The sequence below is a fragment of the Drosophila innubila genome, assembly GCF_004354385.1.
Source record: "Drosophila innubila isolate TH190305 chromosome 3R unlocalized genomic scaffold, UK_Dinn_1.0 2_E_3R, whole genome shotgun sequence".
In the NCBI taxonomy this organism is placed as follows: Eukaryota; Metazoa; Arthropoda; class Insecta; order Diptera; family Drosophilidae; genus Drosophila; species Drosophila innubila.
Genome location: NW_022995380.1, coordinates 27,726,648 through 27,844,947, shown reverse-complemented (window position 1 = coordinate 27,844,947; position 118,300 = coordinate 27,726,648). Strand labels below are relative to the sequence as shown.

The 118,300-nt window shown below is 38.6% G+C and overlaps 24 protein-coding genes and 1 long non-coding RNA gene across 27 annotated transcripts; 3 read left to right on the top strand and 22 right to left on the bottom strand.

Moving 5' to 3' along the window:
- Positions 1-5,350: 5,350 nt before the first annotated feature.
- Positions 5,351-8,338, bottom strand: LOC117791483 (vesicle-fusing ATPase 2). Its single transcript, XM_034631259.1, has 2 exons — positions 8,120-8,338; positions 5,351-7,989 (listed from the first exon to the last, which is right to left on the bottom strand). Exons 1-2 carry the CDS (start codon positions 8,227-8,229, stop codon positions 5,847-5,849), a joined length of 2,253 nt encoding a protein of 750 aa, XP_034487150.1. The 5' UTR covers positions 8,230-8,338; the 3' UTR covers positions 5,351-5,846.
- Positions 8,339-8,871: 533 nt separating this feature from the next.
- Positions 8,872-10,419, bottom strand: LOC117792228 (tRNA:m(4)X modification enzyme TRM13 homolog). Its single transcript, XM_034632282.1, has one exon. It carries the CDS (start codon positions 10,215-10,217, stop codon positions 8,883-8,885), a length of 1,335 nt encoding a protein of 444 aa, XP_034488173.1. The 5' UTR covers positions 10,218-10,419; the 3' UTR covers positions 8,872-8,882.
- Positions 10,420-10,934: 515 nt separating this feature from the next.
- On the top strand, positions 10,935-11,592 carry LOC117791144 (probable small nuclear ribonucleoprotein Sm D2). Its single transcript, XM_034630813.1, has 2 exons — positions 10,935-11,041; positions 11,149-11,592. Coding segments are annotated over exons 1-2 (360 nt in total). The 5' UTR covers positions 10,935-11,039; the 3' UTR covers positions 11,507-11,592.
- Positions 11,555-12,395, bottom strand: LOC117791142 (protein D2). Its single transcript, XM_034630811.1, has 2 exons — positions 12,157-12,395; positions 11,555-12,098 (listed from the first exon to the last, which is right to left on the bottom strand). Exons 1-2 carry the CDS (start codon positions 12,280-12,282, stop codon positions 11,619-11,621), a joined length of 606 nt encoding a protein of 201 aa, XP_034486702.1. The 5' UTR covers positions 12,283-12,395; the 3' UTR covers positions 11,555-11,618.
- An 84-nt stretch (positions 12,396-12,479) lies between these two features.
- LOC117791143 (protein D2) lies at positions 12,480-13,228 on the bottom strand. The gene is made up of 2 exons (XM_034630812.1): positions 13,107-13,228; positions 12,480-13,047 (listed from the first exon to the last, which is right to left on the bottom strand). The coding sequence occupies exons 1-2, from the start codon at positions 13,185-13,187 to the stop codon at positions 12,565-12,567; spliced, it is 564 nt and encodes a 187-aa protein (XP_034486703.1). The 5' UTR covers positions 13,188-13,228; the 3' UTR covers positions 12,480-12,564.
- Positions 13,229-13,701: 473 nt separating this feature from the next.
- On the bottom strand, positions 13,702-14,582 carry LOC117791034 (protein D2). The gene is made up of 2 exons (XM_034630662.1): positions 14,420-14,582; positions 13,702-14,361 (listed from the first exon to the last, which is right to left on the bottom strand). Exons 1-2 carry the CDS (start codon positions 14,567-14,569, stop codon positions 13,873-13,875), a joined length of 639 nt encoding a protein of 212 aa, XP_034486553.1. The 5' UTR covers positions 14,570-14,582; the 3' UTR covers positions 13,702-13,872.
- A 1,373-nt stretch (positions 14,583-15,955) lies between these two features.
- On the bottom strand, positions 15,956-17,274 carry LOC117791336. The gene is made up of 2 exons (XM_034631059.1): positions 16,850-17,274; positions 15,956-16,781 (listed from the first exon to the last, which is right to left on the bottom strand). The coding sequence occupies exons 1-2, from the start codon at positions 17,250-17,252 to the stop codon at positions 16,345-16,347; spliced, it is 840 nt and encodes a 279-aa protein (XP_034486950.1). The 5' UTR covers positions 17,253-17,274; the 3' UTR covers positions 15,956-16,344.
- Positions 17,275-20,850: 3,576 nt separating this feature from the next.
- LOC117791488 lies at positions 20,851-22,165 on the bottom strand. Its single transcript, XM_034631264.1, has 4 exons — positions 21,953-22,165; positions 21,621-21,888; positions 21,374-21,555; positions 20,851-21,001 (listed from the first exon to the last, which is right to left on the bottom strand). Exons 1-4 carry the CDS (start codon positions 22,163-22,165, stop codon positions 20,861-20,863), a joined length of 804 nt encoding a protein of 267 aa, XP_034487155.1. The 3' UTR covers positions 20,851-20,860.
- Positions 22,166-24,222: 2,057 nt separating this feature from the next.
- Positions 24,223-25,467, bottom strand: LOC117791482. The gene is made up of 2 exons (XM_034631258.1): positions 25,018-25,467; positions 24,223-24,950 (listed from the first exon to the last, which is right to left on the bottom strand). The coding sequence occupies exons 1-2, from the start codon at positions 25,460-25,462 to the stop codon at positions 24,490-24,492; spliced, it is 906 nt and encodes a 301-aa protein (XP_034487149.1). The 5' UTR covers positions 25,463-25,467; the 3' UTR covers positions 24,223-24,489.
- A 2,827-nt stretch (positions 25,468-28,294) lies between these two features.
- Positions 28,295-39,686, bottom strand: LOC117792298. Of its 2 annotated transcripts, XM_034632369.1 has the most exons (9): positions 38,811-39,686; positions 37,357-37,587; positions 36,963-37,216; positions 34,484-34,668; positions 34,016-34,351; positions 33,561-33,717; positions 31,862-31,972; positions 31,604-31,782; positions 28,295-28,858 (listed from the first exon to the last, which is right to left on the bottom strand). In XM_034632369.1, the coding sequence occupies exons 1-9, from the start codon at positions 39,481-39,483 to the stop codon at positions 28,717-28,719; spliced, it is 2,268 nt and encodes a 755-aa protein (XP_034488260.1). In that variant the 5' UTR covers positions 39,484-39,686; the 3' UTR covers positions 28,295-28,716. The 2 variants fall into 2 exon arrangements, with proteins under 2 accessions (XP_034488260.1, XP_034488261.1); XM_034632370.1 differs by lacking the exon at positions 34,016-34,351.
- Positions 39,687-39,908: 222 nt separating this feature from the next.
- LOC117792299 lies at positions 39,909-44,083 on the bottom strand. 2 transcript variants are annotated; one of them, XR_004618157.1, is made up of 2 exons: positions 44,038-44,083; positions 39,909-40,573 (listed from the first exon to the last, which is right to left on the bottom strand). It is a non-coding gene; the product is annotated as an uncharacterized LOC117792299 (long non-coding RNA). The 2 variants fall into 2 exon arrangements; XR_004618156.1 differs by lacking the exon at positions 44,038-44,083 and adding an exon at positions 43,648-43,682.
- Positions 44,084-44,885: 802 nt separating this feature from the next.
- Positions 44,886-49,128, bottom strand: LOC117789513 (sporozoite surface protein 2-like). Its single transcript, XM_034628545.1, has 4 exons — positions 49,110-49,128; positions 48,814-49,040; positions 45,023-45,973; positions 44,886-44,948 (listed from the first exon to the last, which is right to left on the bottom strand). Exons 1-4 carry the CDS (start codon positions 49,126-49,128, stop codon positions 44,886-44,888), a joined length of 1,260 nt encoding a protein of 419 aa, XP_034484436.1.
- A 1,307-nt stretch (positions 49,129-50,435) lies between these two features.
- On the bottom strand, positions 50,436-51,335 carry LOC117789512. The gene is made up of 2 exons (XM_034628544.1): positions 51,017-51,335; positions 50,436-50,953 (listed from the first exon to the last, which is right to left on the bottom strand). The coding sequence occupies exons 1-2, from the start codon at positions 51,333-51,335 to the stop codon at positions 50,436-50,438; spliced, it is 837 nt and encodes a 278-aa protein (XP_034484435.1).
- Positions 51,336-52,917: 1,582 nt separating this feature from the next.
- LOC117791388 lies at positions 52,918-54,520 on the bottom strand. Its single transcript, XM_034631122.1, has 3 exons — positions 54,143-54,520; positions 53,611-53,763; positions 52,918-53,551 (listed from the first exon to the last, which is right to left on the bottom strand). Exons 1-3 carry the CDS (start codon positions 54,459-54,461, stop codon positions 53,379-53,381), a joined length of 645 nt encoding a protein of 214 aa, XP_034487013.1. The 5' UTR covers positions 54,462-54,520; the 3' UTR covers positions 52,918-53,378.
- A 1,244-nt stretch (positions 54,521-55,764) lies between these two features.
- LOC117791241 lies at positions 55,765-57,558 on the bottom strand. The gene is made up of 3 exons (XM_034630941.1): positions 57,256-57,558; positions 56,409-56,614; positions 55,765-56,340 (listed from the first exon to the last, which is right to left on the bottom strand). The coding sequence occupies exons 1-3, from the start codon at positions 57,495-57,497 to the stop codon at positions 55,973-55,975; spliced, it is 816 nt and encodes a 271-aa protein (XP_034486832.1). The 5' UTR covers positions 57,498-57,558; the 3' UTR covers positions 55,765-55,972.
- Positions 57,559-62,898: 5,340 nt separating this feature from the next.
- Positions 62,899-64,444, bottom strand: LOC117791726. The gene is made up of 2 exons (XM_034631595.1): positions 64,176-64,444; positions 62,899-63,385 (listed from the first exon to the last, which is right to left on the bottom strand). Exons 1-2 carry the CDS (start codon positions 64,429-64,431, stop codon positions 62,988-62,990), a joined length of 654 nt encoding a protein of 217 aa, XP_034487486.1. The 5' UTR covers positions 64,432-64,444; the 3' UTR covers positions 62,899-62,987.
- Positions 64,445-66,143: 1,699 nt separating this feature from the next.
- LOC117789511 lies at positions 66,144-67,298 on the bottom strand (the record flags this gene model as incomplete). The annotated part of the gene is made up of 2 exons (XM_034628543.1): positions 66,144-66,502; positions 66,712-67,298. Coding segments are annotated over 2 exons (897 nt in total), but the record flags the coding sequence as incomplete, so codon positions are not given.
- A 3,235-nt stretch (positions 67,299-70,533) lies between these two features.
- Positions 70,534-71,309, top strand: LOC117790910 (glycine-rich protein DOT1). The gene is made up of 2 exons (XM_034630522.1): positions 70,534-70,554; positions 70,640-71,309. Exons 1-2 carry the CDS (start codon positions 70,549-70,551, stop codon positions 71,222-71,224), a joined length of 591 nt encoding a protein of 196 aa, XP_034486413.1. The 5' UTR covers positions 70,534-70,548; the 3' UTR covers positions 71,225-71,309.
- A 3,069-nt stretch (positions 71,310-74,378) lies between these two features.
- On the bottom strand, positions 74,379-77,439 carry LOC117789510 (the record flags this gene model as incomplete). The annotated part of the gene is made up of 2 exons (XM_034628542.1): positions 76,965-77,439; positions 74,379-74,752 (listed from the first exon to the last, which is right to left on the bottom strand). Coding segments are annotated over exons 1-2 (849 nt in total), but the record flags the coding sequence as incomplete, so codon positions are not given.
- An 8,789-nt stretch (positions 77,440-86,228) lies between these two features.
- Positions 86,229-87,197, top strand: LOC117789509. Its single transcript, XM_034628541.1, has one exon. It carries the CDS (start codon positions 86,229-86,231, stop codon positions 87,195-87,197), a length of 969 nt encoding a protein of 322 aa, XP_034484432.1.
- A 173-nt stretch (positions 87,198-87,370) lies between these two features.
- Positions 87,371-89,344, bottom strand: LOC117789508. Its single transcript, XM_034628540.1, has 3 exons — positions 88,927-89,344; positions 88,484-88,635; positions 87,371-87,661 (listed from the first exon to the last, which is right to left on the bottom strand). Exons 1-3 carry the CDS (start codon positions 89,342-89,344, stop codon positions 87,371-87,373), a joined length of 861 nt encoding a protein of 286 aa, XP_034484431.1.
- Positions 89,345-89,747: 403 nt separating this feature from the next.
- LOC117791840 lies at positions 89,748-91,970 on the bottom strand. The gene is made up of 2 exons (XM_034631740.1): positions 91,490-91,970; positions 89,748-90,334 (listed from the first exon to the last, which is right to left on the bottom strand). Exons 1-2 carry the CDS (start codon positions 91,968-91,970, stop codon positions 89,760-89,762), a joined length of 1,056 nt encoding a protein of 351 aa, XP_034487631.1. The 3' UTR covers positions 89,748-89,759.
- A 2,257-nt stretch (positions 91,971-94,227) lies between these two features.
- LOC117790450 lies at positions 94,228-96,469 on the bottom strand. Its single transcript, XM_034629904.1, has 3 exons — positions 96,120-96,469; positions 95,787-96,042; positions 94,228-95,165 (listed from the first exon to the last, which is right to left on the bottom strand). The coding sequence occupies exons 1-3, from the start codon at positions 96,252-96,254 to the stop codon at positions 94,861-94,863; spliced, it is 696 nt and encodes a 231-aa protein (XP_034485795.1). The 5' UTR covers positions 96,255-96,469; the 3' UTR covers positions 94,228-94,860.
- Positions 96,470-100,163: 3,694 nt separating this feature from the next.
- On the bottom strand, positions 100,164-101,300 carry LOC117791759. The gene is made up of 2 exons (XM_034631634.1): positions 100,821-101,300; positions 100,164-100,758 (listed from the first exon to the last, which is right to left on the bottom strand). Exons 1-2 carry the CDS (start codon positions 101,298-101,300, stop codon positions 100,393-100,395), a joined length of 846 nt encoding a protein of 281 aa, XP_034487525.1. The 3' UTR covers positions 100,164-100,392.
- Positions 101,301-104,888: 3,588 nt separating this feature from the next.
- On the bottom strand, positions 104,889-107,652 carry LOC117792438. The gene has a single exon (XM_034632593.1). The coding sequence runs from the start codon at positions 107,462-107,464 to the stop codon at positions 106,601-106,603; it is 864 nt and encodes a 287-aa protein (XP_034488484.1). The 5' UTR covers positions 107,465-107,652; the 3' UTR covers positions 104,889-106,600.
- Between the last annotated feature and the right edge of the window lie 10,648 nt (positions 107,653-118,300).

Sequence of the window (118,300 nt, the reverse complement as noted above, 5' to 3'; positions counted from 1 at the left end):
ATAAACCAAATAATACAGCAGTATTGCAATCATTTTTAATACGTATGTAGGTACTTTTCCCATATCAACCTGATGACTAATTCGCATGCAAGTTCCAAGAAAATTGCAGACATACCACGAATAGTTTTGGGCGCAGGCAGCGCTATCAACTTCTTGGCTCGCATGCCAAATTGCAACTTAATTATAAATTGCAAAAAAAAAAACATAAAGAAACTGTACACTTCAGGAAGTCGAACCTATAATACCCTTTCAAATAATTTCAGTGACTTTATTTCAACTTATCAGACTGAAATGACTATAAGTTGTCTACAATCAAATTTCTCCACTTCAATTTTTCCAACAAAAATACGTTAATTTCTTACGTGATAAGAATTGAAATTCTGAAAAGATTTGCACTTTTGATAACTTTATCGCTCTTTTCTCTCGACATCTTTATGATTGACAATAACTTATTTAAACTGAACTAAATATATTAGTGTTCTATAACATTTTCTTAAAGTTGAGCATTTTAGTAATGCGCTACAAAATGTGTGACAAAAACAAAGTATCTTTTTCTGAAAGAGTATAAAAAACAGAGACCAGTCAAACAAAAAAACCCAAAAGTTTCAGCCGCAGTGTAAAATTGTAGCTTCAGAGCCGTGAAGCGCCATATGAAACAAAAACTGCTAATTTAACTGCTAGTTTCACATGCATGTTACATACATACATATACATATATATACATACACCGATGCAAACCTCAATGAAAATGCCATGAAAATGCATTCAGTACTGGAAAATCCATGAAATGTGCGAGTACATGTATTAAAGCAAGAAAATCTTCCGCGTTTGTGTAATGCAGGAAGATTTTGCATGATGTTTGCTTTTGTATGTATGTATGTACTTAATGCATTTGTACAAACAGTTAGTCAAAAAAGTGTTTAGACCAGGGAATCAAACCGAAACAAATATAGGTTACGGTTTCGGTTCCGGTACTTCCCGTAATAACTATTTCGGTAAAAGGTTATATTTCAGTTTTTTTCTTTTAATTCCGGTATAGAAAAATATTTTTTTTAAAGAATTTTATAAAATTTGAATGCAGAATGAATTTTGAGGCCAAATCAAGACCAAAATGATATTTTACTAAGAAATCGGTTCAGTTTTGATCCAGTTATGACAGTTTGAAGTTGGTCAGTCTGCGGATATAGCCACTTTACAAGTCCAAATTTTTGTTCAATTTCACATGATTTTTTACAAATAAATAAAAGATCTCAGAATCTATTTTAAAGTGTTGTTTTATACTAATGACTATATAAGGAGTTGATTAAAAGTGAAAACTTGAGATTTAAAATTTTGAATTTTCGAAATTTCAAAGGGGGGACCCTTAGCATCGAAATCAATTTCTGGTAGAATCTAGAGGAAAATAATTTTTTTAAGAATTTAATCAAATTTAAATGCAGAAATTAAAATGCCAAATCATGTTCAAAATGACATTCCGCTTGAAAATCGGTTCAGTTTTGATCAACTTATGATAGTTGGAAGTTGGTCAGTCTGCGGATTTAGCCACTTTACAAGTCCAAATTTTTGTTCAATTTCACATGATTTTTTACAAAAAAATAAAAGGTCTCAGAATCAAGTTTAAAGTGTTGTTTTATACCAAATACGATATAAGGAGTTGATTAAAAGTGAAAACTTGAGATTTAAAATTTTGAATTTTCGAAATTTCAAAGGGGGGACCCTTAGCATCGAAATCAATTTCTGGTAGAATCTAGAGGAAAATAATTTTTTTAAGAATTTAATCAAATTTAAATGCAGAAATTAAAATGCCAAATCATGTTCAAAATGACATTCCGCTTGAAAATCGGTTCAGTTTTGATCAACTTATGATAGTTGGAAGTTGGTCAGTCTGCGGATTTAGCCACTTTACAAGTCCAAATTTTTGTTCAATTTCACATGATTTTTTACAAAAAAATGAAAGGTCTCAGAATCAAGTTTAAAGTGTTGTTTTATACTAATTACTATATAAGGAGTTGATTAAAAGTAAAAACATGAGATTTAAAATCTCATTTCTAGTAGAATCTAGAGGAAAATATTTTTTTTTAAGAATTTAATCAAATTTAAATGCAGAATAAATTAAAATGCCTAATCATGTACAAAATGACATTCCGCTTGAAAATCGGTTCAGTTTTGATCAAATTATGACTGTTTGAAGTTTACAAATTCTTTGACCTAGCAACTTTACCAAAACCGTACCGGTGCAAGCAATTCGGTATTCGGTTCTTGACAGAGAATATTCATTCGGTTACGGTTTCAGTTCCGGTACTAAAAATGAAACGGTTAGTTTCGGCTAACGGTTCCGGTACCGGTTCCGTTGTTATTTTCTGGTTTAGACAAAATAAAAAAGGGGTATAGGCTACAATAATAAAGAAGAAATAAAATAAAAATCCATATAAAATATATATACATACTTAATTTTCCCAGGCAAATTGTGCAATTTTTTAGTTATGTCAAAACACTTTCTTGGCTTACTGTATGTGCATTAGAGTATGTAAACTGTTGCTACATTTGCATCATTAAAATTTAAAGTAAAACTTTTCTTAAAATGATTTCTCAATAATTCACAGAACTGTCTGGATTTGTACGCAATTTCTCCAGCTCGTGAAAAGCTCAAAGCGAAGCAAAGGAAGCAAACGCGACAAATCCGGTAAGAGAGAGAGAGAGAGAGAGAGCAAGAGATCGCCCAAAGTGTGAAGATCTTTCCAATTGGAAGAAAGCAGTGAGAGCAGCAGCACAAACCTGAACCCAGTTGCCCCTGTTACTCTCGAAAGTCCAAGCTACCTCCCTCCACCTTCTACAGAGCGCCAGCAACGTTCGACGTCAGCGACAGCGACAGCGTGCGAAAGTGAAATCGAACCTTTGCTGCCGGCGTTTGTGTTTTTGACAACAACAACAACAACAACGACAGCAGCAGCAGCAGCAACAACAACAAGCGCAGCCGGTTTCAAAGCATTGCAAAGGGGCGCGACTGTGAGTGGGGCGGCTTTGGCTTTGGCTGACAAGTGCGACCACGGCCGGCAGCAACACCCACCCGCCCCCCCTACTCCTCACACACTCCCCTGCCATTCACAACAAAAATACACACGAGCCAACTTTTGTAAAAGTTTCGCATTTTATTTTTAAAGAGGCGACACTGAATGAAAATTTCATTTTGGTATCGGTTCGGTTCGGTTCGGTTCGTTTCGCGCTTTTGCCATCCGGTCACTGAACTTTGTCCGACTGGACTTTCGTCATGAAAATTTGCATAAAATTTGCCTGATGACGCTTTTGGCTGCTTTCAGTGGGTATCAGTTTTTTTTGGGTGTGAGATGACGCGACAAAATCCAAATCTCACGTCAGTTAATAAGGGCACCTGTTAGTAATTAAAATGACAGTCTCCTAAGTAATTTGATTACGTCTAATTTTACCATTCTACGGGTATCAAATCAATTTTTGCATCTCGCTAAATATGCAGTTTTAATTAGTTAATAACCACACCTGCAGCTGACAATATCGCGTCGTAGCTGCCTGCCACTCCAAATCGAGGATTCCTTAGATAAAGTGGCGCTCGCCGACCCGATCGATATCCATAACCATAAGACCATATATGCCCATATGTAAATACAGACATACTATACTGCACAAATGGGTGTCGGGCGCAATTAGTGCCATATATCAATTACAGTACATAAATATCAAGTCAGCATGTATGTATTATATGTACATACACTGTTAAAAAAATTTTCTAAAATTTTCTAAATTTTTTTTGTCTAAAAAATGCGGCGAGAACATACATTAAATTAAGAGATTACATCTTGGTTTTAAGAACATTTCAAATAAGACCAAGTTCTTATTTAATAATAAATGTTTTTAAAATTAAAATAAAAAAAATATACAATTAAAAATTATTTTTTATATTTATAATATATATATTTTTTTTTTTTAATTTTAATTAATATATATTTTATTCTCTCTCAGTAATTTTATAAATGTAGACTTTATTTATTACGAGTGGGATTCGAACCGCCGCCTACTTGCTCTTTTTGATACGAAATAAAACATATTTATACTTTCCTAACAATTTAATATATTTATTCCTTTATTAAAATTGTAAAATTTTTTAGATTAATTATCTTATGTTTAGTAATTTGGTCTTAAAATAATCTTTTCTAAGACCAAAATATCTAATATGAATGCTCTTGATTTTAGAAGTTGTTCGTTTTTTGCAGTGTATGTATATTACGTGGTCTAGTGAGACGCGCGCGAGCTGTTAAAGCCGTTAAAAATGTTTACATTATAAATCATTTATTCAAATTACAAATTATTAAGCTTGCTCTGGTTGCTGATTGCCAATTGGACTGGTGTATTGGTCAGTTATACCAGTACCAGTACTCGTACTCGTACTCGTATGTCCAGTGTGTGGTCAAACTGGCGGGTCTGCTTGTCGCGTCGTCGCGGCGTCTCAATCAGCTGATCGACGTCTTGAATTGGGTCTGGTCAAGGGAATACCATCATGTCGGATGGCTGATGCCAGTGATTTGTTGCTGATCTCCATTGGCGCCAGATCGGTAAGAGCTTGCTGATGCTGGGCATCGCCTTAGATTAATTACAGCAGTTCAAAGAAATTCTTTTAATTCGATTCATATTTATGTATCTATTTATTGCGTACATTCTTATACAAAAATGCATAATAATTCAATATAATTGATTAGTTTGGTTGTGTAACATTTAACATACATATATATGCACACGTCTTTGCGTCATTTCGCTTGTAAACTTCTATAAACATTTAAATGCATTTATCTATTTTATTGTTAATTAATTTTAAATGCAAATTTGCTGGCCATTTAATATTTCTCTTGAAAGAAAATATTCTGAAACTCTGAGTTGTGTTTGTTAATTTAAATTTAAAAATTCCAATAAATCGTTTTTTTACTTCCGGTCCAAGTTGAAAATTTTGGCCCATAAAAGTATGCAATATTTTTTTACTCTTGACTCTCTGATTCTTAAATTTATTAGTTTTTATTCCGATTAATTTTATTTAGCAACTGAGACTCTGAAAAGTGCATTTCGCTCATGCCACGCCCAATTTTAACGCCTCTTTGCGAGTATACGAGTTTAATAATAATAGTCTACTTTTGTGCGGAGCGACTTATTTAGTTTCAGAAACAGCCGCAGACTTTACTGAGCGGCGCTGTAGGAAGTACAAAATGATGGTGTCAAAAAGACTACAACAGTTGATTTGACTGTAAAAAATCCGAGAAATTTCGTCTATTCTGTCTGTATATATTATTTTATAGATAGACACTAAACATTCATATAAAACGTCAATAAAGTTTAGTATTAGACGATTATAATATGTAGATCGTTGCACTAGCCGAAAATTTACCCTTTGCAAACAGGACTTATAAGCGAGGTATATTCATTCGAACTTATTACTGGTTACATCAATTTTATGTGCTTACAAAAATTAAAGATGAAATACTCATAAAAGGACATCGGATAACTTAATGCAACTATAAGGTTAAAGGCTGTAACTATTTGTCTATCTAATAGTTACGAATATGCCAAGAGTTTGAAAGGCCTAATTGCTGGGATTCGTGTGGAATGTTAATAAACTTGGTTCACATAATTGTTATTATTGGTCGGTTCTGTACTTTTATCTAGCCCTTGTTATACTCCTTGTATATTAGTATTATTTATAAGTATGTATATATTAATATATATATCGCTATTTGAGCTATTTCAATGGTGCATTTAGTTTTGGACACGCTTCAGAAAGCATCGTTCAGCTCGACAACTGACATCCTCAGTTCAAAGGCAGGCGGTAGCTACTGCGTTCTCGCCACCAAATCCAGACCGCCATCCTCTTCCATTTTCGAGAGGAACTTAATTACACGATAATGGGGATCCGATTGCCGGGCCATGTCGATAAGAGCCAGCAGCTTTTTGATGCCAATGCACACTCGCTTGCCGGCCATTTTTCTGGCAACATTTTGCAGCTCCTCGGGACTGAATAGATCCGAGTCCTCCAGCACGGTTAAGACATGTTCAGGGCTGGATAGATTGGACACATGCAGGACGGAGGTGAATGCCGATAGCATTTCCATTTCCTCCAGAACCTCGCGCCGACTTGAGGTGCATAAGATGAGAAGTTTTCGACCCTTAGGCGGCTGCTTTTTGAGTAGTACCAACAATGCCTGCAGCGTTAAGTTGGAGTAGCGCGGTCCAATTGGTCCATAGTCGAGCAGACGCTCCACGTTGTCCACCACAATGCAACTGAGCGTGGAGCGATAGGCATCGTCGAATATCTTTCGTATTTGCAGGCACTTGGCGGACTCGGTGAATCCGACCATGTCTTCGGGCGAACAGACCTTCACAAAGGGAAAGTCGCTCATTTTGGCCAGATTGGCGGCCAGCGCCGATTTGCCAGAGTTGGGAGCACCCTCAATGAGCACGGATACCAGTCCGGAGCCCTCGGAGGCTTTAGCTTGCTGCACATACAGCATGCCATCCTCCAGCAAGCTAGTCACCGGCTGTCCCCAGTTGATGACGCCTCTAGCCAGCATATTCTCGAGCATCTCCTGAGCTGTACCGAATGCGGGCTTTATGTCGTTCTCCAAGGCATGCAAGAAATCGGCACGAGTGACCTTAAGCTTCTCCATGGCCTCGGGATCCACATGAACCTTGGCGTCCGCCTTGATCAGCCGGTTCATGGCCGTGGACTGTGCAGCACGGACAAGACCCTCCAGCTCCGCACCGCTGAAGTTCTTGGTACGTGATGCGATATCCATGTTGTCCACATCGCCGGCTATCTTGTTGAATTCCCGCATTCGCTTCGTATGTATATTGAGAATCTGAACACGTCCCTGTTCATTGGGCAAGCTAATCTCCATTTGCACCTCGAGGCGACCAGGTCGCAGCAGCGCCTCATCAATCATGTCTCGACGATTGGTCATGCCAATGACCAGTATGTTATTCAGTTGCTCCACACCGTCAATCTTCGCCAGCAGCTGATTGACAACCGTATCGTGGACGCCACTGTTGCCCGCAACGGAGCCGCGAGCCTTGCAGATGGCATCAATCTCGTCAAAGATGATAATGTGTAGGCCACTGTTGGGTCCCAATCGCTTCTCCTCCTCCTCCGCATCCGCGAACAAACGGCGAATATTCGCCTCCGACTCGCCCACATATTTGTCCAGAATCTGTGGACCATTTACAATCTTGGGCTCGCGTGCATTCAGCATGGTGCCAATTTGTCGAGCCATCAGGGTTTTGCCCGTGCCCGGAGGTCCATAGAGCAGTATGCCCTTCACGTGCTTAATGCCCAGCTGCTCGACCAGCTCCGGCGGGAAGACACGCGAGGCAAAGGCACGCCGGAAAATGGCATTGAACTCATTGTCCAGGCCACCAATGCCCATTTTGCCAAAGTCCCAGTCCGGATTGATGATCGACTGTCGCACAATTTTGCCCTTGGATCGGCCCTGAAGATTCAGCACGGAGTTCTCGGCCTTTTCGAACTGCACCACAGTGTTGCCCAGAATGCGACCAAAGCGCACATTCCGAGTCTTTGGCTCCTTGCCATCACCCACAGTCCTGGGATCGACTGCTTCCAGGGTCTTGACCGCCAGCCCAAGAAACTTCTTGTCCTTGAACTGAAAGACCAGCGTCTGACCCACCGTCAGTGCCATTCCCGAGAACTGCATGATGAACTCCTTGGCCATTTCATCGGAATCGTAGGGTTCCTGCGTGATGGTCTTCTTTTGCAGAAAGTCCGTCTCAAAGGAGACCAGTGTGATGATGTCCGCGCTGGCATCGAAGCGGTATGGACGCACATCGATCTCCTGGTTAATGGACAGTGTTGCCCATTTGCGCTGCACCAGCGAGAATCCCACATGTCCACGTGGCATCTCCGCAATCTTCTCCAGCGCAAATATATAATGCTGTCCAGGTCCAGGTGAAATGTCGGCATATCTGTTGTGAGTCAACAAAATATACAAGAATTATTAACAGCACTGCCAGGAGACGCCCACGTAGCTTTGGCGTCATCCAACCACAATTTAAACTCAAATCAAACAAAGAATAAAAAAAAAGAGAAACTGACTTCACTTCCTCTGTAAAATCGCCGTTACTGACAATCGCCTTGTTGGTCAGCGATAGTTCGTCTGTTGGGCATTTTATGGCCTTCATTTTGTACGCCATTTCACTTGCCATTGTCGCAGCACAAATTTACAAAGATTATTTTCAAGTGCAATTCAATATTTAACAGGCGAAACAGTTTTCTAAATACTGACTCACCAACAGCTGTTCACTGTGTTGTGCAGCCCTGGGAGAAGAAAAAAACAATATTCAGTGTATACACTGGAAGCACCTTTGCGTTGGAAGCATAAACAGCTGATGGTTACAAAAGAGAAACAGAGAGGGAGACAAAACAAACAGATACACCGTTGCCAACTTAGCCATTTTATAGCTAGTACGGGCTATATTCAAAGTTTGCTTGCTATAAAAATGTGAAAATTGCTATTAGCTGGAGTTCTGCTTATTTTTAATGTATTTTTAGCTATGTTTTGCTATAATTTTTTCTACAACTGTGCAAAAGTGCCCATAAAAATAATTTCAAATGCCACCCAACAAAATTGTTCGATCTGGCAAGTCGTACCATTTCAGATAAGATTTAAAAAAAAAGTTAGTTGGTAAAAATGTAGTTTTTACTTTTCTTAATTTTCAAGCTAGTAATTTAAAAATTGTTTGAATAAATGAAATTCTAGCTTCAAAATTACTCGCAATACACAATGGGTAAGTATGTGTGTACTTATTAATGTATTTGATTTAAAAGCAAGTAAAAAACCTTATTTTAAATAAGTTGGTCAACTGTCAGTTTTATTGCACTTAAGATTGGCGCGTCGTGCCAATAGAATCACATTTTCCAAGGTGACATCGCGTGGCACATAGAACTTTAGCGAGGCATCATAACCATTGGCTTTCAGGTGCTCCAGACGTCCATAGTCCAGGACACGCTTACATTGATATCCAATTAACTCTCGTTCCTCACGGTTTAATCTTTGAGTTGGCTCCGGATGCGGTTGTTCCTTCTGTGGATCCGCCTCTGCCTCCGCCATTGCCTTGCGACGTTCTCGACTGAGTCCGCTGCCGCACACAGCCCAGCTGACCATTTTGGTCATGATGACAAACTGACGTGGCGTCAAGCCCGCTCCTTGTAGCCAGGACTTGCCGACGTAGGAACGCCAGGAGCAGCGATGATGGCAGCATAACGCTATCAAAATATATTCCGTGGAGCATGCCGGGTCGTCCAGTATGCAGCGCAGTGTAAGATCCGTAGCCGCTCCACATAGATGCTTCGATAGTGCTACATTTCGTTGGGTTCGCTGCAGTTCTGGCAGCTCCGACATCTTGAGATCCGCAATGTCTGCACGAATGCGTTGCACCAGCTCCTTGTTGGCCAACTTGTTGTCCTTCTTGTGACGCAGCGAAAGACGATCTACCAGCACCACCTGTGACTGGAGCAGCTGTTGGGAGTCAAGCGCTGTGGCCAGGTAAAAGGCTAGTTGACCCTTTCCGGCGCCAAACTCAATGTAGCTGGTGTTCTCGCTCAGTTGACCATCGTGCTCCAGAATTCCCAGCAAGGCGGAAGTTTGTACCAAATGCTTGCGAGTTTCCAGGCCGTACTCCTCGTGGCTAAGCGGCTCCTCGAGAGATGCGTGCTGCAGGTGAATCTCCTCAATTTGACAAGCTATGTGTGTGTCATAAAGCTGCTTCACTTTCTCTATGACGCTGAAGAACTCTGCATCCTCCAGCTCATGCAGCTTTAGTTTATCGCAGTTATCAATCTCCTGCTGACTGTTCAATTCCAGCTCCTCCCCAGCATTTATGTCTTTGACTATGTAGGACACTGTGCTCGTCTGTTCTCTGGCATTGCAGATGGTCAAATGCTTGGCCAATTTGCGCTTGAAGACTGTATGCTTGGGATCCAGTGGACATGGAATGCGCTCCGCTTCCGAGTTCTCCAGGGATTCTTCCGTTGGCGGCTCGTGTGCTCCACAAAACAAACTGCCTTTATTTACGGTCATTTTGCAGAAGCGTTTTTTGCGGTGCACCCAGTGAGCGCAGCTTACAGCTGCCTGCGGATCGGACTCGATATCTCTTGTCATCTTGGTTTTCTTAGCCGGGCTTGCATCATCCATTCCCAGTGCAAGTGGGAATACACGGCAGACGCACGTGTGTTGAAATCAAAACAAATCGTTATAGTGGATAATACACTCACAGTGGCTAACTTGGTACTGCGCCTGCCACTAAATTGCGAGCTTGGTGGATTGATTAACTTAAGTTGCCAAGTGTAGTTGTACTCATATTTATAAATAAATAAATTAAATCGTCTTTTTTCGCAGCCAAAATGTATGTGCACCGCGCTAGAACGAATCGTTCCGATTAAGTTCTATTGAACTAATCAGTAAAGTGAACGAGCGAGCCAAATCCCTGACTGTAGTTCATTTAGTTCAGTGAATAAATCCCAAGACAGTTCGTTCAGTGAACGAAAAGTGCCGTTGTTTTTCGACGCAGCATCCTTCAACCGAGGGCTGCCCATCCAGTAAAAATTGCCGAGCTTGTTTGATATTTTTAACTGTTTTTTACTGAGGGCTGACAAACTTCAAACCTTCTTTAAAATGTTTACCTTAAGTTTGTCTAGTTTCGAATTTTAGATTTTCATCCAATTTACTAATTTTTTATTGAGTTGTTTGTGTTTTCAAATTTAAAATTTTTATCAGTGATGGTATAATATCGGCAACATAAGTTGACCATCGATAACTAATCAGTTATCAGTTATTTGAATAAAAGGGCTGCCAGATGCTTACACTATTTATTTTGTGGAATACGGCAACATCATTTTAAGAAACATACGAAAGAAAAAAAAAAGCCGCGAGGGCGCAAACGTTTTGTTAATAAATAAATAACAATCACATAGAAACGTTTTCAATAAATAATATTATTGTCACAAGCTAAGCAATATGTAAGTGAACTGCAGAAAGTGCATGTAATTTAAACATATAAGCTGCTTTCAGTACAGCCGCCGTTGTTGTTGCAAACATTTTGCTCATGCCGCTTTTTTTTTTGCAGGGCTCTCGTGAAACCGAAATCTGAGCTGACGCCGGAGGAACTAGCGCGCCAGGAAGAGGAGGAGTTCAACACTGGACCGCTTTCGGTGCTCACACAATCAGTGAAGAACAATACACAGGTGCTTATTAACTGCCGCAACAACAAGAAACTGCTGGGTCGCGTGAAAGCCTTCGATCGCCATTGCAACATGGTGTTGGAAAACGTGAAGGAGATGTGGACGGAACTGCCGCGCACTGGCAAGGGCAAAAAGAAGGTGAAACCCGTCAACAAGGATCGCTTCATATCCAAAATGTTTCTGCGCGGCGACTCCGTGATTCTGGTGCTGCGCAATCCGCTGGCAACAGCAGCGGGCAAGTAGACTAGAGAGTACAACAAAACCACAACTTATAATTAACATTCAACAAACAAGAAACAATAAAACCAAAAGAAATCTTTTATAATTCATGAAATACTACAAATATCAATACCAATCAGTTCTCTGACAGCTGTTGGTGCAATGTCGGCACATAGTCGTCGTACTGAGCCTGATAGAAGGTGCCAGCCACCGGATTGCCCAGCTGATGATGCTCTGCAAACTTGGCTGCATGGAATTTGGGTCTATTCCGACGCGATTTGTTGCTAACGCGAGCGCCATCAAACTGTAGCTTGCCCGGCTGCTTGTATAGCAGGAACACATAGCGATGCAGCCCCGTATCCTTGGGTGGACCGGACCCAACGTACTCTGCCAGCGCCTCACCGCTGCTCACATCGTTGCCGGCGATGTTAACAACTACCCAGTGCTTGAACTCTCGGAACTTGGGATCTGCACGACTGGGTGCATCGGGATCGGTCATGATGAGCGTGTAATAATCACTCGGCTCCGCGTTCCATTCCACAAGGGGTTGCTCCTTCACCTGTGTCGGCGTAAACTCCACACCATTTTTGGCCACTAGTCCATTGTTATATGTGACCTTTGAACGGAAAGTTTTTGTTTAGTTTTGTTTTAATTACTCGTTTCTTTCGCCACACCTTGAGTAACTGGTTTGGTGCTTCAGGTATCACATCTGGCACTACGCCATGCGTCTTGAATGCATCCTCCACAGACTCGGACTGCACAGCCAATATCATGGCAATTAATATCCAAGGGAATAACATTGTCGACTAATGTAATTGACTAACTGAAGTGAAAAGCAAACTTGATGTAATTCAGCAAACTTTAAGATTATGCCAACAACAATGAGACCTTCTCTCTGTCGAGGTCTGTTCACAACTGAAACCGGTTTACCATGACGCTACGCTTTTAAATCGGCAGCTGTCGAACTGTTGATGTGTTGGGAAAACAATCTGGGAAATGCATGTTATTAATTTCCATTATAATTGTCTAATTAGGCACAATCAACTGAAGAACAAAGAGAGTTTAATTGTAATGATAATGTTTCATTTTTTGCCAGACAGTTGCTTGTACAATTTGGGCACATAGTCGTCATACTGCGCCTGAAAGAAGTTGCCGACCAGGCAGTTTCCCAGCTTGTACTTTGCTGCGAATTTGGCAGTGCTGAATTTGCCACGCCTTTCACCGCTCGTCTTGGGTATATGAAGCTCATTGCAGGACAGCTTTTGCGGCTGCTTGAATACTAGGAAGACATAGCGATGGAGGCCAGTTCCCTGTGGCGGACCAGATCCCACATATGCTGTAAGCACATCACCTTTGTCCAGCTGATTGCCGGGCACGTTAACCACCAGCCAGTGATGCCACTCCCGGAACTTTGGCTCTTTGCGACTAGGAGCATCCGGATCAGTTAACAAGACCGTGTACAGTGCATCTGGCTCTGTTGTCCAGTCCAGTTGTGGCACACCTTTGACCTGTGTGGGTGTCAACTCATTGCCACAGTTCACCTCCAGGCCACCCGAGTAGGTCACCTATATAGCCAATGAACCTGAAGCAGCCAGCTGCTTGTGTAATGTACAATCGTGCCTACCTTGAGCAGCTTCTGTGGTGCCACATCCAGTATATCCGGTACAATCTTGTGCTTCACGAACAGCTCAGACGGATCAGCCATGATTTCGAATGGAATTGTGTGTACTCCTAAGAGTTTTAAGTTTAAAACAAGGCTAAAGTGATTTAACCAAAGCAGAATCAATGTTTAAAAACAGGGGCTGTAGTCATTATAAGTCTTATTATAAAACTCAAGAAATAATCATTATTCTATGAGTTTTATTATTTAACTTCGATTAAAAAAATAAAACTGATGAAATAATTATTATTTTACGAGTCTTATTTTTTTGCTCAAAAATAATGATTATTCCCGAGTTTAATTTTTTTGATCAAAAGTAAGATATGATATGTTTTATTTTTTTGCTCAAAAATAATGATTATTCCTGAGTTTAACTTTTTTGACCAAAAATTATGATTATTTCATGAGTAAAATAATAAAAATCATAAATCTTAAGATCATGGTGAAATTGGATAGATTTTTAGTATATTTTACGTTTATTTACAGTTACTAGAAGTGAATCATTTTTCATTTGAAAAAACAAAACAAAACAAAATAATCATTATTTAGTGAGCTTGGCATTTAAATTAAGACTAATGGCTTGAAATTGTTTACAGTGTAGGCTGCTGGATTGCCAATAAGCCGGAATCGTAGCGTAGCTATATCTTAATTTATGCATTTCTTTGGCAATCCGATTAGCCAAAACCGGCTCATTCACTTTCAAGATGACCTAAAATACCAATTATTTTATTCAGTCAACCTGGCCCTGAAATAAGCTCTTGTGCAGAGCTGAGACATTTTTGCTCCAGATGCTGGTAAAGAAATTGCCAGCCAATGGAATTCCTAGCTTATATCGCTCCACAAACTCCTTGGTGTTGAACTTGATTCTGCCCTGATCATTTTGCTGGGGCAGCTTCTCGAATTCAAATTGTGTAAAATCGGGTTGCTTGAAGAGCAGCAGGACATAGCGATGCAGTCCTGTATCCTGGAGCGGCATGGCGCCCACGTAGGCGGCACGAACATCGCCCAGTTGCAGCTGATTGCCAGGTATATTGACCACCAGCCAATGCAGATACTCCTTAAACTTGGGAAACTTTTTACTGGGCACATCCGGATCGACCATTAGCAGAGTGTAGTAGGTATCCTTGTTGGCAATCCACTTAACCGAGGGCACATCACGCACCTGCATCGGTTGCAGCTCAACTCCGCGATCTGCGCGTATGTGTCCCATGTAGATGACCTAATTGGCCATAAGAGAGATTCAGTTACATTGTTCCAGCTGATCTCAGCTTACTTACATTGAGAAACTCTTGGGGGCCAGTTTCAATTACATCCGGTATTATATCCAAGTGTCTCAGAAACTTGCTCACTTCAGTATCGTAATCCGCTGAGACGCACTGGCTCATCCAGAGACCCAGGCAGAGTAAACTCAAGCACTTGGTCCACATTTCGATATAAGCATCCAACTGGCGAGCTATTGGCTCTGTCAGCGCCTTAAGTAGCTCACCGCAGACCACACCGAAAACCGGATGACTGGGTCTAGGTCTGGGGGCAAGTTTGCCCAGCTAAAACAGCTGGTTAAAAAGTTACTTGTGATTAGAAGACTGCTGTTACCCTTTCATTGCATCATCGAGTCACCATACCCTGTTTTTATTTTTTCAATTACGAGTAATATTCAGCATTAAGTACTTTCCGTGTGCCAAATCAATTTGTACTACGGAAGTTGCGTGACTTGGGACGAACTATAAACAGTTAGTTACTCCGTTTAGCTGAAAACTGTGTAGGAAATTGTCGCTTATTTTCTAAACATGCAAGTCAAGTGTTCGCACTGCCCACGTGTTCTTAAACACTCAATTTGATTGACATGCCATAATTCGATTAAAAATTTGAATGATAAAAGTTTTATAATCAAAGTCTTTAAATTTTATAATTTAAGAAAACTGCAAGAAAAGAAGAAATATAGACTTTCTAATTGTTCAAGTATCTTAAGAAACAGCATACTCGCATATGTGTTAAACTATTAGAAAGTCATCAAAATTTAGATACTTCTAATTAAAAAAAAAAAATATTTCAACATTCCTTATTGATATCAATAAAAGGGTATTGGTGTATCTGTATGGTATATATTTTATACGTGGGCGTGGCACACCCCCCAAAGTATATATATTCTTTATCAGGACCAACAGCCGAGTTGATTTAGCGCTGTCCGTCTATCCGTCCGTCCGTCTGTCCGTCTGTTTGAACGCGTCGATCTCAAAAACCATAAGAGCTAGAGACTTCAAACTTGGAGGTAGGTTCCTTTATACCGTACGCAAATCGAGTTTGTTTTTATTTTTTGGATCGGACCTCTATATCATATAGCTGCCATAGGAACGATAGATCGAAAATGAAGATTTAGTATGAAAAACTTGTTGGTCTTATGAGATATCTCGACCAATCTGACACAATATACAACTGGTCTGGTATAAAACATCCTTCCGAAATTTGGTTCAAATCGGACAACTATATCATAGTACCATAGAGACACTTAATCGAAAATCAAGTTTTAGTATGAAAAAGTTTTTTGTTTTTTGAGATATCTTAACCAAACTGATAGAATATGCATTAAGTTTGGTTTTAAACATCCTGGCTTAATTTGGTTCAGATCGGTTTCCTATATCATATAGCCGTCATAGGAACAATCGGACGAAAATCAACTTTTAGTACAGAGTACCTGGGCACAGGGTATCCTACTGTCGAGCGTGCCCATTTGTTATATGTAGCTCTGATTGTGATTATATCAAGTATAACAGCACTATTATTAAGTCAGCTGCACGGGTAATAAAAGACTGTGATTAATTTCAATTTAATTTAAATTTTTGCAATTTTTTAATAAATTAAATAAATAAATTCAATTAGATAGCTTGTTTTTGGTCGATTTCTGTAAGAGATAGACGTTAGCGGGAAAAATGCGGATAGAGAGGAGGCAAAGCAGTAAAGGATAGTCGATAGTGAAAGCTCGGGAAAACTCTAGAAAAGTGTGTGGAGTACAAGAGATTGATGGAATGGCTAAAAATCGCGCGCTTAAACTTAAGAACTAAATATATGGCCTAGGCATGTTCCGGTTCCATTTGGTCTGCTAACTGCGAGTGCCACGCCCCCCGTTTCGCTAGAAAAGTGGGTGGGTCACTCAGTTCCTTGGTATGTACATTAACAACGGCAATACGAGTGCTTGGCGTCCAATCTAAGAAGAGGAGCTGTAGCTGGACGAGGTGCCCGAAGAGGGGGACGACGACGAGGAGTATGACGAAGAGCTGCTGGGATGGTATGAGCTATAGGCCAAGTTCTGGGAGTCCCAGCGGGCGTATGGGCCACCGCTCATTGGCTCCCAGCTGCTGGGATCGTAGGAGGAGGCCGTGGTGCTGGGCACACCGTATTCAGCGGCTGGCATGGGAGCTGGCATGGGCACCATGTTCATCTTCATGCCGCCCAATTTCTGGATGAGATTGTAGATGAGGAAGCCGAGCACCAGCTTAATGGCAATCTTGGACAAGATCAATGCCTTGGTGGCCTTCAGACTGACCAGGGCCAGCAGAATTGGCATGACAACCTTCAGCTTGAACTTCATCAGCAGCAGAAGAGGCAGAAAGAGTTTGTCCTTGTTCTTCTTCTCAGCACGGCCTACAGATAAGTTAACAAATGATTGGTTAGATGGCAAACTTGGAGATGCAAGTGAGATGGAAACACACCTTCGTCTTTGGGCAGCTCCAAGTCGAAACCGCGATCAGCACGATAAGTCATCACGGAGCTGGCAAAGAATGTCTCAGGCAGCTGGACGCGCACCTCGTTGGTGCGAAGAATGCGGGCAAGACGATCGACGATGACCTTGTCGATGACCTCATCATCGAAGGCACGACCACTGACCTCCTCCTCCACATTGGCGACCGTGTCCAGATAGGTCAACACCTTCTCCTTCAAACAATGCATGGCATTGGCATGGAAACACTTATCCACAATTGTCGAGATTAGCTCATCGGAGCTGTGAATGCGAGGTGTCACCGCATTATCAATGGCAGCTCCCTGAACAGACGACGCCAGCAACAGCAAACAACCGAACGCGATAAAGGACGTAAAACGGAATGCCATTTTCATGTATTTATTACTGATTTTTATTGATAGTTGATCTATCCACTTGATTTATACACTACCAGAGCGCGTAGTGTTCACTGTGATGCCGATGCGACGACAATGTTGAACAATTGTGCGAGTACCGACGATTTTATACTGCCGCTCCTCGGACACCAAAAGACTGAGACTGAGACTGTGACTGTGACTGTTACCAATGCATTCCAAGTTTTGGAGCGCACAATTTTTTTTGGACAGCTACGAATTGAGTGACGAAAGCCACAAGCCGAACCTTAGCCAACACTTCGGAGTCTCAAAAGTTTTTCACCAAAACTCTTGCGTCGGCTTTTGATATCTGGGTTGCCTGGGGAGCTTGTCGCAAGCTTTCTCGCTTTCCATATCGGAGACACCCCCACCTCGATTGTCCGATGGTACGATGGTCCGAGTTGCATTATCGACACTTCGACGTCCGATGAAAATAACTTTTGTTTCCAATTAGTATGCAGCCCCTCAACTCTTATGCGAACACAAGAAAGCCAGACCCAAGTCTGCCCTCAGTAGACCCAGGTCCAGGGCACGTACATATTTCAGCGTATTGTGTCAAATTTCGATACAAGAAATCAGTACGGAACTCGTCTACGTTTTGGTATTGGCCATTGGTTTTGGATTAGGCCATTTGTTTTGTATACTCGCATGCGGAACTGTTAGTTCACTTAATATTATTTGCCTTGTTTCTTGAGATTACGAAACTAATTTTTGCTTTATTTGTGACCTATTTTTTTCCGACACGATTTCGTTAAAGAAACTAATGATATTCCACACCAAGAGTCGCTGAAATTCAATGTGGGTTAGTCAAAGATATAAATCAAAAATTTGAATAATTGTATTTAAAATTGCTAATAATAATTATATATGTCACTAAATCAAAATATTGACAAGTACGCTTAAGCTTATCATAATTTTCTTTCATTTCCATTTATTATAAATCCTAAATTTATTCTGCATTCAAATTTGAATAGTTAAAAAAATATTTTCCCTCTAGATCTGGGCTTCGATTTTAATGGTAAGGGTCCCCCCTTCGAAATTTTGAAAATTCAAAATTTTAAATCTCAAGGTTTTACAAGAAATATTTTGACTTGTAAAGTTGCTAGGTCAGCGGCTTGAGCAACTTCAAACTGTCATAGCTTTGACAAAACTAAACCGTTTTTGAAGCGGAATGTCATTTTGATCATGATTTGGCCTCTCAATTGATTCTGCATTTAAATTTTATTCATCTAGAAAATTTGATATTTTTTCGACCCTAAGCCATGTATCATCCAATTTTCCATACATACCCCTTGACATTTTTTCAAAAACTTTGATCTTTCATAACTTTGCTAAAAATTAACCAATTTTCAAGCGGAATGTCATTTTGATCATGATTTGGCCTCTCAATTGATTCTGCATTTAAATTTTATTCATCTAGAAAATTTGATATTTTTTCGACCCTAAGCCATGTATCATCCAATTTTCCATAAATCCCCTTGACATTTTTTCAAAAACTTTGATCTTTCATAACTTTGCTAAAAATTAACCAATTTTCAAGCGGAATGTCATTTTGATCATGATTTGGCCTCTCAATTGATTCTGCATTTAAATTTTATTCATCTAGAAAATTTGATATTTTTTCGACCCTAAGCCATGTATCATCCAATTTTCCATAAATCCCCTTGACATTTTTTCAAAAACTTTGATCTTTCATAACTTTGCTAAAAATTAACCAATTTTCAAGCGGAATGTCATTTTGATCATGATTTGGCCTCTCAATTGATTCTGCATTTAAATTTTATTCATCTAGAAAATTTGATATTTTTTCGACCCTAAGCCATGTATCATCCAATTTTCCATACATACCCCTTGACATTTTTTCAAAAACTTTGATCTCTCATAACTTTGCTAAAAATTAACCGATTTTCAAGCGGAATGTCATTTTGATCATGGTTTGGGTTCTATATTAATTCTGTATTCAAATTTTTTCATTTCGTCTGTTTTTCGTCTATCGAAGCCATGGTTCTATGTTGATGATATTTACAAAATCCTTTTGACTTATAATTTTTTCCTTTAGGACAGCTAATGTCCTTTTTAATTCATATATCCCAATTTATATTGTCGAAACGGATATAGCAATTTTCATACAAATCGCAGCCAAAACTCAAATTGTTGACACTTCAGTAGGTTACTTAACTGATACTGATATTGTGAATAATGCAACAGGTGTCGTCGCTGTTGGCGTCACACGATCTGTTATCACCCAATAAAAGAAATTTTCAGCGTCTTCATGTTTATTTCACAAGCGCCACACTTTACTCAAATCGTGCCAAAATAAAAATGTCGAAAACAAAGACTAAAACAACATCAAAAACAAAGAAAAAAGGAAAACCAAAAATATACAAAAAAAATCGGTTGCATATGTTTGTAGATATAATAAATTTTCATATGCTCGTGTTTCGCTGGGCATCGTCCTCCTGAATACCAATTTGTTATGAAAGCGACGCAATTATTCAAGTTGATTATGCTGTCCCCCATTAAAATCTCTGCTCTAGGACGCTTCTATTTGTATCAAAGGGAGTCTTTTTATTGGCCATTGGAATGTGTTTACATCAAATATGCATGTAAGAATTTACTTACTGTGGCCACAATTTGATTGCCTTTTAAATGAAATTCAGATGCGGTCAAATGCGTCTCAGAATTTGAGGCATTCGAGCGCATTTAAGCTGCTGTCTGGAAGTGGAAATAAAGGAACTGATGGTCCAGGGATTTAGTTTTTAAACTGTGCTTTGGGGCTTGGCATTGTTTAAGGTTCAGTGCATGTCGTTGGCAAGATAAAATTATCGTTTCGCAGTTCACGCCCCCGATAAGAATACTTAAAGACTTTCACTCTCGACTCGTGGCTATCGTCAACTTTCGCGCAAGTGAAAACCAGAAGCTTAAAAAATTTAAATTGTACACTGTTCATCATTTTAATCGACTATCCAAACTTGAGGGCCAAATCGTATCGTATCGCATTTGACTGGAATATTTAATTAGATTGTGAGCTTAAGAATTTGAGGCGCTTTAATTTGGCTAATTAGGACACCCAAGTGATGGCTTATAAATATTTTAGGCCCACTAAAAAATGTTCTTCCCTCATCCGTAAGTCGATCTATTGGCTTCCAATTGCCGTGCTGAGCTGAAGTATATTTTATTTTAAGGCCAAGTTAATTAAACCGCACCTGGAAAGTCTACAGGTAAACAGTGAGGGTAATGAATTCTGGGGAATTACATCAAAATGTTGATTAATATTTCATTAATAAAATATTCATTTCATTAATATTTAAAAAGCATTTTTCAGTTTTTTTTTGCATGTCATTTTATTTGATTTTGTTTTGATGCTTTTTTTTTTTCAATAAATAATAAATAATAAGTTATTATAAATAGGGTCTAAAGAATGCAGGACAGCCTCTTGGTTCTTCTTGGTGTCCACCATTCGCCATTTGGGATGTTCCAAGTCACAAAAATCTTTTAACAATTAACAAATCATTTTGTGCTTTGCTCGCGATGTTGTTGTGTTTTGTTTGTTTTTGTTTTTGTGTTTGCTTTTGGTTTAGGTTTAGGACTTAGGCATAGGCCTTGTATGCCAGGCTCTGGGCCAGTTGTTGGGGCTGCTCCACAACGGGAGCGGGTACAGCGCCGAAGGTGCGACCATCCCAGGGGCCGTGGGCGGTGATGTGTGCGGTGTGATGATGATCATGGGCAATCTAGGTTCAAGTCAAGGTATACAAAATATGAAAGAGCATTAAAATCGGAACGATTAGGTGGAATATAAATAAATTTATGTCACATTTGGAAGCGGTGGTGGTTTTAGGGGTGAGTGTGTTGGTTTTAGGGGTTTGTTTTTTTTTTTTTTTGTTGGGCGAGGGTTTTTACTCGACTTACCCAGCGCACCTGGGACCTCTCTGGGAATGTATACATACGTGCATGTGTAAGCATTTTAAAAGGAATTGTTACTATTTTACCCGTCGCCCTCTCAACTCTCAACTCACAACAACTCACTAACGCCCTCTAATTACCACATCCCGCGAATGCCTAAAAGATAACAGAGATGCGTTTTAATAATTGATGGCGCTTACCTTTTTGCACAATTGGAAAATGGCCAAACCAACCGAGACAATGAAGGAGAAGAAGCCCAAAGCGAGTGCGTTAAATGCCTTAATCTTCAGTATGCCAATGGCCATGGGAATGACGGTGATGGACTTCAGCAGAATCAGCACCAGAATGGGCATGGCCAGCTTGCGAAGACGGTTCTTCTTGCCTAATTGCATTGCGAATATATATTGTTGAGTTAGATGCTCGATTGAATGGATAGCAATAACCCACCCTTCTTGAAGATGTTGCCCTTCTTACCCCTGGCTTCGGTTTCGGCAACATCATCGTTGTTCAGCTGCAGGTTCAAGCTCATCTCGTCATTGGCCAAATTGCGTGCCGAGACGGTGATCTTGGCATCGGCCATGGGCAAGTTAACGCTAACATCGTGTCCCTTAATATAGTTCTCGATGGCGTCCAGGAAGCCATCAGCGCTATTGGCGCGTGCCTCGCTAACAGGAGCCAGCTGTTGGCCATTTGAGTGCACCTCCATATTGGAGAGCTGCATGCATTAAGAGAGATTCGTTAGGATCATAAATGTGACCATTTGAATGTATAGCTCTTACCGTGTAACTATCTTTGCTCATCACATTGTCCACAAAGCGCATGGCACGCTCTTTGATGCACGCCATTGAATCTTGTCCACTGACGCACTTGCTCTGCTCCTCGGCAATCAGTCGCTGCAGCTGCTGCTGTTGCTGCTGTGGTGTTGCGGCAGCATGTGCCATTGCCAGGGCTGCAATGCCAACAACAACAACAAGAAGGAGCAGTTTGGCCATTTTGTATTGTGTATTTAGTTTTTGTACTGACGCTGAACAAAACACAACTCGCCTCAATGCTGGCACAATTGAGTTTAATAATCGTTTTTCTATTGTTCACGACTTTTTATACTTGCCAATGTTTTAACGCTGATGTCGTCGCGAGTGTCGTCGGCTTACACTGGCTGCGTCTGCTCGGCTGCCTTGTCGTACGCGACGGTACGCAACTCGGCCCAAAAGCCAAAAAAAAAAACGAAAGAAAAAAGTAAAAAGTTAAGAAAAAATGGCGGAAGAAGACATAAATGAAGCAGACACCGAAAGAGGCAGCCCAACATTGCATTGTTGTTGGCACACGGCGCTTAGCGTGCCTAGAAACCACGTGTCGTATACTTAATGCGGTTTTATTTCAAACGCGTGCCTGCTTTGTCTGGGCATCTGAGTTGTTGTTGCTGCTTATAGAGACCTCAAATGCATTTCCCTGCTAGAATATCAAAGGCCAAGTTTATACTTATTTAAATGTACTTATTTAAATGCCTCACAACGACATCAAACGCTATTGTTTTCTTTCGGAAATCTAATTAAATTCGCTTTTGTTACAAGCAATTATATTGAAATGGTAAAGAGAGAGAGTCAATAAGGCAGACAGATATGCTTATATTCAGGTTATGCTTGCATTCCTTGTTATCTGTTTACTAATGAGTTTATTGCGATTCTTTAGGCTACCCAAAATATAGGCAACACTTTAATAAACAGCTCACAGTCATAAACCGTTCAATGATGGCTGAAAACTAGCCATTAAATGAACGCAACACATAATTTTATACAACAGCCACACGCCAAATTGTGCAAGCAATTATTTAAAGAAAAACTGAAAATCATAATTAATAATAATAATAAAATATAAATTGGAATTGCTCAGCTGCCAAATTAAGCAACAATTTGCGACGTCATGCCAATGCAAATGTTAAAGAAAGTGTTTTTCCTTGCGCTCGGAAAGCGAAAGTGAAACGGAAGGTTCCCTTAGCCCCGCCTCCCTCCCACTTACTTACTTACGCCAAAATCATGAGCTGAATATCGAAATATTTGCCATGCAACTTGTGAATTATGAATCTCGTATATTGATTAGCCTTTTGGCTTGCCTCGAAAATAAAATTGATATCAGAGTGTGAGTACTTAACTCTTTTTTTTTTTTTTTTTTTTGATTTTTAGCGCTTCTCTTTGCTTGTATAAAGCCAAAGTTTCTCCGTTCATTGGCGCTTCATTTGCAATTCCGGCCGCATTTGTCGGAGTTTGAAGTCCGACATTTGCCATAGCATTGCCAATGAAATTGGAAAACTTTTTTTTTTTTTTATTTATTTTAAAATTTCAAATTGTTGCGTAGAAACGCCAATGATATCAGGCAAGTGCATGCCGTTAAATATCAATGAAGTTTTTGCCATCGTTGACACCATGTTGATGTTGTCAGTGTTGTTGTTGCTGTTGTTGTTGTTGTTGCAGTTATTGGCGCCAGCGCCATTTTGCATTGTTGCACGTGGCAGTTGTCACCGCGGCAACTTTCGCAATTGCCCCAATGGGTGGCTAAAAGTTGCCATGGACATTGATATTGAAAAGCAGAGAGAGAGAGAGAGGAATAAATGATTTCAGTGAATTGTTTTAAAACCACAAAGTTGTCGGATATTGAGAATTTCTTTTATACGCTTTAATAGCTTTTTTGCGATTAATTTAAAAATCATTTAGTTCAATAAAATGTTCTGAAATTGTTTCGGCTTTATTGATTTTCTATATGTACACCAATTACTAAGTATATAAGTATACTTTACTTTTTCCACAAAAGCCATTAAAAAATTTGGGTTCTTGTTTTCATCTCGTGGTAATTTGCAGCTGAAATACTCAGACTCTTATGGTCAACTTAACGGACTGTTGGCTTAAATGTGGCAACAAAGATTAAGAGGTTTAAGAGGGTTAAGAGGGCAAGGCTAATCAGTGCATTAGAAAAGTTAACAGAGTACCCTAATTAAGAGCCTGTTACATTTACAAAGGACTTCTCCAGTTTTCAAGACCCAAAACTTTGCTCTCAATACCTTCAATTAGCCAAATGACTTTAGCATACTTTTATTGCATAAATATTTACAGAAACGACACGGAATTCCAGCTGGGTTCCATGTCTTCAATACATATTGCATTTTGTTTTTGTTTTTCCTTTTTCTGTTATTCTCTTTTGTACAATTCTCATAAATAAATAAATAATAAACAATAAATACGTATAAACGTTCCAACTACTTAATAAATAGAACAAATAAATAAAGTCGCAGCATGTTCAATTTGGGAATTGGATTTGGATGGAATTAACGCCTCTTTTGACCCGCATAGGCCATGTCCTGGGCATCCTCTGGCTCTTGGGAGGAGCGTGCCCAAGCATGTGGATCCCAGGCGGGCGCTGGATGCTCCAAGTGCTCGATATGCTCCACTGGCAGATCGACATGATGATCGATATGATGCTCCAGATGGTGATCAATATGATGTGGCACAATGTGCTCAATGTGATGGGGCACCACATGCTCGATGTGATGTGGCACCACATGATCGACATGGTGGGGATAGTGCACCACTTCGTAGTTAACAATCTTGGGCTTGGCAATCTTGAAGATAACCAGAGCACCGGACAGCACCAGCGACAGCAGACCCAGTGTCATTGCCTTCCAGGTTTTGAGGGCAATCAGGCCAAGAGCCAGTGGCATCAGCACTGTGGTCTTCAGCTTCAAGCCCAGCAGGAAGGGCAACACGGCCTTGCGGATCATGCCTCTACCTGAATGCACAGACAACAGGTTACACTTGACCATTTAACTATGTATGTTAAGTCACTTTTTACTCACCCTCGTTGGCAGTTGAAAGTGGCACAATGCCGCCCTGGGTCAGTGGATTCTCCAACAGAAAGTCGGGCACCAACGAGCGTGCCTCGGAGCTGCGGAAGTATTCAGGCGCCTGAATCCTCAGAGCATGGCTGCCCAGATAACTGTCGATGTTGTCGAACATTTGTTGCTCGGCATTCTGGGAACGTGAGGAGGCACTGCCGGTGGACTGCGAGGTGCGCACAATGGACAGACGATCAGTTAGTTTCACTTCCGGCTGCTGCAGTGCCATGTTGTACCAATGCAGTGCCTTGGGACGCACACAAGAGATGCTAAGATCCTTGAGGCAGCCATGATACATGTCCAAGGCCAGCTGTGTCGCAGATTGCGGCATCTGGGATTGACTGGGGGCGCCATGAGCGGCGGCCAGCGCCGTCAAAGCGACCATTAGCCAGAAGTAGCACTGCATCCTTGCACTTTCAATGTGTGTGTGTGGGTAATCTAGGCAATCTAAGTAGTCAAATCCAAGCTCGGTGCGCACGCGTTGGCGACTCAATGGGTTATGCAAATGTCGCCCGGGCAGCGCATTGTTTTTATACGTCAATACTTTGTTAATTGAATTGCGTATGCGGCGTACGCGTGTCTCATTGCCCATTTCGCTTTGGCTGCCTGATTTAGCGACCATTGCGCTTTGTTGTCAAAGTCATGGAAAGCGCAAGTTGCGCAGTTTCACCTTTATGCAGCAAATGGGCTTTGCTCTCTGCTCTGGGTTCTACGGATTCCTTATATGTATAAGTAAGTAGGTGTCCGTAGTCTTTATGGGCACGACTCCATCTTTGTGTCTGTTTGTGCTTTAATCATGCGCTTCTAAGTATTAAACTCAACATATATACTCGATGTCAAGCCGCACATAATTGAAAGTTATTTTATGGCTTCTACGCCTCGATGGTGTCTCGTAAAACCAACGGACTGGGCTTCCAATCACTGTGCGTGCCTGGCAACTCAATTAGAATACGATACGAGCGGACAAGTGGACTAACGGTTCGGAAGGCGTATCTTTAGTTCGCACACGATGCATTACTAAATGGTCAGTTGTAAAGCCAACCAAATGCACTTGCAGACACGACACATAAAATCATTTTAATCGGTATTCAACACAATAAAGAATAAGCCTTTTTTGTTATGAATACAATGTTCTCGGCTTAAAGGGTTGCTACAAGTGATGTAAATCCAAACTTTAGATCGAGTTTTATATCGAAAATCGTTAAAAATAAGTATTGAGTTGTCGATATATCGGAAAATAATAGATCGAGTTGCAAATATCGAGTTTTAAAAAAAAAAAAATATTTTTTTATTGGAAAACGCAATTGTAATCACAAAATACACGCGTACTTTTATTAGAAATCTTATTTTTTTTGCATCGTTTTCATGTTTTATTCAAATTTTGGCTATTTTATTATATGGTCGCTCAACAAAAATTGAACGACCAAACTCAATTTTACAAATTAACCTCGATGAACAATCCCCCGTGAGTTGTCGATCTTTCATGGAAATCGATTTAATCAACTCGATAGATCGTCAACAAAATCATCGAGTTGAAGTACTCAATTATCGCTTCCGCAAACATCGAGTTGTCGATATTTCGATATATTTTTACATCACTAATTGCTACATTTTTGGATCCTTTACAAGCAAGACTGCAAACCACCAAAGTTTTGGTAAAGGTTCGATTCGGAGGCTCGAGCCACAGAGCAAATTCAAGTTCGAACCCAAACCTAGGGTTCGAACCTTTGTTCAATTTAATAAGATAAATAAATTCACATAAATTTAAACTTTTCAATGAGTACTTAATAAGTTAAGTAAAGTTTTGTATCATTCAAACAGAATTTAAAGACTTTTCCATTGCCTGCCAAATTGTACATGAAGTAAGCTTTAATTGTGAGTAGATTAAACTTTAATACCATTAAATAAGGAAAACAAAATTCCAGTGAAATCAAAAGTAGTGGCAGTATTCAGAGAAAGTCTTTAGCAATCAGCTGGATTGCTTTTTGCATTTATTTCTAAAATTATCATCATGTAATTCACGTTGCGTAATCAATTTATTCAACGCCCACACAATGCATATTTACATATAAAATTACTGCTCAGCAATCGTTGGCAAGAAGCGTGCCAAATATCTATTGTCAAATGCTCTATATCGACGCTTAGAAGTCACATGGCATCCACTTACCAACTAATTGAATATCTATGAAAATCTATCTTTATTTCGTACCAAATTTCTGCTCGATTGCAATATTCGATACAAGTACCGTCTCAAGCGTTTGGTCTCCAACTGCTTACAGGGTATGGGAATGTCGTGTGTACGTTTAGTACGATTTCGTAAATTCCTCAATAAATTTGATATATGTATGATTCGTATAACGGAAATATAATCGTTGGGCCAGAGGGTAGACCAAGCCCTGTGCTCTGAGAAATGTGACAAATGCTTGGGACTGAGGGGCGGGGTTGTCTATAAGCTGGAATGAATCCAAATACTTTTACTGCTGTGGCATTTAATGAGCCGCCAGTTTGGCAATTGGTGTTTTGATGTCAATGCAGTGTCACCAAAAATATTTTGTTGTGCTTTTCTTTCCGTCTTTCTTTGCTGATTGTTTCTTTTTTGTTTTCAGAATTATTTACGTTTGCACCCTCTGCTATATGGGCAAAAGTGAAAGCCCTGCCTTTTGCGTGTTAATTGCGCTCAGAATTTATTTTCTTCTCTCATTCCATTTGAGTTACTTTTAAGACATCAAAGCATGCACACAGAAATGTCAATAGGTTTGCTAATAAATATATTTATGCAAATGAATTCCTGTTCATTCTGACATCAGCTTATTTCTACGACAATTGGCCACACGCTGCTCTTACTGCCCTTGAAGTTTTGATTTATGCAAAGGCAGTTATTCTTATTACGTATACGCTGCGTATGAGTGATTTCACAGCATGGTAAATTCCATAAAAAGGCAAATATAAATATACTTTTGTATACACAGATTCGATATAAACTCATATATTTTGTTGGAAAATTTTAATGGGTTTTCGGAATAAAAATACAGTTACAGTATTCAACAATTTATTTAATTTATTTCTTCGTTTATTTACTCTGCATACACTTGTAGATTGTGTGGCTGCCTTGTTTCATTCTTTAATTAATACAATGTGTAACTTTATTGAACTTTTTTATTTGCAGGCTACAAAATTTAATCAACAATGTTTTTATGAACTAATTTATAGTATATTTTATTTAATTTTATACCCACGACTGACAGTCTGCCAATTAATAAAAATCCTGATTTCATTATTTTGTTGTGCATTTTTTAACGCATTTCTCGATATAATCCGAGATGCATTTTGATAACAAGCTTGCCGCATTAATGTAAAATTGTAATGTTAATATCGGTGTAAATTATCATTATAAATATTGAAAGAGTTGCAACAAAATCAGAATTAATATTAATTGGGCTATTATGTGGTCATCCGTTTACATTACATTCGATGCTTACAGTTAAAGAAAACATTTTAATAGTAAAATTTTTTTAAAAGTAAAATAAATAAATAAATAAAAATTAACAATTAATTTATGTATAAAAATATTCGCATATTCACAGTTCGATTTAACAAGGAAATGTTGACTCAAAAAATTGCTCGTACTCAAAGCAGCTGCTGCTCTCAAATGAATCGTTATCATTTTGTTGGCATATTGCACTGTGGATAGAGGCTTTGGCAATCCTTTTGCTCCTGACCATCGCGGGCTGCCTGTATAAGCCGGTAAAAGCGACGCACTGCCTCATTGGCATTTGTGACGGGTTCCAGTTCGCTGGTGTCTCTGCAATAGACCAAAAAATACAAAATTGTGCTTAATTAATTAATTTGAAGAACAGCTGATTCCAAACTCTGACAGGAACTCAGCTAATTAACTTTGCCATTAAAACTAAACTTTCGTATATCCTTGATAAAACAACTTTTGCCTTGGCGGTGAGAGTTCCTTGTGTGTGTGTGTGTGTGTGTGTGTGTGTGTGTGGCAGACTACTCCCACCTCTCGTTAAATATTCTTGCCACTCATTGGGCTTTAACTGTCTGCAAAAGCCTTTGGGCATTTTCATTTTGGGTTTTGGCTTTTGGAGTTTGACGTCTCAACAGCTGCTTAAAACCAATTTGTAGGAGGGCTATTAAACAAAAGCGCCAGCTACTTCAGACATGGCTGTAAAGGAGCTAATGGCTTTCTATGTGAATGTACTAAAATTTCCACTTCTCTCTCTATCTATTCTCCCAGTGCATTTGAGCACGCAACGTTGTTTGTAACACAATTTCCACTTTATTTCATCAAATGTATTGTGGCAAGTATGAAAAAAATTTGCAAAATAAATTCACTTTGGCAGTGAACGTCTCATGTATCATTTTATTATCATGCATTGCTCTCACAATATTGATTTCTTAACTAATTTAATAATATTGTTATGTCGGATATTCAAATAAATACATTTCCATTTTTCATAACACGAACAATGTCACTTAATACAATAACATAAGAGATTGTATGAATAAAACTTATGAATTCTTGGTATCTTAAGTCAAGAGTCAAGAGACTTAAGAGACTCAAGAGATATGGAAATGTGTTTGATATATGTGCAAAGGCCAGTAACCTTTAGAACTGTAAGGTTGTTAAATACTTCAAAAATCGTCTTGGCTCCTTGTACGTAGTTATTATTTTCAATTAATTGTATGCCAAGTGTCATTAGACTAATTTAATAATTTAGAGAATTTGAAATTAATAAATACTCCAGAGAGTCTAATCTATTATTTCTGTATTCAAATGATAAGCAATTTCAGTGTCTGCTTTAAGAGTTATCACCAATTATTAATCAAAAGCATATTAATTAATATTCCGCTTAAGGTCAAAATTGTGATCATTGTTTTCTTTGTCTATTGTTGGTTGCTTAGCTCCGAATAAACTTTGAGGTCTAGTCTTCTGCTGCTTGAGTCCTTCTGGGAATACTAAAGCTCACTTGACGCATTTAATTAATGATGTGTCATTAACATAAACTGTGATAAATCACACAATACGCATACGCCACCTAAGCCAAGCGACACTGAAAGTATGCCACAATGTCGCCGCTGTCAGTCACAATTTCATATACCTTGTGGTATGTCAACAAACCTATGAAATTTATGGTAACGACGTCTCGCAATTTTACAACAAGGGAGAACTTTATACAAAACAATGCAAACTATGAGAAATTGTACAAAACCATGACAAAGGCAAAGGAAAAGTAATAGTCTGTCCTAGACAAGTGCGGTCAACTCTACACAGAACCCAATTAAACCTACATTCTGGTGTTGAAAAAGCAATCATCTCTTGATATGGAAATGACTATTTTAGCATTGGAAATAAGCTAGATTCGATTATAGACTAATTGAGATGCATTGAGATAATTTTAATTTAATGAACAATGATAGCTTATTCGACAAATGCTTGTGGTAGATAGTTATAGAGTTTACAATTTGTAAATGCATTTGTCGTGTTGCAATACGCATGAGTGCACTGCAGCTGTTGACTGACCGTCAGTCAATTGTGAAAATGATTTGTGTGGGTGGCACCAGTTGACGCGCTCTTTGACGCCGCTGGCTTTTCTTTTCACTCGACTGCCCATGTGCAGTGTGCAACATGCTACAGGCAACATGCAACAGGCAGCATGCAGTTCAATTGACAGAAAGAAAATGAAAGAAGATACCTGTGACAAATGACTCACATGCATACTAGCATGAGTGCGTAAATAAACTCGTATCTACTCATACTGTTACTTTCTTCATTCTCGCTTCACGCTGTTTTGCTCATTTATTGAAAAGTCTTGTCGGCTGCGCTTTTCAGTTTCTGTTTTCACTTGGTGAAAATGCTCGAGTTTACTGAAAGATTCAAGAATTTGACATGGCGTGACATTCCTGACGCTTTTGACTGCCTGACATTACAATCTGGAGTTCTGTGTTTGTAACTATTAGAGCATTAAATAGTTCAAAGAGCCGAATGCATTTATAACACTCTACGCTTAATTACAAGCGGCATCGTTGGGCAACTAAACCAAGTCACAGCCCAAAGCCAGCTGGCAAGCAAGTTGTATTGCAATATGATACTATACATTAGGGTGATTCGATTTTATCGAAAAAAAAATGGTAGCGCAAAATAAAAATTTTAGATAAAATCCGTAATCTACGGACAATTCTACGATGTTTTCACCAAGAACCAAGTTGAAAAATTCTGTGTTTTTTAGCTAAAAATTATGTTTTAAGGACAACTAGTCCTTTGATTCTATAATAATTGTAAATAGTTTTGAAAGTCCTGCTCCTGACAAGAGTTTTGACACCAATCTTGTCAGTATCCGACTAATAATGCTAAAGATATGCTAAAACAATTTTGAAAAAATAAATTTTTCAACTTAAAACGCGGGAACTAGGAATTGATTTTAGAACTACGGGTTCGTGGTGAGAACATCTTAGAATTGAACGTAGATTACGAATTTGGTCTAAAATTTTTTTTTTTTTTTTCGAAAAAATCGATGCACCCTACTATACATACCGACTGAGCTCAGCGGATATAAAGTTGCTGTGCGGACTGTATGTAGCCGGATCCTTGTACATGTTGCATACGATGCGCTCCTTGCACAGATCATTCTTGACGCCCAGCTGCTCTATGATTTTATCGATCTTCAGCAATATCGGACTGTAGAATGGATCGTAGTTAAGTGGATACAGCGGCTATAAAGTGAAATGAAAAAAGAAAGGGAATATATTAGCAATGTGAGCAGTTTTTGTTGCATTTTATCGACTTTCGAACCTGTCCATCCTGCACAAACGGCTGATGCTCCAGAATCTGTTGTTGTTGTTGGATCAAGCGCTGTTCAGCCTGAATTCGAATGGCCTCCTTCAGCTGTGCTGCCAATAACGGCTGTATAAATGAGAAAACAATTAAAAGGTTTAGTTAAACTTAAAAATCAACTAATATAGTCATATCTGGGAACGGGTTTGAACATGATTCCTAAGTTAATTAATTGGTTAAAGGGCTAAAACAGTTTAAGAAAAAATAACTTGGGTTCATAATAGAATGAGAAATGCAAGTTCTTATTACAACAGTGTATAATTTCAAAACTCAATGGACAACCCTCGAAGTTGGCTGGCAGATGTGTAAGAGCCGTTGACATACTTTCTCAACGCACTGTTGCCTTCTTCATCATCAGTGTCAACCGTGACCCTGCCTGAACAGCATTTCCAAATATGAACTCATTTAATTAAGCCCAACAGCAAGTGATTTTGCAATTTAGCTGCCTCTACGTTGGCCATGGCAAAGTGCATTTTAATTATGGCTTAGTTAACATGCTAGGGTTTTGTTATGCCAGTGTTTGTTGTTGATTTTCTTCTCACATGAGTACTCTCGGCACTTGGACACTTGAAAGTGAAAACAGCTAGTGACCCAGTGCAGTGCCAAAAGGAAAATATGTGCCCAACACTTTAACAGCGCACGACAATGCAATTTGCAATTTGCAATTTGCCAGAGACACTGTTCAAGAGACACTAAACACTCAAACAAATAAACAGTTATAACTAAGGGAAAATAAAACTATTTAAGCTTAAAGAAAACTGTCAATACATCCACCCATAAGCTAGTCTAGACGTCTATTAACGACACAATGAGTTAAAGTGAAAATGCAGCTGCTTGATTGATGATGTTATTTCACAGGTGCTACTGAAAATGTTTACTAGGTGGTAACACCATCATCTGTCAATAAATATTTAAAGGCTTATGGCTTGGCAATCAGGATAGACAAGCATCTTTTAGCTAGTCCAAGTACATTGTTGTGTTCATCAAATTTAGCTTTATGGCAACTTATTGACACACATGCTCTTACGTGTTCTGTAGATTTTTATACCCTGAGTCGATTGAGCCATGTCCGTCTGTCTGTCTGTCTGTCTGTCCGTCTGTCTGTCCGTCCGCCTGTTAAAACGCGTCGATCTTAGAAGCTATAAGAGCTAGAGACTTCAAATTTGGTATGTAGGTTCCTAGATACCATAGGCAGATCAGGTTTGTTTTTATTTTTGGACCGGACTACTATATCATATAACTGCCATAGGAACGATGCATCGAAAATAAAGTTTTAGTATGAAAAAGTTTTTTGTTTGTTGAGATATCTTAACCAAACTAATAGAAAAAGCATCTGGGCTGTTATTATACATCCTGAACTAATTTCATTAAAATCGGTCCACTATATCATAAAGCAGCAATAGAGACGCTCAATCGAAAATTAAGTCCTAGTATGAAAGAGTTTCTTGTTTTTTGAGATATCTTAACCAAACTGATAGAATATGCATTTAAGTTGGTCGTGTACATTCTGACCAAATTTGGTTGAATTGGGTTTATATATCATATAGCTGCCATAGGAACAATTGGTCGAAAATCAAGCTCAGTACAGAGTACCTGGGCACAGGGTATCCTACTGTCGAGCGTGCTCGACTGTAACCGCCCACTTGTTCATACTCACCGACAGCTGAGGCTCCTGTTGCTGTTGCTGGTGTTGGTTGTTGCGGGCCGGCTCGTATTGGGCGGCAATTTGGGCAGCTGTTGGTCCGGATCCGACATTCTGTCGAATGGGTCCTGCTGCGTAAACAGGACTATGCTGTGTGAAGGATGGCCTTGAGCTGAGAATGGATTTAGACACGGCAATGTTAGTTAAATGCAAATTGAATTTGTTAAACGACCGAATAAATTTCTAATTGTCCATGTACCAAAAATATGTGCTGTTGTTGTTGTGCTTGCATTTAAATTCAAATTTGAAACATTGTTAGTTCGTTAGTTAAGTTCTTAGGCAATTATAGAGTTTATATACTCAGTTTAGTGTGTGAAGCATAGTTATATGTGTGTGTTAGTTAGCTTGTGTGTGAGCTTGTTGTGCATCTGATGCTGAGCGTAAACTTCGGATCTGGACTGTTGTGATACCTTTGTTCGTCCAGACTTTGTAATTTATTTAAGCTGTGACTAGAGGCATGCGGTTTTTGAAAACCAAAATGATGTTGTTGATTTTGAAGTGGATGCTGATGTTGATGTTGTTGTTGGTGTTGATGTTGCTGGTTTTGAAGTGTGGGCGGCCTTTGTTGTTGGGTAGCTGGCCAAGTTTGCGGCTGCTGCTGTTGTTGCTTTTGCGGTTGTTGATTTGCGTAACTCTGTGTTGTGCCCAAGCCCCAGGTATGCAACTCATTTGCATCATTTGTGTGCGGCTTAAAGTAAGGCGCATTTTCCTCAACGTGTGCAGCGCGATTAATATCGCCTATGTATCTATTTGTGATGAAGATAGTCGTGTTTGCATGTGATGTACAAGTACAGATGTGTTAAAGACAGACATTGAATGACAAATACACGTACACATAGTGCTTTAAATGCTGTGTGTTCGTGTGTGACACAACTTACTCAGAGCCTAATCCAGGACCGCTATTCTCCCAAGCGGGCTCGAAGTGCTCATGTCCTGGCCCAGGACCGTAAGTCTCATGCACGGGTGCGCCATGCAAAAAAGCCGAAGGATGTCCCTTGGGTGGATGTGTGTATATGATATCCGGCACCGCATGATGCTCACCACTGTGCCATGGCGGCACGACCTTTAAACACACAAATATAGACAGAGGAACATTGTGTTAAATTTAGATCTTAAGTTTCGCTTACATAAGTAATGTGACATTCATTTCTTTTCGATGTACTTTTTGAGACTTTTTTCTTTGGTGATTTGAGTGCCCTTTGTGCTTATAGCTATTTATAGCCAGCATTCGATGAGTGTTTGAGCTGAATATCGATGTAGTTCAATGACTCTTAAATAGTCGTAAATAATAAATACGCGTTCTTTTGCTATGCTATTATATTTGTATGTGTGTGTCCAAAAAAAACCAACGACAGACAGTTCGCAGTTAAGTGGCTTTTAGCGGAACATAGAACTGAACTGAAACTTTAACTAATATTGACTAGACATAGAGTACAATTGGGTTTGTGAGAAATCGAAATTTCTTGCAAAGTTAATAAAGTTTTGAAAATCTCATTTTACAAATTTTTTATACCCTTTGAATTTTTTTTTGAATGTATACAAGTTTTGAAATAACTCCGTTTTGACTAAAGGGTATTTTTCATGCGAGCACTTTTAACTTGAGTACACTGAAAAAAAATACCAACTTCTAAAATCAAGAACAATCATCTTAAATATTTTGTTCTTAAAAAAAGATTATTTTTGAATTACTTAAGCAGAATAAAATTTAAATAAATCAAAATTAAAAAAAAAGAATTATAAATATAAAAAATAATTGTATTTTGATTTTAATTTTAAGAACATTTATTCTTTAAATAAGAACTTGGTCTAATTTAAGATGTTCTTTAAATCAAGATGTGTCCTGTAAATTTAAAAATGGATGTTCTCGACGCATTTTTTAGACCAAAAATCTTAGTTCTGAGACCAAAATATTGATTTTAGAACATTTTTTTTTATCAGCGTACTGTTCATTTTATAGCTGCTCCCCTTTTGGGGTGCATGTCGCTATATACGCACTTTACTGCTTAACGTGTCTGCCAAAGGACTCAACTTTTACCAACTCTCAAAAGTAAAAAAAAAAAAAAAAATGGTGACAATTTTGGCACTTCACTAACAGATGACATGCGTTTCAGATTTCGACAGGCAAAGTGAGTGAAATGATGAGATACGCGTATGTTGTATACATGAGACATTCTTTTATTTATGGTTGACAGTTGGCTTATTGCAGAACTTGACTCAAATACACACGTTGTGCTTAAAGCCAAATGCTGCTAATACCTGTACAAAATGAGTCTTAAATTCTACCACCAAGTCTTTGACTTTATGAAGCTCATTTAATTTCTCTTCCCTATTTATGCTGCATATTCCATTTGCATTCGCATTCCGTTAGAGGTTTTTTTTTTTATTGTTTTTATCATTTTACAGACTTGTAGAAACTGGTTTAGTCCGCACCCAATTTAAGCTGTTTCTATTGAGGTTGTTTGACTGATCAATATTTAGCCGTTTGGCTTCCAGCTGTTGACTAAGTTGGCTTTAATTTTATCCAGTCGAAAACATACGAATACAGTCTTGTTTATCTGCAGAGCTTAGACAAAATACGCGCCAAGAGCTGCAATTATCTTGGGCTGTTGTCATTGGCATTGCGACGAACCAACATGCTCCTACTTATGATTATATATTATATTCACAAGTGAATATTTCATAAATATCAGCAAGGATGTATTGTGAGTTCGAGTGGCGTCTGTTTGTGAGTGGGAGTCTAATCTCTAATCCTTGTGAGCGACAGCTATAAATGAGGGGATTCAATTTGATGGAATGTTAAGTTGTTATCCCAACGTAATTCGCTAAATGTGTAGTCGAATATCTTTAAGTTTAAGACAGCGTCTGCACATTTTCAGAGCGTTTTTTTTGTGGCGAAATTCAATTAGCAAAATTTCAGTTTCTATGCATTACACATACGCCATGGTGTTTTTTTCTTTTAATTACCTTTTATGAAATGAAAGGCCCAGTGACAATACATCTAGTCAAATTATGGGCGTGTGTGGCATAAATAAGAAAAAGAAGCACACTGACAAATACAGAAAGAAAGACAGGCAGACTGACAGGCAGACAGACGGACAGACGGACAGACAGACAGACGGACGGACAGACAGACAGGCAGAGAAAGAAATTCAGCCTCTTTGGGCTGTAATGAAATTCTTCACGCTGCTCGTTGACATTTAAACGAAAACAAAAAATCAAATCCGTGCGCAGCAAAATAATAAGAAAAGAGATGATAAAAGTGACAAAGAAATAAAAAAACAAAGAGAGAGACATATACGTATTAAGAGTGAAAGAGTGATTGAAATAGAAAACTATTTCATTAAACTGCATACATACCGTGTGATGATGGTTGATCAAATGATGATGATGATGGTACTTGGTGCCGTGATAGGACTGTTGATAATAGGAGCACAGCTTGAACAGATGTGACAATGCGGGGAACAGGAAGAGCAGGAACTTCAGCAGCAATTTTTTGGCAGCACCGACTCCAATAATTATTGGTAACAACCAGAATAACTTGATCTTGATGATCTTAATAATCAGCACCAATGCAATGAAAGACAGCAGCAATTTATTGCGTAGAAATTTGTCTAACGAAACGAAAGTTGATTGTCAATTATTTAAATGCAATTTTCACTGTAACCAGAAACTGAAAGCTATTCCCATTTGAATTGGCCAGTTGGGATTATTATTTTTTTTTTTTGATGTTGAGTGTGTTTTGTTGACTCACCGATTTTCTTCTTGATAATGCCAGCAAAGCGAGGATGCTCCAGCTGTCTGGGTATCAGTTCCAGTTTGGCAATGACCCCATTACCTTCAATAGCGCGGGGGGAAATGCGAAATGTGGCACCATTGAACATAATCTCCGGTAATTTAACTTCCACATCGTGTGTCATTGCAAATTTGATCGTTTTGCCGTACAACGCATTGGACACTTCCTCGATGGGGGTTTCCGGACTGGCTGCACGGATGCATAAAGAGAAAGATTTATAGGTAAGTGAAATGACTGGCGAAATGTGAGAAGAAACTGACAGTTCTGTGCTAATGAAAGTTGTCGGAAGATTTAGAAACCAACTCTCAGAAAACGATGCACAAAACTTGCATAACACTTGGCTCTTTCAATTGCTAAAGTTTATTTTTGTAGTTGGTGTTGCATGAGTTAAAAGAAATCAGCTGCCGTGATTCATACGAATGAGAGTCCAAGATTTTATTTTATTTTTTTTTTTTGTGAGTTAAAAATACGTACAAATCAAATCAAAACTCAGCAAGTGAAAGTTAACAGCGTGAACGTGCCAAGAAAAATGTAAACAAAACGAATGCAAAGAATCGAATGCCAACCGAGATGTGAAAACTGATCACAAAAGCTCGCAAGCTCACAAAAAACTTCAAATACCACATATAGTATCAAATGAAAGCGAAATGAGCCAAGGGCTGCCCGGTTTCTTACATAAGCTGGACGAGTATTTGTTAGAGTTGTGATATAATTTCTTTAATTTGTACTGCATTCAGAGTTAGAAGCAGTGCTGCTAGAATCTCTGAAGCAAAAATAGCTAGATTTGGAAAAAAGTAGCTAAAAATTGCTAATAATTATGTGAAAATTGTCACAAAAAAATGCTAAATCATTAAAATGTTCGTTTTTAACAAATATATGTATGAATTAAAGAAAAAAAATTCGAAATTGAAAATACTTAAATTAAAAAGGAACATGATTTCATATTTTAAGCATTTATATTAAAATTTAACTAAAGAATGCTGTCTAACTCGTCAGCTTTACTTAGATCAGCATACTTATCATTGCCAATAATATGTGTCAAGTAAAAAAGTGCTTCTATATTTTTGGCATTTTAACCCAATCACAAAACACAGCAAAAAAGTGCGCAAACACTTTCAAGTTGTTCATATAATCAAACTATTAAGTTAAATACAAGTTTCGATATTTTTGAGAACTATTATTAATCGTAATTTGTGCTATCAATTTCAAAAAGGTATAAAAAAATCCAAAAATACTAAAGAAAAATGAAAAATGCTAGTTTTGTAATAAAATTGCTAAAATTGTTAAAAAAAAACTAAAAATTGCTAGATTTGTGGCAGTTTTGAAAAAAAAAGTGGCGAATTTTTTTAAAAGTTGCTAGATTTAGCAATTAATTAGCTAAGCTGACAGCACTGGTGATAAGTTTAACTTACCGGATCGTGCCACGTTTGGCGTCTCTTCGATTTCATTATCCGGTTCGTACTCCACTTGATTCTTGTAGAACTTCAGACGCTGTGTCACATTAACATCCTGCATATTCAGAGCACCGTCCAAGTACGTGTAAACATTCTTCTGAAAGCAGGACATGTCGGGTCTCAGGTAGCAATCGCGTATGATTCCATCCCAGAGCTCATTGCCGCTGGAGAAACTACGTGCAAAACGCAAAAAAAGCGAGTCGCTTCCGTTGTTCCGTATGCTGTTCCGTTTCTGTGTGTGTGGAGCTCGAGTTGCATTCACAATCGGCTGCCAATCCTCCCCAGAGTGCTCAGCAGGTGTGCTTCTTGTTGTTGTTGCCTCTGTTCCTGTCGCTGTCGCTGATACTGTGGTTGTTTCAGGCGTTAAAGGTGTCGTGGCTGCAGAGAGACCATGTTGATTTTGCACAACAGCTGCAGCAGCTTCATCCGCTTTGACATTGTTGGCCAACTGTATTAGGCCGAGGAGCATGGCCAACAGCAACAGATGCAGCCAGTTCTTCGACATATTTGCCAATGTGGTGCAGCTGTGTTTGCGATTTCTATTAGTCTGCATTGAGGATGTGCACTGGCTCTCACTTGCCAACCAATTATAGAGTGTCCAGTTTTTAATGTCTATCAAAAGGTTTTGCATTTACAATTCCAATTCGAATTTCAATTGCACTTGCACTTGCAATTTCATCTGTTCTGCGGCTGGCAAATTTACACTTTTAGCCAGTAATTGGTCAATTAACGTTGCCAGTTGACTGTTAAGTTGCGCTTGATTGGCTGGCAAATTAACTGGGCTACGTGCTCAGGGCAGCTGTGCTACCGTTGGCCCAAACAATAACCAACTTTTGTCTCTTTTTTAGTGGGCCAAATTGTCTGGCGCTTCAATCAAATCAATTTATAAATGTTCCGCACAAAACCAGATTAACACGCAAACACAATTCGCACAATTTCATTGATTGATTTACTTTGGCACTCTCTATGTTATTGTAAATTGTAATGCTGAATTTCACAAATTCTTTTGGCGCTGCGTGGCACGCAACAATCTTGCTTTCTTTTCGTCTTTTAGCCTTTTTGTTTGTTTGCAATTTCGCTGCTGCATTTAGCACATTTTCTATTTGCCTTACCAAAGTCAAACACTAGCCCAGACTTAAACAAGCCGTTCAACCTGCAATTACTTCATCTATGCGCAAGACACACCTACTGTCTAACGGTTGCCGCGTATTTTGTATATTGTATCTTGTATCTCTTAGATATTGTATCTACGCTTTAATATTTTAACAGCGTGCGCATGCGAACGCGTCTAACCGACAACTGACTGAACCGCTCACCGTGCTAGCCAAGATCATGGCCAAGCTAGGCCAAGCCGCCGGTTAAAAACGCTCTCACTGTGAGCTTTCGTTAAGTTGTTAGCGGCAACAGTTCAGTTGCTGTCGTTCAGTTTTTTTTGCCTTGCATCGTCTTCGTCGTATAGTCGGAATTATAGTTGGTTAAGTTCAGCGAGATTCTTCCGCTGCGCTAACTGTAGTCGGTCTCTTTCAGTTGTCTCTTTCGGCCAGCTTCGTTGTGCTTTTGCTGGTGTTGGCTGAAAGTTGTTTAGCCGCTGTGCCTCTGTTTGTTTACATTTTCCAGTTAATTGTGATTGTTTCAAATGCAGTGTGTCTGCCTGTTGAACGTGGTTGATGTTCGCTCTTCTTTGTGGCGGTCACTTTAAGATACGTCTTAAACGAGTTTTACTGTAATGCCAAAATTTAAATGAGTTATTTTTTTAAATAACAAACCAGCAAAATTTAACTAGGTTAGCAGTACTTTTAAATAAAGGGGACACCTTACGTCTAAAAAGGGATTTCAACATAGCACCTTGAATCAAAGTAATTCAAAATCTATAATATAAAATGAATAAAATAAATTGAATATAATATAGTTTCAAGGTGAGAACTTTAATTCTTATATTAGACTTGTTTTGTGTATAATAAATTGTTTGACCTACTGTACCCTACACTGTCAATTTGCTCTAATTAGGCATACTTAATGCCTTTTATTTGATTTGGTCTAATTGCACATATGCTTTTGGACAAATTGTGTAATGCGCAAAGTTATTTATTACGTCTAGTGTAACAAAATCAATTACATTAAATAACGCACACACCTGCAGAAAGGGAATACACACACACACACATAGACACAAGCACACATGGCATTTGAGTTATGATTATTATTTTTAATGAGCGTTCTACGGGGCGTATGAGTAACGTTATCAACGTCATGTGTTTTAAGTAACGAGCGACATTATTATGTCTTTTCATATTAAAAATACATTCTTTAAAACTACCGCTTTGCGTTAGCTTATGTAATCGGACATGAAATTGCCATAAAACACTGAAACAAATGTCTTCAAAATAATGGTCAAAGAAACAAGTTTCGGGCGAGCAGAACACAATTACAAATTACAAGCATTTGGTTACGTATGATGGTATGATTATTAAGTAAGTAGAGTATTTTTCTTTTGTTTTGGCTTGGCTTGAGTTCAGTCAGAGTCAGCGACTAACGGTTGAGGTGGATCACCAGAGCGGTCAGAGGTCAGCGGCTGAGATGACATCACAAAACTAGAACCTTGCGTGAGTTTACGCTTTTGATGATTAGCTGACTTGCATGCTTATATAAAGTGTAATATTTTGTTAAGATTTTTGTGGCTTTCACTTAAAAAGCTGATCACTCTGCCATAATGATTTAATTAAATCTTCCATAATGGCACTTGAAATGGCCAACTGCTGTCAAGACAGATTTAATTTGGTAACAAGCTTTCGCTTTGAGCTGCCACTGGCAGCATTTCAGTGAGATTTTTATTGCATTTTTATGTGACAATTTTTTGAGCAGTCTACGTAATATCTACTCAGTATAGACGCAGACAGAATCAGATTGCTTTTTTACTTGTTGTTATGTAAAACCTTAAATTGTATCAACTTGTAAATCGAGCCAGCTTTAATAAATAAGTTTGTTAACTTTCAGTTTCAGCATTAATCGCATGTTTAGTGAATGAATCTATTAGATTACTAATTTCACTTTATGCGTGTATCTACTCTACGGGTGTGTATCTATATCTCTTTGTGGCAATTTGTAAGCCGATCGCGTCTAGCGTGCAAATATTTTTATAAATTATGTCTTAGTTTTTTTTATTTTTATTTATTTTTTTTTTTTGTTGGCTTTTGGTTTATTTGCTATCTGTTTGTGCTTTAAGTTAGCGTTAAGAGAAATCTAGCAGCCAGCAAAAGCAAATTCACTTTCGTTGCGGTTAACCAACCCGACTTACTAATGGCTTATTAAACCCAAATAGATTGGCTTAATTTTTACGAGCACATTTATGTGCAGGCGAGTGCAACGCATTAAATCATATTACGAGTATTTCCAATGTTTTGTTTGATAAGTGAAGCTTAACTGAAAAAACGTGTTGATAAAGCGACCATAAAAACCAAATCGTCACATTTTACACATTTTTACTGCGTGATTTGCATTCCCATTTATTGAATGACTACCCTTGAAAGAGAGAGAGAGAGAGTCGTGTAATTTAAGCATGACATTTGTAAAATAAACTGATGTTTTAGATTCCATTAAGTATTTAATTCAGTTGAATTTTTTACTAAAGGTAATTGGAATTTCTTTTAGAGTTAAATTTAAAATTGAATAGTTATACGTTTCGCAAAAATATGAATTGAAGTGAATCAAATAAGCTATTTATTTTATTGATTCCTTATCTTCTGTAGAGTAATTTATTAACAGAAAATTCTATTTTTTTTGTATTCTTTTATCATCAAGTCGAGGCTGGTATAAAATTAACTTGTTCAAAAAAAGTCAAACTAGTTCTAACGTTCTTTATACAATTTTATAAAAGTTAATTAAAAATCTAGTACTTTATTAGTTAGTTGTAGCTGAACACATTTATTGCTTATACCAACTAAATTTAACTGAGTTTAACATTGAGATAGCTTAATAAATCATTTTATTCGAATATCTGAGAAAGTAATTAATCTTTAGCTTGTTCCTAATTAATTATGTAGAAAAGTTCTTTCAATCTGTTTGTTGGCTGCAAGGGCTATAAAATCTGTGCAATTTATGCAAATAAGTAACAAAAAGTTTGCAATTAGAGTATGGTGTTAAGTGTAACTTACTTTAGACACGCCAAGTAAAGAGTATTTGCATTTGTCGCTGCAATGGCTAACATGGTTTTTAGAACATACTCATATGCAAACACTGTGGTAAACAACAAAGTATTGCCGGCACGCCAACTCGACCAACAGTCCAACTTAGTGGTTGAATGAGGTAAGATCAGGAAGGCAGTCAGGCAGCTGTTCCTGGCTATTAGAGCGTATGGAGATAGTCATCTGGCATGCGCTAATAACTCATGCGGGAGTCAAGGGAGACAAGGCAGAAACTGAGATTCTGAATCGGTTACTCAGAACATTATGAAGACAAATCACAATGTGGCATGCCACATGCTACAAGGGGCACACACAAATTTCACTTTTATATGCACATGCTTGTAATTTCTAAAGGAGAAATGCAATCACAGAGACAGACTCAAAGACTGGAGAACAGGTTTTAATCTCTTTTTTTTTTGTTTATTTAGTTTTTTTTTTTTTGTTGGTTGTTAAGCGGAAAGGCCGCAGCCAACGGAGGCAATGTTGCAGCCTTGGCCCGTAGTCGACTCGTCCAGCAGCTGTTCATTTGTTGGTCATGCAGCAAGTTGGCTGACTGCATTTAAAACTGGGTCAAATATTTGCATTTTCGATGATTTGATATGGCTTTTACTTACGCTTGTTAGCGAAATTGCGTTATAGGTACTTTGATAGTCTTATCCACACACACGCATTTGCAAAAGGTATTCACGCACATTTATAAATAACAATTAACGCATAATTTTGACTCGTAATTATCAATATTTCAGTTGCAGTTGTTGTTACTTTAACAGTCACTTTCGCTTGTTTCTGCGGCAGACAAAAACACTTTTCACGAAATTCAAATTAAGAATTAATCTTGTCAAGTTACGACCGACGTTGGCATCTTTCACTTTTACAGTTGCGGCTTTGCTTTGGCGTGGGGTTTGGCTTATGAGTTTTGTGCTTCTTATTTATCTTGTTGCCTGTTGCTTTTACAGTTGCTGTTGTTGTTGTTGTTGTGGTTGTTGTTGCTGTTACACACTCACAGCGCGGCGACTGGGTAACGTTTGTCGGCAAGTGTTCAGCACCAACTGAGACGAGAAGTCGCAAACAACCAGGTTCCAACCGCAAGATATTGCCAACTTTGGGTGCCTGAGATTTTCATTCGCCACATTCACATTCAGTGCAACAAAGAGAGCATTTTATAACCGCCCAAAAGTATGCAAATTTATATTTCACTCCCAACAAAATATACTGCAAAACAATCCAAAATGAAATTAAACTATCGTGGTATCTTTAAAATTGTTTATATTAATATTTTACGTGTATTTTTCTAAAAAAATAACATACTGGATATTTGTATACTCTTATATTTTCCAAATTTCCTAGATTTAAGACAAATTGTAAGGCTTAGGGCCGTTTTTTCAATGTCTCCTTTAATTTTATAAAATAGATAAATTCAAATTTGATATTGATTTCTATAAATTTTACGTCAAAATATCTGTTGTATAGTTATCAAACCCCTTAAAAAGACATTAAAAAACCGGCCCTTAATGTTATCAGTAAGAAAACATACGAAATACTTATTTTACTTTTATTAAGCTGTGCATGGTACAAAGCCCTTACTTTAATTTAAATTGATTTGTGTTTTTTTTAACATTGATTTGAGTGTTGATTAATGCTGAACAAGAGTTTAAACGAGTACACCAAAATTTATTTTTATTCATTAGTATATGTCTATTAAATATTAATTTTCTAAAGTGAAGAATATTTTCTCAGTGTTGGTTCTGTTGGTAGAGTTGGTACCGTTGGTACAGTTGGTACCGTTGGTACCGTTGGTCTGGTTGGTACAGTTGGTCTGGTTGGTACAGTTGGTCTGGTTGGTACAGTTGGTCTAGTTGGTAGAGTTGGTACAGTAGGCACTGTTGGTATAGTTGGTATGGTTGGAACCGTGGGCCTAGTTGGTATTGTTGGTATTGTTGGTCTAGTTGGAATAGTTGGTACAGTAGGCACTGTTGGTATAGTTGGTACCGTTGGTACTGTTGGCTCTGTTGGTACCGTTGGTACTGTCGGTACCGTTGGTACTGTTGGTACCGTTGGTACTGTTGGCTCTGTTGGTTCTGTAGGTACCGTTGGTAGTGTTGGTGGAGTTGGCTCTGTTGGCTCTGTTGGTACCGTTGGTACTGTCGGTACCGTTGGTACTGTTGGCTCTGTTGGTACCGTTGGTACTGTTGGCTCTGTTGGTTCTGTAGGCACCGTTGGTAGTGTTGGTGGAGTTGGTCCGTTGGTATAGTTGGCACCGTTGGTACTGTCGGTACCGTTGGTACTGTTGGCTCTGTTGGTACCGTTGGTACTGTTGGCTCTGTTGGTTCTGTAGGTACCGTTGGTAGTGTTGGTGGAGTTGGCTCTGTTGGTATAGTTGGTACCGTTGGTACTGTCGGTACCGTTGGTACTGTTGGCTCTGTTGGTTCTGTTGGTACCGTTGGTACTGTCGGTACCGTTGGTACTGTTGGCTCTGTTGGTACCGTTGGTAATGTTGGCTCTGTTGGTTCTGTAGGTACCGTTGGTAGTGTTGGTGGAGTTGGCTCTGTTGGCTCTGTTGGTACCGTTGGTACTGTCGGTACCGTTGGTACTGTTGGCTCTGTTGGTACCGTTGGTACTGTTGGCTCTGTTGGTTCTGTAGGTACCGTTGGTAGTGTTGGTGGAGTTGGCTCCGTTGGTATAGTTGGTACCGTTGGTACTGTCGGTACCGTTGGTACTGTTGGCTCTGTTGGTACCGTTGGTACTGTTGGCTCTGTTGGTTCTGTAGGTACCGTTGGTAGTGTTGGTGGAGTTGGCTCTGTTGGTATAGTTGGTACCGTTGGTACTGTCGGTACCGTTGGTACGGTTGGTTCTGTTGGCTCTGTTGGTACTGTTGGTGGAGTTTGCTCTGTTGGTGCTGTTGGTACCGTCGGTATCGTTGGCATAGTTGGTACCGTGGGCCTAGTTGGTATTGTTGGTCTAGTTGGAATAGTTGGTACAGTGGGCACTGTTGGTATACTTGGTACCGTTGGTATGGTTGGAATCGTGGGTCTAGTTGGTATTGTTGGTATTGTTGGTCTAGTTGGAATAGTTGGTACAGTAGGCACTGTTGGTATAGTTGGTATGGTTGGAACCGTGGGTCTAGTTGGTATTGTTGGTATTGTTGGTCTAGTTGGAATAGTTGGTATAGTAGGCACTGTTGGTATAGTTGGTACCGTTGGTATGGTTGGAATCGTGGGTCTAGTTGGTATTGTTGGTCTAGTTGGAATAGTTGGTACAGTAGGCACTGTTGGTATAGTTGGTACCGTTGGTATGGTAGGAACCGTGGGCCTAGTTGGTATTGTTGGTATTGTTGGAATAGTTGGTATAGTAGGCACTGTTGGTATAGTTGGTACCGTTGGTATGGTTGGAATCGTGGGTCTAGTTGGTATTGTTGGTCTAGTTGGAATAGTTGGTACAGTAGGCACTGTTGGTATAGTTGGTACCGTTGGTATGGTTGGAATCGTGGGTCTAGTTGGTATTGTTGGTCTAGTTGGAATAGTTGGTACAGTAGGCACCGTGGGCCTAGTTGGTATTGTTGGTCTAGTTGGAATAGTTGGTACAGTAGGCACTGTTGGTATAGTTGGTACCGTTGGTATAGTTGGAATCGTTGGCACTGTTGGTACCGTGGGTCTAGTTGGCCTAGTTGGTCTAGTTGGCCTAGTTGGTCTAGTTGGCCTTGTTGGTCTAGTTGGTATAGTTGGAATCGTTGGCACTGTTGGTACCGTTGGTACTGTCGGTTTTGTTGGTGGCGTTGTTGTTGTGGATCTAAACTTTTGTGACCATTTTCTTTTAAAAAAATGTTTCAGTGGTTGATTTTGTGTATGCTCGATCCGTCGAAGCATCTCCTCTGAAAGGTCTGTTTCAGTTGTTTGGGATAAGTCCGTGTATTCATTTTGAAATGCGCTGACAGCAATATTCAAATGTGAGTCTTTCACATTCGGTTCATTAGATTCATCTGATAGTGTGGACTTAACTTGGCTTGAAGATTCATTGGCACTACATATACATGGGATGCCCAGTAATAATGGTACAATTGCTATTAAAGAAATTATTAGAATATTAGACCAACTCTTTCACACTAAGTCAACTTACCACTGTAGAATAGCTTCATGATGGCTTCGGATAAACTGAGTTCTTTTTGGATCGTATCAGCGATTTTTATACTATGGTCTTTTATTAAAAAGACAAATAGAGCAGTATTTTTAAATCTTAAATTTGCTAATTTTTAATTAACTAAGCAAAAATGCCAAGTTATTTTTGCCAACTTTCTAATAATGTCTGTGAAATTAGTACATAAAACAGAAGAAATATAAACCGTGCACAACAAGTTTTATTTTATTTTTGTTGCTTGATAAATATAAATTTAATATTTGTACCGTGTACCTAAAAAATACACAAAATATTATGTATATGATTTTGTCTCGTGTTTATATTTTCAAGTGTAGAATATTTTCATCGCGTTGGTTCCGTTGGTTGTGTTGGTGGCTTTCTTGTTGTGGTTCTAACTTTATGTGGACGTTTTCTTTTAAAAAAGGTTTTCAGCTGTTGATTTGTTGTATGCTCGTTAAGTCGAAGATTCTCTACTGATGTGATTGTTTCGATAGGTTGAGGAGAATATTCATATTGTATTATGCTACCAGCATTATTTGAATGTGACTGTTTTGTGATCGCTTTATTTGCATCAAATAATGCTGTTTTAACTTGACTGGACAATTCATCGGCCCTACTAATACATGTGATGCAAAGTAGTAAAGTTAAAACTGCTAAAAAGAAAACTATTAGAATATTGAACCAACTCTACCAAAAATAAACAACTTACCACTGTAAAGTAGCTTCATGCTGGCTTTGAAGAGACTAAGATTTGCCTGGATCGTATCAGTGGTATTTATACTATGGTCTTCCGTAAAAAAATACAAACAGATCCGTATTTTTTTTTATTTTAAATTTGCTAATTTTTTATTAAATAAATTAAACCAAAACCAAATGTTACTCTTGTCAACTTTCTAATTATGTAAATGAAATTGAAACAGATAACAGGTAAAATATTAACCGTATATCAGTATAACTTTTGAACAGTTCAGGGATGGACAAGTTTTTTTTCAATGCAGAAGCAATTTCCGAAGTTTACTATTTTTTTTAATTCTAGGTAGCATTTATAAAAGATAAATCATGTCCGCAATATATGTAAGAGTTTTTCTTTTATTTTTGTAATAATAAATAATATAATAAATAATATTTTATTGTTGTACAAGTAATGGAATAGTATTTCTAAGTGACTATAGTCCAACTGGCTTCTTCGTTGTTGTTTTAGTAGTTGTTTTTGTTGTTTTTCTATTTAATTTGTTAGTTGCCCAATTCCTGATGAGGAAACGCTTAGTGGGTCTTACAGTTGTTGTAGAATTCTTGTCAGTCCATTTGTCTGCAAATCGGTTGTTCCAGAAATTAGCGTTTCTCAGCAATTCCTCGGCATTAATTTCTTCTCCAGACTCTGCGGAATTCGATTCTAAGCTGCTGTCGGGACTTTTCTTTTCAGATGCATGGATTTGGGAAGGGAAAAAGTATGGTGAATACATAGGCATTGGATAGTAAATTGGTTGTGGGTAAGAGCATGGTGCAGGATAGGGAATTTGAACGGGAACTGGGAAATATGGCCATGAATCAGGCACTGTGATAGGATTATGGTGATGTTGAGGCCTGTGTTCGACGAAGGCTGGACGTTTATTGGAATGGGGACGTTTTGGTCTCTTCGTTGGACGAACTTCTGGTTCAATTTCATTTGTAGCTTCTGATTCCTGTGTCAGTGTAAGCTCTAAATCCTCTTCTGTGATGTTGGCAGGAACATTGATATCCAGATCATCTGAATCCTTTGCTGCTGTTGTTTCAGTTGTTACTGGTTCCGTTGAATGAATTCGGTCTTCCAAGTCTGCAGGGATAATGGTGTGCTCCGCTGCACAAATCCAGGATGTGCAAAGCACAAAGAATATTACTGTAAATAAAAAAAAAAAAAATAATAAGTAAGTACGCCTAAAAATACTGTAAATTCTTTTTTTCTTACCACTGCATGGCAATTTCATTGCGACTCTAGAACAACTGATTTGCTCTTCCATCTGATTGTCTTTATATGTGAAAATCATGCGTATCATAAATTGGGTTAGAAGAGAAATTAAACATTTATTAGCTAATCTGCTAATTGAAAATTGGCTCGTGCGATTTTAGTGACCTCTTTAAACTTGCTAATGGATTGATTATAAATATGTGCGTATGACAGTAAATAAATGACATAGTCGACCATCTGGGTGTTACAAAGTATTGACGAATATTTAGATTTATTTGGCAGTGCATGTAATATTTCATTCATTTTTAAATGACGGGAATTGTATTTTGATAGTTATTGTCATACTGCTTGTTCGAGGGAAGTTTCGAACATTAATAAATAACTAATGTTTACGTCAATGTCTATCTATCTGTATTATTTTTATAAATCAATATGTATATATTATATATAAAAATAGATAGTTTGTGCATACATGGCTATAAGAATTGTGGTTGAAATAAAAATACGAGCTTTGAATTTTACACTATGTTAATTAATACTAATTAATTGAATTATTAATCAAGTATATTTTACAATGATACACCTAATAGGCTAAAAGAGATTCCTTTATGCAAGAATGTAGTTTGATTATCAGTAGTGCTGATTATGCATACTATTTTAAGTCCTCTTAATGATACAAACCTGTATTATAGTGATGAGGATCAGGATGCAGTTTGATTTTTCCACCAGTGACTCTTAGTTGTTGAGATTACAAATTTTTGTTGTCTTTTTGTTATAATTAGATTCGTAGATTCTTTTTTAAATGTGGTATTATTAATATTTAGTTTTTAAACTCTTTGACATTCTTAATCCCAAACAACATTTGTGATTTCTTGGACAGATGTTCTTGGAAGTAACAATTTCCACAGTACAGCTCCTGTGGCATAAGCCCATTTCGTGGCAAACTGAGATAGATGGAATCAACGTTATTTGTCTAATACTCGTAAGCCAGATTCTACTTACTTTTGGGTGGTGTTTTGCCGGCGGAACGTAAGACAATAAGCATAGAGATCAAGCACAGATAAATTAGAGCCTTGAGCATTTTAATTTTGATAAAAGCAAAATACTTCTAAGTACTGAAAGTACTCTTATTTATAGTATTTGCTGGTACAATGGCATATCATTGCAATTATTCTAGTGTAATTTAGTTATATCCACGGTCTACTGATTAGATTCGCTTTCCTACCCAGTAAAAGTCATTTGGTTTTTCAAAATTCTGTTTCAATGTAGACAATATTAATAAATAGGTTTATAAATAAGATAAATATGTAATTAATTCGAAAGCATCTACAACGCTTGCAGCTGGCTGGCTTGTTGCAAGTTCAATGACCTTGCATAGCCTCCATAACCATAGCCACTGCCACTTCCGCCTGCTCCGGCTGGTGCAAAGTGTGCACTGTGTCCATGGCCATCCTCATGGCTGACGGAATGGGAATGGCTGGATGTGTAGATGGGCTTGGCCACAATCTCATAAGTGGTCGACTTGCCACCACCGGCCAGACCCTTTAGGCCGAGAACTCCAGAAAGTGTTAGCGCCATCAGCGCCGTCATCAGCGCTTTTCCAGCCATCAATGCAATGGCTCCAAGTCCCAGGGCCATAAGCATGCCCTTCATCATAACACCAGCGGCCACAAGCGCCTCCATTCCACCCTTTTTACCAAACTTATTCTTACGACCTTCAGTCAAATTGGTATCATCCATTAAGCGAAAGCGCAGGAAACGTGTCTTTAGAAGATTCTGCATCTTGGCAAGAATATATCCATTGAGACGCGTATTGGGATCGCTGGGATAACTGCGTGCTACCTCTGTAAGAATTGTACATTTCATTAATGATTTTCACTCTTCTCTATTTTTTTTTTTGATCCTACCAGCCATAAGTTCTGATGTCTTCAGCTCTGTTGCATTCTCATCCTTAACCACGCTGACTCCGGGTAGCACATTGAGCTCCTGTTGTTCCGCTAAGCGTTCCATAATTTTGACGAATTCAATTTTCAGACACATCCAACTAAACGATGATGCTTCGCACTCGTTCATACTCAATGTTGGCGCCTTCTGGGGAGGATGTAAGGTTTCCATTTGAATTGGCGCCGGCTCTGTGGGTTGTACACTGGCTGCCTGGGCATATTTGCATAGAAAACAGAACCAGAGCAGGTAAAACAGATATTCCAAGGTTTTCAGCAGCAGCATGATGTAAAGCGTTGATTCAGGTTTCTAACTAAGTACGTCTAATGATCTGGGGAACACTTGTCCGACTGCATCAACATATTTTATGGCTTTGTCTTTTATACCCATTTGCCTTTCACTACGCACAGCACCCAAAGTCATTGCCGCGTTTAGGTTTTGCTGCTGTCTTGACTTTTTCTAATTACCCCACGATTTGTGGTCGAAATTCTTCCCAGCTTCGGTCAGCTGGGCCCAACCAGCCATTGGACGGTACTTTCGCTTTCCTCTGTGGCACGGCGTTCACTGTAGCGCAACGTGCGGCTAATTTTGTCACCAAGGGATCCCCATTTAATGAATTCCCAAAGCTGAAAAGAAAATTCACAGACTGACTGCATAATTACTAGGCAGATAAATGTCGCGTGCCTTGGACATACATATTCGCAGATAAATTCATCGTCAAATGTCGACCGAGACTTGTTTAGCTAATTTGGACAAACTAACTATTCGTTGTTAATGATTATTTCATCTTAATTTCTTTATTTTGCTTGCTTTGTGCGCTTGACTTTCTTTGAGAGCCATGCGTCATAAACTTGCTTGTTATTTACTCTATACGTTTTAATAACAGGCATGACCGACTTCATATATTGAACAAGTGAGCGATTACAGTCGAGCACGCTCGACATTAGGGTACCCTGTGCCCAGGTCGAGCACGCTTGACATTAGGGTACCCTGTGCACAGGTACTTCGTATTAAAAGTCAATTTTCCACTGAACGACTCTATGGCAGCTATGTAATATATTATACAGATTTGAATTAAATTAGGTCAGGATGTATAGCACCACTTTAAATGCATATTCTATCAGTTGGGTTAAAATATCTCAAAAAACATTAAAATTTTTCATACTAAAACTTGATTTTCGACTGAGCGTCTCTATGGTAGCTATATGATATAGTGAGCCGATTTGAACCAAATTTGATCAGGATGTATAAGACAAGCCCAAATGTATATTGATTCAGATTGGTCGAGAAATCTCGAAAAACCAAGAAGTTTTCCATACTAAAACTTCATTTTCGACGTATCGTTCCTATGGCAGCTATATGATATAGTGGTCCGATTCAAAAATTAGACAAACTTGATCTGCCTATGGTATCCAGGAACCTACATACTAAGTTTGGAGGCTCTAGCTTTTATGGTCTCTGAGATCGACGCGTTAAAACAGACGGACAGACGGACGGACAGACGGACAGACAAACGGACAAGACTAAATCGACTCGGCTGTTGATCTTACGCAAGAATATATATACCTTATAGGGTCTCCCACGCCCCCTTCTGCCTGTTACATACATTCTGCCAAATACAATATACCCTTTTTTGCAATCGGCTCAGGGTATAAAAATATCAAGAAAAAGAAAGTATGTGCGTGAATTAAGAATGAATCAAACATAATGATGCAATTGGCAGTGCTACAGATTTGTGAATAGAGTATCTCATTTGCCTTTTACTACGAATAGTTAATTGAAAGAAATTTTGCATTTCATGAATCATTTTTATTCAATTGCTATAAATTATCAAAATAAATACTTAGTAATTAAACTTTTTAGCAGACATAAGTATTTTATGTTGTTTGTCGTTATTTGTTTTTGTTTGCATTTCTTTCTTTGCTTGTGATGAACCTGAGCTACATGTCTGCATAGAGAGCATGATTAATTGTGCAATAAATATGGCGCAAGCATGATAAGTGTAATTGTTCCGTGTGCATTGTCCTGAGCTCGCCGTGTCGTGGATGATTTTCGGATATCGTCTTCATTTTTCCTTTTTTTTTTTTGGTTTTTTGGTATGTCGCAGCTAACTAACTAAGTACAACTAAATAATTATTGACTACAACACTACAACGAATTTAGCCATTATTCGTAAGCATGGAGAAGTTTAAGTCTTTTGAGGAAATTTGAAAGGTAAGGAAAGTGCAGCAGAGTGAAGGGGGGGATAGGAAGGTATAAGAAAATATAGATGATGGGTGGGATAGAAATAAGGAGAGAGTGAAATAACTTCATGTTTGTTGTTGCAGCTTAGAAGGGCTGAGCCAGACCATAGTGGTTGTAGGCCAAATCGGCGGCACTAGCCTGACCGTTGCGGTTCCAGTCGGAGTGTACAATCTCGGCGTTCAATGGGCTGCCGGTGATGTAGGCAGTGGTGATGTGGTCCTTCTTCTTGGCCAACAGATCCTTGAAGAAGGTGGCACCTGTGCCAAAACAATTGTTAAATTGAGATGACCTTGTACATGTCTGCAGATAGACTTACCAGCCAGAATGAGGGCAAGGAAGGAGATGGCAAGAGCCTTCAGGGAGATGAACTTGATGATGGTGAACATAACCTTGACGACCACAGCCTTCTTCAGTTTCAAAGCCAACAGCAGTGGCAGCAACATCTTCTTCATGCGCTTGCTGCGAGATTCTGTCAAAAAAAAAAGGCGAATTCGAGACCAAATGAATATAAAGCACAGCCCAAAAATATGCTATACAATGCTGAAGATGTGTCAGTTTCAGCCACAGCCGCAAAGTATGCAATGCGAGAGTCGAAACGACAAAGATTGGTGACATATTGTACACCCGGCGTATGCGTAATTTCCGGCAGCTGTCTCGACCAAACACTCTGCACTTTTCGCTTCAAGTAAAAGTGCTAACAACATTGCTGTCAGTTGCATACAACTACTTGAAGTTTTTTGGCAACAAAGTTGTCGCACAATTTACTACTCAAGTGAAAGTTGGCACTTTTTATGGACGAAACGTGGCCGTCAATTGCCGTTGCCGTTAGTCGATTGTCGTTTACTCACCATCCATGGCACGTCCGCTATAAGCATTCTCAGCATTCTCATCTTGCTCATCGCCTGAGAACGAAAGATTCAGCTCATGTGTTTCCAGATAGCGTTCGGCACGATCCTCAAACGATTCAATTGACTTGGCCGAACCAAAGCTGCGACCTGTTTCCGTGCGATCGATGCGTAGTCCGCCAAACAGTGCCACCGAATCTTCATTATCCAGTTTATTGATCATATTCACTAAATCCTTTTCGCTGCTATCCTGCGAGGGCAGCGCCAATGCGCCGCACACAAAGCTGGCCACGAGCACAACACAAACGAATTTCGCGCACATTTTGATAGACACTTTTTGTTAACGAAGGGAAAGTTCTGGGATTTCGTTTTTTTTTTGTTTGTGATAGTCCTTTGTTCAGCGCACACACTGCTGTTGGCTTTGTGAATGGAAATTGCTTTGTGATTAATTGTATGCAATGGGCCACAGTTTTATACCTTTTCGAATTGGACGCGTGCCTTGTGGCTACGCATCGGTCGTTTGTCCAATTTGGTGGCTAGAAATCGCGCTGGCCAAAAAGAAGAAGAAAAAAAAATCGAAAGAAAAAAACGCAGCACTGCAACAACAGCAACAAAAGCAAACAATTTATGCAAATCTTATGCGTATGCTACTCCAACAATTTCTTGACCATATTTCCACGCACGTCGCACCGTCCCACGTTCCACGTCCAAACGAAAGGGAAGTCTCCAAGCGTCGAGCTTGAATATTATTTTTTGTATATTTTATATAAGCAAATGCCCCAATTTCCTTTGGCCACAAGTTGTCCGGCTCACCGTTAGGCGATCGTAATTGGCATGCAACAGTCACGCCTCTGCCAGCGTCGCTGCTGGCGTCTCTGCCTGGCGACGTGACTTCATTTGCTTATGAGCATTGAATGTGCCAGATTCTTGGTCTGTTTAGTGACTGTTTTGTCTCTCTTATTAGCCATACCATTGAATTTCATTAAAGCGATTATTATATACATTTGTGTGTATATGCTAAACGTACTTGGACATATTTGGTATGCCACCGCTGTGGTGACTTAATGCGCGTTTTGGCCCAGTTAGAGACGCTTTCAACGCTTTCGATTTCATTCTCTTTTAGTCAAGTGTCGTTGTAGCTTTGTTTTCTATTTCAATTGCTTCTAAATCTTTTACAAATCTGCGCAAAAGAAAGCTGAATTGTAGCACATGCGCACATATATCTTTTCGATCGCGTCTAGTGACATTTTTATGAGCATAAGTAGAAAGTTTCTGACTGCAAACAATTAACATGCCAAGGCAAACAGCCGAAAAGAGGCCCATTCAGCTTATAAAACCTCAATATTAAGGCGTGGCATTTGTTAAACTACGAGTACATACAAAACATGCTCGTATCAATAAAGTCTTTGACAAATTTGAACGTTCCGCTAAGAAGGAAACTCTGTACATAACCTGCCAAATGTTTTAATTATAGCTTCACGTGTTGAGTTCAAGTTAGGCAGCTCCACATATTTTGTTGACCAACCAGTTAAGAAGTTGTTATGGGAAAGTCATGCCACAGTTTAGTTAATTATTGTTGACCTGGTCAAAAATGATTATCAAAATAAAGGGAAGACTTTGTAAACTTATGAAATTAATCGCATTTATTTTGATGACAAACATTCAACTTGACTATTTTGCTGATGTTTTGGATAGTGTGAAAGTGGTGTAGTACAATAAATTAATTAAACAAACGCGTCAGCTTCACGTCTCGAATAAATTACTAAAAACTAGATTTCAAATTAAAGGCACATTCTTAGCACATGCTTGACCAAAGGATCAAAGGCTCTGTGTTTACTGCTGCTGCTCCTGCTCCTGCTGCTGTCCGGCATAGGCCAACTGCTGGGCATCGTTATTGCCAATGCTGCGAGCATAGGGATAGGCAGATGAGGCTCCGGAGCTCCAGCCAGCGGTGGCAGGTGCAGACCAGGCATTCGAGCTATAAGCTCCGCCGTATGCGTTGCCGCCGAATTTGTTACCGAAGCCGCTGAGCAGACGAGAGCCGCCAACCAGAACGGCCAGGAAGAAGGCAATCTTGGCCACGATCACAGCCTTGAAGGTCAACAGAGCCAGGAAGCCGAGCACCAGAGGAATCACAGCAAACAGTTTAGCACCAATGGCCAAAGCGAGAGGTCCCATCACCTTCTTGATCTTGCCGCGACCTACAATTGTTAAGCAGAATATAGAGTTAATTAAGCGTCTGTCTAGACTTTATTTGTGATTTACAAACCTTCATCCAAGGCACGGGCAACCTGCTGGGTTGTCTCAGCAGGCAGTTTGAATTCCAAGTTGTGGGTGCTGAGGAAGTCAGACACACTGGATATGGCCAAATCAACCAGACGACCATTACGCTCCTCGGAGCCTTGTGGCAGCTCAGCGTAGATATCCTGCTCGCTAAGGGACTTGCCACTACGCTGCACAGGACTTGCGGGATCTCTGCAACGAACATGAAGAAATGGAAACGGGACTTAGAACAATTTGATCTTGAGCACTTTAAGCCAGTTTTCTTCTTGAATGCCAGACGAATGCATTTCAGGAACAGTAAATAATGATTATTTTGTTTTTTTTTTTTCAATAATAATCAATGATAATGATTATTTCTCTAGTTTCATTTTTTTGGATCAATAATAAAAATACAAGGTGTTATTTTGACATTTTTAAAAGGAATATATGGACAACATTTATATACAATCCTAGTCAGTGAACCATTTTTAAATTTAAAAAAAAATGCTAAAAAAATTTTAATTATATTTCCAAAAATATAATTAATTCATTTAAATTTTTTTTTTTATGTTAAGTCAAAATAACATCTTGAGTTTTAATTTTGATTCAAAAAATCAAACTCAAGAAATAATCATTATGCTATGAATTTTATTTTTTTTTAATCAAAAATAATGATTATTTCTGAGATTTTTGTTTTTTCATCAAAAGTAATCATAAGTAAAATAATAAAACTCATAGAATAGTAATTATTTCTTGAGTTTTATAATAAAACTTATAATGATTACAGTCCCTGCTGCATTTTGCATAAGATATTCACTTTCAATAGGCACTTTCACAACCAAAAACACACACACCTCTGGAAGGTTACGCCATTGACCAGCTCAATGTTGTTGCTCCTGGCAGCGCGATTCAATGCGGTAATGCCCTTGACGGCCAAACAGGTGGCCATGTCGTCACTGTCGAGACAGGCGCCCAGATAGCGGGCGGCACGGCCGAAGGTGTTATCACTTTCGATTCTATTATCTTGCACGCTGGGAGCGGCCCAGGCGCAGCTGGCCACCAAGAGGCTGACACAGGCAATTGCGAACACTTTCATTTTCGGTTGAGCGAATTGATTTGAACTTGTTGTCAATTTAAAGTACGCGACGCGTTTAAATCCTTGCTGCTGAGCTTTGAGAGAGCTGAGATGAATTTGATGTATAAGTCTGCAGACGTCAAGTCTTTTATATTGGGCGACTTTGTGGCAGCTGCGCAGCTGCCGTTGCCGCCGACGTCGCAGTCGCAGCGCGCATTACAAAACAATTTAAAAGTAAATTAAATAAAAGCCGCCAAAGACGCAGCAGCAGACGTCGCCGTTGACTGCGGAAGCTACCAAAAAAGGTAAAAAAAAGACGAAAAAAGGAACTGCATATAAATCTAGGGAACTACAACAATAACAATGGCCCAAACGGGCCAAGCAACAACATTAAAAATAAAGTCAACTTGTTTGTTAAGTGAATATGTTCATTTCTTTCATCTTTCTTCCGCGCTGACTGCTTTTTCGGCAGAGCTCTGCCAACGTCGCAGTCGTCAGCTCTGCCAACGTCGACGCCAACGTCAACGTTGTTGTCATCCGTCAACTGAAACTTCGACGTCAGAGTGTTTGGAGAGAAACTTGTACTTGGACTTGGCCAGTAGAGCGAGCTTGTGGCTCGCGTAATGCAAACAATTGGCATCATTGGCTGGCCTGGCCCATGGGCTCTGGTAATTACAGAATCGATCGCATCGATATACGCCCTCCCAAGCAGCTGACTTGTTTACCCACGGTCTGAGCCACTTTCATTCGAGTATCGCAATAGCAGAGCAGCAATTTGCTAATTTATTAATCCGGTTGCTGCATATTTCAAGCCTTCCATTATTGGTGCGTAAATGGGTCAACTTGTGTTTGCCCTTTTTGCTTTGGGTATGGTGAAATATTATTTAGCACCTCTGAGATCATTATCGCTCTTAACTGTGGCCAGTTGTGTTGTGTAATTTGCCTCAGAGAGTGTAGAGAGTGCTAATTATATTCAATTGGAATCTCTTTCATCTGATTGACCCGTTTATCCGAGTAGCTATTTTATAGGCCTAAAATATCAGAGGAATTACAAAAAAATTCCGAAAATATTATAATTGGTTTGTAATAAGTTTAAAAAACTCTAGTAGTGGTAGTAGGTTTTATTCTGGGGGTATTTTCATCTTCATAAGTAATAACTAGAGATACAATTAATTTTTTTCTTTTTTAACTATGAATAATAATTTTATTTTCTAAAAATTCTTTTCAATTATATTTCTTCTATATGTGAGTGAAGCTTGATGAATTAAAAAACTCAATGGTTTTTAATATTTCTTTGCGTTGAACTCAAACACGTCTTTAACTGATTCGTCATCAATGATTTCCCAGTCACGTTTCTTCAGCCCAATTAATATGACATTTTTACATTTCTCTACATTGTAGAGTCTACAACATAAAACTTAAAGTTTTATACAAATGCCGACAGTATCATCGAAATAACACAATTTGTTTTTGTTGTTCTTTTCTATTTTTGTTTTTTATTATTCGAGTTTATTAAAGACAATCCATTCAAAAGTACCAAAATACAAAATATAAGAAAAAAGTCTCACTTCACTCACTTTCATTTATATTACAACGATATGTGACACTAAATGCTGTACCCATTTGTGCTGATGTTATTGTTATTGTTATTGTTGCTTTGTAGATTTGGCTGAGCCCACGGGTGTCGGCTTGCCACACGCTGCGTATGAGTGACGCGCCTTTATTTTCGGTTATTTTCGGTTATTGTTTTAGCCGCCTAAGCCCAAAAACAGCAGTTGGAATGAAAAAGAAAGTGCGCTAGGCATACCTCAAAAATACCTGGTCTCGATCTTGGCTAGTGATTCACTTGTTGCGCTCATTTGCATCGACTGACGAAGCCGGCTTTATTGCAGCTAAATATTTCATCAGTTGCCACATCGACTGGCAGCTTCACACATTCATTGATGATAATTCAACACGCCTTTGTCGTCCGCAGTTCCCCATCCCCAGTTTCCCGTCCCGCTGCCTCACCTGATCAACTTACAACTTACGCGGTCCAGTTTCGCGTTCATTCACAGACTTTGCTACGTTTAACGTCATCGACATGAGTGAAAGTTATGTAATGTTTCCAGCTAATTTTGTTTTGCAATTTGCAATGGGCATTCAAAACCTGATTTCGCCCATTCCTGCAACATGTGGTTGCCACAAGCAGATATCAATTGCCAAGCTAAATGTCAATTCAAACCAAATTTCTAAATGCCAATCATAAATAATTTCTCTTTTTTTACTGGACAGCTGTCAATGTTGCTAACCTTTCTTCTTACTTATTTCTCTTTATTTCTGTTTCTTTTTTTCGCTCTTGTAATGTGTTTCTGACAGCCTCCCCAAGTGGCGGGCGCGGGCGGAACTTGCCAAAACATTGATGTTTATATTTTTATGGATGTTGGCTTTATATTTCAATATGAAATCAATAAGCTTCATTTCATGTGTGGAATTTGTTCGCTGGCGTCACACAATTAACCGCAACAAGTGGCCATAAACCAATTGGCCCGCATACTTTCGTCGTCAGACGTTGTGAGTAGTCTTGAGGTGTGGCCAGCGATTGCTGTGTGTCTTCAGGAGAGGTATGCTACTTAATTATACCCTGTATTTGAGCTGACTTACTCACTCACAAACTCACTGATCTTTGCACAGCCCAAACCATCTGACCTAGGAGGCTGAAATTCTTACACAACATAGATGAGACAATTTTTTTTTTCATATTTAAAGGCGTTTTGCGAAATTCGAACTTCAAGAAGGGTCAAATTCGACGTCAATGTTCACAAATTGATTAAATTGCTTAGTATGAAAAACTTTGTTAGTTTAAGAGCTATTCCAACCAAACTCACATATTGAGGCTTTTTTACCATATGCTACACCCGCACCAAATTTGGTAAAAGTAGGATTACTTTATTAAATGGCTGCCATAGAAACAATCGGGCTTAAATAATTATATTTGTATATTTTGAAAAACAAATAATTATATTTTTATATTTTGAAAAAACAAACACTACGAGCAAACTAAATATTATTAATAGCCAAAATATAAATTATTTTGTAATTTATATAAATTGTTTGCTAGAGGGTATTTTTGTAGTCGCACAGCTTTAGTTGTTGTTGCCGTTACCAAGCGCGTTTACTTCTCAAATTAGCCAGGCATATTTTGAAGCTCAATTCGGCAACTTAACTCGGCTCTCGGCTGAATGGTCAGCGTGCGTTCTATTGACCCATTTGCGTGTTTGCATAAATGTGGCATTAATAAATTAAAGTTTGGCATACCAAGCACACAGTGAACAATGATAAAAAAGATCATCCCCAACTGAGAGATAGTGCATGCACATGAGATTATATTTTAAATTTTAAATACACAGTGAATAATGATAAAAATATCATCCTTTACTCAGAGGTAGTACATGGCATATTATAATAAAGTCATATTTTTCAAGTACTCAAAAAAAAACTGCAATCAACTCACACCAACTATTTACTTAGCTATTCAGGTTCTGGCCTAAAAGCTGCTCAGTAACGAGGAAGGTGTGGGCAAGAGTTAAAATTGGAAAAAAGTAGACAAAAAAAAAAAAAAAATATTATGAAAAGTAACGATTGACAGCAAAAATGTATTTTGTACGTTTTTGGGTTAAGCGCGTAAATACCAACAGGTGAAATTGATTTTCTTTTCATTTGTGCAAATATGAATTGTCAATATTGTGCGTAGTGTTTTTGTGAGACGTTGCCTGAGAAAGTGCAGCAGGCCATTTTTAGGGTTTTTTTTTTTTTTGGTATACGGCTTACGTATTTGTTGTTAAAATATTCATAGCCAATACGTTGCGGGGCACTTGAAGTGAACCCCAAAACAAATTCAATTCACTTTGGCTGCGACAAACCATTGACATTGTGGCCAAATGTTGGCTGTGCCATATTGACTTATGAGCCATAAGATCTAGCTGAGCATATTTCCGAATCGATTAAGTGCGCCTTTCTCAGGTGGAATGAGGGGGGAACTTGGGTTGGGTCTATATGTTTAAGGCCTAGCATTGACAATGGTAACGCGTTGTTTGAACCATTTGCCCAAGTTTCAAAGAAAGTGAAATTGATGACACAAATGTTTAAACAACAAACACTTGAAGTTGTTGTAGCGCTTGTTGTTGTTGTTGTACCTATACTAAATGGTCTGGTTAAGTAATCTCGTGAGAGCCGCAAACATTGCGCAGTCATCGAAACGACCAACTGAGAATGTTGTCAACTAAGAGACAGCATACGAGATGCGAAGCGATAAACCAGACAACAATGACAGACAACAACAACACCACCCGCCAGCAGCTTCACTTTCAACATTTTCATTTTTTAGCCAGAAAGAAGACGAGGCCAAGACAGAGCTACGCCCTGTTGATCGATTTGTTAGATACGAGTCTAGCATGCGACTTTGTTGTCACCTTTGCAGTTGTTGCTGCTGTTGCTGTTGTTGCTGTTGTTTTGTTAAACAGCCTGCAATTGCTGTTGTTGTTTACCATAATTTGAGCGCCCTACAACTTTCACTTGTGTCGCGCAAGTTAAGGCCACAGTTTCAGCTCTAGCTCCGGTTTTGGTCGCAGCCCTTGTCCAAGATTCTTTGTGTTATGTTTCAATAAAAAAAAGTAAGCAAGGCTTAAGTCGTGATCGCGAGCATAGGATACCCATTACTTATTTCAATATATATACAAGTACTTCAAAGAAATTACTATCTAATAAATACTACTGCATACTTTTAGGTGATTGTATTGAAATAATAACTTTATTAATAACTTTAGTTAGCTATTACTCCCGTTCTACTTGTCCGATCTCGCTGCGGTTATGTGATATTATAGATAATATTAATAGATGACGTTAATTACCATAAAAACTGTATTATCTGAAAAACTGTGGGTGTGGTGGCTTTTCGCGATTTGCGGTGGCGTATATATATAATATACCTTTATATTTATTTTTTAAGTGACGGGTATAATAATAATTGGGTAGAAAAGAAACTTTGAAGAACTGTGCTCCTCATTTGATATTATCGTATTGAGGACACCCAAGTTGCTGATTGTTGGTTGTTGTTGGTTGATTGCTGTACTGCATGCTGATTGATTTGTGACGACCTGTTTGTTGGCATTGCTTTTACATAAGCCGCATTTGTTGTTGTTGTTGCTGGTCGTCTTAGTATTGCAACACGCACTTGCGGAAGTTCGTCTTGACCGCTGTCCGCTCTCTGCCGTCCAACGTCGCGCATGCGCAATAAACCGTTTTATGCATAACGGCTCTGTGCACGCATTGACGCATTGTTGCTTTTGACTTTGGGTCCACGTAACATCATTTGACTAGGCCGTTGGCTGCTCAATCGCTCACATGTGCTAATTAACTGTTGACGGCGCAGCTCAAGTTGAAGTTATGTGGCTTTATTATTATTATGATTATCTTTATTGCTGGCTAACACTAACGGTTACTGATACTAACACAAACTCTCATTTAATTTGCCTATAGAAATGGCTTATACAAATCCTGGGCTTTGATGCCGGTTGGCGGAACTCGAAACGTGGCATCCTTCGACATGCCAATGGGAATAAAGGGTCGTCTAATGGGCATCCAACTGCTGTCGCTGGACGACAGATCACTATGATAGCTCTTGAATGTTGGAGCTGAGGAATGAATAATCTCCAGTCGGTCTCTCGCATGCCCACTCGACAATATAGACTTGAGTGCCAAGAGGCCAGCGGATGCCAGCGCGATTTTGCCCATGACAAATGATGAGGCCGAGAGCGCCGTTAGCCATTTCAAGATCAAGGGCAACAAAATCAACTTGGCCAGCACAGCAGCACCAAATAGTGGATAGAGCGTCTTTAGTAGCTTCTTGTTTTTGTGCTGCTTGCCGCGACCTGTGGAGAAGCGTGAATTGAGTTATAACTGGCAGCTGGACAGCGTCTGCATTAGGGTGCCTCGATTCGTATGGGCAAAAAAAAAAAAAATTGAAAAATGGTAGCCCAAATTCGTAATCTACGCACTATGGCGTATTTCAGGAAATTAGGTGGCAAAAATCTGTAACTTTTGAACCCGGTGAGATATCGGTCTAAAGTTTGAAATATATATAATTAACACTTAAAAAAAAATTTGGACCAAAAAATAAAAGAAGGCATGGCATGGGAAAGGGCGTAAATTAACGTTCAAACGCAAAATTTCAGGTTTTTCAACATTAAAAATGCGATAACAAGTTTTAAAAAATTTTAAAAAATTAAACTTTTATATTTTATTTTTTGTTTTCATTTCTAAAATATTATTAAAGTCTTAAAAAAAAATTAGTTAAAAAAATATTTTTTTCTTGCTGTTTTGTAGCAGACTATAGAAACCATAGTGTTTTTAAATAAATTACTAGTTCCCGCTTTTAAAAATTTATATTTTTCGAATTCGTTATCATGTTATTATTAGCATATTTTTAGTGTTTTTAGAGCGATTCTGATAAGCTTGGTATTAAAACTCTTGTTATATAGAATTATCCTAGAATCAAAGCACGAATTGTCCTTAAAACATAATTTTCAACTTAAATCACTAGGAATTGATTTTAGAACTATGGTTTCTTGGTGAAAACATCTTAGAATTGACCGTAGATTACGAATTCGGGTTACCATTTTTTGAGAAAAAAAAAAAATCGATACACCCTAGTCTGCATACCTTCGTTTGGCCAGCTATGCAGCATGTTGGTAGCTTCCTCAGCGCTGAGTTCATTATTGAAAAGCTTTCGAAGCAGCTGGTCTGCCTGCTCTAACCACACACGAGCTAGACGCTGCTCCGATGCAGCCTTCTCCTGTTCCGTGTCCTGTTCAAGAGCCACAACTGCACCTCCCAGCTGTACTACAGGTGGGAGACTGTAGGCCTGGCCAAAACATAGACCGCAGGACACACACAAAACAACTGCAGCGATCAGCATTTTCAACGTTCTACACAAGAGCACACTTCTAAAGAAACTGAAAAGTAGCCAAGCCCACGCCAACTAACTAGTTAATAAGTTGTCTAACTAACTAAGTAAGTATGCACTCTCGAACATAGTGCATCGTTGCACTCGAATGCCTTTCGGCTACCTGAAGAGTCTGGCCAAATAGCTTCGAGCTTGATTACTGCTGTGTTTTGTTCTATTATATACATATTTTTACCATCTTTTTCTTTTTCTTTTTTTTTGCTTTCTTTGGTTCTGCTTTTCGATTCAGTTTTACTTAAGCGTGAACACACGTTAAGTTTTCCCTACTTTAATAAACGGTTTACAGTTGCTGCTATTTTTGTTGTTGCAACTATTATTGTTGCTGCTGCCGCTGTTTGTGGCTTAGACATCAACAAGTAAAAACTCTTCATTATTGTTGGCGCGTTGCGGTTCACTTGTCATTTCAGCTGAAAACATTTTTCCATTTCAACACCGTAGAGAAATGCCAACTACAGACTTTAGAGTTTTCATTTTGTATACGTGTGTGTGTCCCAAAGGTCACAGAGAGCGTCATTTATTATGCCAAAAACATGTTTCAATTGCATTACTAACAATTTCTCATATTGTATTGCAACTTTTGTAACACTTTCAACTCAAAATACCTTTATGCGAACTTTAATTTTTTGTTGCACTTGTTCTTTATATTTAAATTCACAGCTTTTTCACATAAAATGTGGATTTTTTCACATCCAAATTTAATTTGTTACCAAAAATTGTTCAAAATGTGCCAAACAATAAAATCGTAATAAAAAATTTATTAGATTCTTTTTACAAAAATGTTGTTCAATTAGCATCAGAATAATTGCATACATTGTGTTGTCAGCTAATTCAATTATACACACTTGTATATTTTGAAAAATGTATATTCTGTGCAGGATTCATTTTATTTAGGCTAATTGTTGCCACGTTGCCTGCAGTCAACCATATTTTAATTTAATTAAATTAAATGCATCTACAATATCTTTTGATGAACTCGTAAAATCAACAATATCTAAAGTGCTTTTGTTGACATATTGTTTTAGATTGTTAAATGCATCCGGGACAGTTTAATGAAATTATCCAATACTTGTACAATTTCAATCGCCTGTCGAAATGTTTAAGTATGTAACTGTTTTAAAGGAGTGTCTACGCATATTAAAAGCCACGCACATGGCTAAAACCTAATAGCAGTGAACGTCAACGTCAACGTCAACGCCAAAGTTAACGCCAACATTGACGTCAACGTGTTGCTGACGCTAGATATCATGACCAGACTTTGGTAACTTAAAAGCCCTTAACGTCAGTTAACGCTAAAGCGGTTTTAGGCATCCGGTTGTTGTTGCACAAATCTGGCTTTGTTCGATATGACATTAACTTTAAGTGAGTTAAATTTAAATAGTTAATAAAAGCTATAAATTGGTTTATGCAGAATATTAACAAAATCGTATGTATCTAAAAGTTAGCACAGATGTACATTGTAAATTATTTTTATTAAATATCAAATGGAACAATAAATACGAAAAATAAATAAATAAGACACTTAAAATAATTGTTCAATTTGAACCAAGGTAAAAGTAGATGGAAGTTCGATAAGTAAAGTAAAGTATTACTTAATTTCACTATGTAGTGCGACTTCTTATCAATACAATCGCTACTCGCAGTTTTTGTACTTAAAATGGGTCAATCCAAGCCAAGTTGCCAACTAAATCTCAAAGTAAATGTTGGCATTGTGTCTTAAATTTTCTTCAATACCAGCGTTTTGCTGCCATGACCACCAGATGAGGTCTTCAGACTCATCACAGCCGTGAACAGAGCAAAGAAGAATCCGGCCAAGCCGGTGGTGCCCACCAAAAGGGTCAGACCGCCAATCAACACTGGAATCAGTGTCAGAAACTTCAGTTTGTAGGCAATGAGCAATGGCAATAGCAATTTCTGTATTTTCTTTTTAATCTTTTTAAGTTTGCGACCTTGATAGGTAATCGCCAGACGACTGTAGCGTCCTTGAACTTCCTTTGATGTTGCTGAAATGCTTGTTCTTCTTGTTCTGGCATCCAAATTACTGGCAGTGGCAGCAGTATCTGCAAGAAAAAGCATCGCAGTCTTGCGGTTAATTAAATGTCCAGAATTTTTGTTGTGCGTTGTAGCGCATAAAGAGACGCATAAAAGGCGTCTGTTGGCGACCATCGATTTGGAAAACTTATTCAATATGCATAAGCATCAAGACAGTCGCCTATCCAATTACCTGGTAATAACTGCTGCTCCACCTCTTCCCCGTCTTCGGTCTCCACGTCGTCGCCTTCCACGCTGATGAGACTACGCAAAGTGTCGCAAAAGTTGCGCACCTTCAGCACAGCTTGCTCAATGGGTGCCAAATAGTTGGCAATATGCAGGACTGGAGTTGACGGCTTTTCAATGCCACCAGCAACAGTGTCAACAGTGTTAGTTAATGCCGCAAAGTCGTTGGCATCGCGCACTTCCGACTTGAGATGCATATCCACATCCTGGACATCCTTTAAAGCTGACAAATGTTCTCCTTCTCCGTCTGTGCTTCTTTCCACATCAGCAGCACGCATCGTCTGGCTTATTGCTAACACGTAGCTGGGACTATCGTTTAGATTTGGTCGCACCTGTTTGTAATTTCCGTTGTTGGCGGCAGCATCATTTGTGGGTGTCGACCTTGGATTATAGCGATGATTGTAGGCGTAGTAATTGACAGGAAGTCGATGTTGCTGCTCCTCTTGTCGCTGTTGTCGCTGTTGTATCGATGTTGCTGCCGTTGCCTGCAGGATGAGCCAATTGTTGTGGCCCGTCAACGGCTGCCAGGCATTAAGATTTACTTGTAGTTGCTGCTGTTCATTGTTCAGCTGCTGTTGTTGTTGTTGCTGTTGTTGTTGCAGCCCGGAAGTGCCTCCATTAAAGCGACTCTCACTGCCAGCTTCAGTCTCTGCCAGCAGTATATAAATAGCGAGTACAAACATTTGTTGATACCACATCTTCAAGGAAGTCCTTTTCAGTTTACACTCGACACACACACACTCGACACACACACACACACGCTTGACATACGCACACGCAATCCGCTTGCCGTTTAGAATTGAACTGAGCCAAACTCTCAAGATTTTGGTGAACCAAATTCTATTAAAACGCTCGACATTTTATGGCCGATTCAGCTGAGTGATTTAACGGCCTTTCGCCGAAAGTGGCCACAGCCCCAGTCGAATAAATAGTCGAATGCAGATCTTTGGTTGGTTAGAAATGTTTGCTTGTTAACTTTTACTATGATACGTCTAACACAAAGGCGGCACTTGGTCATGCGTAACTTGATTGGAGAACTTGCCACTTGCCACTTGCCACCGCTCTATTATGTGGCAAAGAGTTATGTGTTGATTTCCATGCAAATTAATAAATGCATTCTTTACTTGCCCAGCATGCGATTTTAAAACACATTGCGATTGTGATATTTCAATAAACCATGGCCATTGTCAGCTGCCAGAAATTAGAAATTGCTTTTGACCATTGAAGCGTTGATGTTTTAATTAATAACATATTGCTGTGTACGAGTGTATTTGTTGTATGTATACTCAAAAGTAACTCAGCAGGCTCTTTTCAGTCAGTTATAGTAAATACTTGCACTTGTAGTTTCACTTTTCTGCCTCGTTGCGTGTGGCAGGCTCGTTGTCGTTTGCAACTCAACTCAAACCAAACTGCAACTTGCTCTTGACATTATGATTCTATATAAGTGGGCAAGTCTATGGCACTGCTTGGAAAGTGTGCCCAATGCCAATGATCATCTCTCACTGGCAGGCTTGTTTAAATTATTGAAGTACTTTGGGCGACGTGCGTGCTAATTGGCACTCTGAACTTGCAACACAGTTGTTGTTGCCGTTAAATTGCGACTGTCTCCAGCACTGTCACGCATAACGACAGAGCTCTGGCTTCGTTACCACTGTTACCACCATTATGTACAATCCGCTTGGGCATATCAAGTGCACCCATCATCAATTTAACCTGCACGTGTCTACCAACTTGACGAATTACCCTTGGGGCGTATTTGAGACCACTTCCACTGATTTTGTATGGACCTGGTTGTCGCATTCAGCCTAAAAGTAGCCACAATGTGTGCGGACTGCATATGCTTTCAGGCGTCTTGCTTCATGGGGAAAAAAACGTTGCATACTTTTAAGTGCTGGATCACATAGACTGTTGCATACTTTTAAGGTGAACCAAACTGTCGTTTTTGACAGAGGAAATTGAGCTCATGTCACGTATATAACAACATGTGTGTAGTTGTTTATGTCATTGAAATACAAGTGTTTCCATATAGGTTTCATCCAGGTTGCTCACTCTGAAGTGCTGCCAATGCAAGTGACATCTCAGTTAGGCTAATTATTGATATGCCACACTATTTGTGAGTTGTATTTATTTCCAATAAACTTTTAATTGATGTGTTATAGGCTATTTCCATGACCACTCACATTTGCCACATTTGCTCACATTTGCTCACATTTGAATGTGGCTCATTTTTGGATTTCCACGACCAAATGTGAAACTGTTAAGACATTTGATTTTCACCCAAATCATATCAGCTGTTCCGTGCACAAATAATAAAAAGCTGACAATAACCACATGTCAATATATATTTTGATATTATAATTGGCGCAAATTTAAAGCCTACATTTTTTATTAAAGAAATTAGCTGGTTAAGGTGTTAATTGCTTTATTTTCACGAGTTTATCGATAAACATCGCGTGCTCGATAAAAAAATACTGAAATTCGCCGTGGCGAATGTCAAAAAATCTTAAAATTCATTATGAATGAGTCAAAATGATCATTCGGAATTTGTACTGAAATGAAGTCCACATTCGGGCCAAATGATGAAAATGGCGTCGAATGTGCCAAATGTGCTGTCGTGGTAATAGGCTATTATACCCCACAGTACTAACAGCCTTTTAGGATGTGTACAAAAAGAACGGAAATAGAAAATATTGAGTATTCGTGAAATAAAATTAGTAGGTGCGATATCAGGAAATTATAAAATTTGAATGCAAGCTGTAAATTTTTTTGTTTATACTAGAAATTTTTAAATGGAAGCTCAATTAAGCTAAAATTGTTTTCGTGCCACGTTCCTAAAAATTTTCAATAAGCCCGCTTTAAAGTTATGGTTAGAAAAATTGTTGGGAAAAGTGCATGCTGTACTTTTGTCTCTCAACGCAGGGAAATTGCAAACAAAATATGATAAAAGCAACATTTGAACTTAATTTGCATATCTCCAATTATCGCCTGTTGCAGTCAAACAACAACAGCTAACACAAATAACCATAGAGCAAGCATAATCTTGGACTCTGCCCAGTAAAACCATTTAAGACTTTTATGTGTTTTTAAAAATATTTTTATTACTATTCGAGCAATCGCTTTGTTTGAAGTGTTCAAGCGTGGTCACACCTCCTTTGAGTTGCCCGCTTTGCATATTCAATTTTTAGTTTTGGCAATTTACTGGTTCTGCAACTAACTTTATCTGTTGGTTATAAATTGAATTGTTTATATGTATAAGAATAGAAAAGACTTAAAACCACAAAGCTTAACCAGAATCAAAACAACACTGAATTTAATATTAAATACATTTGAGTTTTTGATGCTGTGTCATCAGCAGACCACATCAATTGAACTAACCGGGGATTCAGATCACTATTGAATGATCCCAACTCGATTGACTTCTTTTAAACTAAATTCTGTAAATTAAATGCTAACGAATTCAGCTAGAACTAGTTTTAGACGCGCACTTCCTAAGCCGTCGTTAATAGAAGTAATAAATTCACTTTCGGGGCATTACCAAAACTGATCAACATTCATAACCAGCCTTGAATTGGGCTGGACAGACCTTTCTAGTCAGCATGTCGAGTTCTGAGAGATCGCTGAGGCGACTTTTGCCATAAAATTAGTTGTTTCTGAGATGTTTCTATATCTGTTGTTTTTGAGCAGCTTTAATCATATTCATTCGCGAAGACAGCTGGTAACATCAGCTCTTAAATTGAAAGCGCTTTGGTTAATTCCAATTAGTTTAACGTCTGCTTTGACAGCGTTCAGTGCAATATGAAAGTGAGTTAGCGATAAGGATTCACAAAAGGATTCAAGTCCTTAAGGACATGTGAACACACATTTTAACCATATTTTTCTCATCCAGTTGTTTGTGTGTCTCTTGGCTTTGGCTGCCACATTGGCAACCACAAATGCAGGACTTTTGGGACTGCTGAAGGGTGGCGGCGGCGGCGGCTACGGAGGCGGCGGCTACGGAGGCGGTGGCTGGTCCAGTGGTGGAAGCTACGGTGGCGGCCATGGCGGTGGCTACAGTGGTGGCTACAGTGGTGGCTACGGTGGTGGATACGGTGGCGGTTATGGCCATGGTGGATCGGGTGGTGTACAAATCATTAAAGTAATCGATGGTGGACACAGCGGTGGATATGGCGGCAGTTATGGCGGCGGTTATGGCGGCGGCTATGGAGGTGGTTATGGAGGAGGATATGGCGGCGGTCATGGTGGTCATGGCGGTTATGATGGTGGACACGGTGGCGGCTATGGCGGTGGATACGGAGGCGGCCATGGCGGTCATGTGGATGTCTACAAAGTCATTACAACAACCACCCACAGTGGAGGACATGGCGGCGGCTATGGCGGCTACAGCGGCGACTATGGCGGCCACTCTGGCGGCTATGGATCCTATGGCAACAGCGGCTGGTCCAGCGGCAAATCTGGCTGGTGGAAGAAATAAACTGTGAAACCACTCGATATTTATGTGAAATAAAACCAGTTCTTTATATTCCAAGGTTACAAGAAACCAAAAAAAAAAACCAAAATTTATTTGTTTACGTATACAATTTCTGGGGGAAGAAAACCCATTTAAACATCAAACTATTTTTATAACCTGTTCCATCATTTATTTAAAAGAGTTAGAGGTAAGAAAGGCAGAAAAACAAATTGCCAATAACAGCTAGTGAAGTGCCTTGACGCGAAATCTTGGATTGTCTTCTCTGAGCTTCCACTACTGAAGCTGTTAAGCTAAACAAACCGTTTTATTTTAAGTACAGGAACCCGAACCAAAACCGAAATAAGTTGGTTTGGCCTCTTCATTCATTCTGCGTTTAAATATATATCATTTCAGAAAAAAAATTTTCAACCTAGACCTGGGTTTTCGATTTTAATACCAAAGGGTCCCCCCTTTGAAATTTTGAAAATTGAAAATTTTAAATCTCAAATTTCCACTTTTAACCAACTTCTTATATCGTAATTAGATTCTAGCAACTTTCATTTTTTTGTAAAAAATCATGAAAAATTGAACAAAAATTTTGACTTGTAAAGTTGTTACGTCAAGGTCTGACCAACTTTAAACATTCATAACTTTGTCAAAACAGAACCAAATTTCAAGCGGAATAAAATTTTGATCATGGTTTGGCCTCTTAATTCATTCTGCGTTAAAATATATTTCATTTCAGAAAAAAAAAAAGTTTCAACCTAGATCTGGGTTATTGATTTTAATACCAAAGGGTCCCCCCTTTGAGATTTTGGAAATTGAAAATTTTAAAACTCAAGTTTTCACTTTTAACCAACTATTTATATCGTAATTATTATAAAACTACACTTTAAAATTGATTCTAACACCTTTCAATTTTTTGTAAAAAATCATGGAAAATTGAACAAAAATTTGGACTTGTAAAGTTGCTAGGTCAAAGGTTTGACCAACTTCAAACTTTCATAACTTTGTCAAAACAGAACCAAATTTCTGGCGGAATATTATTTTGATCATGGTTTGGCTTCTTCATTCATTCTGCGTTTAAATATATTTAATTTCAGAAAAAAAAAATTTGTATTTTTTTTCTGGGTTTTCGATTTTAATACCAAAGGGTCCCCCCTTTGAAATTTTGAAAATCGAAAATTTTAAATCTGAAATTTCCACTTCTAACCAACTTCTTATACCGTAATTAGTATAAAACAACACTTTAAAATTGATTTTAACACCTTTCATTTTTTTGTAAAAAATCATGGAAAATTTAACAAAAATTTGGACTTGTAAAGTTGCTAGGTCAAAGGTTTGACCAACTTCAAACTTTCATAACTTTGTCAAAACTGAACCGATTTTCAAGCGGAATGTCATTTTAATCATGATTTTGCATTTTAATTTATTCTGCATTTAAATTTGATTAAGTTCTTACAAAAAAATATTTTCCTCTAGATTCTACTAGACATTGATTTCGATGCTAAGGGTCCCCCCTTTGAAATTTTGAAAATTGAAAATTTTGATTTTCAAGTTTTCACTTTTAATCGACTCCTTATATCGTAATTAGTATAAAACAACACTTTAAATTTAATTCTGAGACGTTTCAATTTTTTGTAAAATATCATATAAAATTGAACAAAAATTTTGACTTGTAGAGTTGTAATGTCAAGGTCTGACCAACTTTAAACATTCATAACTTTGTCAAAACAGAACCAAATTTCAAATTCTGATCATGGTTTGGCCTCTTGATTCATTCTGCGCTTAAATTTAAATAATATAGTTACAAAAATTTTTCCACTGTATCTTGGTTTCGATTTTAATGCAAATTCTACTAAATTCTTCTTGTACAATTTGACAGTATACAATATCATTCGAATTTCCTCAATTAGACAATCATTTCCTGCTATCAGTTTGTGCAACAAGAGAACAAGAACAATTAATTAACTCTTGAAAGTGATGTAAGCTGCGATATTTATAGGACAACAGCAAGAGAATCTCAATCTCCATCTTCATCTATCCAAATATTCGCATTAATGTACCGACGATTGCCAAGGACAAGCAAGCCGTGTATCTTATGGGGCAGACATGGGAGTTGCGTGGGTGGATAGACAACATATGGGCCTCCAGACACTGGGCGTAAATGTTGGCAAGGAAGTAAACCTTGGAATGTGTGTGCAGGGAACAGCGATGTATGTGTGTCGTTTATTTTAGTAGGAAGCTGGCTTACACGTGAGTCCGCAAATGTCGAAAAAATGGCTTTAAGCTGCCTTTTGTGAGAAAATTCCAGCTATTTAATAATTTAAGACAGCCAATTTCGATTCGTAAATATTTTATTTGTAAATGTTTTTTTTTTTTGTAACTTTTGTGTTTTTTTAAAAACTTTGCTGCTTACATGAGAATCTCGCTTAGAACTATCAAATAAATAATGTTAATAAATTATTACTCTAAACTACAGTTAGACGAACCTAACTTAAATTTAATCAAAATGTGCAGAGTGTGTGCGCGTGGAAAAGAAGAAAAATAAAGGCAGAAAATGAGTGCAGAGCGTGCGTAGCGTCTTCGTAAGACAAAGAGTGATGAATAATTGAAAAGTAACAGGAAACGTGTTGTGTGAGTGCAGTTGGAAGAAAGATAGATGGAGAGTTCAGATAGAGTTGAAGTCGATAGCTGGAACTGGAACTGTGGTTTAACCGTAAACGGTAGACAAATGGATCGATAGAACGGAAAAGACAGATTGCGTCATACACTCGTATTACAAGACACATAATCGATTATATAATTCAAATGCTAATGATTAATAACGCACAGTGTGAACGCACGTTACAGATACATTTCCAGCGATGTATCTGTAGGTGCAACTGTGCTCAGAATCAGTAATAACCGTTGGAAACGCATCAAGTCTCTCAAGGTGCAAAAAAATAAAGATAAGTTACTTGAAAATCTAATTACAATTTGTCTGTCTCTTTGTCTCAGTGTCTCAGTGTCTCTTTGTCTCATTTCTGCTTGTGATTTATCTACAAGATAAATGCAACTAAGTAGCTTAGAACTTTGAATTTGTATATGAGTGCTCTTATGACTTTAATTGTGTCTGCTGCAGAGACGCTGCCAGTGGTTGATGTTGCTGTTGCTGATGTTGCTGCTGCTGCTGATGTTGCTGCTGCTGCAGCTGTGCTGCCTGTTGCCGGCTGTGAGCGCGATAGGCCAACTCCTGTGCCTCGGTCAAGGAGCGTCTGTCCCAGCCGCCGCCGCCTCCACCGCCGCCGCCGCCAGAGGACCAACCACCACCTCCACCGCCGCCGCCGCCACCACCCGATGACCAGCCGGAACTGCCGCCGCCCGATGACTTGCCAGCCATAAGTTTCTTCAGGCCAATTATGCCGGCCAAGAGTAAAGCAATCTTGGAGATAATTAACGCCTTGCCCGCCAATATATAGAGTGCTCCCATGGCAATGGGCAGCATGCCCATCAGTTTGGTTGCAACCATCATGGCCATCATCATTCCCATTTTCTTCATCTTGCCGCGACCTGCAATGAAATTAAAGCGATGAAAATGGTTTGAAATTGCCATAAAGAGTACTTTTCATTTGTATCTTTCTCACAAAATATTCTAAAAACTGAAATGTGAGTAGGAAAAATAGAGTCAACTATATTAATTATAATTTTAATAACAACGTTAATTATTTTACTACAACGTTGATCTTTAAAACAGAGCAATAGCATTTTATTTATTAATACTTTTCATTTGTATCTATCTCATAAAATATTTTTAAGACTGAAATGTGAATAGGAAGAAAAGAGTTAACTATATTAATTATAATTTTAATAACAACGCTAATTATTTTACTACAACGTTAATCATAAAAACAGAGCAATAGCATTTTATTTATTAATACTTTTCATTTGTATCTTGCTCATAAAATATTCTAAAGACTGAAATGTGAATAGTTAAAATAGAGTTAACTATATTAATTATAATTTTAATAACAACGTTAATTATTTTACTACAACGTTAATCATAAAAACAGAGCAATTGCATTTTATTCATTATTATTTTTCACACGCTTTCATCTTGAGCCCTTGAATTATAGTATGAACAATGCGTGTCTTTAGTCTAGTACGTGAAATCAATGGAGATGTTTTCATAAAAGTTTTCCTGCCGCAAGTTGGTGAAAGTTTCCAACTCTTTTGCCCAGTTACAAAGGCTGTGTGAGAATTTTTTTTGGCTGCAGCGTGTGTGTGGCTTTCATTTTGTTGCAGACCTCGTCTCTACCAACAGGGATATTTTTGTCGATTTCACTTGGATGGTGAAAATTATTCGGGTAGTGTTTCGGCCAAGGCTAAGGCCAAGGCCAAAGCTGTTGAAATGTGGCCGAAATAAATGCAATGAGGCAGTCATAACCAGATGGCAACAAGCATTGCAATTAGCCAAAAATGGTCGTGCAATTGAGAAAGTGTTGGCCAACTCGTATATGTAACTTGTATCAATTGAAAATCTTGATCAATGATTTGAAAGTAAAAGAAAGTAAGTTCACTTTTCATTACGGAAAAATTGTTGCTTGTCGCCAACGAAAAGCTTGAAGTGTTTGTGTCAAATTTGTAATTGACGGCCCAAAAGACATTTACATGGCACAGCAGATCAGAGAAACGTGTGCAATACTTTCATTGCGTTCGACACGGTCATGACACCTAAAAAGCCCTACTCCGAGTCATGTTTTCGTGCTCATGAATTGTGGTGGCTGTCAAGAAGGGAAGGGGTACATTTTGAAGTCTCTCTCTTTGAATATTTGAAAATGAATTTGTTAAGGAATTCAGGTTTTGTGTTCTTACAGCATTTTTGCAATATTTGAATAATATAAATAAAATGCAGCAATAAATTCTTTTCAAAGAATCTACAGACATTTAAAATTCCCTCTGGCGAGCGTTTTTTCACCGACACTTTTTATAAGTCGGTGAATTTTGTCTTTCAAGAATGTTCTCACAGAGTCTGGTCACATTTTGAGTATTTCTGCATAATAGAACGACACCGAAAAACCAAAGGAAACTGCACTGAAAGTTATTTAACAATATGTGTCGTTGAAAAATAGCTCAAAAATATTTAAAGGGCATTCTGGTGTCGGTTTTGAATGTGTGTTTTATTCCCATTTTTGTGTGTCGACCAACACGAAATTCTGGCATGACAATTTTTCGTCATCGTGTTGTTTTTCTTGTTTGTGTTGTTGTTTCGATTTTTAGGTCATTGTTGCTATTGCGAACAAGTTTCGTGTGCGAGGTGTTTGTGTGTGTTGTGTGTGTGTGTGTGTGTTTCTGTGCTACAAAAACAATTGCACATTTTCCCAAAGCCAAGAATTCTCTACACTCGTTACAGACAATGCAAAGATGACAGGGCAAACTGCAAGCAAGCAATGGCCAAGGAAATGGGCCAAGAAATTGAATGGCTAAGACTCTGCTTGCCAATGTCAGTGCCAGCTATACAATTAAACAGTTGCATATACAATGTGTACATTGTACAGTGTACATATCTTGGCTCTAATAAGCGCCGGATGGTGGCCCAATTATGACGCGACTCAAGCTGCAGGCTGCAGGCAACAATCCGTGGCAAGTGGCTCAGAATTATGTCACTGTCACGCGCAATGCATGCATTTAGCGGTGATTTCATGCAACTAACGTAACTGCAATTACAACTCATTGCCTGTGAGTGTGTGTATGTGTGTCTCTACAGTATGTGTGAGCTGCTTACCTTCCTCGAGGCCGCGTCCAATCTCATCGGAAGTCAATTTGGGGAAACTTATCTGCAGCGAGTGTCCATTAAAAAAGTAACTTAGACGTTCAATTAGCATATTTGTCAGCTTTGCATCGCGTTCAGTGCCGGAGCGAGCCAAGGAGGATTCCAATTCGTTTTCGCTATAGGCGGGTGGGCGTGGCGCCGACTCGAGACGCATTAGCTTAATGCCGTCAGCCACGTTAATAGCATCGATGGGCGCAATGCGGTCTATAAAGGAAATGGCCTTCTTCTTCAGGCATGGCACAAATCCGCTCTCAGCCCGATTGCATTCATCGTAGACACGCAGCAAGGTTCGTGCGCCGGCATTTTGATTGCCTGCCGGCAAATTGTTTAGCTGCTCCGTGGCCGCATCACAGTTGCTGGCCAGGCACAGGGTCAATAGGACCAGGCTAATAGCTGAAGCTCGCAAATGCTTTTGTTTAAATGTCATTTTGTTGTTGCACGCACTCAATGTGGCACTCACAATATCACAAAAACACACACACACACGTACACTTCGACTTCGACTGCCAACACACGCGTCAGGTGTTTGACTAATCCTGGATGCTCTGATCTAATCTGATCTGATCTGTTGGCTAAGAGCGCGTCTTGCACTGGCTGCAAGTTTAAATCAAACTGATGATTCGCCTTGGCGCGCTTTATTCTTTTATAGACCTTTCTTTCGGGCCGTCAACTTAATCACAATTTGATTTTCTTCGTGTCGCAAGCCGAAGTGGAGCTTCGGCTTCGTTTTGCGGCTCGTGAATAGTTTTCTTCGTGTTGCCTCAATTTCCACAAGGTCTGTTAATGTTGCTGCTGTTGTTGCTGCTCTAATGATCATTAAGCCGGCTTCAATGCGGCAAGTAGCAGCCAATGTTGCAGTTACAGTTGGAGGCTGCAACATGTTTTTTTTTTAACGTGCAGCTTTCGTTGTTTATGGCCAAATATATTAGTTGAATTTGTTGCTTTTGGTAGGTGTTTGGCTTTTGCCCATTTTGAAACTGGCTGCCGTTTTAGTTGCCATTGCCGTTTGCGCTTGTCGACACTTTAATATTTATTTTGGTATTTAGTAATTTTCGCCTCGCATTTCTTTTGACCATAAAGAAAGTATTTATCGCCCACTAAACACTTTCGATTTGCAACTCAATTTTGTTATGCAAATTACTTAGAGGGTGGCAACAACAACAACGGCAACAACAACAACACCTTTCCACAATACGGATATTGTTCAACTATACAGAGAGTATCGACTTTCTGATGGCCAGTGCAATCAAGGGCTTTCTAGTAGGCAGCTACCATGATATGCATCTATTAAAGCCAGGCCAAGTGGCCAGGCCAGGCCGTTGACTTTGGTCTTAGCTGCTTGCCACAGTGGCAATGGCAAATTGCTGGCGTCCCACGTTGGGTTGCCCGTTGTTGTTGCTGTTAGTTTTTGTGCTTTAACTTCTGGTGTGTTTTATGCATGAGCCAGCATTCGTATCTGGCTATCTGGCCATGTATCTGGTAGAACGTGCCTGTGCATTTGCCACAACCAAACCGGCAGGCAGGCAGGCGGACAGGCAAAAGGAAAGCCGCCGCAAAGGCCGCATAATTGTGGCTTTTCACTGTGGCTGTAAAAAACTTTTCCCCCAAAAATACCAGCGGAAATAAATAAATTTTGTGGATTCTTGTCTAGTGCTTTCGCTCAGTTTCGCTACCAACGGACATTTTATGATGCAGATGCCCTTTAGGGGCCAAAAAAAGGGATTTCTGCTGTTCATTTTCAACTAATAAAGTCGCAAATTTAAGTCCCAGAGCCTCTGACACATGAATGTCGTGTCGGCTACTTGTTAACTAGCACTTACTCCATATTACGAGTAAGGCACTTGCTAAATCATTTTCTGTCGCCTTCTGGGCTACTAATATAGACTTATATTTCACTTCACTTTCACTAAAAAGGCAACAATTGCACCTATTGAAAACCATGATTAAATCAAGGGCCTCGAGTTGCCTTCGATTTGCATCAATTTCTAATAGTCTATGCATTACTTCAGTTAATTTGATTGCCGATAACAATTGGTGAATGGACAGCTTATTAAGTATAAATATCTTTGTATGTGTAGAATTGAGTTCACTCACCTCTTCAGCTATGTACTGTAATATTTGTAATTTAATTGATTATTGTTTGTATTTTTTTGTATTTGTAGTTGTATTTATTTATTTAACGGCGTCTAAAACCAGTCCAAAAATTTTAAAAAATGCATTAAATAAAAAGAAAATTAATAAAATAAAAATTGACTATTAAATGTTAAAGCTTATGAACCATTTAAGATAACAACTGGTAGCATAAAAAAGTTAAATTCAGTTAAGATAGTTTTAAGTATAAATCTATAGTAATATTAAAAATTTAATTTTGTATTTATTAAATTTGCATTCATAAATATTCGTTACAGCAACAAAATTGATTGTGGTATCTATAAATTTTAAGAAAATAACGCAGACTCATTGAGTTTTTTTACTCCTTCTCTTTCTCTTTCTCGCTGTCTTATTTCCTAGCTTGCATTTTTTACCATTTCGTTGTCTTTATATGCACTTTTTCTCATATTTGAAATTCTGACAGCCTGGCATAAGTATCAAAAATGTACTATTATGCTCAACTGGCGGATCAAAAGAATTGCATGTTTGACGTCTAACGAATAAGCTCGACCCTGCATTCAATTTATGCAGCACATTGTTTATTACCAACTTGCACATGGATAATGCATGCTGCAACTGCAACTGAAGCCGTCAAAATGTCCAACTTGCATTTCACGTTGATTGCTTACAATAGGACCCTGGGACCCTATTGACATGTCTTGTTGTGTTGCGGGTGCAGCTGTCTGCTTTATAATATCCGTATCCGTGGACCAACACGTCGGCGATATCTATCGCCCATATCTTTAGTAGCCTAAGTGCATGTGAACCGACTCCAATTGTCTGCTTCAGTTCCTCGCAGACACTGTTGTTTCCACGGGCAAGGCCAAACGGCTGCCCGAGACACCAGCGAGCTATCATTGTCTACACTGATAAAAACAATTTTCTAAAATCAAGATTTCAGTCTTAAAGCTAAGAATTAATTAAAAAGACTTAAAGTAAAAAAAAATAATATCTTGGACTTGAGAACATTTCAAATAAGACCAAGAAATTATAAAAAATAATAAAAATAAGGATAATTTTTAAAATTATAATTTTTTTTTTGTTTTATTTTGATTTATATATTAAATTTTATTCTGCCTTAATATTTTATATATATTATATTACACTGGGCTTATTATAAGAAAATATAACAAAAATAAGAATAATTTTTAAATTTATAATTTCTTATTGTTTTATTTTGATTTATATATTTAATTTTATTCTGGTTTAATATTTTATAAATATTATATTACTCTGGGCTTGAGAACATTTCAAATAAGACCAAGTTGTTATTATAAGAAAATATAACAAAAATAAGGATAATTTTTAAAATTATAATTTTTTTAATGTTTTATTTTGATTTATATATTAAATTTTATTCTGGCTTAATATTTTATAAATATTATATTACTCTGGGCTGGCGAACATTCCAAATAAGACCAAGTTCTCATTATAAAAAAATATAACAAATATAAGGATAAATTTTAAAATTATAATTTTTTTAATGTTTTATTTTGGTTTATATATTAAATATTATTCTGCCTTAATATTTTATAAATATTATATTACTGTGTGTTTTTTTTTTGTTAAGAAAGAGGTTCGAACCCGTGCTTGAAAAGCACTGAAGCGGCATCAAATAAAATATAACTTATTTATTCTTGAATTAAGAACTGCTTTTTGTAAGAATAAAATATTTAAGATTATTTTAGAAGTTGCTCTTTTTTTTTGCAGTGTATATACCACTTTGTCACCCTCCAGCCGCCATCCGCTCTTCACCATCCGCCATCTGGCATCTGGTGGTGACGCGCCTTGCACTTTTCTTTCAAGAGCCGAGAGATTTTTCAAAGTTTTTCTGTGCCATTTTGTGGTCGAGACCAAAACAAAATAAAGCAGCAACAGTAACAGCCATAAAAACAATTTCATTGTGGCAACGTTAAAAATAAACCAGAATTGCGTTTTAATAAACAGCACTGAGAGACATTGAGACAGAAGCAGAAACAGACAAGGCAACAGCAACAAAAAGTACAACATTAACAAAACAACAACTTTAGCATCCACATTGTGGTTTTTATGTGTGTGAAGTTTTTCATTTTCCGGCAGAGAAAGTAAATAAACTGTTCTAAATTCTTTTTAAATACTTCAAGTGGCCAACAAGTGCAAAAACCTTTGGCGGGTTCAAGATGGATAAACTTTCAGTTTTTAGAACTTGCATATGTATGCGTGTTGTACTTGTGTGTGTGTCTATTTACTTTGTACAACTTTCTATTTCATGCGGGCGTTCATTTCAGCTGCCCAAGTGCAATAAAAGTTGCAATTTTCACGTAAAAAGCGAAACAATAGAAAGTGAAAACTTAAATAAATGTGTGTGTTTGTAAAAGATTGTTTGTTGTTTTTTAATTTTGGCGCTCTCAGAGTCTTAATAATATTAGCAGCAAACCTTGTAGCATATCCGTCGATAAAGATCTGAGTATAGACATTAGGGTGATTAGATTTTTTCGAAAAAAAAAAAAATTGTTTTCGTAATCTACGATTAATTCTAAGATGTTTTTGCCAATAAACCATAATTATTAAATCAATTCCTATTCCTAAATTGAATAATCTTTTGTTATAAGGTTAAAATTATGTTTTAAGGACAATTGTTCCTTTTATAATAATAATAGTTCTATATAATTTTAAAAGTTCTGGACTTAAAAAGAGTTTTAATATCATTATTGTCAGGATTGGACTAAAAACACTAAATATATGCTGTTAATAAATTGATAACAATTTTGAAAAAATAAATTTTTCAACTCTAAAAGCGGGGACTAGGAATTGATTTACGAACTATGGTTGCTGGGTTAAAACATCTTAGAATTGACCGCAGATTACGAATTTTGTTTACCATTTTTAAATTTTTTTTGGTCCATAGAAATCGATGCACCCTAATGTACATACAGAATATGTTCGAGTTAGAGATTCGCTTGGTGTACCTGTCTGTCATCTGGTTTGATGGTTTGATGGCACATTGAAGCTAATCAAAGCTTGCCGCAAGCCGTGCGCACAAATCTCACACTAATTAGCTTTTATATGCAACCAGCTGAGGGGCGCGATAAGCTGGCAACTTTCAGCTTCGACGGATGTGGCAGCCGCAAAATGTGTCAACATAGCTGTGTGGACGGGGTGGCAATTTTTCACTTAATCTGCACACGATTTATTTAAACGTTTGGCCAACTTGACTATTTGCAAAGATCAAAAAACAAAACAACTAAAAATTCACAGTTGGCCAAACGTTGCTAATCGTTGTCTGGTGTCAAAGAAAATGTATTTTTTATTATTGCATCAATTAATTATAATGCGTTTTGGCTTTCTTTGGTGAAAATCTGGCAGTCTCCGGTCAGTGGATGCGGCATGCGTCGAGTTGTGCGTGCCTCGTATTTAGATTCTCAAGTGTCGCATTTACGGAGGAAAGTGCGCAATGGTCGAGCAACCTTTGGGCCACAACGCTTGGGTTGCCTCTCTAATTAAAGCGATTAAATTAAAATGCTGAAAGTAACAATTAAATGCCATGCACAGATTGCGCCCCAAGCACTTGACCCGACCAGGGGAAACTGAGAAAGGCAGACAGACAATCGACAATCGACGTTAGTAAATGTTTGCAGACGGTAACTTGGCAAATGGAGAAGTCATTGCCACGAAATGATTTTATTTAGTGTTAGTTGCTTATACATGTTTGCCTTGCCTCAAAGAAAAAGGCTTCAGCCAGCTAAAAACAAACCAAAACCAGAAAATATAGAAAATCTAAAACATAAATCCAGTGCCTTTGGCACTTGCAATTGTTAAGCCTTATTGACATGCAACAAACTGTACAGTGAACTCTCCAAAGCGTCTGCAATGTTGTGGCTGAGGTAATGTCGAGGCCAAGGAGAAGACGGATGCCTTGCCAAAAGGTTGGAGCTGCTCCTCCTTGGCGGCCGGTTTCACTCTTTCGCAGATGCTTTCACTTTTTTGGCCACTGTCACGTTCGCCAGTGTTTCAATTTATCATCCACGGGTGGTTGTTCGCCCGTTGGTCCATTGAACCCGCAGCAAGCAGAGAAAAAAACAACAGACATCATGGGTTAGATTTAGGGCCAGCAATGGGTTAAAGCTCCATCATTTGTCAAGGTGACCGCACAGCAACCGCAGCGAGTCGTAACTCTCGTAAGCCTTCCTAATGTCTCCCAAAATCATATTTAAATTGTGACTTATTTGCGACAATTCTTCAAGTGAGATTGTATCTTCTGACTGGCTAAAAGTCATTCATAACAATTGTGACACGTTTTTGACATCATCTGTTGCTACTGTAAAATAAAAATGGATATAAAACAGTAAGCTATGCAAATTAACATATGCTCAAATTGAAATGAAACGTCGTTGCAGAGAGAGAGAGAGAGGCAGAGACAGAGACAGAGACATTGCCGAGACATCAAATACATTTTCAAGTATAAAATGAAAATTAAATGCAATGCAAAAGTGTTTTTGGCTGCCGTAATACACTTACTCATTTCTCTTGCCATACCTGGCATCTCTGATTGATGAGCAGGTCTACGTCTTTCACATTTGGTCATATTGATTGACATTAACATTGAACTTTGCATGTCAGCGTCTGCTCGTTAGCAGCTAAATTTCACCGCAAATACTTTTGGGGAAATTTAAACGCACTTAGATGCTCGTGCTTATAATGCAATCAGGCGAGTAAATTGAATAATCTGCGAGTTTGATATCAAAATTACACAGATACTGCCATTCTGTATTTGCTTCTGGGACAGAAATAGCAAAACGCCTAGAGCAAGGAGCCACATTTTATTTCTGAGAACGCCAAAGGCTGAGGGTGAACTTGGGAAAGTGAAATTGAAAACAGATTTCATGTACATTGCAAACATGTAAATTTAAGCATAATATTTACATTAAATTGAATTGAAAGAAAATTGTTTGTGAGCACAAATAAACCAAGAAATGATGTTGACAGCTTGGAAAAGGCATATAATAAATTCATCACAGGCTAAGTAAGTCAAGCAGCGAGTCAGTCACGGTCGGGCTTTCCACGACTGCGGCCGTACAGTTCATCAAAAGCCGGGGTCAAAGTAAAACGTAATTGGCCAACGGCGCTTAATTTGATTGAACATTTCAGACAAGCTAAGAAAAAACCGCTGAGCAACGGCCACCTGAAGCAATTGTGATCTCAACCTGTGCCGACACCCGGCACCCGCATAGAGTAGCTAAAAGTAGCCAAGTTGTTTTCGTTTTCAAGCGAGGAACGTCTCTGATGTCAACACAAAGTGAAAGTGAAAAATTTTGTTGGCGAAAACCCCAAAAAAAAAAAAATAAAATAAAATAAAAGCCAACATGGCTTTTCCTTTTATGCAATTGTCTTGGTTCAATGCTAAATGCCAATGTTCCCAGACTGCAAGCCCACATAATATACGAGTACGTGTATTCTGGTCCGACACAGAAACAAACTCACATAGATACAATAAATCGATGGCATGTGAGCCTGGTAAAAGTTTCGTGCCGATCTTGGCAAGTTCGTTGCTTAACTCTTTTGTTCCTTTGCCATTGATCGTCGGACAAGCTGCTAAGCGCTTTGTTTACTTTACTGTTAACACAAATGCCAATTACAGCAAATTGGCCATTGCTGCTGTTGCTGCATTTCCTCAGAGGCATCACCGATTTGGTTTTTGGGCGAAATGCAGCGGATGAGCAGTGGCTTCCACTGCGAAAGTTGCTTGGCAGTTGCGTGTGAGCGTGTGAGCTCAACTTGCATTATCATAAATTATCGCTAACAGATTATGCGGCTAGGTTTCCCATCTGCTTCACACATCTGCTCATCTCTCCATGTCCAAAATGTAGAACAACTAATGAAGCTCGCCTCAATACCATCTTCAAAATTCCCACTTTCCCTTCAGTGGTTTGCAAGTGAATAAGATTCATTATATTCATTTTGCCGTTTGGCTATCGAGGGCAACTGATAAATAAAATGCTAAATCAACTAGCTAGTATTTATTATTTATGAGTTACTTTCACTAGAAAATTAAATTTCCACAGGAATTTGTTTTGATTATGAATTGCGACTGACAATTGCTGCTTGCTACTGTATTTATATGAACTGCCTAAAAGTATGCTTTACAAATGTAAGCGTGAAAAATTATAAACAAGAGTAATAAAAATGGCTTATAATTTTTAAGAAAGAAATGAAACGAAAAGAGAATGTGCTTTTTATGTGCTCGTTGTTCTTCTTGCTTAAAATAATATGAAATTTATTCTGAGCATTGCAGGTCACAAGAACTAAGCGTATTCAAAGACTATAAATTTCGTAGAGGAAACTCTTTTGTTTTTTTGTTACAATAATTTGTCTTAGAATTTCTAGAAGTTCCGTAGCTACACTTTCATTAACTTTCCTAACGACAGCGACAATTTTCCAGCAATTCTAGTTGCAATGCAACAAATTGCCCCCAATTTCGTTTTCTTTGCAGCATATCTAATATGTGTGCCAAAATCTTTGCGTGTCCAATTGAAATCCAAGACAATAATAAATGCTGAAGAAGCAGAGTGTTTGATTGTCGATTTCTGTTTGTGGCGGTGTTTGTGCTTTTAGCTAAATCTTTACAGCCTGCCTGATGAAAGTGGGCGTCAGAGCAAAGATATTATTAAGTAGTCAGCAGCAGTACAGAGCAGAGCAGAGTTATAATAAAGAAAAGATTGAAATAATTACAAAGACTTGCTAATTACGACAATGAGCAATGAAATTGACTAGCCGCATTTGCTGGCTGCCAATTGCACTAAATCTGCAACGAAGCTTGGTTTAACGCAGTTCCAGAGTTGCAGATGCAGCTAACATGCATATTACGCTCTGAATAGCCAACGGCAGCAACGGCAGCAAGAAAAGCAAAACTGGATGCAACGGCTGCCTGACTAATTGTGGCAAGTTGAAGTGTATAAATTTGTTGAACAGGCGGCCGCACAAGATCAGTTGGCCAAGTGAGTTTGCTAGAAGATCAACACCAAGTGGCAAGAAGAACAAACTAAGCAGGAATAGAGAAATACCTTAAGGATATATATATTAAACAATATGGATACGCGCCTGAGTCTACTCATTGCGCTGCTGCTGACAGCAATCTACGCTCAGCGAACCACTTGGGCGTTGGAACTGAACAGCAACTCCAACTCCAACTCCAATTCGACTGGCAGTGGAGAGAGCGGACTACTGCGTACCGTACGTCATGTGTATGTCCAATGTGCGGACAGCGATGATATTTTTTGGTGCTGCAAGCTGCACGGCGCTCGCCTCCTTGGACGGGCTCTCAAAGTGCAGCAGCTCAGCATTGTGGATGGCGTTAATTTGGTGAGACGTCCGAGTGCCAGTGGCAGTGAAGACTCCCGTAATGGACGCGCTAGCATCGCTGAAAGTCAGCTGAACAATCGTGATCTGGAGCACATGTCAAGCAAAAGTTTGGATGCCCTGCTCATGGAACGTTTTCTCAACTTTCTGCACAGCCATCAGCTGCAGGTGAATCTGCCACGTCTATTGCGCTATGGCGAGCGTAATAGCCAGGATTATCTGCAGTCGCTGCTGGGTTACTTTATGCCCGGCGAGGGGGCCGCAGACAGCGAGGGTCGCAAGAAGAAGGACGATAAGAAGTATCTGGGACCATTCATTGCTGCCGTTCTACTCAAGACTGCCATATTAAAGATGGCCTATCATTCGATTGCCATTGTGGCGGGCAAGGCGCTGATTGTGGGTAAAATAGCGCTGATCATTAGTGCGATCATTGGGCTGAAGAAGCTGGTCAGTCACGATGGCGGCGAGAAGACAACCTATGAGATTGTGAAGCATCCGCAGGTGCAGCAAAGTCACACCTACTCATCCAGCCATCAGGGTGAATACGATAGTGGTGGCCACGATGGCGGCTCCTATCATCGCAGCATGGACGACGAAATGATGATGCAGGATAAGGCATATCACGCCTGGTTGCCCCAAGCAGGAGGAGCTGCCTCTGCCGCCTCGATTGGCGCTGCTGCCGCCAAGGTCACACGATAAGTTCGCACCTAAAGCAAAAGCAGAAGCAGAAGCACAACCAAAGACCAAATTTGTTCACTTAGTTTCAATTTGTCTGCAATTGCATTGTATTTACATTTGTTGACCACAATCATAGTTTAAGTTTAGTTACCATAGTTACAAGTATTTTTACCACTGAAATACAATACATAAAGCTAGAGAAAACCACTTCTGGGCATTTCAACTGCCGCCTCTTGTGCATTACTCGTTGTTGTTTTTGTAGCTGCTGCCAAATGACGACGATTCAGCTGCTCCGTCTCGTAGGCATAGTAGGCCTGCTCCTGGCCATCTCTCGAATCCTCCGGCGCCGTCTCCAGCTGTGCAGGACTATAGCTGTGAGTGGGCATGCTGCGGTGCCAGCCGCTCTCGTGACTGTGGCCCGAATTGGTGACAATCACATGCTCCGGGCTACCACTGTGTCCAGTCGTACCCTTTTTTAGACTGCCCTGCAAGAAGATGCGTAGCGCCATTGACTAGTCATTGTCCAGGCAATAAGTCTGGAATTGGGCTGTCCCAAGTCGGGCACGTTTTTCCCAATTCCAGAATCACCTCTCGTTATCTTTGCTTATTAGAGTGGGTCAATTTGTATGGAGTAAAAAATATGCACAAAGCGGTTATAAAAATCGTAATCTACGATGAATTCTAAGAAGAATTGCCCAAGAAACCAAGGGTCTAATCAATATCGAGAAGTGATAACTATTCCATATATTGGTAGCACTCTGCTAAGTAGAACTTACCTCTAAAACCAAAAAAAATGAAAAACCCAAGTAGAAGGCGATTTATGATGAATTTAGAGATAAGTTTAACTTGGCGGTCCTTTTTCCATTGAATTTTAGAGAATTTTAGATTTAGAGATAAGAATAACTTGGCGGTCTCTTTTCCATTGAATTTTAAAATTAATGGAAAAAGAATTTTTTTATTGGATCTTCTAAGAAACTTGACAAAAGTGCTTATGCTTAAAATATAATTAAAAAGGTTAAGACCGCCAAATAATTCTTATCTCTATATTCTTCGTAATTCGTCCTCTCTAATTTTTTTTTTTTTTTTTTTTTTTTTTTTGTAAGTTTTACCTAACAGACAATTACCCACTTAAAAAACACAAATAATTTCTCTGTAGAAAGTGGAAGCTCGATATTGATTTTAGAGCCATGGTTTCCTGGGCAATTCTTCTTAGAGTTTATCGTAGATTACGATTTTTATAACCACTTTTTGCATTTTTTTTACTCCATACAAATTGACCCACTCTAATGCTTATGCTATAAACTCACCAGCAGCGATATGGCCAGTGCGATTTTGGCCATAATGAAGGCCGAGCCGGCGATGAGGATGACCTTGCCAAGGAACATTTGCGCAAAGGTTGCCAACATGATCATGCCACCCATCATGGCCATGTGCTTATCTTTGTCCTTCTTCTTGCGACCTGTTTTGTTGAAACAGTTTTTGCTTTTATTTTTCTTTTTCATCTTATCTTTACCCTTCTTTTTGTTTTTCATTTTTTTCTTTTTTTTATCCTTGTCTTTCTTCTTTTTCTTCTTTTTCTTCTTACTCTTCTTTTTTTTCTTTTTACTTTTATGTTTCTTCTTTTTCTTTTTCTTTTTCTTTTTCTTTTTCTGCTTATCTTTATGATTATCTGTCGCTGTCGCTTGCACATCAAAACTACCAAAGCTCGCAATAAATTTATCGACTTTATCATCTATGAGTGCAACTGTACCTTGATCCATGCCCAGCTCATTCCCAAACTCATCGATGGCATTCGAAATGGTTAACTGTCTGGGCAGTCGCATACGCAACGCTCGTCCCTGTGCCAGCTGAAGCAACTTGCCAGCCAATCCTGCCACACTCCTTGCATTCTTCGATTCACCACTTGGTCCTGCAGTATTTTGTGGCTCTATGCTGAGATACTCGCTCAGTTGCCAAGTGCTGTTGTCTAGAGCAGCTGCATCCAACAAACGTTCGCCTTCGGTGTTCAGACATTGCCACTTTTCCGCTGCACTCAGACAATGTTGCAACATTCTTCCCAGACTGCGTGGACTCCACTCTGTGGCAGCAATTTCTTCGCTTTTTCCCAGTGCTTGGCTGCTTGGGACAAGCCACTGACAATACAGCAAGCACACTAACAGACGCCACATTTTTCAAATATTGGGAAAGTCACCGATTGCCGTTCAAACTTCAAATAACCTGGATAGACCTTAAGCTCTTTTATTTATATGTGAAGCAAGAGTCGAGTACTTTAGAAGCTAACAATTAACTGGCTTGTCAAACCGCGACACAGTCAAGCGCTCTTGATAGGAATCTAATAAGAAAAGTTTCCGAAAAGTCTTTCATGCGGGCTCGACCTCTGAAATCCGAACGGATTCAGAGCGCTTGTCAGCTGCTTACTGAACCTTAAAATGCCTTTTGGCCCGCTTTTGTGGGTTTTGCATAGACAAACTTTCGTTTTTTTTGGAAAGCGCTTAAAACGTTTGCCAAACTTTATGCTTGCCTAATTATAAGTTAATTAATTCGAACTAAGAACAATGTCACATAAATAAGTTTTCATAGTTTTTACAGAGATCTTACATCTACCAGCTGCCAGCCATTGCTGGCAGTTGTGTCTTGAAAGTTGCGCACCAGACTGTCAGATTTCAGATTATTGGTTTGCCGACTGCCGACTGACTGCTTTTCATAGTCATAGAATCGATCCTCAGTGGGCCGCTTTTGGGCGGCTGGAGAGGAGGCTTCTTCCCGCGGCTGCTCGAAGCGCACCTTGCGATCGCTGCGCTTGTACGGCTGTGGCTCGTGGACATTGTACTGATGATGCAGCTCATCACCATGGCCATATACAGAGGTCTTGCCTGGGAAGTGACCAATTGGTCGATGTCCGCCAAAGGCGCCAATGTTTGCGCCTCCAATGCCACCAAATCCACCGAATCCACCGCCCAGACCACCGAGTCCGCCCAGAGATCCCAGCACGCCGCCAAATCCCAAAAAGCTGCTCACGTAGATTGCTAGCTTGACCAGGAATAGCGACTTCTTGAGCAGCAGACAAATGCCAGCAAAGAGCAGCGGCACCAGTGCCACCAAATTGAACTTCAATCCCAGCAGAACGGGCAGCAGATATTGTTTGGCCAACACTCGACCTAAACAATGGCAGCAATCATTATAAGTTATATTAAAAATATTACTTGGTAATGATTATATTTTTTAGGTTTTATGTTTTATGATGAAAATCAAGGATTATCATTAGTTTTAAGTAATTTAGTAAAGCTTACTCCATAATCCTTATTTTTGCTAAAAAAAAAAACAATAATAATCTTTATTTTTGTAAAAAAAAATCAAATTAAAAATGGTGATCATTAAATATGATTTTTGATTCGACAGTTATTTACGGATTCTGTGTAATTATTAGGAAAAAAAATTAGTTCTAGTAAAAAATTAGCTTTGTGATTCCTTTATAAACTTACTTCATAATCATTATATTTAATAAAAAAAAATATATATATATATAAAAAATATCATTATTTTTGATAAAAAAAAATAAATATCAACAGTAAGGATCGAAAATTATTTTTATTTTTTTCGCTCAAAATAAAACTCGACAGTAATTTACGGATTCTGTGTTATTATTAGGAAAAAAAATTAGTACTAGTAAAAAATTAGCTTTGTGATTCCTTTATAAGGATATGCCATAATATTGGTGAAAAGTCGAACACAGTATTCGTAAATTACTGTTGAGTTTTATTTTGATCGAAAAAAATATATATCATTTTTGATCATCACTTTTGATTTTTAATTTTTTTTTTATCAATAATAATGATAATTTTTGATTTTTATTTTTTTGATCAAAAATAAAGAATATTTCTGATTGTTATTTTTTTTTTTATCAAAAATAATGAATTTTTGAGCGAAAAAAAATTAAAATCATTTTTGATCAGCACTTTGGATTTTTATTTTTTTTTTATCAATTTTTTTTTTTATCAAAAATAATGATTATTTTTTATTTTTATTTTTTTTTTATCAAAAATAATGATCATGGTGTTAGTTTTATTAAATTATTCAAAACTAATTATTATCATTGAAAAAAAAAACGTGAAATATGAGAAATTTAAAAATCATGGCGAAAATGCAGAAATTGTAATATTATAAAGACTTTGATGTGAATCATTTTTTTCTAGGACAGTTTAAAGTTGTTTTTTTTTTATATTAAAAAGAAAAAATCAAAAATCAAAGTCATTTATTAATGACTTCCTTCAGTTAAATGATTGTTGTGATTGATATTTGCATAATATTCTTACCTGTGCTGCCATCGTCGTATCCAAATTGTCGCTCATCGTGTGCCCCACTGTCGAGCACAAACTCTGCCACACTATTTGCATCTGCTGTGGGTCCAATTTTGAACATCAGACCCGGATAAATGGCGTCCATGTGCCATTCCAAGCTGCGCTGTCCCATCACAGCGCCGGCATTCTCCAGTATGCCACGGAAATCCACGGGATCTGTATCCAGCACATTGACCAATGATCGACTCGCAGCTGTGTCGCTTTTGACTGCCACAATGTCATCCACAAAGCTGACATTTTCGCGCTCCTCAAAGCGTTGTATGAAATTCAGCGCAGATCGACCGAGACACTCCTTTAGCTTGGGTCGCTGTGATCCGCGGACACACTGCTTAAAGTGCTGCAGTTCCTCCAAGCTGACGCTTGAGAGATCACTGCTGCTGATGGTTCTCAAATGCAGCATGCTGATGATAAGCAGAAGAGCCTCCATGGGCGCCATGCTATACTCTGGACTTGTTGGGTTACGCTGATAGACTAAGCCTGCTGGAGAACTGACCCTTCTGTTTTATAGCCGGCTCTGTGGGAGCTCAGCTCGTTATACAATAATCAAACTCATATTTGGCCAAATTTGCTCGAGTTGAGTTCACTTTTTGCACATGTAATGCCGCCGTGGCCCAATAACGGAAATTGTTGTACATCAACGCCAAGTGGCTAACGCTTGTTGTTGTTTTTGTTGTTGTTGCTGCTGTCTGCATCATGGTCATGGTCAGTGCACACCGCAGTCCGTCGTCTACTGGCGACCCACTGTGCTAAGTTTTTCGCACATCTCGGCCATTATGTAATGACCCATTGTTGTTCCAGAAGAGTTATGAAACAGGCGCCACAGCTCAAATCTCAAAATTACAATACCTAATAGGCAGATCTATCAAATAAACGACAGCAATTATGATATTAACAAACATTTGCCACCCATTGTGACAAATTGGCAGCATAATAACCAACTAAAGCGAAACAATCTTCATTATATATTATGATGGAAAAAATACAATAATTTGCTGTTGGCAGGGTTAAAATGATAAGTAGAATTGATTACGTTTACCTTGACAGTCTGATATTTAAAATTAATTTATACTTAGGCCAATTGCATATAACTACGGTCCGGTTTTTCAATGTCTAGTTAAGGGGTTTGATAACTACATCAGAGTTATTCTGACGTAATATGTATAGAAATTGATGTCCAATTGAAAAATATCTAATTGTTAAAATTTAAGAAGACATTGAAAAACCGACCCTAAATACTATAATTTCTGATTAGTTTAAGTTGCCTTGTAAGGTAGCAGGACACTCATTCTTTGTAAAAATTTCATTATATTTTTTTTTTTTTTTTTTTTTTTATTAAGTGTAGAACCTGTACAACATAAAATGTACCTTAACAACACATGGATGGAACATTAAAAAATAGACCAAACCTCATAGTTCAGTATGAGGATTCTTTTATTATATTTAAAAAAAAAAAAAAAAAAAAAAATTCTATATATTTTTAATTTACGACAGTCTAAAAACTATTGCATACTTTTAGGCTGCAAATAAAAAGTAAGAAAATGTTTGGTGTTGCCAGTTAGTCAGAACTGAGTAACAAACTCTAAATAATAACCACAAAAACCAACAGATATTGGCTGCCAAGAAACCGTTAGGCAAAGGCAGAAAAACTTTGAATAATAAAATAAAATAAATGAATAAGGACCAAGTGAACTTGTAGTTACAAACTCTTCTTACACTCAATTCAATTAAAGGCCAATTAACACTTAAAATTGTTGCAAAAGTCAAACATATTTTGAGTCGGTAAAGTGTAAACGACATTGGTAAGTCAGACTGCAGGGGATTGGCAGTTGAAGTTGCAGTTATCTATCCAAATATGTGGAATTTTCAGCATTGGTTTTCCAATTGCAATTGCAAGCGCCTGCGACACACAAAATAAAAGAAATTGTATTATTAAACACTTTCACCGACAATATTTCAAATTCAAAGCCAACAAGATTTGCAGCAGGCGAACATTGTTTACATACATGTATGCGACCCATGTACAGTTTTGGCCATTTGGCATTTGCCATTCGACCATAAATTGCAGTTAGCTGAATGGGGCGTGCCCAATATCTTTGTATCATTGATATTGCACTCACAAACTTGGCCTAAACAGACTGAGGCGACATATGGCAAATCTACGTGTTGCAATTGCACAGCAGCAGCAAAAAAGCAGGTCGAAACTGAAGCATTGACTTTCATTTGATTTTGGAGCGACAGCGGATACCAGTGTGTCTTCATTGGGAGTTCCAGACAGAGCGAAAGATTAATGCGGATGGCGAGAGAGAGAGAGAGAAAGAATCAGTATTTCAAAGCCAATGGCAGGCCAGGAAGTCACTTGGTTAGCTGTGTATTGTTTTTGTTGCTTCTTTGACTGTGACTGTGACTCTGACTGTGTATCTGACTCTGACTTTGACTCTGACTCTGACTCTTGGACTGAGTACGCCTCAGTGCGCACGTTGCAAGTGAAATTTTGTTGCGCAGTGTCTGTGATTTTGTGTGTCGCACATGCAATTGATATCACTGGCCTCATTTGCCCTAGTTGGTAATACATTTTATTAGTGAAAGAGTGAAAGCATTTCGTTTTAACAAATGCGTCGCACGTTGCGTATGCGCAATTTATACTCGTTTAGTAACAACACCTTTTCTACCTGTCAAATGCAAACGAATTTCAGTAACAGATAAATGCGGCTTTATTGAGTTTCAGTTGATTTTTCTGTGTGTGTGTCTGTGTGTGTTGTTGAGGCATTGCTGAGGGGTGGGGGGCGAACATTGACTTAACAGTTGTTGTTGTGCTTTTTGGGCCTGCACCAAGCAGCAGTTCAGTGTTAATAAGCTCAAGATTTAACATTATTGAGTTATACAAATAAATACAATAAAATTGAAGTTGTAAGTTATAAGTAAGTAAGTAGTTAATAGTATATAGTAAAGCTTTTGACAGTAAATTATTACAATAATACAAAAAAGCAGTCACTAAAGTACGGTTTAGTTTAGTTAAGTTTAGTTTTAGTTTATATGGTGCTCTGCCCAAAATTGCCGCCCCCTTTCTCCGGCTGCAACTGCAGCCATATTTCAACTTATTAGCTATGATTTGAGTACTGACAAATTTTGTAACACTGTAACAAATTGATTTCTCTTGATGATGGCGCCATTGCTTGAGTTATGCTATAAATAAATTAAATAAATAAAATAAATTAAACGAGAGCGTCGCACTCTCTTTCTCTTTCCCTTTCATTTCTTTTCATTTTTGTTTCATTTGATTTGTGTATTGCACTAAATTGCTGTTCCACTTTGGCAACTCGACTCGCTTATTGCTTATACGCCGCATAGGCCAAGTTCTGGGCCTCGTTTGCGTGCAGTGACCGACCGTAGCTGTGCTCGTGCTCGTAATGTGGATGCGCAACAACCTCGTAGTTCTCCTTCTTGGACTCCATCAGCTTCTTCAGGCCAATGATGCCGGACAGCAACAGCGCAATCTTGCCAATGACCAGAGCCTTGAATGAGATGAGAGCCAAGAAGCCAATGGCCAGTGGCAGCAGAGCGGCCATCTTCAGCTTGAAGAGCATCAACAAGGGCATCAGATACTTCTTCTTCTCCTTCTTCTTGCCGCGAGCTAAAAGTGGAAATTATATTTTAAAAAAAATATAAAAAATAAATTTAGTTTGTTGTTATATTATTAATAGGAGTTGGCATGCTATACTTTCGCTAGTTTATGCTCGATTTGTGTTGTCCATTTGCTTGTTAGCTGCTCATTAGCAACTGGAGCACAAAATAATTAATAATGCAACAACAGACACAACATAGATAGCAAACACAAACAGGATCGACCGCTTTCTATGAGCATGAAAAGAAAGTAAGCCTAACAGACTAACTAAAATGCAATTAATTGCAGCAACAAGTTTGTTGCAACGCCTTGTGGCAACTGTCAATGCACCGCTAGATAAGATGCAGCAGGATGCATTCCTGATCCGTGACCTCAATGTGGCTAGAAGCTAACAGTGAAAACAGGATTTAGGCATTCTGCACACACATTGTTGCAGACGAAGATGCGGCTGCAACTGACATTGGTAATTGCACCACTAACCCAAATTGGCAACGAGCCACAGAACCAGTAACCAGTAAGCAGTAACCAGAACAACAACAGAACAACTCTTGACCAGCTACTCAATTCTCAGATCGAAAATGTGAGTTGTGATTGCAGTTGTAATCATGAGATAGTTCATGTAATACTCACATTCCTCGAGGGCGCGTTGCATGTCCTGAATGGAGTCCTTGGGCACCTTAAATTGCAGTGTATGTGTGCCAAAGAAGCGTGCCACACGCTCAACCAGCAGGGAATCCACCTCGGATTCGCGTGCCTCTGCCTCCTCGGGTAAGGCCACATCATTCAGGGAACGTCCAACTGGTATGTCATCGGTTTTCACCAGAGCAATGCCCTCGGTCAGCCTCACATCGCCGTTCTCCGTATCAAAGTAGTGCAGGGCACGTTCCTGTTGGAAATATACACGTTGGTTGTTGGTTGGTTTGTTAGCCAATTGACAACTGTGCCGCCATTTTGTTGCTTTACCTTCATGCATAACACCATCGAGCGTTCGCCGCAATCCTTGACCATTTTCAGGGCGCTCGTCAGCAAGCTGTCCGCCTCGGAGGCAGCAGCTGCCGTGGTTGCCACCAGAGCGAACAGACACACGAATTTCAGCATGATTGTTAATTTGTTTATTTTGATTTTCTTTTTTTTTTATTGTTGGTTGGTTGTAGGGGGTTAAGTCACACAACACTTGACACTGGGCTGGTTATCCTTTGGGGCACTGACTGTGCGTGCCTTGTAGGGTATTTGTTAAGTTGTTCAATTGAGTTGAGTTGAGTGCACTGCGCTCGATTGGCTTGTTCGATCTGTCGGTCAGAAGGCAATCCGTAAACTGTGACTACAACACGCACGCGGATCGAGTTTTATTCCCGGCCAGCAGCGCAGTCGCTAACGACGACGACGGCGACGTTGACGACGTTAAACACGACGCGAGTTGCCCGCTAGCCGCATTCCCACATCCCCGCAATACCCTCACCAAGCGACCTCCATCGGCTACATCGGCACACACACACACAGTAGCCAAGCTTAGAATTTAAATAAACAACCTGGCTAAGACGACGACGATGACGACGACCACAACCACAACCACAATCACAACGACGAAGCGCATCGGTTGCGTCTGCTAATGCAACCTGGCGTGGCATGGCCTGTGCTGGCCTGGCCTGTCCGAGATTTCAGTGTGTGCGTGTGCAGCGGCGACTTCGTGGACGTAGATGTCGCAGTCGTCGCCTTCGTCTTCGTCTTCGTCGTCGTCGTCGTCGTCGTCTTCGTCTTCGTCTTCGTCGTCGTCTTCGACATTGGCTTTGACTCTGGCTTTGGCTTGTTAGCGGCTGTTGCTGTTGTTGGTGTTGTTGTTTGTCAACAGACAAACACTTAAGCAGCACTTAACTATTTGCACACTCACACTCACACTCACTCACACACACGCACACCCACAAACATGGAAAGGTAGTTGCTTGTGTGGTCGCTAAATTGTATTGGTCAGTGTTTAAGTCATCTGACAGCACAAAATTTGTATTTCGATATGTACACTGATCAAAAAATTGTTCTAAAATTAAGATTTTGGTCTCAAAACTAAGAATTTTGTTTTAAATAATGCGTCGCAAACATAAAATGCTTAGATAAAGAAAACACATCTTGCATTTAAGAACATTTCAAATAAGACCAAGTTCTTATTTAAGAATGACAGTTGTTGAGTTTTAATAAAAAATTAAAAATTTTTAAAATTTATCATTTTTTATTTATTTATTTTTTTTAAATTTTAATTTGTATTCTGTCTTGGTAATATTATAAATGTTATTTTAATATTTTACGAGTGGGAATTCGAACCGGCGTCTACTGCTTCACAACAGAGCGCTATGGGGCTACCAATTATTATTATTATTATTATTATTATTATTATTATTATTATTATTATTATTATTATTATTATAATTATTATTATTATTATTATTATTATAATTATTATTATTATTATTATTATTATTATTATTATTATTATTATTATTATTATTATTATTATTATTATTATTATTATTATTATTATTATTATATATGAAATAATAATACATATTTATACTTTCCTAACAATTTAAGATTTTTTTCCCTGTATTAAGAACTTTGATTTTTTAAATTAATAATCTTAGTATAAGTAATATGGTCTTAAAATGTTCTTATTTTAAAAACAGAATATTTAAAATGAATGTTCTTGATTTTAGAAGTTGATCTTTTTTTTCAGTGTAAATCGCAAATTGAAGGCGCCTGCATTTGGCACACTTACTGGTGGGTGAGAACCACAGCCATTTGATGAAAACCACAGCAACCACAACAGTAACAGTAACAAACAGAAAGTGCTATAAATGCTGAGACGGTCGACTGATCGATCCATTAGAAATTGCAGACACGTGACTTGTGGTGTGGCATAAATGCTGGCTAATCAAACACCACACCACTCCCCTTCAAACCACACCACACCACACCCCACCATATCAACAGCACTACTTATGATGGCGTCAATAGCTCGAAAGAAACCGCAACAAGTATAGCTCAAATTGGAGTAAAATAGAAAATTAACTAGTTTGCAGGCGGCATGGATAAAAAAATTTCACTTTAATTTTGCTTTTTATTTATGTATTTGTTTTTCTCCATCTCACTTAAAGCCCCATAATGTATCTACTCCACACTTACACGTACATATGTACAAATACTCGTACATGAATCGTATATCTGACATTTGCACAGAAAAGCAACTCAAGAGTTTCATATCAATTTAATTTTATTTAATGTTAGTTTAATTTTTACCTTATCTATCAGTTTTTCTTATATTTCTATGTAAACTGACTAAAATAGATTGCAAGTTGAAATTATGTTAAAGGTAATGAAAGCTGAATTATATAAAATAAACTATAAACTTAATATTTATTAGACTAATAAAATATTTGAACAAATTTGAAGTACAGTAACTGCAAGTCGACTACTCCCGAATTTAGCCATGTTAGTTTATCGTGTTTGTGTAATTTACGCATTAGTCAAGTACCTAAAAGAAAGTGATGAATGTTCAGATTTGCAAGCTACTAAAAAAAACTCGATTTAAGATGCAAAGCAAAGCAAACCAAATTTTTGTAGCTGATTATCTACTTAGTCCAAATACTACATAGTTGATGGGCCGAAAGGTGTTGATGTTATTTTTCAAACTGATGGCATATGCAAATGCCATGAACGTGGACATAGATGGATGTGCCAGGTTGTGACGTGACTTGACTCCAAACTCGATTGTGGGTGATTACCGTGATAACCAGGTGTTGGCTGTCTTCAGCACGCTTCAGTTGGAGTTTTGTGTAGGGCATGTCCAAGTCGACTTGTCAGTTAAATTGTTAGCGGACTAGTTAACATCTTGGCAATTATTTTACCTACATGCGTATGCGATGAAAGTGAAATAGTTTTATAGCTGACATCGGACATTAAAGATATATATTCGTATTCGTCTTTGAATATTTTGATTATGCAACGGTCGATTTTGTTGAAGATTTGTCTTCAGGGTTAGAGAAACGCAATAAAAGCGATTATATTTTGTTTAGGGCATAAGAAAGTCGCATTAGCAAAATAAATAAACTATTAAAACTGCGAGAGTTGCTTGCAAATTGACTTATTAAAACATTCTATATTCTGTATCTCTCTGAGTTCCTCTTCCGTTTAGTTTAAACGACTTGATGACATCAGTTAGGAATGCAAAAAAATACTCTTTCAAGCATTTAATTCCGTTTATGTGGCATCAGCTTTCATTTGACGTGCTGCCTACTTAAGTCAAATAAACCGTGTTGATCCTCAGCTGCCCAACCCCTTTACAGTGGCATCTTCCAAATTGACACCTTTTTTTTTTGAAAGTTTCACTTTCATTGCCAGTTGACTTCACCCCCGTCTTCGTCTCCGTCAATGTCTGTCGCCGTGACCAACGATGTGAATTCCGGGTAGCTCTGCTCAGCTCTCGCTGTGTTGTGCTGTGCTTGGGTAATTTTCAATTAATGAAAGTGTTGGCCAGACCCACAAATTGTGACGTCAACAATTAAAGTAAAAGGCCGCCTCAACTTACATTGGATTAGGCCGCAAAGAGCGTGGGAATTACAGCCGCATTTAAATAAAGTCAAACAATTTATTCATTCAATTGGTTCAATGTTCTACTCTGAACTCGGCAGCTCATTAATATTTCGTGCAGAGTGCCAAAGTGAAAATGTCGCATACCACAACAGCAGCAAAAACAATAATAACAAAACAATTGAAACAAGTGAAGAGTTGCTTGATCTATGAATATTGCATTGGACTTGGCCAGACTCTGTGCACGGCTAAATAATAAATGTGCTCGTAGTTTTGGTAGAAAGCGAAGCACAGTTAATGTTGCGATTGCTGCTTTTTTTTCTTTAGCTTTTTAGCACGCACGTAAGCGCTTTTGAAAAATGTTATCATAAATTCAGCAAACGTGATTCGGGCGTGGTTTCTGACAGACTCAAACAGTTGAGGGTGATGGAGTTTTTTTTTGGTTTTTTTTAGCAAAGTTTACTATATTTAGTTAACACTTACTTAGGCCTAACACACACATTTAGTTCGTTATACATACAAGTACATAATCAAATTAAGCTAAACATTATTTCTTATTCAGACAATTCATGCGGCAATCGTTTCTTTGGTTTACTCCAAATCTCAGCACTCCCAATCGAAGTCCAAATGCAAATGCAAGATCCGCAAGCTGTCGACTGCTCTACAAGCTCTTGGTGCTTCCCGCTGACTCCTTGGCCGGTTTCCAGCCGCTGTAGGCCAAGTCAAGATCACGTCCCCAGCCGGAATGACCGCCAGAAGAGACGACAACCTCGTGCGAGGATTCCTTGCCACCGCCGCCGCCACTGAGTAGCTTCTTGATGCCAATGATGGAGGCCAGCACCAGGGCAAGTTTGGATACAATTAGAGCTTTGCCCGCCAGCATGGCCAAGGCACCATATGCAATGGGCACAAAGGTGCCACCGAGTAGCAGTGGAATCATTATGTAGGCACCGCTTCCCTTCTTGTCCTTCTTTTTGCGACCCTCCATCGTGTTGCTGTCCGCATCCCGCAAATCGGGAAACTTGATCTACTTACAGGCGCCAAATGAGTAGCAGTTGCTTGTCAAGAGACTCTCCCAACGGGACTTACCTGTAGCGTGTGATCCTGCAGAAAGCTAGCCAAACGCTTCATGATCATGCTATTTAAGACCTGATCCTTGGCATCAAAGCCACGCGGCAGCACCGCCTCAATGTCCTGCTCCGTGATTGGCGGCAGATGAGCGCGCTTCTGCATCTCATCTCCGCTGGCCACAAACTGTATACCCTCGAACAGTGGCAACGATCTGGCCGTGCGGAAAGCCTTCTCCAGACCAGTCAGCAGCTTCAGCTTGAGGCAGACGGACATGTTTTCGCCCGTGCACTGCTGATAAATGCGGTACACCAGGGACAGATCCTTCCAGATTCCTGTTGCCGAGGCACCCGAGTTAGTTGACTGTACCGCTGGCTGTTGACTCTTTTGCTCCGCTGCCAATCCATTGATGTGATTGAAGCTGGTGCTGCGTGCACTTGTCGCTGGCAGCCAGCAGAATATTATCAGCAGTGCCGCCACATGCCACACGTATTTGATCATGACTGTGATTAGCTGTGCGTGCGTGTGTGTGTGTCTGTGTGTGTGTATGTCGGTGTGAATGCAATCCTTGGGCTATCCTTGCTACTGCTCCGTTGATGGCAAAAACTCTTGCTGGGCGCTGCACTTAAGATTATCAACTGAGTGGTGGAAAGCGCATTGTATGCATTTTATACCGCCTGCCACATTTCTTGTCGGCCAATTGCGCCTGGGTGCATGTCAAGCGGCAGCTGAAATTGAAAAATACAAGAAAAAAACACAGTGAAAAAAAAAAAACTCATTTTGTTTTAGTCTAAATATCACGGCAATTAGTCGGTCGGACTTGCTGGCTGGCTTAAAGCAGGCCTTGGCCAGAGGCTGGTGGCCATTGAAGCTGCGCTTTCGTGATTTCGCTGCGAAAGCAACCGAATTTTGTTCAGCCAGAGTAAGCGCTGCAATTTCATTTGTAATTATAACACACAACTAACAGCTCGTTCTAAGCTATTGAGTTTTCATTCGCATGTAAAACAGAGCGAGCTGAGCGTGCGTGCCTGCCTAGGCACAGATAAACAGAGGCTGCCACATGCCACAGCAACAGTCAGGGTAACAGCCACAGACTTAGCCATATGCCGATGCCATTGGCATTGAATGTAGCTGCCAAACTGTTTCATACAAGTAAGCCAAGTTCTTTTAAGACGTTGCTTAGTAGATCGGAACACTACTGTTTTTTTTTTGGTTTTCGTTTCTTAATACATTTTAATCACAGATTCACTGTCGTCCCACAATTTCTCAATTTGTAAACTTAACTTTTCTTTTTACAAACATATGTGAGCACAAAACTCTGGTTTTGTTGTACAGTTTAAGCAGCCGTTGAGAAACCAATTTGAGTAAAAATAAAAACAAATCCTAATACTTTCAAGTGGCTGATATTTTCAACAAATAAATATAATATTGACTTATTTATTAATCAAATAAAAAATAAGTTAATAATTTTAAAACTATGTCTAAGTCGTTGTAATAAAAATTATTTAAGTTTAATATTGCCACAAACAAGTTTAAGTCTACACCTAAAACCAAACATGTTGTCACTTAAAAAAAAAAATTATTGCATACTTTGCGGCGGTTGCTGAATATGATTAACGAAAACTGAAGCTGAAAGCGCAACACTAAACGAAAGAGTTAAGACACAAACTTGCTCTATCTTAACGAAAGCAAACGCAACCGAGGAAGCTTTTTTTATTTAAAATAAAAAAGTACACTATTAATGATTTTTGAAAAAATAAAATTGATAAATTTGACAAAATTTCTTGCAAATGTTTGAAATAAATTTGGCACCAAATGTGGATCAGCGAAATAATAATCAAATATTGATTAAAAAATAATCTTCTAGATACAAGTCTCTTTGAGATTTACTCATTCCACTATAATATATGAGAGCAAAACGAGATTAAATCTCGAAGACAAGTTAAGTCTCCGAACTCTTACTACTTTTACTTTGAAGATGAATATCTTTAAATACTCAAGTTTAATAAATTAAAAACTGCGATAATATCATCATAGTATTTAATCAATGTACCATAAATCCAGTGACTACGCGATCAATTATACACAATTGTGGTTAACTAACTGAACTATTTAACTTGTATTAACAGCAACAAATCAGCCGTTAAGTCATTGTGAGGAGTTATAAAACAGTTTCAGTGTTTTGCTGTCAGATCGCGTGTCTAATTAACTTTCAATTAATCATAAACAATAATCGTAACTGCTCATGGAAGCGATTAATAAATTTAACGCTTCCATGAACAACAATAGCTGGAACAACAATTGCAGCAATCATAATTTAATGCGTGTTTTATGAGTGTGGGAAAACTTGTTGGAGCGGAAAATGATGACAGCAACACAACGACTAACATTATCATAGGGCAAACAGGTGAATTTTCTGTGTTGGAAAGCGCAATGCAAGGCCGACCGATCAGGTTGGCATTTGTTCTGCTGACCTGCTTTCTTAGGCAGACTCGGAGGCAGAGTCAGAACCAGAGTCGAAGCATGATCTCGAGCCAAACTCGTTTTCATTGCGCTTGCGACAACGTTGACGCCCTTCTAGGCACCAGCTTGGCATGGCATCCACTTGGTTCAGCCTCGGGTCCGTTGACAGTGAAATTGCAAGCAAATTGGGCACTGCACTGAAGTACACTGTGCACGATTCTTAGCACAAGAAAATACAGACAGAGAGACCTGAATTATCTCTCTCATTGGAGCGTGTGTGCGCAATTCGAAATTCGCTGCCGGCTTATGAATTATTGTAAATTTTGTGGCTGTTTATCTGGTTTTCAGAATGTGAAATTGGTAGCCAGCTTTTGCACCAGTTTTGTTTTTTTGTCTCACAGCTGCAACCACATTTCTCTAGCGGCACTCTTGAGCCGTCGCGGCTGCCACACAACGGTAATTCGCTCCAAATCACATGTGCAGGCTTTCATTTTGGGATTTCGATTTGCATAAGCCAACAAAATTGAAGAAATAGACAAAGTGCCGATCAATGAAAGTGGAAAGCATTTTACACCACATGCAAGTCAGATAATTGAAAAGCATCTATCCCATTTGTTTCCCTACAAAGTAGATATTCCAAGGCCAGAGATGTGTTAGAAACGAAATCAAAGAAGAAGTTGGCAAACATTCAAGGTCAAAGGAAAAAAAAATTTACTCGACCAAGTTATAACAAGAAAAGAATAGAGAAATGAGAGAAGAATGAGAGTAACACCATTTTCGAAAGGCCTACAGCCAGCATATCATCAGTGTCACATTCTAATGATGCCCACATGGCACAAAGTAACCCATGTTTTTGTGATTGTTGTTGTTGTTGGTGTTTTTGTTTTTGGTGTCACATAATTTCCCACTTTTAATAGACATTTTGTGCTGAATTCAGCAGATTATTTCTTAAGAGTCTAAAGCTGGACAATGGTCACTATTCACCTTAACTTTGCTGACTGCTTGAGTTGTTAGCCATAATGCGCGTTCGTTTGACTTGTTTTTACTTGACACCCGAAAACGTTTTTGACCATGTCCATAAACTGGCATTTCTACAGCTTTTCACTACACATTTTCAATGCATTTACTGTTGCTCTTTTTGTTGATATTGTTGTTGCTGCTGTTGCCGTTGCCTAACTGTTTACTTTCACTGTCTGTGGCTGACAGTTTTAGCCACAACGGTAGCCAGCGGGGCACACTTTCGACCACATATTTGTCTGTTGTTTGGCTTGGCCAGCTGCCTTGGTCAAACTCATAATTATTTACACCTCTTAACGACAAAGTCTTTAAAATTCGCTTAGTCAACTAGGTCGCAAATCAATTTCACTTTAAATGAAAGCAGTTGCCTTGCATTCTTACCAAAGATGGATCTGTCTTGGACATTATGCACAACCATTTTGACCACAATGTCCAGCCAGATTATATTTGATTTGCTGCTCTGTTGTTGTTTCGCTTTCACCTAAAAAAAGTAAACTCAATGTTGATTTTTCATAGATTTTTTATTTATTAATCTTCCTTGCTTGTTTTATTTTCATGTTGCTGTTTTTATTTTTATTATTTTTTTTTTTGTACTTAATTTTTTCTTCATTCTTTAATGACATGCATTTATTACAGAGAAAATATGCTGTATAAAAGAGATTTACATTCTTTGTGTGTGATTTGTGATTTGTGATTTATGTGTTTTTGTTTCTTCTGTGAGTTGCCCATTTCTGCAGATTCTATGCTTCTAACTGTAGTTCCTATAATGTAAAAGTGCCGTTCGAATCTGCTTAGCATATGTATTTAAATCAAAGTTGACGACTTAAAGTTTTGAAATGATTTAAACAAATATTTTTAAGTTTAATAAAAATAAGTTAAAATCATAAAGCCAAAACAAATGCCGACCAAATCGCTGATATTTCAAATACAATTGCATGAGTAACAAACAGAAAAATTACTACAGTGAACTATGGTTACAGAGAACGTACGTGCGTGCTGTTGGAAAGTAGATCGTTTGAAAGTGACAGCATATAGACAGAGCTGAAGAAATGGTGAGAGCGTGAGATAGTGACAGAAAAGACAGAAATAGTAGCAGAAAAAAGGACAGATATAGAAATAGAGAGAGAGAGAGAGAGAGATGAAGAAAGAGAAAGAGAGATAGAAATAAAGGAAATACTGTGTGAGATGCTGAGAAATGAAGTTGTAAAATGGAGTGAGAAAGTTGAAGAGTTATAGTGGAAAATAGAAATGGAAATTATAGTTTTGCTGAGTTCAGTTCAGTTTTGTGTGCATTAGGGCAGAAAAACTATGGCAAGTTATGGCGTAAATATGACCAAAACTATGACTCGAAAGACAGATTCATAGATGGATAGATGAGTTCAGATAGATTGTGTGAAAGATACTGATAGACATTAGATATAGTTGAGTTAAAGCTAGTAGTAGGCATGCTTGCTGTTGTTGCTGTAGTTGCTATTGTTGTAATGTAAGACTAGAATTGCATGTATAGAGTACAGAATAGCATAATGTAGAGTATGATAGAGCATAGCATTAGTTAGATAGTTCAAACAGTTGCATGGCAACCAACAAAGTTTTGGTATAGTCTCTAGATGGATAGTAAGTATGTGATAGACAGTGATAGCGATAGATAGATTGATAGAGCCATAGAGAATGTGTGACTCAGAGATTGTGAAAGAGACTGTGCGTTCGTAAGAAACAGCGATAGATTGATACAGAGTATGTGTATGTGGATGATAAGGTGTATGTGTGTATGTGTGTGTGCGGAAGTCCTTGTGCCAGCTTAGACCTAAGGCTAAACGCTGCTCGGAGTCGCCGCCTGGGCTTATGAGTATTTGAAACATTTGCATAAGGTACCGACTTCAACTCTCGCTTTTGTGTTTTTTTTTTTTTACAAACTTAACTTTAGCTTTAAAAGTTACGAATACATCGAAGTATCTATGTGTTTATGAATGCATGCATATAAAGCAACTAAATGCACAAACCTAAAGTGGCTCTGGATATTTTTGCATTATTCTTCTTCTCTTTTCGCTACGTTGTCGTTTAGCTGAACATTTGTGATTTGTGATTTGTTTACTTTGTGGCTTAGTTTCTGCTCTTTGCGTTTTTCGTGTGAAAAAATAAATAAAATAAATTATATTAATAAATAATTAAAACGAACGATAAGTAATATGTGTTCCTCTTCAAGAGTCTGTGTGTGAGCGATGTCGCTCAAATCAGTGGTTGTTGTGGTTCGTGTTCGTGTGATTGTGGTTGTGGTTGAATGGTTATTTTGTGGTTTGAGTGGTTCCTGACTGTGTCGTCGTTTAAGCCTGAGGCTTCTGGGCACCGTAGGCCAGATCCTGGGCATCGATGGAGCGTCCCCAGCCACCATGACCACTGCTACCATATGAGGCCGAGGAGGCACCCGCATCGGCGCTGTAACCGCTGCCATATGAGTCGTGGCTGACCGAGTGGCTGGCACTGTGATGGGGATGGGCGACCACTTCGTAGGTGACGTGCTTCTCCTGCGATAACAGCTTCTTCAGCCCAATGACGGCCGACAGCACCAGAGCGATCTTACCAATGAGCAGAGCTTTGCCGGCAATCAAAGCGATGGCGCCCAGCAGCAGAGGCAACAGAGCGGCGGCCTTCAGGGCAACCAGAGCCAGAATGGGGCCCAAGATTTTGGCGGCCTTCTTCTTCTTGCCGCGGCTCTCCTCAGGCGCATTGGGATCATTGCTGCCAAACAGTGACTCAGAGGCATCTTCGAGAGCGCGTCCAGTCGAGCTAACAGCCTGCACAATGTCGGCTCCCTTCAGCTCCACCTTGATGGTGTGCGAGTTGAGGAAGCTGCTGATGCGATTGAGTGCCAGTGACTCGAACGATTCATCGCCAGAGATGGAGCGAGCGGCTTCTTGTGCTGGCGCATCCGAAGAACGCACCACAGTCACGCCCTCAGTCAGGGCAAACTGGTCGCGAGCGCCGAGCACCTTGTCGACAAAGTTGAACAGCTTGTACTTGACGCACGACACCGAATCCTTGCGTAGACAGTCGCTATAGATGCTATCCATAATGTCGTTCTCAGCGCCGATGGCATTGCGCGCATGTCCGCGCGTTTCCTCGGCGGGGAGAGCAGCGGTCAGTGTGACCAAACACAAGACACCGAAAATAACTTTATTGTTTGCCATTTTATTGCTTGTTGGTATTGTTTCTGTTGTTGTTATTGTTGCACTTGTTCTTGTATAGTCCTTAGAGAACTGAGCACTTTGTTGGCTTTTATACCGCACACAAATCGACAAAACGCACTTTCTCTTTTGGTTAACTTTTGCTTGGAGCTGAGAGTCTTGCACTATGCCACACAACGCTGCTGTTGGCTGCTGTGTTGCTGCTTTGACGGGTTAGGATGAAATGATACAATTTCCCAATGCTCACGACAATTTATATAGGCGGCATGCTCATCTGCTGCTGCTGCTGCGACGAACGAAAGCATTTCTGCTCGCCCCAAGAACTGGTCGTGCAAGTTTCTCGCTTAAGTCTTTCGTTTTGCCAGCCAACGGTAACGCGCTGCCGTCGACATTGGCTTGACTTTGGTTGGCTTGTCTTGTCTTGCCTTGGCTTGGCTCGGTTTGGCTTGGCTTGGAAAAGCATTGTTACTTTAATTTGTTAGCCATATGCTCAGTGGTCGTCTCTCGCTTTGCGCTGCTTTCGCTTGAAGTTCATGTAACATTGTCAAAATCAGCTGAAACTGAAGCTGAGGCTGGAGGCTGGAGCTAGTGCACTGTGGGAATATTACTGCACGTTATTTACTTTTACCAAATCTGCTCAAAATCGTTATCTTAATTGTTTTTAAATTGAAATTGAAAACCTTTTTATTGCCATGCTTAGAGTAAAAGCATTTCCCTTTCCAGTTTCGCAATGTGCCTACCAATTTCATTTCCAGCAGGTGTTTGTTGCAACAGGTGATCACTGACTACCAAACACTGATCACTGGTTACTGTTCAGTGATCTATTTGAAGGACTTAAATGTCAAGTCAGTTGAATTAGAATTTTGATTACATAAAAAGTAGATAACCAGTTAGAAATGTGGGCCAGGCCAATAAACAATCGGCAATAATCAATCCGAATAATCATAACCTCGATCGAAGACATTCAAAAGGGAAAGTTGCGACACTTCTCTGTGGCATGCAGCTATCTGTTGTGCGCCCTTTTCTCATTTTATTATTGGTTATTTTTTTTTAAATTTTTTTTTGTGTTTTTTTGTGTTTTTCTGCTATCTGCTACTCACATTGCTGCATAAATTTATGTGCATATTTTATGCGTTGTCAAATACAAATAAACAGCTGGCTGTTGCTGCCCACTGAGTTATTGACTCACCGCAGTCTCACAAAGTGTGCCGAAAGTCTTGTGGGCAAACACATTTGACCAGTAGCCAATGGCCAATGCTATGGATATATGCGACAAGTAAAAGTGTGCAAATAGACGGGCAAGGAACTGCATAAATGAAAGTCATCAGGAAAAAAAAAAAGAGAGTTTATAAGCTACAGCTGAGACAACAAATGACTTTGGACAGGATACAGACAAATAATATTGCATGAAAGTGTTGAATAGCGTTAATTAACGTATTATGAATGTGTGAAAATGCAATGAAAATGCAATAAAAGTGAGTTGATGAATTGGGCGCAACAATAGGCCGTCAAATGGTGTGAAAACGCTTTTCCAGATCAGCCAAAGCAACGACAGTGAAAGCGAATTTCGTATGCAAGTTGAAGTCAAAAAAAAAAAAGGGGAAACCCCGTTGCCAATCGCAATGCCATCCTCACGCATTGCGTGATTTTGTCCAACAAGTCGGCAACAAGTTGGATATTCAATAACAGGACCGTTGCATAGGGTTGCAAATCTGCAAGAGGCCGTCGAACGATTGTGAATGCTGAATTATTTGACATTTAATTAATTTTGGTATCTCATTTGTTATTATTATTTTCATTTTTATTATGCAGAAAAGATGAGAAACGACACTTTCACTGCATGGGGCACTGGCCTCATATTGAGAGCTCAGTGATAAGTGCAACAACAACAACAAGCGAGATTTGGGCATGGACTGTAGCTGTAAATTGCTTCTTGTTCTATTGTTATTGCCCGGTTAGAGCAACAGGTTTGCTGGTTTTGCTTTGAAAACCAAAAGTAAAATTCATAACAGTTCAGCAAGTTTTAACTGTGAGACCATAAAAGCCAAATGTGAGCAGCAGCAGCAACAACAACAACAACAACAACAACAAGAGGCAGCAGACGCAGTGGCAACAACAAGCGAAGTACATATTTTATTTATATTATTGTTGCTGCTGCCGCTGCTGCTGCTGCAGCAAAAAAAGAAAGTTCAACGTTAATTTTCCTTTTTCGTAGACAACATTCACCGCCTTGTGACCGAAGCAAGCAAAGCGCGTGCAACTTTGCAACTTCAACTTCAACTTAAAAATGTAAGCTAACAAACTGAAACTGCATGAATGAATAAATGAATGACTGATTGACTGAGTGAGTGAGTGAGTGAGTGAGTGAATGCTGGGCCAGCACTTTCTGTGGGTGTTGATGCAAAAGACGATAATGATGCTACCTCTCTGTCAATAATGAAGTTGATGCCATATCAGAGTGAAAACGCTAAACAAACTACAATTGCCAACTTCCACTTAATGGCTTAATTGGGAACTTATACCCGGCATTCAAGTGGTCATAGACGTTTCCCTTGCCAAGCTATAAATATTGCCACAAACTTTTCATGCCCTTGAAATATCTGAGATGCATACAAAAATGTCTACTCATATGTCGCCACTTGAGTTACATATTTAAACTGTATCGTTTGGATGGAATTGTTTGAATACCTATTGAAATATATACACAGGTGCATTTAAATTGATTTGCTGGCTCATTCTTAGTTGATCTTCATATCATTTCATGCAGGGTTCAATACTCATAGACATAAATAATTGGATATTATTACTAGAGTCATGTTTAGAAGCACGCAGTGGAACTGAATATAGAAATTAGCAGTCGCTTTTGTAATCGTTTGGTCACCAAACCTGCCATGTCAATTAGCATAAATATTTCGACATATTAGCAACGCCTTGCAACGCCAAGTGACGCGTCTCAGACTTGAAGATACAAATTATAAATGCACGAATTCGAAGCTCAGCATCACTTTCACTTTTCATAATGCCTCAATATTGGCTTGCTAATATGCATCTTCAGCTTGAAAAGTCGCATATTCACATACAGATACAGTTACAGTTACAGATACAGATACAGGTAGGTAGATACAAATATGCTACATATTAAATTATTATCTAATACAACGGACATAGTCGACATTTACAGCTAGCCAGCTATACAAGCGTTAATAAACAGCGACAATTTGATTGCAGCATTTACTTAATAAGTTATTAGTTGCTCTTTTATGTAAGTCAGCTGTGTTCGACTCTATTCATGATATTGAATAATTGATGGCCAAGTGTAAGCAAATGATGGCGCAACATTTGCCGAGAAAAGCGAAACTCTCAACAGTTATATAATTTGAGAAAAACTGTTTAACACTCGACTGCAGTTACTTGGTGAATTTACTTCTCTTTTTTTTCCGTTTTTTTTTTGGCAATTCACACGGCCAGCAGGCCGGACCCAAACCCTACAACCATAAGCGCTTTCTTTCGAAAGAGAAAGGGTTTCTCGGAGCTTGAGAAACTTGCCAAAATTGCAGTTTTATGGCCCAATCTTTGCCGGCACACGTGTGTCCAGCCCTTTCGCTTTTTCTGTGCTCTTTTCTTCATATTTTTCTTTTGAGGATATCTTCGAAACTCGAGTCTTTGACAGCTTCCGCGACTTTCACGGCATTGCAGCAGCGGCAGCATCAAGGGCGTTGCTGTTGTTGCTGTTGCGCCCCATTTTGCATCATAAATAATGCAACGAATTCAGCCCCCAGGGGGGGGAAGCAACGTTTGAGGACTGCTAAAAATTGCTTGAACCGGGACCGGGTCCAGGCCGGATGTTGAGCATTTGGTTTAGTGCATTCTTTAAAGTGAAATTTTCTGACCAATCTTCGTTTTCATGTTTTTACTTTGAGCTTGGTTTTTTATTGAAACTTTAAGCGGCGCTGTTAATTAAATGAAGTGAGATAAAAGGCCATTTAACCAAATAAAGTTCATAATAAAGACTGGGCAAATTCTAGCCTCAGTGCGGCATTGCGAGGCAGAGCATTGTTCAACTTTCTTCTTTTGCTTTCAATGGTATTTCGGTCAGAAACTTCAATCCGAATAACAATCAAAGCAGCCAGCAGCAACAAGAAGAAGAACAAAAACAAGTCAACCAAGTGGTTTAAATGAGTCTGAACTACGAACTACGAATAATTGATAAAACGGTATTTCCGGTTGGACTGTCAACAAATCAATTGGAGCGTATTTAATTGACTGGCAATATGGGCAATTAAAACTTATAACTAATCTATAACTAAGTCCTTCCGAATGTCACAATATTGACCTATTGTCCACATCACTTATTTTCATTTTCCAGGAACATCTTTGGAGCCCACTTCAGTATTTGCCAGCCACAAAATGTAAAGACATTCATTTGCCAAATGAAAGTATAGTGTTTACACCGTCTGTCCAGAGAGGTGCGGGAACGATTGCCCGTGATCATGTCCGGTCCGTGAGCATGTCGGCCCGCTTGACTGCTGAACAAGTGTCAATGTCCAGTCGGCACTCGAAGGTGGCACTTGATGGCTTTTCGTGACGATTGTGCGGCTTATGTCTTATGGCTTATGGCTTATGTCTTATGGCTTATAGCTTATGGCTTTAGCCAGCATCATGCTGATGACGTTACAGCTCATAATGAAGTGCGAGTGAGCAGGTCTTTTGACAGGAGCAGCGACAACTTTGCGTCGTCCGCTTCGAATCAGTTTCAGTGAAAGTTTTTGCAGTTGAAACCGTGCGAAATACATAAGCAGACAGTAAAGCTGAGAGAGGCAGAGAGAGAGAAGCTCAAGTCTCCCAAAGTGTGCACACCTCACTTCTATATGAGACCTATGTATCTGTATCTGTATCTGTGCATTCATATACTCATATTGAACTTGTATTCATTGGTGATCAATTTGTCTGCTGTTGTTATTGTTATTGTCTTGTTATTGTTGCGTGTAATTGGCATGCTGAAAGGTATTTGTCTAAGAGCTTATGTTAAACAACACATGCAAACGATTATACATTTTATTCGTGTGCAGAGCAGCAGTAAATTGCACATTTGACCCCAACTGAGACTTTTGGTATTATGCAGCTATAAATCAAAATTTTGATCCAAGTGACCTCTAACTACTCTCACTCTCTTAGCTGGTAAAAGCTGTTCTATATGCGCAAGATTGATGCAGTTAACCCATCGATTGCTCAATGCCAATCGAAATTGCTGCTTACACAGTATTGCGCACGGTGGGCAAATATTGATTATTTGTCGATGGTTAGCTGTGAAAAATACGTTGAATGAATCCTATCTTTAATATTATTTATTCGAAGCAATCTAGTTCCAGAGGCATACAATTTTTTTTATCGAATTAAATAAAATTTGAATGCTGTATAAATTTGTGTGCCAAACCATGATCAAAATGACATTCCGCTTGAAAATCGGATAAGTTTTAGAAAAGTTATGAGAGATCAAAGATTTCGTAAAAATGTCAAGGGGTATGTATGGAAAATTGGATGATAGATGGCTTAGAATCGAAAAATTATCAAATTTTTTAGATGACAAAAATTAAATGCAGAATGAATTAACAGGCCAAACCATGATCAAAATGACATTCCGCTTGAAAATCGGTTAAGTTTTAGAAAAGTTATGAGAGATCAAAGATTTTGAAAAATGTCAAGGGTATGTATGGAAAATTGGATGATAGATGGCTTAGAATCGAAAAATTATCAAATTTTTAAGATGACAAAAATTTAAATGCAGAATGAATTTACAGGCCAAACCATGATCAAAATGACATTCCGCTTGAAAATCGGTTAAGTTTTAGAAAAGTTATGAGAGATCAAAGATTTTGAAAAAATGTCAAGGGGTATGTATGGAAAATTGGATGATAGATGGCTTAGAATCGAAAAATTATCAAATTTTTTAGATGACAAAAATTTAAATGCAGAATGAATTTACAGGCCAAATCATGATCAAAATGACATTCCGCTTGAAAATCGGTTAAGTTTTAGAAAAGTTATGAGAGATCAAAGATTTCGAAAAAATGTCAAGGGGTATGTATGGAAAATTGGATGATAGATGGCTTAGAATCGAAAAATTATCAAATTTTTTAGATGACATAAATTTAAATGCAGAATGAATTAACAGGCCAAACCATGATCAAAATGACATTCCGCTTGAAAATCGGTTAAGTTTTAGAAAAGTTATGAGAGATCAAAGATTTTGAAAAAATGTCAAGGGGTATGTATGGAAAATTGGATGATAGATGGCTTAGAATCGAAAAATTATCAAATTTTTTAGATGACAAAAATTAAATGCAGAATGAATTAACAGGCCAAACCATGATCAAAATGACATTCCGCTTGAAAATCGGTTAAGTTTTAGAAAAGTTATGAGAGATCAAAGATTTTGAAAAAATGTCAAGGGGTATGTATGGAAAATTGGATGATAGATGGCTTAGAATCGAAAAATTATCAAATTTTTTAGATGACAAAAATTTAAATGCAGAATGAATTTACAGGCCAAATCATGATCAAAATGACATTCCGCTTCAAAAACGGTTTAGTTTTGCCAAAGTTATGACAGTTCGAAGTTGCTCAAGCCTATGACCTAGCAACTTTACAAGTCAAAATATGTCCTAATTTTGACATGATTTTTTACAAAAAAATGAAAGTCCTCAGAATCAAGTTTAAAGTGTTGGCTTATACTAATTACGATATAAGAAGTTGATTAAAAGTAAAAACTTGAGATTTAAAATTTTGAATTTTCAAAATATCAAAGAGGGGAGCCTTACCATCAAAATAGAACCATGGCTTCTACAGTCGAAAAATTAAAAAAATTTCCAAATGAACCAAATTTTAATACAGAATGAGTATAGAGGCGAAACCATGATCGAAATGAAATTCCGATTCAAAATCGGGTCAGATTTGATCAAGTTATGACAGCTGGAAGTTTTTCAACTCTTTGACTTAGCAACTTTACCAGAACTCTTCCGGTACAAGCGGTTCGGTTGTCGGCTCTTGAAAGAGATTTAATTTCAGTTAAGGTTTCAGTTTCGTTGCTAAAAATGCAAGGGTAGGTTTCGGTAAACGGTTCCGATACCGGCTACGATGTTTTCCCTGCTATTATTTGTCATTTTAATAACTTATTGGGTTCGTCGGACGGATTCCGTCATATATTATTTATCCTTCGGCCGAGGCCAATAGCTTTGTAGTAACGAAGCCGCAAATGATTCCATATTTATAAATAACTGTAAACCATTGAGAAAGTGAAATTTTTCTTTTAATCTTATTTTGTGCCTCACCTATGGTCAGCCATTTACACTTAAAAAATCCACAGTATGTATATGTGTATGTAATGGATCTCAGTTTGGGCTCATATAACTCAATGAACTCAACACTTGAACGTCTCGTTGGACTGGTCTTTTGTTTTGTTTTTGTCGTTGTGTCTGTCTGATTTATCAAATGGCATAAATCGAACCAAAAACGGATATAAACAGGTAAGGCAACAACAGTCCAAAGTCGAGCAGCGGCTTCAGCACTTTCTTTAGCCGTTACTGTGGCAACGGCAACTCGTTTGGCTGGCTGCATGGCTCAAAGATATGGTAGAAATTCAAAAATGACTAAATAAGACAACAACAACTACAACAAAAAACACGACTAGGCGCATGCATCAACAACAACATCTCTAAAATGTCCACAAAAAACCAAAACAACAATAAAAATAGCCACAGTCACAGTCACAGACACACTCATAGTCGATGAATCCAATCGAGACTCCAACATTGACTCTGCGTTTATCTTAGACTCAGATTGAGACTCTGACTTGGAGCGCGTGCTGCCAGAGGCCAGAGTTGAAGTTGAAGCCAGGGCAGAAACTGAAGCCATAGAGACGGCAACAACAATTTGAAATTTATTAATTGTCAGCTGGGTTGGGTTCGACATTTTGCTGAATGAATGAAGGCATCGATGCTGCCAGAGATACGCATCGTTTTCAAATAATATGATGAATGCGATTTTCGATTGCAGAGAAAGGCGTGACCCACATTAGATGATTTCTGTCCCTAAAATTACAGCTTCTAATTGAGATATTTAGTGTTGCTCCAAATAACACATTAGTCGTCAGTCGTCAGTCGGTAATCGGCAGAAGAGAGTCAACAACTTTCATGACACGATCGGGCCAATCAGCAACAAAAACTGAGCATAAAAATTGACTTTTATGCCTTGTTTTCTGGCTGAGATGAAACCCATACGCGACCGCGAAAGTCTTATCATTATGGGATAGAAGATACCATAACAAAAGAAAAACAAAACAACCAACAAAAACCACAACAACAACAACAATAATAACGATGAGGACCGAAAGCTATGTAGAAGAAAAATAATCGTAAAAGTGAGAGTTTCCACTTCATAATCATTTCTTGTGTTTCGGGCTTTAGTTTTGTATACCCTATACTCATAAAATGCTTGTGGGGGTATTATTAGATTAATAAGTTGTGTATCAAATAAATCTACAAATATACATTCATCTATCTGGTTTTAGAGCTTATAACATATTTTTCTTTATCATATGATATCGACTATTTAAACGACCCAGGGTATTTATAAGTTTAGTTTCCCTACTAGTTTAATTTTAAAGAAATTTCAAGAAAATAAAAAGAGCTGCGCAGAAATGCAAATGTTTCTCGCCTTTTGTGCAGCCACGCCCACGTTGTGTAATTCCAGATGGCTGCAAAATAAAGCAGCGAAAGCCAAAGACAGGTAGGTAGGTAGGTGGGCGTGGCAGTTGCCCGCTCTGCTTTTAATTGCACAGGTTTCACTTTCAAGGCATTTCATTACAGAAATTGTCATTATCGTTATGATCAACACACACACACACACAGACAGCTAGATTCATACACAGTCAAGTAAAGTGTACACTCACCAAAATGGCATTTCACTTTCGGTTATCGGTTTGTTCTTTTGTTGGCCAACAATGTTGGCAGCAATCGTAAGCGGCCTCTTTCATGGCACGCTTTGTCTGTGTAATCATTAACCAGCTTGACTGATGGTCATTGTGCGTTCGTCATTGTCATTGTCATCATCATTATCAGTTGTACGTTAGTTTATTCGTTTGTACATTCGTTAATTTGTTGACAATAAAAGTGGCAAACTGACAACTTTCACACATCTGCGTTTTGAACGAATTGTGTGAAAAGTGTCGCCCAACCGGACAATCTTTACTCTACTCATTTAATATTTGTATATCTGCCATGCCCAGATCCATAACACGATTCACTGCAACTGCAACTGCAACTGCAACTGCAACTGCAGTGCACATATTTACCAATGCTGGTATTATTCAATGTCAAATGCTAGACCACATACTAAAACATATTCAATTACCATTGGCTGGTAATAGTTTGATTAGACGAGTATATTGCAACACTTTCACACACTTTGCAGCTGGCCGCTGATAACTGTGCAGTGAAATGGCCAGCCAAATCCGTAAACTGTGCATTGACCCATGTCCAACCAAACCAACCAAGCCAACCAACAACCAACAACAACCACAAACCGGAAAAGTGCACGGGACGCGCTGCTTGCAACTTGCACCAACACCAACAACACCAACACCAACACCAACGACCACACAAAATGCAACTTTAAATCCAACAACAACTGCACCAACAACATTAACCACAATAGTAACTAAATCACTCTATACAACTGCAGATGACAACGTGTTAATGTTGTTTAGGCCATAAAAGGCAATAACAAAGTCACGCATGCACGGCATTCGAAATGCAAGATCATTCAATTGTGGTCAAAAGCTCTTCAATTCTCGTCCAGCAGTGATGCAAACCCACAGTTGGTTTTTAGCTTTAATACCACGCTAACAAGTCCAAGTCTTTTGCATTATTAACAGTGATTTCTGTGGCTTTAATGTTAACAGCTCTTCGTAAATCGTTGCCTACTTTTGTGCGGTGTCCGTCAGTTAAAGTAAGCGAAAGTCGGAGAAAGCTCTGTGAAAGTCACAATCGTGTAAATTTGCTGTGACTTTGATTGTCAACAACAAGCTTTAAGTTGAGTTATAAATGTGACATACTTTTAGGATAACCACGTTAATTATCAGCTGAAACTTATGCTTTCGCTTAAAACTTGACTGCTGAAGTCTTATGTAATGTAAGTTCAAAAGATGCAATCGCTTTAGACAAGCTAGTCTGTTTCCTTTTTAATTTTAGCAATATAAAGTTATATTCTAGATAATATATTTTTTTTTTATAAAAAATATAATGAAATTTTTACAAGGGATGAGTGTCCTGCTACCTTACAAGGCAACTTAAACTAATCAGAAATTAAATTAAAAGTAAAAACAAAATTATTTATGATAGAACATAACAATGAATTAAAGATAACTTATAAGGGGGAGGTTTAAGGGGTGATACTGGGGAGATCATCTAAATTTTGGTCGGAGATCTTCATTTCAAGACCCGCTAAATTTAATTTGTTGGGTTTTATTGTACAATTTATTGACATTTTTTTAATTTGTTTTAGGTTTAAAATAAAGAGTTTCAAATTTTGCGAATAGCTGCAAAAAAAAATCCGTTTATTTCCTAGATACGAATTATATTTTTGATTTATATTATTTATAGCTTAAAAAATGTATGATTATTTTTAAAGGTTTGTAGAAGGTTTCAAAATATTTTCTTTTCTGTGTGTTGGTACATATATCAATTCGCTATATTTAACAAAAAAATTAAAGTTTCAGTAAGGCTCAGTAAGAAAACTATTTAAAATTGTTGCCTCTGGACGAACCAGAACCGGAAATGAAAC

Bases quoted from the DNA above. Each gene is read 5' to 3' on its own strand.
- LOC117791034 (XM_034630662.1), bottom strand. From the start codon at position 14,569: ATGTGGACCAAGTGCTTGAGTTTACTCTGCCTGGGTCTCTGGATGAGC. The intron at 14,362-14,419 runs GTAAGTAAGCTG...ATGGCCAATTAG, and splicing joins GCCCCCAAGAGTTTCTCAAT to GTCATCTACATGGGACACAT.
- LOC117792438 (XM_034632593.1), bottom strand. From the start codon at position 107,464: ATGGCAAACAATAAAGTTATTTTCGGTGTCTTGTGTTTGGTCACACTG.
- LOC117791388 (XM_034631122.1), bottom strand. From the start codon at position 54,461: ATGTGCGCGAAATTCGTTTGTGTTGTGCTCGTGGCCAGCTTTGTGTGC. The intron at 53,764-54,142 runs GTGAGTAAACGA...TTTTTTTGACAG, and splicing joins TAGCGGACGTGCCATGGATG to AATCTCGCAGCAAGCGCATG. The intron at 53,552-53,610 runs GTAAGTCTATCT...GTTTTGGCACAG, and splicing joins CCTTGCCCTCATTCTGGCTG to GTGCCACCTTCTTCAAGGAT.
- LOC117789508 (XM_034628540.1), bottom strand. From the start codon at position 89,344: ATGTGGCGTCTGTTAGTGTGCTTGCTGTATTGTCAGTGGCTTGTCCCA. The intron at 88,636-88,926 runs GTACAGTTGCAC...TCAACAAAACAG, and splicing joins TGAGCTGGGCATGGATCAAG to GTCGCAAGAAGAAGGACAAA. The intron at 87,662-88,483 runs GTGAGTTTATAG...ATCTTCTTGCAG, and splicing joins CACTGGCCATATCGCTGCTG to GGCAGTCTAAAAAAGGGTAC.
- LOC117789512 (XM_034628544.1), bottom strand. From the start codon at position 51,335: ATGCTGCTGCTGAAAACCTTGGAATATCTGTTTTACCTGCTCTGGTTC. The intron at 50,954-51,016 runs GTAGGATCAAAA...CAATTCTTACAG, and splicing joins GACATCAGAACTTATGGCTG to AGGTAGCACGCAGTTATCCC.
- LOC117789509 (XM_034628541.1), top strand. From the start codon at position 86,229: ATGGATACGCGCCTGAGTCTACTCATTGCGCTGCTGCTGACAGCAATC.
- LOC117791241 (XM_034630941.1), bottom strand. From the start codon at position 57,497: ATGAAAGTGTTCGCAATTGCCTGTGTCAGCCTCTTGGTGGCCAGCTGC. The intron at 56,615-57,255 runs GTGTGTGTGTTT...TGTTCGTTGCAG, and splicing joins AATGGCGTAACCTTCCAGAG to AGATCCCGCAAGTCCTGTGC. The intron at 56,341-56,408 runs GTTTGTAAATCA...TAACAATTGTAG, and splicing joins TGCCCGTGCCTTGGATGAAG to GTCGCGGCAAGATCAAGAAG.
- LOC117791483 (XM_034631259.1), bottom strand. From the start codon at position 8,229: ATGGCAAGTGAAATGGCGTACAAAATGAAGGCCATAAAATGCCCAACA. The intron at 7,990-8,119 runs GTCAGTTTCTCT...GACTCACAACAG, and splicing joins GATTTTACAGAGGAAGTGAA to ATATGCCGACATTTCACCTG.
- LOC117791759 (XM_034631634.1), bottom strand. From the start codon at position 101,300: ATGATCAAATACGTGTGGCATGTGGCGGCACTGCTGATAATATTCTGC. The intron at 100,759-100,820 runs GTAAGTCCCGTT...GCCTGTAAGTAG, and splicing joins TGCAGGATCACACGCTACAG to ATCAAGTTTCCCGATTTGCG.
- LOC117791488 (XM_034631264.1), bottom strand. From the start codon at position 22,165: ATGGCCAAACTGCTCCTTCTTGTTGTTGTTGTTGGCATTGCAGCCCTG. The intron at 21,889-21,952 runs GTAAGAGCTATA...TAATGCATGCAG, and splicing joins TGAGCAAAGATAGTTACACG to CTCTCCAATATGGAGGTGCA. The intron at 21,556-21,620 runs GTGGGTTATTGC...CAATGCAATTAG, and splicing joins GGGCAACATCTTCAAGAAGG to GCAAGAAGAACCGTCTTCGC.
- LOC117791336 (XM_034631059.1), bottom strand. From the start codon at position 17,252: ATGAAAATGGCATTCCGTTTTACGTCCTTTATCGCGTTCGGTTGTTTG. The intron at 16,782-16,849 runs GTGTGTTTCCAT...ACTTATCTGTAG, and splicing joins GGAGCTGCCCAAAGACGAAG to GCCGTGCTGAGAAGAAGAAC.
- LOC117791143 (XM_034630812.1), bottom strand. From the start codon at position 13,187: ATGGCTGATCCGTCTGAGCTGTTCGTGAAGCACAAGATTGTACCGGAT. The intron at 13,048-13,106 runs GTAGGCACGATT...TTGGCTATATAG, and splicing joins CACCACAGAAGCTGCTCAAG to GTGACCTACTCGGGTGGCCT.
- LOC117791482 (XM_034631258.1), bottom strand. From the start codon at position 25,462: ATGCAGTGCTACTTCTGGCTAATGGTCGCTTTGACGGCGCTGGCCGCC. The intron at 24,951-25,017 runs GTGAGTAAAAAG...CTGTGCATTCAG, and splicing joins ACTTTCAACTGCCAACGAGG to GTAGAGGCATGATCCGCAAG.
- LOC117792298 (XM_034632369.1), bottom strand. From the start codon at position 39,483: ATGCAAAACCTTTTGATAGACATTAAAAACTGGACACTCTATAATTGG. The intron at 33,718-34,015 runs GTATCACAACAG...ATCCATTCTCAG, and splicing joins CAAAGTCTGGACGAACAAAG to CTCAAGGCCATCCTTCACAC. The intron at 31,783-31,861 runs GTTCGAAAGTCG...TTCACTTTATAG, and splicing joins CGTTTGTGCAGGATGGACAG to CCGCTGTATCCACTTAACTA.
- LOC117791840 (XM_034631740.1), bottom strand. From the start codon at position 91,970: ATGGCGCCCATGGAGGCTCTTCTGCTTATCATCAGCATGCTGCATTTG. The intron at 90,335-91,489 runs GTAAGAATATTA...GCCATTGTTTAG, and splicing joins ATACGACGATGGCAGCACAG to GTCGAGTGTTGGCCAAACAA.
- LOC117791726 (XM_034631595.1), bottom strand. From the start codon at position 64,431: ATGCTGATCGCTGCAGTTGTTTTGTGTGTGTCCTGCGGTCTATGTTTT. The intron at 63,386-64,175 runs GTATGCAGACTA...GCTTCTCCACAG, and splicing joins GCATAGCTGGCCAAACGAAG to GTCGCGGCAAGCAGCACAAA.
- LOC117789513 (XM_034628545.1), bottom strand. The intron at 45,974-48,813 runs GTTCGTCCAACG...AATACCAACTAG, and splicing joins CAAATGAAATTGAACCAGAA to GCCCACGGTACCAACTATGC. The intron at 44,949-45,022 runs GTACCAACTATA...AATACCAACTAG, and splicing joins CAGAGCCAACAGTACCAACG to GCCCACGGTTCCAACCATAC.
- LOC117790450 (XM_034629904.1), bottom strand. From the start codon at position 96,254: ATGCTGAAATTCGTGTGTCTGTTCGCTCTGGTGGCAACCACGGCAGCT. The intron at 96,043-96,119 runs GTAAAGCAACAA...TATTTCCAACAG, and splicing joins CGATGGTGTTATGCATGAAG to GAACGTGCCCTGCACTACTT. The intron at 95,166-95,786 runs GTGAGTATTACA...TTCCACTTTTAG, and splicing joins GCAACGCGCCCTCGAGGAAT to CTCGCGGCAAGAAGAAGGAG.
- LOC117791142 (XM_034630811.1), bottom strand. From the start codon at position 12,282: ATGTTATTCCCTTGGATATTAATTGCCATGATATTGGCTGTGCAGTCC. The intron at 12,099-12,156 runs GTGTGGCGAAAG...TTCCGTTCAAAG, and splicing joins CACCAAACCAGTTACTCAAG to GTCACATATAACAATGGACT.
- LOC117792228 (XM_034632282.1), bottom strand. From the start codon at position 10,217: ATGGATGATGCAAGCCCGGCTAAGAAAACCAAGATGACAAGAGATATC.